Source organism: Acanthopagrus latus, chromosome 22, assembly GCF_904848185.1.
Source record: "Acanthopagrus latus isolate v.2019 chromosome 22, fAcaLat1.1, whole genome shotgun sequence".
NCBI lineage: Eukaryota > Metazoa > Chordata > Actinopteri > Spariformes > Sparidae > Acanthopagrus > Acanthopagrus latus.
The window spans coordinates 971,328-1,095,502 of record NC_051060.1 but is presented as its reverse complement, the minus strand read 5'-3'; the positions used below and the strand labels follow the sequence as shown (position 1 = coordinate 1,095,502).

Genomic DNA, 124,175 nt, shown 5'->3' with positions numbered 1-124,175 from the left:
CCAAAGTCTTTTGTGATCTATTCTTAATGCAAAGTACCAGACCAAGAGATACATATAAAAAAAATCCACCTTCTACATGTTGGTCAGAAAGTCACCCATTCAGTAGTTGGAATCCATCTGTTGTCATGAAGTTTCGGTGGGAGGGGTCAAATAGTCCAAGTTCATGATTGTCAAGCAGCAATCAGCAGCAGCTCATTAAACTGCAGTCAGCATCCTCAGTCCATTCAAAGCAAAGGTCTGTTGCACTGTATGCCGTTTTATGCGAGGTGTAAGATAGGGCCCATTGTTTGCTCACTGTTTTTTAATGGGTGAATACAATGCAGAGTGTCTTTATTGGTCCTCTGCAGCACAGTCCGTTCTGGTAGTACACTGGGGGCCGAACCATTAGGACTAAGATAGCTGTGTGTGTGTTGATGTCAGCACTGGTGTGTGTGTGATGAACATTTTTGATCAAATGCTCCACTCTGAACAATGGAAACTGTTTTGGGAGGAGCACCAGGGACCACTAACATTGCAACAATTTGCATCTGTGTCTGTTTCTGTAGGTAGGTAGGTGGACGGACAGACAGACAGTAAATGTAATGCAGAGGGGCTTGTATCGTATTACTGTATAAATATCTACTGGATGGAGAGAAAATTGGTGTGGACTCTGTCTTCTTCCTTTCAGGATGAACTTCACTATTTTTGTTGGTCCCCTGCAAGCAAGCTAACATACCAAACTGCAAGTATGAACATTGTCAGCATAACGGTTGTTGGACGTAAGCATGCAGACAGTAGCATTTAGCACATACAAACAGCCTCGCAGACGTGAGACTGGCAAAGCACAATTTGTGTTTAGCGAAGTGACTTCAATTTAAATGTACTGGTTATATTATACACTGAGCTGAACTTGCTAAAGGTCATTCCATGCCAACTCACCCAAAATCCATAACTTTTGCCATTTCACAGCATGGATTTTCTTGAAAGAAAACAGGAAAAGACAACATGTATGCCACATCACAATATAACGATTCAAAATCCAAGATAATATTTAGTCTCATATCATGATAATGATTGCAATTTACATGTGAAAAGGTAAATTTCACAATGTCACACTTCACAAAACAATGTCCTGTTCACATGGGACATTATTTTCTTTTAAAAATATTAAAAAACTTCTCCACGACAGACCAATACAACGACCGCATTACTGTGGCCACTGCGCTGATCCGCCTGTCAATCTCACGCTCCATCCTTCCCTCACTCGTGAACAAGACCCCAAGATACTTAAACTCCTCCACCTGAGGCAGTAGCTCTCCCCCAACCTGGAGGGGACAAGCCACCTATTTCCGGTCGAGAACCATGGCCTCGGACTTGGAGGTGCTGATTCTCATCCCAGCCGTTTCACACTCGGCTGCAAACCGTCCCAGGACATGCTGGAGGTCCCGGCTTGAAGGAGCCAACAAGACCACATCATCCACAAAAAGCAGAGATGAAATCCTGTGGGTCCCGAACCAGACCCCCTCCAGCCTGTGGCTGCGCCTAGAAATTCTGTCCATAAAAATAATGAACAGAACCGGTGACAAAGGGCAGCCCTGCCAGAGTCCAACATGCACCGGGAACAGGTCTGACTTACTGACCAAGCTCCTGCTCTGGTCATACAGGGACCATACAGCCCTTAACAGAGGGCCTCCGACCCCGTACTCCCGGAGCACCTCCCACAGAATGCCATGAGGGACACAGTCGAATGCTTTCTCCAACCCTTGAGCACCCTGTGGAGGGTTTGGAGCTGGTCCAGTGTTCCGCGGCCTGGACGAAAACCGCATTGTTCCTCCTGATTCCGAGGTTCGACTATCGGCCGAATTCTCCTCTCCAGTACCCTGTGCCACGTGCACATATGGACACCCTTATGCTTGAACATGGTGTTCGTTATGGACAAACTGTGACTAGCACAGAAGTCCAGTAACAAAACACCACTCTGGTTCAGATCGGGGAGGCTGTTCCTCCCAATCACACCCCTCCAGGTAACACTGTTGCTGCCCACGTGGGCGTTGAAGTCCCCCAGTAGAACGACAGAGTCCCCGGTTGGAGCACTCTCCAGTACCCCTCCCAGGGACCTATCCCCGACCCGAAGGCGCAGGGAAACGACCCTCTCATTCACTGGGGTAAACTCCAACACATGGCGGCTGAGCTGAGGAGCTATAAGCAAGCCCACACCAGCTCGCTGCCTCTCACCGTGGGCAACTCCAGAATAGAAGAGAGTCCAGCCTCTCTCAAGGAGTTCGGTTCCAGAGCCCAGACTGTGTGTGGAGGCGAGCCCGACTATCTCTAGCCGGTACCGCTCAACCTCTAACACCAGCTCAGGCTCTTTCCCCCCCAGTGAGGTGACATTCCATGTCCCCATGGCTAGAGTCACTGTCCGGGGATTGGGTCGCCGGGGCCCCCGCCCACAACTGCCACCCAAATAACACCGCACCTACCCCTTCTGGACCCTCCTGCGAGTGGTGAGCTCACTGGAGGGCGGGCCCACGTCGCTCCTTCGGGCTGCGCCCGACCGGGTCCTGTGGGCAAAAACCCGGCCACCAGGCGCTCGCCTGCGAGCCCCAACCCCAGGCCTGGCTCCAGGGTGGGGCCCCGGTGACGCCAATCCGGGCAACGTACGCATCCTTGATATTTTCTCTATCATTGTGGAAAAATCAATTCATTAAATATTAAGTTTGGCTAATAATAAAAAAAGATGTTCACTTACAAAGAGAAATTGAACTGTAACAAAATAAGCTATACAGAGTTTAATTTGAAAGAGCTGGGTTGGTCTTTCATCCAATCGGAGAGAAGCTCCCACCCATTGACCCAATCGGAGCAGGTTCATTTCCTCTGAAGCCGCCAAGAGAGAGAAAGCAAGCCGCATTGAACACAAGTCGAGCCACGGCACACTTTGGGACGGTGAAACAATAAAAACGTGGATAAAACTCAGAGAAAACTGTTGAAGAAATCCCCCGGCCGACCTGGACCTGTGTGAGCACAGTTAGAGGAGCCGCTCGGGAGGAGAAACGCATCGGTGAGCAACCTGTTTGAAATGCTAAATGCTAAATCGCTAATGCTAACGGTGACACAAGCTAACCGCTAGAATACGAGCTAATGTTGGAGCGCTAGCTGCCGGTGCTAATTAGCACCAGGGCAGACACACTAGATACATTGATGCTGAAGCATTAATCCGACGTTTAAAGGTGCACGAGACGTTTATTTTCTCTTTTTTTTGTTGGTTTTTTTAATGCACACTGAGTTGTATTATGTGTGTTAAGCACTTTATCTGCGAACTTAAAGCATATTCAGCCACAATTTACCCACTGCTCACAATTATATTTTTCTTTCTTAATGGGTGATGTTGTTTGTGTGCTAATAACCATGTAAAGAGCACAGAATATTTTGATACTGTTGATCTTGATAAGTTATTTCGATAACATAATATGATGAATGGCATAATCTGATTATCCTGTAAGCACCCACCCGCCCGCCGGCGGGCGATTTCAGATAAGTGACTTATGTCTCCACTGCGCAGTGACGTATCTCGCTTCAACTTTCATTATTAGGGACATACTATACGTCGTTAGAAAGGGTAGAATCTCAGCAATTCATTCATCCAGTTGATTTTGTAGAAATCATGAGCACTAAACCATAAATCATTGATATTTAACAGCATGGTAAACGTGAGATACAAGAAACACACGGCGACTCCCTACGTTTGACGCGGCCATAAAGCCGTAATATGTGTCCGTTCCTCAATTATTTATATTCCAGTTGTCCGTAAGAATCCAATGATCAAAAGCATTAAAATGTTTTTTCATAAAATTATTCCAGCTTGTGAATATCGTTCTGTAAAGTCCATTTGTTTACCGTCTACCAACTTTGTCAAATAAAATCCAGACTTTACCGGCCGTATCTTTATTTTCTCTAGTTCCTGTATGGTGTTGTTGGGTGTGCTTGTTTTCATCACTTTGCTGGCTACAAAATAAAAGTGTCCCCATTTTTTCTGTTCAGTTTTCACCCCAGCACAGCCCTTGAAGTACATGGAGCGCTCCTTGTTTAAAGGACCAATAGGCTTTGTTTACTGTTTTTTGCCGCCTTAGTACAGGGATAGCGCTTTGGCATGTCAATCACTCAGGCTTCTAGCCAATTATTTTACCTTTCCAACGATGGTAGGCGTGCCCAGGTCCGTTATGTATAAGCCGAAGAATATCACTCCGTCTGGCAGCTAGCGGGCTAACTTTACGCAGCAGACGCACTCGCACCGGACATTTACATTTTTTTGACGGCAATTTTCACAGTTTACAATGGCGAAATCCACAAAGAAAACTAAATATGTCCGAGAAGAAGACCTGGAATGGATCATGGCATCATCTGATGAAAGTGAAGACAGTGAGTAGGGCTCTGAGAGAGAGGAGATGTTTGCTAAGGGCCTTGACGACATGTTAGATCGGTGAGTACCGTTATCTTTGATGATGTTTGATTTATTTATTTAGCCATGGGTGAAATTTGAATGAAAGTTAGTGGGAAGGGGTTCTTATGCTTACAGTGAACAGTACAGTATACATTAGCATTTCATAAATGACGCTAAATGGTTAGGCCCCCAGGGGCTAATTAGCCTAGCTAGCCTCAACTACTCAACCAAAGCTATGTAATCCTTGTAATTCTGTTCTATGATGTAATTCTCTTTGAGCCTCTAATTCCCTTTTATTTAGATTTTTTTTTTTTTTTTTTTTTATATCAAGCCTGTAAACAAATTGAACTAGATCTTTTTCACTGACCAGACACTGGGAATATTCCCCCAATTCAATTATTCTGTTTATGTACATTTTTTTTCCCTGATGTTTTTGTGTAATATGTAATATCATATATTTGTGTTTATTTGTTTCCTATGTAAATAGCACCCTATTGAATTGCATTTATATAATTTTTTCATCATATTTGGTAATATTTGTGCATTGCATTGTGTTTTGTAGGTCACAGTCTGAAGACAGTGACGTGGATTGGGAGCCTGAAAGTGAGACAGTCAGACGCCCAACCCCCTCTCCTGCTGAAGGTGGTCATCAGAAGTGCCAACGATCCTCCTCTGCATCCACCAGTGCTACCTCCCCCGCTGCGTACATATAGTATTAGTATATTGAAAGATAATAAAATCCTTGTTTGAAATTCACTTCAGTATGTCATTTTTGTATAATGGTTACTATTCTGTAGTGCCTTGTCGCATGACAATATCTCAATATGGCCACCTAGAAGCGTGTGGAAACCCCTCCGACCATCCATCAAATGAATGTGTGAAAATATTATGTTTTGAATCATGGAGGAAGGCTTTATAGTCACCAAAATGCTTCAGTAATGTTTCCAGTGTCACAGAAGTGAGAAAAAGCATTTGGCACAATTTGGCCATTTGGAGAGGTTCGTGGACGCCAGTGACACCACAAACTAAAAACTCCATAACTCCCATAAGATTAGGCCTAGAAGTCTAAAATTTCATCCAGGGGTAGTTGACAAGATGTAGAAGGTATGTGGTATATTGCCATATGGCTTACATAAAGCACATCCAAGTTATTGTTATTCAAAGATTCGAAGAAAAAATGTTTTAGAGCCATGTTTGAACTGATGTAATTTAGGTTCATGCTATGGTTCATGCTAGGTCAGCACATTTTCAGAAACTAGAGGTTCTCAGCTTTCAAGTGAAATATCCATCCATCTGGGACTTGTAGTTGTTGTGTTATAAGCTTTTCCATTTGGGTATGCTAAATAGGTGAAAATTACCAACAAAGGTGGGTGCGAAGGGGTTATCTGAATGTTGTTTATTTTCTTACTGAGAATTGTGATGTCATATTACAACAGTAATTCAGTAAAAATTGTTATTCTGTATTGAGAGAGAGTTTGTGTAGATTTAACGTGTTTTATGTTCTATAATTCATTGAGAGTTGAGAAAATTAAAATGAATGCTCTGATCCTACTTATGGTAGGTCAGGTTTTTTTTGTTGGACCCCACTGAGATTTGCACCTACCTGAATATTGGAGCCAGTTGAAGTTTGATGGTGAGCCAGACCCTGGAGGATACTTAGAGACACAACGCTGCGGAACCTGAATCCTTTTACACTGTCTCACATACGCACGACCCACACACGTGAGGTGGGACTGATTTTCCCTCTATACAGAATTGACTGAATTGATCTTAATAGTAAAAGCAGCTGCAAAACTTTATTTTATTTTTTTTATTTTTTACACTTACCAGGGTAAGAGTTGTAATAATGTAATGTGTGGTCTTCCCATCCTGTAATAAATATGGAAGCATTATTGTTTCTTAAAGAGTAAACTGTTTGTATCTTTCCTTTGCATCAATCCTGGGCTCCGTAGTCGATCTTAGAACTTCTGATATCTCTGGTCATTTAATCTAGTCGCTATTCTTTCTTTCTTTAAAGAGTTATGTGTTACAATATTTTTTGACTGATTTGTGAAAAGGCAAATTTCACTTGTGACATTTTCATAAGGATCCTCTTTGACACAATGTTGAGACCAAGCTAATATATTTGTGTGAATTGCAGTGCACCTACAAATCCCATTACTGTCAAATACTCCTTGTGTATGTAATTTCAGTTTCAATGTTAGTGACGAGACATGAAATCATTAAACCCTTTTAAACCCTGTCCATGGACAAAATTTCTTTGCAAAACCCTTTTTCTCTTGAGAAAACTAAGACAGAGTGTGCCATGTAAACCATACTGGTATTATGAAAGTGCTTTGTGCATTAACTTATACCAGTTCCAGTAAAGAGATCAGTGACTTTGGTGAATTCTTTGACATTTTAATTAACTTAATGCAGCAAACAGATAGCTTTCCTCCACACACTCAAACTGAACAAGAACATGACTGGCATCTTGAGGAGATTTAACTCTTTATCAAGGCCACCATACAACTGTTACTCTTCCTGTTGATATGCTTTCTTCCCCGTCAATCCCAAATCCTGGTTTCATAATGTACCATATTTCAGTATCAGTATAGTTTTCTGATAAGAGTGGAGCCTCACAATACCATATAAACAGACTGAAGCCAAATGTGCACAAAATTTTGAACTAACATGATTAATAAGTGAGACGATCAGTGCAGCATTCAAAGATGGCTTCACTCCTGCTCCTCAAAATAACCTCAGTTTGCCTGTCATCAAGGACCTTCACACAAAACGTTTCATAGTCACTCTGTACCTGGGAAGAGAACTTGATTGGTTACCTCAGTAGAATGCTTGTCTTCATCCAAGCATGCAGACACTACATGTGAAGCGACCTCTGTGTCCTGTCATCTCTCTAAGCTGTCTTAAAGCCATACAAAGCCCAAAAGGAAAAAAAGAGTAGTAGCTCATTTGGTTATCAAGACAAAAAAAACTGTCTACTTTTCACCATACCAAAGGTATGCAAACAAAAGCCCACCATTAATAAAGGGCTTTCATCTAGATATGAAACAGATTGTGGTTAGTCTAAGCAAAATAATAATGCAGGGCAGGAGGTCAGAAAATAGAGTGGGCTATAAACAATATGTGGATTTGGTGGAGATGGAGAAATGGATGAAACAGGATCAGTGACAGCTCACTTCTGAAACCTTGAGTACAAGAATGCAGCCTAATCTTGCAGAGCACAATGCTAATGTATTGTACAACTAGAAATCCATCAAATAAAGCATATGCATTTAGTTTCATAATTGTATATACTATGTATGTATGTTTAGGTTTTGACTCGTTATGTGTAACATTTCAGAAACACAATACAAAAATACACATTAAGAGCCATAATTTAGTGGGAAATAGCCTAGAAAAAGGCATACATTTAAGCCACTTTGACTATAACAGGTTCAATTAGAAGACAGCTGTGTTGTATGTAGCCTCATTCACACTGCCCTTTGAGTGTGGGAATCATGCACTGATTCTCCACATCATCCTGTGTGGGAAAGTTTCACTGTGTCTGAGTGGTGTCTTTGTCAACTTACATGAGGAGAAAAAAAATGCAGTTATACATGAGGGAGTATCTGTCCTGCTGTCTGTCCTCCTGTCTGTCCTACAGCGTCTGTCCCCGGCAAAAACCTTTAACTCACTGTTTGTCTCCTCCACTATTGTGTTGATGTAGTTATTGTTGTGATGGTGACAGTCAGCCCTTCTGACCAAGACTTCAGGGAACTTTCCCTCAGAACCCACCCTCCCTTCCTGCGCGTCAGAGTCAGACAGCGTCCTGTTTACTGATGGCGAATGTCATTATTTAATTTAGAGTGAAAAACTTAGTGTTGTCACTTTACAGAAAGTTTGGTGGGTCAGGATCACAATCATAACACATTATAACAGCATCCATATGGATATGATTGTAAACAGTCAGTAGTATGCTTAGATTAACAGGACAACAACCGTTAACAGGAAACACCATGAAAACACACAGATTTCATCATGACGTATAACATCACACCTCTTTTGGATCCACAGGCTAGCTGTGTGAATGGCCCACTGATGTGGCTTTACGCTGGCGCTACTGTCAAACATTGGACCAGGGGCATATCCATCATTTCAGAGGTGAGGGGGACAAATTGTTCAGAGGTCTTTTGAGTGATTCATTATCCTCTCGCATTAAATTGCACCTCTCCTTAGTGGCTAAAGAACCACATAACCACAAACAGCACAGCACCAAGGGACCAACTTCAGGTCTTTACAATTATATACTATCAAAATCTAAAGTAAAAATATAAAATCTAGAGCTGCCAAACTCTGGTTGAGTTGACACAGAATGACCCTCAGGAATCTACAGGGTGAGTAACCAGATAATTAAGTGCCAAATAACAACACTGAACATGTAAAGTTCTGTAAAACACCATTCCTGTTTCAAATTATCAGCACAAAAATGTAATGGTAGTGACAAGGTAACTCTAATAAGCCACATAATTTAATGGCAAGAAGCAACATTTTGAAATAGAATTAGGAATACAGTAGTAGTAGTGAAATTGTTGTAGAATTTAACCTGAAAGTCCCTTTTATGCTATCAATATTTTCTCTCAGCCAGTTAGAACAGAGATGTTCTAAGGACTTTGGTTATAATTCTCCTCACCCGCTGACCCTCCCTGTTCATTCCTGCTGCTGCTGGCCTCTGGTCCAGTTTCTCCTACCTGACCCTGCTCTTTCTGTTGCATAAAGAATTTGGAGAAAAAAGTACTGAGTAGCCTAACGTCTTATTTATTCATCAAATAGAAACATTGATCTAATCATTCAATCAAAATAATAATCATCAAATTCATGTATTTTAAACTTTAACTGCCAGTAGTCATAGTCAAAGGAACACAAATACATTTACATTCTTACATACATTATTTTATACCCAGAAGTGGTTTGCAAAAATTGTGATTTGTCCACCCGCCACTATATCAAATTAAAAGGAGACTCACATATCTTTGAAATTCATACTCATGACTTCATTCCCCACAACAGATAAGTCATGTCATTTTCAGGCTGATTTCATTCAATTTGACCATTTAAAACAAGGGGAACGCATCCTGACAGCTTGGAATATTACTGTCAGATACTGTTCCCCTCCTGTCCGGTATTCCCACGCGGTCTCCCATCCAAGTACTAACCAGGCCCGACCCTGCTTGGCTTCCGAGATCGGGCGCGTTCAGGGCGGTATGGCTGTAAGCGAAGACGCGGGAGACAAACGCACTATTCACTAACAGGACACTTCATGATTTGGATGTGGCCAAAGCACATCCCACAGCTGCCCCAGCAAGGGCTAGCGCACTTTGTGGCTGCGGCAGCTGGTCGCGGCATTTCCGGTGGCAGCTCCAGCTGCCGGATGAGTGGCCGAGGCAGCTGCCACCACGGCGGCAGCCGCCTCGCTCGATAGTGGCCGGGCCAGCAGCCACTGTCCGGACGAGCTGCCGGGGCAGCAACCACTACTGAGGCAGCTGACGGTATTTCGGCACTTGTCGGTTACATCTTCAGGTGTTCCCACAGCTGCCAGTGGGTGCAACTGCCACTGTTTTACCTACACTAAAGCTATGCCCTTTAGGTTTTTTTAATTTATTTATGTCATATTTTTCAGACCCAGATAAGCAGAACACCAGGAGGTCTAGGGCCACAACACCTGAACCTCTCCGCCAGAGCATTGTTCCCACCTGCTTCAAGACTACAACCCCACCCATCCACATCACGGACTGTTCACACTTCTACCCTCAGGCCGGAGGTAGCCTACAGAAGTGTGAAATGCAGAACATCAAGGCTGAAAAACTCTTTCATCCCCTCTTTCATCAGACTCCTGAACAGATAACAGGAGTCACAACCACGGACTCCCTCATCACTGTACATTTTGCACATTGCATTGCTAACATCAGACACTTCACTTTTGTATACAAATAAGATTTGTATTCTTTATTTATTGTAATTTCTTTTTACATTCTATTTTATAACTCGGCATCAGTGTAGACAGCAAAGAAAAAAAATCATTGCACAGAGAAACTTGTTTTTTCTTGCTGTACATGACAATAAACACTTTGAATCTCTTGTTTCTTGGTTGAAATCGCTCTAAATACATGGGTCATGACTCATTTTTTCATACATAGATGGCGCAGTGAGATAAGTAGGTGCCTCATATGTATTGAAGGGACTATAGCCCTCACTGCAGAGGCCCCCGGTTCGAGTCTCGCATCGGACGTCCCTGTACTGCGTGTCTCTCTCCAAGGTGCACTATCATTGAAGGCATAAAATCCCACCCCAATTTTTTAGCCTTTTAATAAATAAAGTAATGAAAAATAAAGATTTTTGGAAATTGAAAAGATGTATATAGTAACATAGTTATACAGTCAGAATGCATTAATTTCAAATATAGCCTAAAGAAAAGGAACATTCAGGCATATATAACATTACATGAATACAGGTAATTTTGATACATGTTGTGCATGAAAGTGCTAAGTAGTACATTAGGCACACACAAGTTCATCAAAAATTCTTCAAACTTGACAAGGCCACACACTGGAAAAGAGCGATATGACCTACACAATACGTTGTTCCTAACCATTTTCGGGATAGAGACGGCAGGAGACAAAGAGGATCAAAGTTAACGTAAGTAAACAATCAAAATGGTCAGAAATGTATTTTTATTTTAAAACGTGTCAAAATGTTAATAATGAGCTTCCATTGATTTCCATTGAGCATAACTGTTTGTGCTGTCGCATTTTGTGTTGTTTTTAAGTTGCAAACTGTAAATCACGGTGACAAGAAGCTGTCCCCTGGGGTGTCAACAGTGTCAGAAAAGGTGTGTCACTGCCAGCCATCTTGTCAACTTCACATCCCTTAAGACGTTCAGTTGTCATCTCCGCCATTGCAAATCACGGACTTGCCCGGAGGACTGAAGAAACTTTGGTAGGTAATTTAATCGTGATAATTAACATGAGAATTTTACAAAAGCCTGTGGTCTGTGATGAGAAAAAAACGCAAACAAAAAATATTTTCTACAACAATCCAAATGTTTGAAGTCTAATTTCATTGGCCAATGACTGTTAACTTTAATGTTTCCACAGACTCTCGACTTTTTTCAACGAGTCTGGAAAATGGAAGGTGAGTTGGGCTATAAGTAAATAAAAGGAATTAGTGAGATAAATCACGGTGAAACACAGCAGAAAGATTTACTTAGCCCTACAAAAAACACTTTTTCATGTACTTATAGTGTTACAAAGTTTGAGCCCGGGGGCTCTGATTTTGTCACCTTTGTTATTTGTTTGATAGGTTCACATCAGATGTTCTCCGATGTAGCATCGTTTTTGGCCTGTGATGGGTCTGAATGTGTCTTCTGTCAAAAAAAGGAACTGGCAAATAAGAATCATCTTTGCAAAAAGCATCTTGCAGATGCAATGTACTTTGTGGAAAACAATCAAGGTATGTAGTACAGCTGAACAATAAAGGTGTAGGACGTGATTACATTTATTGAAAATATATATTCTTTTTTTGTTTGTTTTTTGTTTTTGACCCATTTTTTTTTTCAGAGAAATTTGTGGTGGCCTGCTTCTGCAAGGACAAAACACAAGCATCCAGAAGCCACTACCATTGTCCATATTGCAATTTTAAAACTTTTTCACGGCCATGCTACTTCATGAAACATTTAAAAGTCATGCATGGTAGGTGTTCTGCTGCAACATCCACACACATTTTAATCTCAATTTCAATCAATATAACCAAGCAGTATTTTCTCAATTTTCTGTTTTTTTCTTTGTATTTAAAGTCTACTTTAATTTTATGAACTATACAATTTTATAATCCTAATGTTTACCACATTTCTTTCCATTTGTTTCCTGCAGGTATTGCATCAAGCAAAAAACGAGGTATTACATGACAGTAAAATATTAGTATTTGTCATTATGTTTTATTACAGATTTTTTTCTGAAAGTGCCAAATTGTTGAGTTTGATGCAGGTAATGCTAAAAACACCACACAGCATATAAAAGCTATGATGTGTGTCCAGAAAGGAGCATATTTTTGTCTCCTGGCAGAGTTGAATTACATTTTTAACAAGGTTAAATCTGTGGGTGCTTACTTCAGTCCCTCAGTCAGCCCCCAGGAAGATGACTATATGTTTCTGCCTTTATATCTAAGAAATATTTCACTTTAAATTGTTGTTTCATAATTTTGCAATTGTTTAGTCTGATGGTCATCAGTGGTGTGTCCTCCTCAGTAATGTCTTCGATTGCAGCTCCCTGGGTGTGGCAAAAAACAAATATACTCTAGAGCTAGTCTCAGGGCAGAAATACAGTGGCTTTTGTATTGTGGTTTAAAGATCTTTAATAAGTACTTTAATGTTTCACAATAACAACTGTGTCTTTGTTTTTTATTTGGCAGATAAGACAAAGGCTTTAAAACGAAAAGCCGACAATGTCACAGAAGACCCTGCAGACAACTTGGACAGTAAACCAGAAAAGGTGTCATGTCCCCACTGCACTTCTGAGCTAAGTTCCCAAAAAAATCTAAAAAGACATATCAGAGATGTACATTGCTTGGACATTGCCCCCATGATTTTCATTGACGTAAGAAATGGGATTTATGTCACACCAAAGTATGACCACAGCCCTGTTTTGCCGGTGCATGTAATCAAGTCCACTAACCCACCAAAAATTGACTGTGAGGTTCCAAATTGCAGGAAATTCATGCAAATTGCATGGTCCTCAGGAAATCCTGGAAAGGAATGCAAACACTTGGAGAGAACAAAGAATGCCAAGTCATATGCAAAGCCAGCAGTCCTCACATCTGCCTCCCTCAAGGACATGTTGAGTAAGGGATTGATGTCCTCAGAATGGGGTGTCAGATGCGAAAACCTCAACCTGGATTCAAACAAACTTGGATTGGACAGTGTTTTTCCAGTTATTTTTGAAGATGAGGGATACTCCAAACGGTGGGTTTTCTTCTCAGTCTTCACATCGCAGACAGACAACTGGTGTCAGTTCGGAAGGACTATAGTCATGTTTGACACAGTTGCGGGACAATGGAACTGTCAGTGTCGGGGGACTGGGACTTCACACCGGTGTATCCACCGCATGATGGCCATGTGGTGGATTTTTCAAGAGTCCCCAGGCACTTTAATGGAAACATTGGACATTCAGACACAAGATATTGATGACCTGGAAAGTCACATTGTTGAAACCAGCATCAGCTGTGAACAACAACCTGTGAACAGTCAGAAAATCTGCATTATGACAGACTACCTCATGACACACAAGCGCATCCCATTCCTACAGGATTTGCCTGTGGAGCTGAGGACTAAGGAGCAGCAACCACCACCACCGTGTTTTGTCCCCACAGAAAACACTTGTCCGTACTGTCCTGGTCCCACCCCTCCAGCTCTGAATCCCTCCAACACAGTAACCACGCAAGCTGTGGTGTATGGGATTAATTATGTCCAGAAAGGTAAGTCTGTAAAAAATGCTATTCTATGCTTTTGCAAGAATGTACCCATCATGACATCACATTCATATTTGTTTTAAATGACATGTGCAATGGCAAATAATGTACAGTGCTATATATAATTAAACTTTAAACTACTTTTCTTTCAATTAACAGGTGTCTCTGTAGCTGTAAAACAGTGCCCAGCATGCACTAACGTTGTGAGGTTCCAGGAATATACCTCTGGTTTTCACAACTTCAATAACCGCGTCCTCTTGACATTGCCATTGTGTGAGCTTTTGCTTTCTGGTTTGGCGGTAAGGAAATCATAAAAACATTTAGGCCAAAAAATTTCAGCCAGCATTTATGTCAGCGAGTAATTGATAACAGATATCATATTTGTATGTTGATTCATTACAGAACAAGACAACCAGTGGACGTATGCTGGACACTATGTCATTGTTAAATGACAACCGATACCATCACCAAACAGTGAAAAAAGCATTTCATCACTTTTTATCGCTCACTAATTTCAAGTTTCAGTTTTCCTGCTACCAGTGTGGGCACCATCCAGCTGTGGTTGTGGCTGACGCCAACTGGAAACTGGCCTTTGATATCCCATGTAAGAATATTTTTCCAATATGTTTTAATCCATGGTAACATTACATTTATGATGAAGATTCTCACAACCGACTTAAAGATGCAAATGTGTGCCTGTATCAAGTATGTCAGGTGGGCAGTGATTAAATAATTTATTTGTTATTTCAGAAGGTTGCAATGGCAAATGTTTCATAATTTTTGGAATTTCATATGTGAAGTTATTGGTGACTCTATGTTTCTCTATGAATGTTTGTGTTGGTGCTGTGCTTTTGTAATTCTGTGCAAAACTTCATTTGCAGTTGGCACATTTAAAAGGCCAGATCCAGAGACTGTTTCTGAGGAAGACTTTGAAGTGGATATAGTGAAGGCATGGTCAGACTTGGACAAGTCACTGATAGCAGAAGGACTCATATCAGGTATGGACTACATATGGCCAGTGCTTTATACTATCATAAATTTTGAAAAGTGTGAAAAAACAACGGTATCAACCTTACACTTCGACATAAGCTTGGTGACAAAAAGATAAATGAGGACATCATTCTGGATCTACTTGATTCAAAGAAGGTACACTTCATGTTAATATTGCTTGTCTGTCAGTATACTGTAACTGTAGACATAGGCCTAAATTCTATGTCATCCGTATTCCTAAGGTCGTGGGTTTTATTTTGTTTTTTGCAACAATATGTTATATGACATACTGTGTGTGTGTAATGTGTCAGGATCACAGTATTTTCCCCCTTAGTTTTCTCTTTTCCTTCCTGGCTCTCAGGTTAATTTGCACTCACCCCACCACTGCTCCACTCCTGCCAGTCAGCCACACCCACCTCATATGTTATCCCATCTGTAATCAAGCCAGTATATATACTCCTGTTGTCCACTCACTCCTTGGACTAGGGTCCAACACCCCACCACACCAGTGACATAATGGGTCTCTTTTTTGTCTTTTCAACTTATAGCCTCAAAAAAAAGAACTACAAGATGCTTGTAATGCCTTGGGTGTGTCAGCAGAGGGGACCATTGCAGATCTGATTATCAGGCTTGAGGAACTGCTGAACTTCAAAGACATATACCCCAAGCTATTTTGGAAACTACAGAAAGCTGGTGGTGAGAAATTTTTTGTTATATTTTTTGGATTTATTTGTTTTTCCTTCCTATAACAGCATTATGTTATATGATCTTTTCTATTCTTTAGGTGGTGTCCTTCATTTTTCATGTATGCACGGAGTTGTATACTACCTAAATTTCCTATTCTGGACGGAGTCAGCCAGGGACCACGCTGATGGGCTGCTGAGTTTTAAACAGTTCCCCACATGCTACATTTCAGATGTGGCTGGACAAGTTGCTCGGCATACAAACAACCGGACAAGACAACTGTATTTCAAGCAACATGATGGAAGACTGTGTGCTCCAACCCCTGACAACATCAAGCTGGCTGTCAATAAGGAATTGCAGATGGACATGAAGTGGGTTAAGAACCTGAGGTTCCCACTCCCACTACAGGGAAGTCTCGATGGTGACAGAGTGGCAGCAACACATCCTATCACAGGCACAACAGAGAGATATTCACTCTATGACAGATTCCACCAGAAAAACCAGAAACGTCCAGAAGAGAGGCTTAGAAGTCTGAATATCTGCCCCAGCCTCCGAACAGAAATCAACTCATCAGTTGCAGAGCAGTTCAATCGCGAACTTGCATCTGTTAGATATTCATTGTGCCAAATGAAAGAGGCACACTTCAAACAAACACTACGGGTTTTGATAGATCTCCACAATGAGAAAATCAACCTAACTTTCAAATCAGAAATGGAGGCCTTATGCAATACCCAGTTGTCTATTGGCCTTCATGGAATGCTGGGTCTGCAGTCTGCTGGTAAGCTTGTTCGCTATATGTTATAACATAATACAGGATTTAAAAGTTGTGGAGGTGGAAACATAAAAAAGAAAGTGCCATAACCTAGGTCTTCAATCCTCTTGTTGTAGCCCAACCGGATGAAAACACTAATGTTACAAAGTAAGCATGTTTTCCAAATAAGTCATACGTTCTTCTTTGATCTTTCTTTGAAGGGAAGGAAGATCATAAGCCGACTGTAGCTGGCACTGTGAGATCATCATTTCAAGCAGAACTATATGCCATCGATGATAATGACAAGGTAATAAAACATCATCACACGACAGGTGTTGGCTTTTAATTTTGTCTTAAATCATATTATGAATCAAAATTAATATTTTTGTCATACTGTTTGTATTAAGGGAAAACTCGAGGACTTGTTCTCTGGATGCCGCAAAGAAACTCAAATCATTACTCATGTGTCAAGGCGATTTCCTGTGACCATAAAGGACATTCGCAGTTTTTGCCCACCGGAATTGTTGGCACAATCTTCCATGGTCATGCCATGGTTGACGGATGATGTAAGTGCAGATAAATCTGGTGTTTGAAGTTAGTTTGTACATGAACTGTAATTAGTTACTGCAGTGTTTCTAAAGTATAGATGTGTACCTTATACCAATTAGCACATATTGAGTGTTGTATTTTAACAAGTATATTGAATTACAGGCAGTTAACTATCGAGTTGCTCAGCTGGCCCAAGAACACACGGTAATAGATTTAATGTTCTTCCATTTTTGATTGCTTTTGTTGCCTTATCAACGTTTGCTGGTATTAACACATACATTTTATGTTATAGAGTGGTTCTTTGGGTACTTATGACTTCATTTTGTGGCACCGGGAATGGACCACGAGTGGAGGTGTGAGTGAGCAGGTTGTCAAACGCATCCCAGTAGGTCCTTTTTGAAACATAAGACAATGTAAATATTTGAAAAATATATCTACTCTTCACATGGACTGTGTTGTCCAACCTGATATTGTTTTATTATAGGTGTCAAGACAAGCTATTCCTCCCCAGGATTGTTGGTCACTTGTCTCCAGAGACGGGCAACCATTTTATTCTTTGGGTGAGCCTCCATTAAACAAGTTTTATTCTGTGATTGGACTATTAATATAATTTGGTAAATATGTTTTAGCAACAAAGTCAATGATGCAGAAAGAGCAAAAGCATAACCTAAACCATTAACTCCATTTGAAGTCATACAAATGTGATATTTTTTGAATTGTTATGACTGATTTATGTCCTTGTAGGTATTTGACTTCAAACTGAGACAGATCAGAGTTTATGATTCACTCATGCTTCAATGTCAGATCAGTCATGGTGACATGGACCTCCTCAGGTAAAGGGAAAGTCTCATACAACATTTGATATTTGTCATTGATTACTACATATGTGGCATAATGATCATACTAAATTATTGCCAATTTGTTCTCTTGTAGAAATGTCTTCAGATTATCTGGTGGCCTTGAAGGTTGGACTGTGACATTTCCTTCACAGTGGAAGCAGCAAGACACTGTTAACTGTGGAGTCTTTGTGTGTTCTGTAAGCTGTTTATTCTTTGAGCTGCTTCTCCCTGTTCAGTGCAAGTGTGGTTTATGATTTCATCAAGTGAATTTTTTTGTTCACTTTTAGGCAGCTGAAAATGAGGCCCTAAACCGTGAGGTCACTGCAGAGGCTCTCACTCTTAATCAATGTAGGACTCTTCGTCTGCACCATGCTGCTCAAATTCTGAAGACTGTCAACGCAGAGGTTAGAGGTTTTTTTAAAATGTTATACCAAAATCTGTAATGAATAAAAGACAGATGATGTACAACAGATCGTTGTAACACAGGACTTCCCAAGAACTGCTGAGGAGCTTCTCAAAATGGAGAAGAAGGAAATAAAACTTCAGGAAGCTGAAGCAAAAAAACCGAACTCCAACAGCCATTGCCTGGCCTGGAAACTAAGGTCCTGTTTGTTCCAGCGGGCAACTGGGACAACCAGGTATGTACAACATAAATGAAAACTATGTTAAGTATACTTATATAGTACTTTACACACAACACAAGTTATTAACTATTGGTAATATTGTCCCACTTGTGTTTTTCAACAGTGTTTTCCATGAAAAAATAAAGATGTACCCATGGGTACAATGCACAGCATGCAAAAACTGGCTGCATTTCCAGTGTGCTGGTGTGGAGGGGGACTGGACGTCTAAGGATTTTTTTTGTGGATGCAACAGCACCCCTAAATTGTAAGAATAATCTCATTTTGCAGAAGCTTGGTTGCCATGAAGATCAAAGTGATAACTGTTGTAGTTGTGTTTCATACAGAATATTAACATGGTTTTACCCTTAATGCCTGTAATCATTTTCAGTGTCTTAACATTAATGTACAAAGATTGAAATGTGTTATATAATTTACAGTTAACAAGAGTAGGACTTAACCCTTATGTACCTTGTCAAAATAGACGTGTAAACATTCAGGTAATGCTTTTCTTTAAACAGAGATGACATTCTGGAGTCTGTTAAAGCAGAAGACATTCTGACAGATGGAGAAATAAAGGTAATAACATGTAATCTCCTGTGAGCTGTACTGCATTTTCTCTACTAAAGGCATTCAATAATTCTATAAAGAGTCCATGGTGGTAAAACACTATCAACCGCTAAATATGTATGATTGCAGGATTTGGAAAGAAACCTCCAGAGTGGGAACATTCTGTCCAACAGAATGTATCTGTGGGAACACAGAGGACTAGATCCTGCCCTCCGGAAACACTACAGTGAACATTTCACTTTATTCAATGACATGAAGGTATGTGGACTTTTTAAATAGCATGTGGGAAAGGAGTAATAGAAAAAATGTGGCCTTGCAAGTTCAAAATTTGTCATTTTAACACGGCTTTTAAGTCCTTTTTTGTAAATTATTTCTGCCAGCATGTTATCTAAATCTTTTTTTCCATGTCTATTACTCCCCCAGACAGATGACATTATCCAGAGACTAGACAAAGTCCTGTCAGTACCCGGCACCGTTGCTGAGAAGCAGCTCTTCCTCACAGACATAATTTTGCCTGAGGTGAGCTAAAGAGGATATGTAACAACTTACTTATTAGCACAAGAATACAATTCACAGCATGAAATTCTGAGTAATGGTATCTGTGTCTTAAGAGCTGCAAATGTCAAAAGAGTTAGATATAGAGACATATCTGTACCTCTATGGTACCATTAAATTCTAATATAATTAATCTCTAGCTGTTGGAATCAAAATTATAGTGCTTAAATCTATAAGGAAGAAACATATGTATACAAGGCTAAATTCAATATCTTTTAAGTTGACAGTTTTTCTCAAAATTTCTTTTGTAGGTTTTGATTCTGTGGCTGCAAAAAAGTCACAGCATGTCCCGATACCAAGCTGAATCTGTGCTTCTGAAGAGCACATCTTCGAAGGATGACAAAAGGTAAAGGACAGTGTACAGGTGTAGGTGTACATGCTAAATCTCTAAATCCATTCTGCCAGTCATGGATCACAGTACTTTTGTAGGTTAAGTTGACGTCACTGTAATGATGGCACCAGTGCATTTACAGATCATATTTTTTTTACAGGCCTGGAGAGATCACAGAAGGTGACTCAGAAAGCATGAATGAGGTAAGACCTTTTCTATCCCAAACACCCACAGCTAAAGACCCATTAAATGCTCCTGCAATTTTATTATTGAAGTGGCTTTAGTTGCACGAGTCAATAAAAGCAAAGCTGAGCATATATGATCTCATCCACTCCACAATTTTTTTCTGTTGCTGAAAGGAACATTGCTTCATACTGTGAAATGCTTTACACAACTATAACCTATTATTTTGCAGCACAGCCTACTTGACTTGCAGAAAGGTGACACCTTGTGGTGGAACCTTATTACTATAAAATTATGACCCTTTAGTTTTTGTTTCTATGAATTGCATGCATGTAAGGGAATAACAATGGAATTATATACAAACCAAGAAGACAAATGAGGTTTAAATTTTATTTCAATGAAACTTAAATAACAGTTAAGTGTAGGGTCTTAAAAACAAGACAAAACAGTTCACAGAAGTACTGAAATAGTTAACATTACCAAGCTTATGAATGCCACTTTGACATAAAATATACAATCGTGCTTTTATCTAAAGGCAATATAGCAAATTCAACACTGTGAACAATGGTAGCCTAGCCTGCTTAATAAAGATTATCTATAAATATCTGGTTAGGGAGTTTGTTGACAATAAAGTAATAAGCATGTCTAATTATATCATCAATTTGTTAATTTGCTGTAAATTATAAGCTAGTTTGAATCATTACTTGGGAATATCAATATACAATGAATACTTTGAACTTGTTTTCTTGTTTACTGCAGAGCGACGTTATTTTGAGAGACTGCGTAGCTGCTGCTGACTGGTGTCGCAAGGCAAAGTTTGATGGAGGACTCTCCCTCTCATACAGGGTGAAAGCTAGACATAGCTCAGGTTTGTGCTAGCCTTTTGTTTGTGTCTCACTTTTGTAACCATGTGTCTGTGTGCTGCCAGCACTCTTTGTGCTAAGTATTTTAACCTGTGTGGAGATGGTAACATTACCTGAAAGATATTTTAAGTATATTTTATTTATTTGTTTCAGTTCAGGACTGACGTGACCACTGACGGATGCTGTGGCACAGATACTGGTAAACAATATACATGTGTTTATCTGTAATTTTTTTTTAATGTATTTTTAGATTCTGGTATTTCTAACTTTGTTTTCTTGTGTAGTATCTGTGTGTTTTCTACACATTTTGGGTTACTAATTGTTTCTCCTCATGTGAGTTAAGAATACAAATAGAGTGGATTTACAGCTCCAGGGGTCAGAGTGGTAACTGTGTAAGTGCCAAAGGTTATCAGGTGGCAGACCAGGATAAAGCAGTAAACCTAAGATTGACCCCCACGCCAGATGGTGGGAGATGCTCAAATGTTTGTGTTTGTACCCGTAGAAAGAGCAGGAAACCCACTTGGGTCATTTTGGGGACAAGACATGAAGTTGAATGCAGCCAAGTCAGATGAGTTTACGAGGGAGACAGGTCAACTCCTCTTTTAGTCCATTGGATAATTTACCAAAGTGACCAATTAGGAGAAGTGGGTGTGTGCTAGAAAGGGACTTTAAAAACCCTCGCACAGGAAGAGAAGGAGGGGTGGCACTTGGTAGAATTCCTAAGAGCGAAGGCGTAGGAGTTCCGATAGGGCAAGAAGGGGCAAAAACGTTTGGCATTACTTTGCCCTAGATTGGAGAACATCAGAGGTGTGGCCACACACTCTGTTCGGATGCTAGGCTCAAGTCTGTTTTAATAAAGATTGCTCTATCATTCCACCCAGCCTTGCCTCCGCAGAATTCTTTTATCAACATACTACACGCCGACACCTTTGAGGAAGACAGCCCAGAAACTACACTTGTTAGTAGTTGATGCACTGGATTTCTCCCTCTGCTCCTGCATTATTTAATTACTGGAGTTGGTGTACCCTTGCAAAGTAGGCTTATACTTTTATTATATGTTTTAGTGTTTTACTTATGTGCAATATGTTGAACCTTGGGATGACAACTAATGCATTCTGTGTTTTCTTTAAAGGACCAGGCCAGCCACTGTTTTCTACTGTTGATTTACTTTTTGCTGTTTAAATGATTTGTAGGCTTGAGGCAATTAGAGTATATTTTCTACTATACTTGATGTACTGGGTAGTAGTAGTCATTTGGATGGTGATGTCATTAAATGTCTGTTCTCTCTTGTACCTACAGCTTGACTCTGTGAAAGGCCGGGTCCGCACTGACACACAGCCTCCTTCTGTGGTGGGACTGCACGGGTGACACTCAGTAGTGGTGTGTATATTTGGTTGTGACACTGCATGTATTTCATTGCGATAAATCATATGTAAATAGAGGTTAAGTGTGTAGTGCATGCATGTGGTGGTAGAATTGCTGTCTCCCTCTTCTGTCTCCCACAGTCATTTTATTGTTGCTGTGTATAGCTGACCCGCCCTTATTGTGAAGAGAACTGATTGACTTTACCCACCCAGTGAGATTGTTGTTTGTTTATTGCCTCATGCCTATGTTTTAGTGAAATTTGATCTATATATTGTAATAAAGCCAACTTAACTTTTGCACAGGATATGCCTCTGGTAAATTGTTCTGTTCGGGGAAGTCAGAGTGGGTCAATTGTAATTGGAGGTGGCGTTGTCAGGCATTTTTATAGGTAGTCTTAGAGCCAGGCACTACATACACAACGAGGGAGATGCCATGGATATTCTGAGGAAGGCCAGAGACCGAGGCGGCCAACTCAATTACAAGGGAAACCCGATCGCTATATTCCCGGACTACACCGCCAATGTCGCCAGAGCCCGAGCAGCGTTTACACCCGCCAGAAAGATGCTTCAGGGGACACCTGGGGTCCGCTATGGTCTGCTGTATCCGGCCAGGCTCCGCATCTCCAACAACAACGATGAGCGGGAGTTTGTGGATGCTACTATGGCAATGGACTATATAAAGGAACACATCCTTCCAGCTGATGGACCGGAGCATTAAACAACAGTATCCCCTTACTGTCATCAGGTCTGAAAATGGGGGGGAAAAAAAAAAAAAAAAAAAGAGCTTGATACGCTAAATCTGTGACCCTTATGGCAATATGATTAGGAATATGCAATCTATTATGCCAGTTGGTTGAACTGAGGGATGTGTCGCCTGCACATTGTGTAAGTGAGAGATTATCAACAGCATAGCTTACTCAAAAGTAAGTAATTCTGTAAGTAATTTACTACAACATACAGTTACATTGAAACTTAAGTTATTGAGTTTAAGGTGTCTTCATTTTATATGAGGTTCTGGGGTAGCCTGAAGTGCACATCTACTGATTGAATATAGTTTGGCTTCTGCCCAAACCAAAGCGAACTCTTGACTGTTCGCACAGCTGCAAGTTCGAGATGCAGCCTAAAACTGTGCCCCACAGGACCAACCGGACATTTATGTTAGCCGTGTTCTTGGCTACTGTAGTTCTGTGTTCAGCTCTGTTCGTGTCGATTCCCATGTTCTCCAGGGATCTAAGAAGAGCGACAGTGAACTTTCCCATCCACATACTCTTTCAGGATAAGAATCATTTGTTTAAGTTGAATTGTTACAAGACATATGCTGCTGTTATCTTAGTAATTCTCAGGTATTTTTCATGTAGCCTCCGGTCTCTACTTGTACACCCATTTTATTACTTGCTTGATTTTATTTCCCACAACCTTTTATTAGCTTATTCTATATTATTTTACTCTTTCTTTTCTTTCCATTACATGTGACACTGCCTCTGAGTTATGGGATCTCTTAAGGTAATAAGTTACAATGTCAAAGGTCTCCACAGCCCAGTCAAGAGAAAGAAGATTATTAATCAGTTGAAGAGAAATAGCTGCCAGATTGCATTCCTGCAAGAAACTCACCTTTCAGACAAAGAACACGAGAAATTAAAGAAATCCTGGGCAGATAAGGTATTTTATTCATCACACTCATCTGGCCGGATAAGAGGTGTAGCTATTTTGATACACAGACAGGTCAATTTCACATCAACCAAAATTCATAAAGACTTGACAGGGAGATTTATAATGGTGAATGGGTTGATAGACGGGGTGGACGTTTGTCTTATGAATATGTATGCTCCGAACGAGGATGAGCCCAGCTTTATTCGTACAATCTTCTCCATAATATTACAGCATAGCTCAGGTATCTTACTGTTGGGAGGAGACTTTAATTGCGTCATGTCTCAACATTTAGATAGACAGCCTGTGTCTAGCACTTCTACATCTAGGATGAGCAATATGCTTAGGCATTTATCAACAGAATCTGGTCTGGTGGACATTTGGAGAAACAAACACCCTAAAGGCAAAGATTTGACCTTTTTTTCGCATAGGTATTCCTCATACTCCACTTTTTTACCCCCAAGGTAGAATGTTTTAGAGTAGACGACATAAATATCCTCCCAATTACATTATCAGATCACACTCCTCTCGTGTTGTCGTGGAACATTGGCAACAGACCAGCAACTAAACAATGGTGATTAAATACGTCGCTTCTCAATGATAGAGAATTCATTGCATTTATAAAAACTGAACAAAAAAATTACCTTGACACTAATACTTCACCTGAAATATCACCCCTTACTCTATGGGACTGTGCGAAAGCATATATCAGAGGTCGAATCATTTCCTTTACAAGTGCCAGAAAAAGAAAAAGGGAAGAAAAACAGCGAGAGCTTGAAGACAAAATAAGCTTGAACAGCAATACAAAAGAAACCCAACCTCAAGCCTATTGAATAATCTAAAAGAGGCACGCAGAGACCTAAACAGCTTAATTAATGAAAAAATAGAGGGCAATTTAAGGTTCACTAACCAAAAATATTACGAAAATGGTAATAGGGCGAGCAGATTACTAGCACTAAGACTTAAAAAACAACAATCATCAAACATAGTACAGAAATTAAAGGAGAATAATTCAATTCTAACAAAGCCGGATGAAATATCACAGTCCTTCGCAGAATTTTATAAGACCCTGTACAAAAATACAGACACCTGCACAAATGATGAGGAATTGGCACAATTTTTAAAAGGTATCAAATACCTTTACCTGAATCTACGGCAAGAGAACTGGATGAGCCAATTAAGGACCTGGAAATACGTCAGGTAATCTCTACACTGAAAACTAATAAGAGCCCTGGCCCAGACGGGTATACTAACGAATTTTATAAAGCCTTTGTAGAGGTTGTATAACCTTTATTACTACACGCTTACCATCATGCATTAAAATCTGGAACCATGGCTCCCTCTTGGAGAGAGGCTACTATAATAGTGATACATAAAGATAGCAAAGATCCCACCAAATGCCAGTCATACAGACCAATCTCATTATTGAATACAGATCTACGAGTCCTAACAGCTATTCTGGCAAGACGTGTCAACAAAATTATTACAGAAATTATCCATCCCGATCAGACAGGTTTTATAAAGGGAAGATACTATGGAGACAACATTAGAAGGTTGTTAAATTTAATGACACACCCAAAAATTAAAGAAGAGGAGTCGATGATATTATCCCTAGATGCCATGAAAGCATTCGACCGAGTATCCTGGCAATACCTCATCCAAACTTTGAAACGATTCCAATTTGGTCCGAATTTCATCAAATGGATACAAACCTTGCATTCGGATCCACAATCCGCAGTTAAGGTGAACGGATTTCTCTCAGATCGTTTCACTCTAGAACGTGGGTGTAGACAAGATTGTTCACTATCTCCTTTGTTATTTGATATCAGTACTGAACCATTAGCACAGCTGATTAGGGATAATGATAATAGGAGGGGAGTGATGATAAACGGAGAACAGCACAAAATATCAATGTATGCTGATGATGTTCTGCTGTATCTTACAAAACCCGCAACAACAATACCGTGTTTAAAGGACATCATTTTCACGGGTCGGGCCTGGTTAGTACTTGGATGGGAGACCGCCTGGGAATGCCAGGTGCTGTAAGCTTTTTGCCCTCCTCTCTGTACAGAGGGCGCTGCTGCTTCTTCGGTGGAGACACAGCTTTGAACAACAGAGCAGCTAGTCTGAGAACGATGTTCAACCTTTTTGTGCTGCTTGTGGTTTTGCTCACTTCAATATGTTTGTGTCAAAAGCGTAGAGGCTTTATGTCAAGACATGCCTCGGAAAATCCTTCAGCAATTGACTGCATTCCCTGCTTATGCAGAGAAATTAAAAGAAAGCTTACAGCACCCGGTATTCCCAGGCAGTCTCCCATCCAAGTACTAAACAGGCCCGACCCTGCTTGGCTTCCGAGATCGGACGAGATCGGACGGGTTCAGGGCGGTATGGCTGTAAGCGAAGGCGCGGGAGACAAACGCACTATTCAAACGCGGAGCCAAACAAGCAAAGCCGCTCTTCTCATCTGACTCAGTCGGACCGATGTTTATCACAGCGGTTTCTCTTCAGCTGTGCTGCACTGGTATATCTCAGTGATTACCTGGAACGATAGAAACGCTGCAATGTAGCCACTCTCTGAAAACACTGGCATTCCCCAAAAGCTGTTCAAGTGTGCTAATGTTTCCCCGCTCGCAGGTACAGAGAAACGATCAGGACGGAGCCGGTGAAGGTGTATAAATAGTGTGTTTGCCTGCTTGGCCTTCGCTTACGGCCATACCACTCTGAACACGCCCGATCTCGTCCGATCTCGGAAGCTAAGGCGGGTCGGGCCCGGTTAGTACTTGGATGGGAGACCGCCTGGGAATACCAGGTGCTGTAAGCTTTTTGCCCTCCTCTCTGTACAGAGGGCGCTGCTGCTTCTTCGGTGGAGACACAGCTTTGAACAACAGAGCAGCTAGTCTGAGAACGATGTTCAACCTTTTTGTGCTGCTTGTGGTTTTGCTCACTTCAATATGTTTGTGTCAAAAGCGTAGAGGCTTTATGTCAAGACATGCCTCGGAAAATCCTTCAGCAATTGACTGCATTCCCTGCTTATGCAGAGAAATTAAAAGAAAGCTTCCCCCCCTCTCCATCCTTGGTACTTTACCCAGGATCAGAGCACTCTGTGTCGGCTACAGACCTCCAGATTATCCCTTCTCCATCCTTGGTTCTTTACCTAGGGTCAGAGCACTCTGTCAGCTACAGACCTCCAGATTCCCCCCTCTCCATCCTTGTTTTTTTTACACAGGATCAGAGCACTCTGTGTTGGCTACACTATCGACATCCCTCCTTCCTCTGGTTGTCCTCTTATAATCCCCGCTTCCAAATTAGTATTCATGGACTCTTGCTACTCACCAACAACCCCCAAGAAGTCTCCAGCAAGCAACCAGAGACCAGGCTGGCTTTTTGGCATCTCTGGCATCCCAACCAGCCCCCTCCAGGCACCTTGCCCACCAGCCGACCCTGTGCACCCATTCTTAAGCACCCTCCTCGGATAAAGCCCATAGCCCACCCCGCTGGAGTTTCGTGCCCCTGGTACTCCATTCCTTGTCCAATAGGTCCGCATTCACCTGCCTCCCTCTGGTTCGCTCCTTATAATTCCGGCTTCCAAACTTGTATTCGTGGACTCTGGCTCCCTACCAACAGCTCATTGAAAGCCCCAGAAGAACAGGCTGGCTTCCTGGCACCCTTAATCCTAATCAGCACCCTCCAGGGACCTTGCTCTGATTTGATTATGTGATATGCGGCATTTATTAGTTTCTTGATCTGCTGTGCATTATTCCAGAAGGCGTGAAGAGAACTAAAAGAGCTAGCAGATGTACTCCACCAAAAGATTTGGAAGCCAACAAATGTGGGGGGGGGGGGACAAGGTGGCTGCCACACTTGCAGAGGGCACTCAGGACAGTGCTAGGTCCAGTGCTACTTGCACAAATGGAGAACACTGTTGAAACAAGGTAAGCGATAAACTCTTATTGCCTACTTTACAATACTGTGATGTCAATCCCCTACATCAACTTCATTTTTCTGTGCTTGTGCAAATCAACTAGATCTGCAAGTGCTGAAATGGTTAGAAGAGCAAAGCAGTGCTTACAGCTGTTAAAGGACTTCCAACATCTGCTGTTCTTTGTCCTGGTGCAAGACATCCTCGAAGTCTTGAGTTGGTGGGTTTCTTTTAAATGCATCTGTCAGATGTGTTTATTACAGTTTAAGTGTAGAGCTGAGGGAAATAATTTTGTTAATTGTTGTAGCCTGAGCCTCAAGCTTCCAGAGGATGGGCTTACCCTCCCCAGGGCACTGCATGCCTTTGAAACTTCTGTGCTGATGCTGATAGGCATAGAGACAGAGTCAGGAGAGCATGTTGCAGACTTTCTGGCACAAACTCCAGAGGGAAGCTTTCACAATGTGCAATTGGTGAGGTTCAGTGAAAGAAGAGAGGGGTTCAGCAGGTAGATTGAAACATGATGAGGGAAATCTTCTGTAAATTGTAGGGGTGGAATGGTTCATCAAAAAAATCCTTCCCGTTCGGTACGCTTGTCACGGTTCGGGGCGCGTGTGTACCGCTCGGGTCATGGGCACGCGCAACTTCTTTTTCTCATTTACTAACGCAGTGTCAGTGATTTTGTGAACCGTTGCACCCCTAGTAAATTGACAATTCCAATTTAGCATATCTCAGAAAGAGATTATATTTTCCCATTTTGTTTCCCCAGAGAGAAGAGAGAGCTCCTGTCCACTGTGGTCTCTGCCCTGAAACACCGTTTCCAGGGTGTTGAATCTCATGAAGTATTGCTCGCTGCATCAAGGCTTGTGGATCCACGGGAGTGGCTGGCTGAACATGGGGAGCTGGCCAGCTATGGAAGTGACCATATTAGCAAAGTAACTGAGCACTTTGCTGATGTGCTAGACAGGAATGGGCGTGACCGGGAAAAAGCAAAGCGCATAGAATGGCCCAGTGCAAAGGTCATCATCAAGTCAATGCCACAGAGCCTTCAACAAAATGCCTGGCAGGACTTTTTTGTGGATGATGACCAGCGCAAGAAGTTCTCTTACCTCCTCCTTATCGTGGATCTCATCCTCATCATGCCTCTGTCCACAGCAGCTGTTGAGAGAGGCTTCAGTGCCATGAAACAAATCAAGACAGATTGGAGGAGCAACCTCAGTGTAAACACATTAACAAAGCTCCTCTTCATCATCCTGGAGGGTCCAGACATGGAACTCTTTAACTCCATGCCTGTGGTGGACAGGTGGTTGATAGGAAGAGACAGAAGGAGTTTGAAGTAAACACACACACACACACACACACACACACACACTCAAGACAGACACAGACAAACTCACACAGACTCATACACAGATTCTCACAGACTCACACAAAGACAAACTCTCAGACTCACACACAGACTCATACAAAGACAAACTCTCACAGACTCACACAAAGACAGACTCACACAAAGAAGGACTCACACACAGACTCTCACAGACTCACACAAAGAAGGACTCACACAGACTCACACAAAGAGGGACTCACACACAGACTCTCACAGACTCTCAGACTCATGCACAGACACAAACCTGTTTTGTTCTCATTGTTCTGTTAACAATTAAATGGGAAAAATTTCAATCGATATCAATCAATGTCTCTTTTTCTCAAAAAAATTTTTCATTTTCATTTTTTCGTCACTGGGCCACTAAAATTACGCACGGGGCCTGTAAAACTTGAATCCTCTGGCCAAACGGGCCAGTAAGAAAAAAATGTTATGTTGGACACTGTGTCAGGATGCGTTCCCCCTGCTTTAATTGGTCAAATTAAATGATATCAGCCTGAAAATCAAAGGCCTTATCTGTTGAGGGGAAAGAAGTCAGGAGAATGAATTTCAAAGATGTGTGAGAGTCCTTTCATTTTGAACAGAGGGGGAAAATTATTGGACAGTAATATTCCAAGCTGTCAGGATGCGTTGCCCCTGTTTTAAATGGTCAAATTGAGTGATATCAGCCTGAAAATCACAGGACTTATCTTTTGTGGGGAACGCAGTCAGGAGTATGAATTTCAAAGATGTGTCAGCCTCCTTTCACTGTGATAAGAGGGGGAACACTATCTGACAGTAGGATTGCAAGCTGTCAGGATGCGTTCCCACTGTTTGAAATGGTCAAATTGAATGATATCAGCCTGAAAATCACAGGACTTATCTGATGTGGGGAACCAAGTCAGGAGTATGACACAAAGATGTGTGAGCCTTCATTTTGAACAAAGGGAGAACAGTATTGAGGTTTTTGTGAATGCGCGCTTCCTTCGTCCTTCGGGCTACTTCGGATTGGGGCAGGACCAGGGGAAACAAATCTCAACCAGGAAACAGGGCTCGATACAACACCGGCTCAACTGACCCCCAACACAGAACAGTTATTTTATAAATTACATAAAAAACAAAGAAAACATTATATGTTTTAAGTATTTCTGCCATAAATGGTCCTACTGACAGCACATCATTTCACGAGGTGTCATTGTCACATTTTTTTTATACTTCTTCGTGAATTCACCTGTAAGTAATTATCATATAGTTGTATTATATTGCCTGGTTGGCACCATGAGCAAACAAAAACGGGAACTGCCCCCTCCGTGAAACAGCAAGCAGAGCTGCTCAACACAAATGTGACTCTGACTGTGTACCGGGGAAAGCCGAGTAAGAATATCTGCATCCTGAGCACCGTTCACACAGCTGTGGGCACCTTTAGTTGGGCCAGAGTCTGTAATATACAACAACATAACGAAGTACAGCGTGGATGTGCTGGACCAGATGGCGAGGGCGTACTTCGTCAAAGGCGGTAAGCCAAGATGTCCAGTAGCGGTCTTATATAACATCCTCAACCTGGCTGGGATCAATGGCCCCATCTTATCCACCAGGTGGGCTGCAGCAGTGGAAGCAACCGCTGCAGCAGCAGCAGACACGGAGATGGAGGCCGTGCCGGTCCGAAAGAGCTGCAAACGGAACGAAACGTCGGACACTTGAAATGCCACAAGCTTGTGTGTGGTAACTGTGCGAGGAGATCGGAGGTAATCTGTGTAGATTGTGACCAGTGATCACAACAGCTCTTGTTTTGTTTTGGTTTTAGATCAGCTCGTTTCCATTTTTTTCTATTATCATTATTGTTTTATTATATATTATTAAGTGTTCAAATAAAATGTTTCATAATCAAATAAGTTACCTTTACCTTAATTGTTAATTTCTGTTAATTAAATCCTGCTGAGGCCTCAGTGTTGGAAGTGACTGCACACCCTGTCTGACAGCAGCTTCTCCTGTATTTTCCTGTCTTACTGGCCTGACATTCACTGGTACAGTTACTTAAAGGGATATTCCGGTGTAAATTTAATCCATGAATGAACTAACTTTGCTAAAAATATGGACTTACTTGGTCGGCTCGCCTCTGAGGAAAAAAAGATGGCGGTTGCCTTGGATTTTCAAATCCAACACTGCAAGTGACGTCACATTGCGTGCACATGCCCATTGGTTGAAATGCTCACCTTAACGTACATAATGAAGTTAACCGAACGGATTCTTATGGGTTTTTGATGAGTTTCTGCGCTTTTTTAGAGTTGAAGTTGTTGTAACTCTTCTTACTTTGTTGTAATGGGCAATGAGTTTTCCCAGCTTGACAACAACAGTCCTTCTGACTAAAAGCCCAAATCCCTTTTAACAGTGCAGGCAAATAATTATCATTACAGGGCTCTATTGCATGTTGTCAATCGCTGCATTTTACGATCTGTAATTTCTGTATAACAGACTGATGCTATGGATGCCGCTCTGATCAGAGGAGCACAAGTGGAGAGAAGCTCAAAATGAACTATGCAGGATATTTGCCTTATGGTTCATTTGTGCCTTAATTAAACAGCTTCAGAGTAATAGTGCTGGTTAAATAAACAACTTGTAACTTGTTACATGGAGAATGGAGCCGCCGACCCAGTGTCCCAGCTCTTGTCTCTGCAGCACCGTGAAACAAACACGCCCCGTAACCTGAAATCTCTTGTTTATGACAGATACGACTACACAAATATACACATCATAATGTGCGTATGATAATTCATCAATCCACTGATTGATTTCCCACTGGCTTCATTGTATACAAATGCACATGGTTGAAAGGAGGGTTAGCAAAGAAACCGGACTTATACGATGGCAAAGCTGCCAAGTGAAACGCTTTGAGTGTGACAGTCACGCAATTTAACCCATTCTCACACCACACGTCGCACTTGACATTTCTCATGCTTATATTTCCCCATTCAATACTCTATATTTTTTTTCATGATAATATATTTTGGTCCTAACCCAATCCCACACCAATCCACCAGTCCTTTGTGCCTAAATCTAACCAACCACAGAAGGCACCACATAATATAAACAGAAGCAACGTAAGGCGGGTCTTGGCGTCTTTCACACATAACAGTGCCGACATTTAAAACCCACCCAACGTTCTCCTGCTTGCCAGAAGATGGACAGTAGGTAACTACCCAATTATGTTCACTGTTGATTCGCTGTTTCTCCTTGATTTTCCTAGTTAATATGTACTGTGTTAAGGCTGCTATAAGTCTATCATTATCCTGTATTTGTTGCAGAGCTGTGTAACATTTATTTGCCTCTTCTCTTGGCCAGTTCACACTTGAAAAAGAGACTCTAACATTAGTCTCAGTGTGTGTGTGTGTGTGTGTGTGTGTGTGTGTGTGTGTGTGTGTGTGTGTGTGAGTTACAGACTTGTAAATACCAATTTAGACCCCCCTAAAGCAGTGATTCTCAAAATTCAAAATTTTAGGGCCTACCCTTAACTCTGACAGTGTAACAATACAAATGGAACCAAATGGACAGATTGGGGTCCATTTGGCTGAGGCATCTTTTCAGCATGCCGCAGTGCTGTGTCCCCTGTTGCTTGAATAGATCGGAGTTTTAAAAAACTATTGGTATTCAGTTGCTATTCTGCTGCTTTGCTTGCGATGACAAAGAGAAGAGGAAATGGCTGCAGTTGATACGGTAAGTTTCAATTCTTAAACGAATAAAGAAAAACAAAAGCAGTCCTCGCTACCTAGCTAATGTTCGCACCCACTCGCAAAAGCCAAACTGGCCTCTTTGCAGATACCCCTAATATAACTTAGGTTATGGGTTAAGTTAGGGTGTTTGTTGTTATGAATTCACATCTTCGTGTTTCAATCTTCAGCCCTTTTTTTCTTGCTAGCTGACTTAGCTAGCTATCTTTGCTAGCCCTTGTCTGACTGACAAGTCTGTCAACCAAAACATGAAGATGTGGGTAACAGCATCTATGCTGCCTAGTTCAGTTTAGCTAATCAGGGGTATTTCCAAAGGACCGGAGTAGCTACAGGTTTTTGTTCTAACCAAGGAAGATCATGGCTGATACATCTTGTTACCTAGCATCCTGTCCTAACCAGTTCTCATTAATGTTATGCATATACATTAGTGCACAACCTGTCTATACCTGCTACCACAGTATTATATTTTATTTTATTACTATTCTTTCACTTTTATTACTATTTTTTAACTTCTGCACTATTTTATGTTTTGGATTCTTAAAGAGGTGAGCTGGAGAGGTGAGTTTTGTTTATTTTTTCCGACAAAGCCAGCAACGATATCAAAAGTTTGATGCCTTGAAATATGTGCTGGGACCCTATTTGTAATGTTGCTGAAGTTTGGTGCTGTTCTGAGCGTTATTTGTGGCTTTCTAATGGCGAGTTATACTTGGATCCATTTACAGCCGTGTATTGTTGTTGTGTGGGCGTTTCTGAGGATGCTAAAACTACGTAAGATAGCGGTCCGCAAACTTTATCTCTCGGGGGGGGTCGTACTTGGTGTCAAGGTGTGTTGGACCATCGATTAAACTTATACCGGAATATCCCTTTAATTATAGGTCCAGAAGGCCAGAGAGATAAACTTTTAACAAACAAGATCTTAAACCAACACAATCAGTAAAAAAATCTGGGCATGATTTTTGATTCTGAGCTGAATTTTATTCCACATATCACAAATATGACGAGAATAGCTTTTTATCATCTTAAGAACATAGCCAGAGTCCGCCCATTTCTCTCCCAGGCCAGTACAGAGGTGCTAATGTATGTTTTTATTTCCTGTCACTTAGATTATTGTAATGCCCTGCTTTCTGGTTTTCCCAAAAAGAGTATTCTAAATCTCCAATTATTACAAGACTCAGTTGCACGCGTGCTGACCAGGACCAGAGGGCGGGAGCACATTACACCAGTTTTAGAGTCACTGCATTGGCTCCACGTCCGCTTCAGGATCGATTTTAAGGTTCTTTTACTGGTTTTTAAATGTCTTAATGGCCTTGCGCCCTCCTACTTATCTGACCTGCTTTTACCATATCAACCCTCGCGGACCCTGAGGTCCTCCGGCACTGGCCTTTTAATTATACCAAAACCAAAAACTAAAACCCACGGTGAGACGGCATTTAGCCACTATGGCCCCCACTTGTGGAACAGCCTGCCGGAGAGCCTTAGGTCTGCAGAGACTGTTGATATTTTTAAAGTCTGTGTAAAGCAGAAATAAATTTGTGTTTTGAGTTTGTTTTACCACAGAAACATGTGTCATTGACCACTAAGCCAAATTTAAAAGATTAAAAAAATTGCCAAATATATAAAATTAGGTCTCAAAATCATGGAAAAACAAGCACTTCTCTCTGCTGTGAAACGCTGGGGGCATGTCAGACAGAGGCGCTGGAGCCACATCCACACGCAGGAGGGGAGCCTCTGTATACTGTACAAGGATGTAACCTACAGTAACAGTGTCAGCTAGCAGCAGCATCGGACGGACCCAGCCTGACCTGTTTGAGCCATAGGAGCTAGAAACTGACTCTGAGTCAGACACTGATAGTGCTCAGCCTCGTTCCTCACAGTCCATGTTTTACATTACACACAAGAGTAAAACCCAGTCTACATACAATTCCTTGTCATAGCTATATTGGTGCACATAAAATATTACCTGTGGATTATCATTGTGCTGTCAGATGGACTCCACTCAGGGAATGAGGCCAAATCATGTCATGATTAAATACAATAACATTTGCTAACATTACATGGGCATGACAGGATGCACGATGTAAAATCACTTTCAGGATTTGCACCTTTAGCAAAATGCATTTAATTATCAAAATGTGCAATATTTATAACATACATATGCACATACTTACACTTATGTTGTTGCTTCTATCTTGTTTTTTAAGATGATTTTAATCTTAAATAATTTTCTCTGTTTTATTTCTCATCGGTACTATTTTAGTTTAATTATTATCTTTTATATTTTTATCCTTTGAACTGTTCACTCCATTTACTAATCTTTTGTCAGGGTTTTTATCCTATCTTGTGTTTTTAGTTTTTAAGGTTTAACTCCAGTGTTTCCCCAGGGTGGCCCTCCACACTGGGAGCTGTGTCTGGGCTGCTGCTGGGGGTGCTGTCCTTGGGTCCCTTTGGCCCGGCCAGCTGTTGTCTGTCAGGGTCGGGGGGCCTGGGCACTGGTACCCCCTGGTGGCACAGCCTGTGACTCCTCCCAGTGTGGACGGCCCCAAAGGTGGCGCTTCCTCAATCCTCATTGCCTTGCCATGTCTCCCTATTGCCAGTAATAAGAGTGTGCAGGTGTGTGTGTGTTTGTGTGTGCATGGGTATGTAGTATGGAGGGTGGGAGGGAGGGGCTTTCTTTATTCTTTATAATGTTTCTGTTTTTCTTGTGTAAAGCACTTTGTGCTGCACATGTGTGTATGAAAAGTGCTCTATAAATAAGGTTGATTTGATTTGATTTACTAGTGTGCAGTCTGCCGTATTGAAAACTCATGTTGCCACTAGGGTTTGACAGATGTGGTGTGCCATAAAAAATGCAAAGGCCACCAAGAAAAGCATCCAGTTCTCCAGTGCACAGCCACAATATCCCAATATGTAAAGCCGGTTCCCTCTGTTGGGGGGATGTCTGCACAAGAGTTTAAGGTATGATGTGTGTAATGGTCCTGTCAAAGTTCAATCAAGAGTTTTGTGTTATAGTGGATCACTGTAAAGTCATGGTTGATAGTTTTGACTAATTTGTGGTTTGTATTTCAGTGTAGGACAATCCAGTTTTCTTAATTTGAGATCTTAGTTGCTGAATATGTTTTTTTTACCTGTGCCATGTTATTGCAGGTGTCTATTTGAAATAAACTATGGTCTTTTTGGAGTATTAATATTTTTTTTATTTCTACAGACAAGAAGGGCTGAGGTCAAAATGACAGCTGGGTTGGTAGTTCACAACGTCCCACTAAAAGAATGATTCATAGACAGCACAGGAGTACAGGTATGCCAGGACTAAGTCATGCTGCAACTTCAATGACCAACTTGTCATTATAGGAGTGGAAAAGATGAACCCGCTTACTGTCCGGGCCTTCATGGGCAGCAAAGTTGTCCACCAGTTCTTAAGTATGTGCACAACAAGTGGGACAAGATGTGGGACAGCAAGTGAGATCTTCACCAAAATTAATTCCACCTTAGAGGAGCATGGCATCCCTTGGGAGAACTGCATTGGTCTCTCAGTCGACAATGCAGCTGTCAACATTGGATCAAGTAACTCCATTGCCTCTAGGGTCCTCCAAAAGCATCCCAACACCTATATTCATGGTTGTCCTTGTCAAGTGGCACAAAACACTGCCAAAGCTGCAGGAGTGGGATTTTTAAGTGATTTAAGGCCTAATTTATCTTTACATGTAACTTTTTATTTGTATCCTGATTATGTGCATTGACTGAATTTGATTAATGCATTACAGGTGTCCGGTTTTGATTTGGAGGATTCTGTAGTGGACATTGGTTACCGGTTCAAGGGTAGCACAAATCAGAAAGGATACTTGACAGGTATGCATGTTTGATACTATTAAGTATAATATTGAAATACTGAGCCAAAGAAACACATGATATGGAATTAAATGTCTGAAATAGAGTTTTGTGAGCTCCATGAAGCGGAGTACATGGAGGTCCTCTTGCACATATCGGTTCGTTGGCTAAGCCTTGAACATTGTGTGACCAGGATCCTGAGGCTGTATGAACCTCTGGCCAGCTACTACAGATCTGCAAGTATGGTTATCAATTTTCAATTTCATTATACAGCAACTACATGGATTGTTAGTCACATACAGGCCAGGGTCAAGAGGCTTGTGCAGACATTCACTGACCCCATGACAGAAGTGTTCTTCCAAGCCACCGTACCAACTTTCACTTTTTTCAACTTGCTTCTTCAGAGAGAGCAGTCGTCAGTATTTTTGTTATATGATGAGGTGGGATTGAATTTAGCTGTTTTGTCCATTCTGTGTTTCTTGCTGGTATCTGCAGAGATCCTCTAAAACAGGTTTACCTACTATTTTTGTAAATGTCTGCTATAGATGGTGAAATTCGTATGCAAGCTATGTTCCAAGTTTATTGCTCCAGAAGCTCTGCAGGGCCATGAGGAGCTTTGTGAAATTGCCTTTAAAGAGAAGGCAAACCATCTACCAGGTTAGTGTTTGACCACTATTATGATCAAACACTGTGATCAATCAATCAATCACTCTTTAATTATATGGCGCTTTTCATACAGAAAAAAGTACCTCAAAGTGCCTCACAGAAATAAACAAACAACAGCAGAAAAATAGAAACAGCAAAATAAAGTTAGGAGAAGGAAATTAAAAGAACCCAACCCTCCCACCCCCTCAGACATGGACAGAGACATACACACTCATACACACACTCACACATATGCACACAGACACACACACTTATACACATCCATACAGTAGCTGTCACTAAAGAGACACGGCCGGGCAGCGAGACCTGGTGCATGGAGGAAGCTACCTTTCAGGAGCCAGCCACACCAGGAGAGATCTTGGACCAAGGCCGCAGGGAGCACCGCCACAGGGACCACCCCAACCCGGGCAGACAGGAGGCCCCACACCAAGGTGCAGAGCCCTCTGGTCACCCGGGCCGGAGCCGTCCATGGGACAGCACCCCCAAAGGCCAGACCAGAGACCACCCCCAGCCCGGCAGGCCCCCATGAGGAAACACTGGAGATTAAAAACTGACAGACTAAAACAGTAAAATAAGGCAAAAAGCATAGAAGCTAAAAACATGAAGGACTAAAACATAAAAGTATAAAGGCTAAAAACACAAGGGACTAAAAAATAAAAGCATAAAGGCTAAAATATGAGAGATTAAAACAGTAAAAGAAAAAAGCTAAAAAACCCTGTGTTTTATGATGAGGTTCACTCCTAAACTGCACATGAGCTATTCTTATGTGGCTTCTCCTCAAAGATGCGTATGAACTGCTGCTGGTTGGTTAGTTGATGACAATTAGGCCTGGGACGATAACAAATTTTGCTGGACGATATATTGACCCACAAATTACTGACAATAAACGATAAACTGCTAAAGCTGCCTGAAAGTTTTCTTCCAGGATGGCAGCAGTGTCATTTTCAGATCTGGTCTCTTAACATTTGGAGTGGAGGGTCCAGTCATCAGTTATGTAATGTATGGTCAGGCTCATGTAGGGGGCCATGTTGGAACTGGACCACATATCTGTAGTGGCAGAGTAAAATTTGATGTCTTTTATTTCCTTTAATATGACATCTTTCACTCCGTTGTACAGCTTGAGAATTGCCGTTTGTGACACATATTTTCTGGAGGGCAATTCGTATTGTTGGTCAAAAGTTTGCAACATTTCTCAAAATGCTGGCTTTTCAACCATAGTAAATGGGAGCATTTCTTTGGCAATGTAGCGAACTACACTTTCAGTGAGCGCACCCCATTTTGTGCTGCTCCGACTGTACTTGTTTTGTCGACCAAAAGCTTCAGTAAGCGTTGACTGTCGGGCCGACAGCTCTGCATCTCGGGATGCAGCTTTTTTCCCCAGCTGGGAAAACTCAACCGGGTGGTTGTGTTTGAGGTGGGCATGCAAGTACGTTGTGTTGCTTTTTTTTGTCGCTACCAATTTTGAACAAAGTCGGCAAACTGGCTTGTCTGTGTTGATGGTCTCACCTCGCTCATTGGGCTTGAAACCATGTTCCTCACGAGGCTCACTTGCTGCAGTCTGTGTGTGTGTGCTTGCGGCTCCGCCTCCTCCCACAGATACAAAGATCCTGAATGACTGACAAGATGGTTCACTCCCTTCAATTCATTCCAATAAGCCACAAACACGCCCAGGTGCTGAGACCGATGCACAATATACCGATATATCGAGGCCGGAAAAATTATTGAGTTCATTTTCATTTATCGTGCGATTAATTGATTTATTGATTATTGCCAAGGGTCAGCACAGACACCTGGAGCCACAGTAGGGAGGGAGTTTTATCTCTGGCCAGACTGGACCGGTGTTATTGTTTTAAACACCACTTGAATATTTTTAAGAGGTGTTGAATTCAGCCTGTGGGTTTTAGTGATCATTTTTTAGTCTCCTGTCATGTTTTTATCAAAAACATCCATTTAAAGAGCGCCTATTGGCATTTTAACATGGCCCTTTTAGATGACCAGGCTTTTAGAACTGCTTTTAAGTTTTTTTGGGAATCCCACAGGGAGAGTAGGCCTGCCTTCACTAACATACAACAATGGTGGGACTTTGGTAAGACACAGATAAAACAGCTCTGCCAGCACTTCACTCGCGGTCTCACTACAGCCTTAACCCGGTCCATGAAAGATCTGGAGACGCAGGTGGTGGAGCTGCAGACTTTAGCAGACTCTACAGCAAATTGAGGGCTTTTAGACTCCCTCAAGTCAAAAAAGTCGGCTATAGCCAACCTGCTGGGCATCTCAGCACAGGGGGCTCTGGTCAGGTCTAGGTTCTTGAACATCACACAGATGGACGCCCCATCTCGCTTCTTCTTTGGGCTGGAGCGGAAAAATGGACAAAGGAAGACCATTCATTCTTTACGAAAGGGTAGCGGCTCCCAAGTCTCAGACTCATCTGTGATCAGGAAGTATTCTGCCAAGTTTTACAGAAACTGGTTTAAGAGTGAGTGGACACAAAATCCAGATGTGCACAGCAGCTTCCTCAGCGGTCTCCCCCAGGTCAGTGAGGCTGACAACAGCGAATTGGCAGCAGAGGTGACACTGCAGGAGCTCCACACTGCCACCATGAGCCTGCAGAGTGGCAGAGCTCCAGGCATGGATGACCTTCCTGCTGACTTTTTCCAGAAGTCTTTCTGGTCCACAATAGGACCAGATCTGCTAGAGGTAATCAATGAAAGCCTGAAGACCAGCAAACTGCCTTTGAGCTGCAGGAGGGCCGCAATAACCCTGCTGCCTAAAAAGGGAGACCTGCAAGAACTTAAAAACTGGAGGCCGGTCTCATTGCTGTGCACAGATCATAAGATCCTGTCCAGAGCTCTGGCCCTTAGACTGAGAGAGATGATGGCATCCATCATCCACCCTGACCAGACCTACTGTGTGCCCGGCAGGCTCATCAGTGACAACGTCACTTAATTTCGAGACGTTTTGGAGCTCTCCTGTTCATTGGGTATAGAGACTGGTCTGATTTCAATAGACCAAGAAAAGGCTTTTGACCGGGTTGAACACCAGTACCTGTGACAGACTCTGGCTGCTTTTGGGTTCAACCCTGGTTTCATAGCCACGGTCCGAGTTCTCTATAGTGACATTGCAAGCGTTCTGAAAATTAACAGTGGGCTGAGTGCACCATTTGAGATCCAGAGAGGGGTAAGGCAGGGCTGCTCCCTCTCTGGGATGTTATATTCAGTAGCCATCGAGCCTCTGCTCCACAAACTAAGAGCTAAACTTACAGGTGTGTGTTTCCCCCAGTGTCCCATGTCTTTTAAACTGTCTGTGTATACGGATGACCTTGTTGTTTTAGTTAATTCATAACAAGATATTGAGATTTTAACTGACACTGTGAAAGTCTTTGGTTTTATTTCATCTGCTAGAGTGAACTGGGGGAAAAGCAAGGCTGTGATGGCAGGAGGGGAGCTGGGGGACCGGCTCAGGCTGCCCGGTGGCCTACAGTGGAAAAAAGGAGGATTCCTGGGGGATGAGACCAACAAAAATTAAAATTGGGACAGTGTCCTGGAACAGATTAAAGGTCGGCTGGAGAAGTGGAGGAGGCTACTCCTGAAAATGTCATATAGAGGCTGAACCTTAATAGCCAATAACCTGGTCTCATCCTCCTTGTGGCACCGGCTGGCCTGTGTCGATCCTCCGGTTTCTCTCCTGTCTAAAATTCAGTCGGTTTTAGTTGATTTTATTTGGGACAAGTTGCACTGGGTCCCACAGAGTGTCCTGTTTTTACCTAAAGAAGAGGGGGGCAAGGCCTGGTCCATCTGGCCAGCAGGGGCGCGGCTTTTCGCCTCCAGTTTATTCAAAGACTGCTGACCGGACCAAAGGACACTCTGTGGAGACCCCTGTCCCGCTGCATTCTGCAGGGTTTTAAAGGCCTGGATCATGATTTTAATTTGTTTTTAATGAACATTCCTAACATGAGCACATCTCCTTTGCCTGCTTTTTATAAAAGTGTTTTTAGAGTGTGGAACCTGCTAAGGAAAGAAATCGAGGGAGCAAGTGGATTCCCTGTACTGGATCCTGCAAGAGCCGGTCCTGTGGGGGACCCGTCTAGACCTTCCCAGCTGGGCAGGTCAGAGTCTGGCCACAAGATTGCAGACTGCAGGGGTTGTTACTCTGGGGGAGGTGGTGGCGCTGACGGTGCCCCGGATGGATGACCCCTCTGGACTCGCTGCCTGGCTGGGACTCACGTCAGTGAGGGTCACACAAAAACTCTTAGAACACTGGAAACAGAGACTGACAGGACACGACCGCCTGCTTTTTAACTCCTCTTTTAATCAAACAGTGACCGATTATGACTCTTTTCCTGCCATTTTCCTGGCACCAGATTTTAAAGACTGCTCTGGGATTTTAATGGAATATACACACCTCGCACCACTGGATGGTACCACAGGAAATACTTTTTACAGGATATTGGTGAAAGCAATAAACAGAACAAAACTGGACAAGAGACCTGACACTCCATGGAGGAGATATCTGCAGCTGGCTCCTGCAGCCAGACCTGAGTGGAGGTCCTTCTACAAGCCTCCACTCTCAAAAAGACATGCACACATTCACTGGAGAGTCCTCCATGGGGTCATGGCAATGAACTCCTTTGTGTCCACTATAAACCCGGCAGTAGAGGACAAGTGTCCCTACTGCGACCAAAGAGAGACTGTGTTTCACTGTTTTTATGAGTGTCTTCGTCTTTTACCCTTGTTTCTGTTTTTACAAACTGTTTTTACCAAATGTGGAGAGGTTTTTACCAAGCAGCTTTTTATTCTGGGTTTTAAATACACACGCCAACACAAGAAAAAATGCCAGCTTTTAAACTTTGTTTTAGGGCAGGCCAAGATGGTGGTGTGTTTCAGCCAAAGGAGAGAGGTGAAGGATGGTTTTATTGTTGAACCTGTTGCTGTGTGTATCAATATGATGAAATCCAGACTCCTCGTTGATTTTAACTATTACAAAGCAGCACCACCACACAGTTTGAGAATCACTGCATTAGCACAACAAATCTCTCCAAAGCTTGCAGGTCACACAGAGGGACGTTTTCTAGGCAGACTTCTTTGATTTGCCATGGAAGGATGAAACAATGTGACAACCACTGAAGGCATGGAAGAAAAGGATACCACGTGTTTTCTCTGGTCCTGTGGCTGAAACCACCTCATGTATTGGGATCCATCTTGTCTTCTCTCCTTTGCCAAAAGTCACCCGCATTTTCTCAAGTTGCATCAAAAAGGGCATAACTGATGTGGCTATGATTACAATGTCTGTGTCCTTGGGATTGATCATCAGGGATTTGTGTCCTTGTTTCACTGCATGCTGGGCATGAAGGAAAATATGTGTCTGCCTCTTCATGACTACACGGGGCTACTGCATCCAAGTTAGCAGCTTGGTTACTAACAGCATCTTCCCCCTTTTTCACAATGAGTATATTGACTCATGGCAATTTTCATACTTGTATCACCAACTAAATGATTTCTTAAACCTAACTGCTTCACTAAAGTAATGGCTATCTTGAAATTCCAAGTAGCTGTGGGTGGCTAATTGTCAATTGACCCACAGAAACTGCTCATGCCAATTTTCATGCTTGTATCACCAAATAAACCATTGTAACACGTAACTGCTCCACTAAGGTTGTCAGCTGTCTTGAAAAATGGCCACCACCTTGAAATTTCAAATGTCTTGGACAGTTTGCTTGTCAAGTGACCCATGGAGACTGCTCATGCCAATTTTCACACTTGTATCGTCAACTGAAAGTTTCTGACGAAAACAAGCACTTAGCCGCTCCACTATAAGTTCACGTATTTCTTTGGTAAGGTCTGTTAAATACTTGCATAAAGTTGTTGTGTCCCCCAGGGCTACTTCTTCTCCGCTATTTTCCTCTGCTTCACCGCTTGCTTCCAGTACAGGTTTTTACTTTTTTTGCTGGGATTGCATGTCTTTTCGGCTTCTCAGACAGGTTCCCCCACTCTTTACTTGTTTCATTTATTATTGAATTTGGTTTTTCGTTAGTTTGGGGGGCTTTATTACCTTCGACTGGTAAGAGCTACTACCTACGCCGCCATTACTCTCGAGCTCTCAACCGGAAGTCCATAGAGTTATATTTGAAAGTGCTGAGGTTTTGTTTAAATGTAAATATTTTCAACTGAAGTATCTATGATTTTATTTTTTTATATTTGAAAAATAGTGTAATTATTATTTAAATTGTTTTTGTACTTTTGGCATACCCCCAGCCTGAGTCTGTGGGATATTTGTTGCTTTGTTGCCCTGTACTCAGGTGGCATTTGTTTCCCAACTTCTGTTTGTGATATCAGTCACACATTCTTCAAACTTGTTTCTTGTTTTTGCCTTTTTAATAGGCAGAATGTGAGAGAATGTTGGGGTTGATAATGGTAAGCATGGCACGAACACAGTGGTTTGAATCCAGCCAGAGGACCTGTACTGCATGTCACTCCCTCCATCTCTCTCCCCTTTCTGATCTGTCCACTGTCAAAATAAAGGTGTCTATGCCTCAAAAAATCTTTTAAGAAAAAAAAAATTAATGGCAAGCATTTGTCAGTAAAACTTTTACATGACTAAAAATGCATTGGTTTGAATTGGATTTATGAAAAAATACAGTGACTGTAGAGGTCTAAAACAGAAATAAAAAACTGGTGTTGCCATATTTGAAACCTTAAGTTTTCCAATTTTGAATCACTTTGGCACAAGACAAACGGACACACCGACTTATATACACACACATTATTGGGGAACAGGTGGAAACAATCAGGGATCAGGGGCGACGTCAGACTGGGGACACATGAGGAATGGCAGGTGACCTGAAAGGAGGGGAGAGTTGGACTTTCAAAATAAAACAGGAAGTTCACGAGACAGAAACCCAAGACAAGACAAAACCTCACCGCTATGTGACACAATCTTCTGATAAATGGATGACCACTCTACCCCCTCAGCCACAGCCGGCCAAGAAAGCGCTTTAATCATTTTTCAGTCCAATATGCGCAGATCATTAGTGAATATACAAATGCAAGTGTTAATGGTGAAATTAAATATAATTAACAAGAATACCAATGTGATATCGACACCATTCTGTCTTTTAATTGAAGCACTTAATTGACTCTAAAAATGTACTCTCCATTGTCTACCTTAAAGGCTTGTAAATGTATATAAATACATTTGTACAAAAAAAAATCGATACAGTGCCATCTAGTGGTGGATTGTAATATGACACAATAGGAGCGTCCCCACTGGAATAGAAAAACCAGACAAAAATAAGCTTCATAAATTTGAGAAATTTTGCTGAGCATGTAGATTTTTGGGATCCAAGAAATCCCACAAACGTGTGAGTTTAAACCATGCTGTTTATTTCAACTTAAAAGTGGGGTCCCCGTGGGGCACCTGCACTTTTGTGTCTCAGGAAGTCCCCACCGGAATAGAAAAACAAGTATGTGAGTGTACATCCCTGCAAAGCATGCTGTGGAAATTCTCCTGTATGAGGTAGAGAGTCTTTGATGTAACAGATGGGACAGCAAATGTCATCTTATCTAAAACTTCTGTGTCTTTCCCTATGGGGGATGTGCCCCCACCTGTGGCTCTTATGACACCTCAAGCAAAATGTCATTCTCCAACTTCCTCCTCCTGTGCTTACAGCACATTTGATCACTAACAGGAAGACTATGTAATTTCTCACAAGCATTTTGCCAACAGTTGTGATGTTATTATCACTGGGTATGTGTGATGTGAGGTTTGCCCAGAGTGTCATGAAAGCTAGGACCGCCGCTGGCGCCAGTGAAAGATGACATCTGCTACTGTAGTTAGATAACATGGATAACAGGTCACTAGAGGTAATACTGAAACTAATTAACAAAGTATGGGAATTAGGGGAGATTCCAGCTGCATGGAAGCACTAAATTATAGTGCCAATTTTAAAACCAGGTAAAGACACATCAGACCCATCAAACTACAGACCAATTGCATTTACATCTCAATTAGTGAAAACTATGGAAAAGATGGTAACAGAGAGGCTGATGTATTTCATAGAAAATAGAGATCTATTTTCGTAAAGGGATCTATTTTCTTAAAGGGAGAAATACAATGGACTCAGTATTGTGCTTAGAAGCAGAAATCAGGAAAGCACAAAGAGATAGTGGTTGCTGTGTTTTTTGACATGGGGAAAGCGTATGACATGTTGTGAAAGAAGGCTTGCTAATCAAACTGGATAAGTTGGGAGTGGGAGGGAAGATGTATAACTGGGTGTTGGGCTTCCTGTTTGGGAGGACGATAGAGATCAGAGTAGGGAAAGAGTATTCACCAGTATATATGATTGAAAATGGAACGCCACAGGGGAGTGTATGTAGTCCAGTACACTTTAACTGTACGATTAATGATATCTTTGAGGAGGTGGGGGGGAGGAATAAGTAAATCATTATTTGCTGATGATGGGGCACTATGGGTAAGGGTTTAAACTATCAGGTGCAAAAACTCAAGCGATATGTTTTGCAAAGCGCCACAGAGAAATATAAATTAAAGCTATATGGTGAAATGCTGGAACAAGTTAAAGTCGTTTGTTTCTTGGGAGTGCTGTTTGATGAAAAGCTTACCTGGAGGCAGGGGGAGGACGGTCTGTTTTCTGTGGGTTCTTGCTCATGCAGGGGTTGAGGGCAATGAGGATGCAGACATACTCACAAAACAAGCACTCAGATCACAAACAGTAAACAATATCCCATTAGGGAGAGCAGAAGGAAAGACAATCATTAAAATACAAATGCAAAAGGTTTGGCAGGAATATTGGGATATAAATGAGACAGGAAGACACTTTAACGGTTTACAAAAACAGGTGGGGAAAAGAGGAGCGGTAGGTGGGAGCAGGAAGGAGGAGGAGGTCATTACCCGCCTCAGATTAGGACACAGGAAGCTTAATAGCATGGTACAAAGAACATCCTACTGGAAAATGTAGTCTGTGTGATCATCCTGAATCTGTGCAGAATGTTGTTATGGAATGAAAGGGATATGAGAGAGAGAGGAGAGAACTAAAATCAGCACTGCAAAGGGAGAAAGTGAGCTTCATGGTAGAGAACATGTTGCAAAGATCAGAGAGCATTAGGAGGTATGTGAATAAGTACTTGAGGGAAACAGGGTTAATGAATAGGGTTTAAGTTTTGTTTGTTTATTTTGTTTTGCTTCTGTTTTATTTTATTTTCTCTGTCATCTAATGCACCACACTCCAGTCCGGTAGGTGGCGGCAATGGATGCCAGCCGCCAATCAAATCCAAACGAAGAAGAAGAAGAAGAAGAAGAAGAAGAAGAAGAAGAAGAAGAAGAAGAAGAAGAAGAAGAAGGTCCGCTTCTGACAAGCTACTGGCTGCTTCTGTCATATCGGAGCTGGAGCAGAGCCGTTAGATATGGCAGTTTCAAGGTTACCACATGCGGCGCTTTCTTTAAAACAGGTAATGAACGCTACACATGACGTAGTTGGAACAGTGCTAGGGCCATTGTATATCGGTGAAAACTGAAGTGGTTGAAACCCTACCGTTCTTGCAACCTCTAAGGTATCTTGCTAGCAGTGTTAGCTTACTCCCAGAGACACTGCGAGCGAGACCGTTCTACTCCTGTCATAAAATGTTTGTACAGCTCAGTGAAGTCTTGTCTTTTCGCAGCTCACTTCGATTTACAGACGAGTAACTGAGTGTAAACGATGTTTTGTGTCAATAATGCGTTTACCTTTGTGTGTGTTTCGGCTGTTTTACTTGAAGTTAAGCTAGGTGGGCGGGGGTTAGCTAAGTTGTGTGGCTGTGTTAAGAATTATATGTGTAAGAAATCGCAACCTTACCTAGTGAAGGCCATTAACGTTAAAGAAACTAGACTATGGTTTGTCTAATGTCAAAACTGCAATTTAACGGGTAACTTTGGTGTTTTTGTTTTTACAGATGTTAAAACGTGTTTAATTTGCAAAACATTGCGGAGCTGGAATAACAAGCTGGCACACCAGATGTCAGGTATTCAGGTCTGCTGACAGGAATAAGGCAGGTGTAAAGCTGTCGTAACGTTACCCAGAGTATTATCTACAGGTGGGCTGGAGATGGAGTTGATGGTATTGACACTTAAATTTCACACAGCATGCAGTCAGTGGGTGCAGGGAAAGGTACTATTGTCTTCAAAGTCTGGAGCCATGTGCAGCTGATATCACTCATTGTCCGTAATCCTGCTTTTAGATCATTCATAAAGAAAATTAGCTTTCATTTGTCCTGGTGAGTCTAAACTGGTGGTTGCTTGTCAGTTTTTACAGAGACAGAAGATTTTGGGAATTTACAGAAACATCCTGAGGACCATACGGCAGGTACCAGACGACGCAGACAAGAAGTACCTTAGAGACTGGGCAAGAGATGAGTTCAAGAGGAATAAGGGTGCCACAGACCAGGTAAAGAAGCGGTAGGAATGTGGTTACTTTTCCATAATAGAGCTGGTCCCCTTAAAAAGCCCAGCCAAGTCTGTAATTGAAAACTTGGTGACATATTCAGGAGGATGTTGTTCAGGATATCAAAAAGTGTTCAATCAAATTTTGCTGTAGACGTTTTGGAGACAATTTGCTCCTCATCAGAAAAGCTTCTTTAGTCGTGTCGGTGATGATATAGTTTACTTTTATGTCTGGAAAGTCTCTAAAAAGGAAGCTAATCACCTTGATTGCTGCTACATTCTGAAAATGTCTGGCATTGTCATCGTTCTGATAAATACTGTTATCACAGTCCATGGCATTTAAAAAGTTTATTATTAACTTTGGTAGTTTTTAGCAAAAAATCTTAAATCACTGTCTACTCGCCTTCTTTTTCTGAAGCTTTAAACTACATCTCATCACCAATCAAGACAGTGATATGTAATAAGACTATCTGTTCCTCTAACTAAATGAAACAGAAATAAAGAAACTTTGTTTGTCAGTGATTTTTACATTCAACATGCGAACACACCTGAAACCTGTCCTCTGTATTTAACCCATCACTAGCTGCTTATTGTAAGTATACACACATACACACTGCAAAATAGGAGCAGTGGGCTGCAATGCCATGCGCCCGGGGAACACAGGGGGGTTTCGGTGCCATGCCCAAGGGCACCTTGGCAATAACCCAGTACCGACTGAGCTGCTTCTGCTGATATGTGTATGGACTTTTGTCTGTGGACTTTTGTGATGGAATAGATGAAAAAAAAATGTGTAACCCAGAATCCTCTGCACTGTCGATTAATGATTTTTCCCCTCTCATTGTTATTTTAGGATGCCATCCGTATGATGGTCACACAAGCTAACAACCATCTAGAGGAGCTTCAGAAGACTCTGGCTTTGGCCAGGAGTTGAATGCTGTGAGCTGCCATGGACTATGGACCATGTGATTGGTGGAGACTATATGAAGGCTGTCAGGGTCAGCACTGATCAGGGAGTGGATAATACAGAATGTACTAAAACTCATCTCTGGGTAAACATCTTTTCAACAATTGTTTGATGGAGTTGACCTGAAGGCAGTGATGGAGATGTTTTTTCCATGATCATGGACACTGATTAACCTGTGAAGCAAATGGAGCCCATCTGCTAAAACTTGCACTGTATATTACATGTATTGTATATATTAAAGAGGAACGAATGGAACTACAGACAGATGTTGACTGAGATTTTTTTTAAATACAAAATTTGTTTTCTGGCATAATGATACAGAGTGCATTATTCATATCCATGTTGAACTAATAAACATCTATGAGCAGACAATCACAACATCAAACTTACAGCAGACAGTAATACTGCAACACAACTGAGCTTTCTTCATGTTCTGACAGAATTCATCAACGCTGTCCTTTACAAGTAGGCAAGATTGGCAGGGCACTGGCATTCAGAGACACAGGATTAAAAACACTTAATGATCTGGTGTCAACCAGGGCTGCAACCAATGATTCATTTCATTCCTGATTTATCTGCTGATTGGTGCCTCCATCAATTGTTTGGTCTGTAAAACATTAAAAATTACGTAAAACGGACATCTACAAATCATCACACTGGAGGTGCTACCACCCAATAAGAAAAAAACAAACCAAGAACATACCAAAACAGTTTATAAAAATATTGTTTTTAACATCATTTCATTAATGCTGCTCTAGTGTCGACTGTATTAGTGATGCTTGGCAGGTTGACTTACAAATATGAAGAATGGACAGAAACATTACATTACCAAAGTCTCAGTGTTTTGCATTTACACTTATTGCCCATTCCAGTGGGCCAATTGTAAACCCCTAATGCCATTCACAAAATTACTGAAACACTGACCTAATATACAGCCACTATCCACCGCAAACTGCACCACTGAGTGCCCGAAGAGAGAGGATATGGATGGAAGCATACACTTAAAAAGTTAAACACTTAAATTATCTTCTTAAGTCTTCCCTTTTTGCAGTGAAAACAATGTTTTTGGTATTTTTTTAAATTATTAGTATTATAGTAATATTATAGTAATAGTATTAATATTAACAAAGAAAGGGATAAAAATGGTAACTGCTTACACATTTTGAAAATACAGTGATCGTGATATGGAATCTGAAGTGAGTGAATGGGATACCAAAAAGTAAAGGAAAAATTCAAAATGTCTCTGCAGTTTCATTTTCAATTACAATTATTTGTTCAGCACTTTTAGCCAAAATAAAGAAATAAAACATTTTTTAAAATTCCTTTGTTTCAGTGCTTATTTAGTTGATCACTTTTTTTATACACTAATTATAGTTATTCATCAAGAAAGTCTGAAATGATTTTATGGGCATGCTCAGGCCTTCAAACAAATAATACCATGTAGCAAAATCAACCTTAACAAAACCTAACCTTGATTAGGGCTACATGCTGTATCAGTTTAGGTACATTCTCATAGATAAGCAGTAGGTTGCTCCTCAGTCAGAGGGCTCATTCCAGCATGCAAACATCAACTCAAAGCTTATTACACTGTAATTCCCTACATCCACACAGCTTCACTGTGATCCAATGACACCACTGTGCACATCACTTATGGACCCCTCCCCCCAAAAATTTATTCACTTGTATGTTCATATTGTTAGCACTTCCATCATAGCACTTGCACACTTAAAGAATCTTTGATGAATAGCAGTTATGATCCTCAGATGAGGACTTGACAATTGTTTCTATGTTTCATTTTACTCCATTGACGGTGATCTGTCCTGGTTTCTGCAGGCTGCATGTTTTTCTCTCCGTGGATTGAGCGTTTTGATTCTTTGACAGTATTATATAGCACTTAGACCTGCTTTATAATCACAACTTTCACAATATGGGACCTTTAGAGAAAGACAGTTGCACTATTCTATCTTTGCACAAATCAGTGTTTAGAGTATGGTGGGGCTTATTGTAAATGGACGTGTGTACACACTGCACAGTGTTAGTTGATGTGATTAATGTGGTGCCTCTCTCCTATAAATGGCACAACAGATCAATCTGATACCTAGCTTTATATCTACTGGTTTATTTACAACAGTGCATGAGAGCTGCCCTTATTACTACACGACTATCAGTCCAGTGCTATCATGATAGCCAATGGGGATTTGATTTGTGAAAACATACGTAGAGATACAGTGGATCCAACAATGAAAATAATGCCTTTACTTCTCTACTGTGGTAGCAGTTGTTGTCCATGGCTGTTAGAGAGGGTTAAATCAGATCTCACATAGATTCCATCTGTTTGTATGTAGTCTGATGGTGACATGAGCTAAGTGTTAGCAGTCGTCATGTCTGCTCGTCCTCAGCATTTGCAGCTCGTCCTCCAGGTAAGTGATCCTCTCTACCAGAGCAGCTCGGTCGGCCTGAGCCCTCTGATTGGCCTGCCAGCGAGCCTCCTGCACCTTCCTCTCATACCAGCGCTCCATCTGCGTTGATACAGCCTCAAAGAAGTACTGAGTCACCTCCAGAGCATGCATGTTGTCCCTCTCTTGAGCAAATGAGGGTTCTTTTGACTGCTCTCCAAACACCTCCAGAGTCCTGACCCCTGAGGCCCCTCTGGACTTAGTCCTGCCCTGGGAATGTTTCTTGCGGTTCTTCCCTCTGTCCCGCCCTCGCTCCCTGTCTCTGAGGCCAGCTTCAGTCCTGCTGCTGCAATGGCGCTCTGTAGATGGAGACAGACTGCTGGCTCTGTAACTCTTGCCCCCGCTTGCCCCGACTGCCAACATGTCCACTTCGTGCAGATCCTTGGTCTTGCTCTGGGTGTCAGCACAGATCACTGAGCGCTCCTTCGGGCGAACCACTTGGACTGATGACAGCAGGCTCTTTGCTGCAGGAGAGTTGACTTCTGCATTCTGAGCCTTATCACCATCTGGTACACGATCAAAAGAAATCCAGTTACCACACACATACGCAGTTCTAATTAGCCACCCTGCTAATTAAGTCTGAATCATTAATGGCATACCGCAGGCAGACTGAGCCCAAATTTCACTGATCGCAGCAATATTCTTTCCAAGGGTCATAATAGAGAAATAGTACATCTAAAATAATGCTACTATTAATCACATAAACCTGCAGCTGCAGTCTAAATCCTCATCAAAAAATAATTATCCTCAGGGTGTAGCTTAAAGCTTTGTTTTTCTGGTTGAGAAAGAAACAAGGCAGTGTTGCAGAGCAGTTTACTCCTGTATCAGGACACAATAAGATATAGTGATCTGTAAAGACCAGGCCAAAGCTAAACAAGGCCATGAACTCACAAATTGCTTTTAAAAAATGTATAACTTCTAGAACTTGTTTAAAAAGATATTTGCCACGTAATTTTCCAACATTTGTCTGCAGAAGAGTTACATAAAAAATACTTTTTTAATTGACTTGTTCATATTAATGCAGGCACACAACATGTGTCTGTCAAAGTCCTTCTTTTGGTCTACTTTGACAATGTTTTAGGTAAAGATGCAGAGCAGGCATGAGGTGAGGTGAACAAGGCTTCTATTTTAACGAATAAACCCGAGTTAGACATTGATGTCAGTAACAGAAGGGTTTTCTGTACGGAGGCAAACAGAAAGGGAATGCCTTGCTCCAAGGTGTTCAGTTGTGCCACTGCGGTGGTTGGTAGCTGCAACCAGCGGGTTTCAGTGGGTAGATGTTAATTTGTGGCTTCTCTAAACAATGAATCTATTAATATAACACAGCATACAGTCTGGTGTGACCACTCCTAGTCAAGGAATGACTGGTCACATGTTGATTATCGATTACTCAATTCACTGATAATGTGTGACGTGCCATCACAGTTGATTGAAACATACAGCTGTGCTCATATCCTAAAGACCTCATGATGAAGAACACTACAGGTCAAAGAAAACAATCCTCAAGACTAACACAACAGTGTCCTGGTGTGTTTTTCATCTTTCTATAAATACTAGACCTATTTTACTTCAATGAGAAGACATGACACTATAAACTACTAAATCATATATTAAATGTGGTGAAATACCTGGAGAGCTTTCCACATGAACCACAAAGTAATGGTTAGCTGAGCCCCCCTCTGCCACACTGGGCTCCCCCCGGCCTGAGTCCAGGAGGGCAAGGCTGCTTTGGAGCTCCATGCACTGGGAGCTATCTCCCTGGCCACAAGGTGGTGCAGTGAGGCTAGCTCCATCAGCTTCATCTAGGCCCTCTGCGGCAGAGGAGGAGCACTGCAGCTTGGTGCTGCTGGGGTCTCCTGCAAAGCGAAACTCCATGTTCTGCAGCTTGGACAGACACCAACTCTTCAGCTCACTGACCAGGGACTCCTGCTTAAAGGGCACATTCAACCACACACAAGAGTTTCTATGATTTTAGAGCACATTTATTTAGAGGAGCAATTGCTGACAGAAGTGGCTCCTTTCTCGATGTTTTGTTAATTTTGACTTGTATTACTCGGTGTGATAAAAAAAAACACAACTTTTACACACCCCTGTAAAAATCAGGTAAATGGGTCAGAACCAACACCTCAGTGGTGACATCTCTCATCAGCTGCAGAGCCCATATGTAGCAGTTAGTGTTACCTGTCTCTTTTCTGCCTCCAGTCTCTCCTGCAGGGCCCGCTGCTCGATCCTTTGCAGACACTCAGTCCTCTCCGCTGACACTCTCTCCAACGTCATCTTATCAAGAGCTCGGATCTGATGGGAAATAGACACACATGGAAATATGACAGCAAGTGTTAAGTTGTTCACTTCTAAATTTCCTATAGTTGTGTTGGTACAGGTACAGTACAGGTTTACTTCCATATGTTCACTTGAGATTGGATCTCACTTCCCCACTCTACTTTATGGGCAAATACATCACACATCACAAGTACATCACTGTGACAAATGGACACAATGAGTTTCACACAAAGAAAGAAATATCTTCATGTTTACCATTTACCAAATTCACAAGAACGTCCTAATAGTTACAAATTTGTTGTAGACAACATTTCACAAAGTTTCTCCAGAACACACACAATAGAGTCACACTTTAAGGGAGTCGGGGGATTTTCTCAACTAGCGACAAGGAAGTAATCTTTATAGGTAACTTTTTACTGGTTTTGTAAAATGTATTGTTTCAGGTAGCTCAATGGTTGGTGAAACAGCTGGTGTGTTCACCTTGAAGGACATGTGTGCTTACCACTGCTAAAAGAATGTGGTCTCATGCAGCCCGGTGAATGTGGTGGTCTGAGTGATCTGATCTCAAAGGCCTCTTCAAGGCATGTCTGAGAGTCAGGCCAACCTAAGTATTGGACCAGTAGGAGGCAGTTAAGGCAGCAAAACACTGTTTTCGAATGGCAGGTTCAATTATAACGTGGAATGTTTGATGAAATCTGTTCCACACACTGAACTATTTCACTGCGTGATAACACCTGGGTCATTCCAGCTCACAGTGCTCTGTCAGTAAGCTGTAGAGTGAACATCTTTCTGTCTGGCAGTCCCTCAGTCTAACGGCTGTTTAGCTTTCCATGTTCTGTCTTGTGTCTAACTCAACACAGCTGCTTCTGTAGTGGTTCTCTTCTCATGTGCATTCCTGTACTATTGCATGTAGGTAGCAGTGATGTTCAGAGTATATGCATCAGTGACTATCAGTGTGCTACCTGATAGATGCTATTATGTGAAGCATCTGACAGTACTGTAATTACATGTATTATACAGAGGGTGGTTCTAGAGGGAAATGAAAGCTATTCCTCTCCACTGTTACCATACTGTAATGTTCATATCTTATAGATTAAGACAGTAACAATGTATGCATTTACTAAATTAATCAAAAAAATTATATTAATTTCATTTGTCATAAATATGAGTAATTACATACATCAGTACTATACAAATAATACATACAGCTATTTTAAATGCAGCAAATGAGGGGACAGGGATGAAATGAAAGGAACTGGGATGTACCAGCTGAATAGCAAGAAAAGGTAACTGGTTCTGTTTTATTGTTCACTTACTGAGATTATTTTAACTTTCTGCTTCATTGCATGGTGTTTCTGTCTGTGCTTAACAACAAACACATTAAGATTGTTAATGTGTCTAGCAAGATTTCATGTCAATAACAACATACATGTAGTATGTAGCCCCATTCACACTGCTGTTTGAATGCGGGGATCCTGCGCCAATTCCCCACCTCCTCCTCTGTGTGAAAGTCTCAGATGTGGTGAGAGGTGAAATATCGCTCCGGCACTGATCCACCTATAGAGGTAGTATCAGAGGCACAGTACTGGCAAACCAGACCAATGTGAATGGACAAGCCAGTGTTTGTGTTGAAAAACAATCACAGTGACGGTCTCCCAACCAAGACTTCAGTGAACTTTCCCCCAGAAAACAGCCTCCCTTCCCGCGAGTGAGAGAGCCAGACAGCGTCCAGTTTACTGATGGTGAATATGTAGTCATGTAGTTTAGAGCGAAAAACGTAACTTTGTCACTTTCCAGGATGTTTGGTGGATTAGTCTCCCAATCACTACACATTATAACTACATCCCTATGATTATAAACAGTCAGTGGGTACATGTTTAGATTAACAGGAGGACACCAGGGAAACACCTTGAAAACACACAGACGTCAATGTCATGACATGTACCGCCACGCCTCTTTAGGCTCTGGTTCGTTCTGTGTGAACAAATAACGGGTGAGAATTGGCGAACTGCTGCTGCAGTGAGAATGTGGCATCTCTGTGTGAAAAGGGCTATTCAATGCTTTGTGAGACTTAAGTAGAGAGGGTGGGAAATCCTCAGTATTGTATGACAATCTCTCTATGATGGAATGTGAGTTGTTACCATGAGGACCATACCTTCCAGTATAGCTTTGTTAAATTAATTCTCATGATATGAGATGTGTGCCAATTAGTACATTTAATTCATTAGTTAGGTGAAGCTGTGGTCATGATGTTGCCTGTCTTTGATTATAATTGTTGTAATGCTGCATTTGTATTTGACTGACAGAAGTTCCAAAAGGAAAATAAACAAAAGAAAACAAAACTAACTAAATACCAATTTGAATCTGGTTGGATCTGGGTTATAAGGACTTATAAATCTCTGCTTGAATGTGAGTAGGTTAACCCTAAACAATAAAATATCCAAAAAGCGAAGAGAGCTTTTCTGCAGTGTTTGTGTATGGTACCTGGTGTTTGTTCTTGCGGTCCAGTTGGCCCATCTTGCAGTTCATCAGGTCTTGGACAGTGTGGATTTCCATCTTCATCTCTTCCTTGGTGGCCTCCAGCTGGTTCTCCAGTTTGTTGATTAGGGGTTCACAGCGGCAGCCATTCAGAGGAGCCTGCAAAAACCCGCAAACATCGACATGGCAGCTCACACAACAAATATGTCCAACAAACTCCAAAATTAGTATTACGTCTTTACACGGTCTTTGTGTTTTTGCCACAGAAAGGGCTTTGTGAAATAAATGAAAAGGGACCCCACTAATGGTTCCTTAGGTTCATGCAATATTTTTATTAATATATTTCTTTGTAGGACTGAAACATATGAGGTTAGAGAATGAGCTCATTTGTCTTTGCAGACTGAACACTCTGTTGCACAACGAGCTTTCATAATTTAACATGGAAGGAACAGTTGTGAAATATGCAGGGACAGTTTTATTGGGCCCATGGAGAGGGTCTTTTTAAAGGACTGGTTTCAATTAAAAACCAGTCGTTATCTACTCACACCCGTCATATTTAACTATTTTATATCTCCACATCGGAGGTCTGATTAACACGAAACTTGGTATAATTATTGACAATGCCCTCCTGATGACAGGTGACGAAAGTTGTTACCAGGGGACGCCCCCTGGAATATTAAAAATCCAAGCCCCGCCTCCTGCATGCACATACATGAATGACATTCAGTATGCATATGTATCATGACCAGATGCACAAAAAACATCAGGGTACCAAACTGTCACTCCAACAGGAAGTTAGCCATTTTGTTTCAAAGTTCCCATTTCACCCTCTATTTTGATCCATTTGAATTCCATGCCTCATACTTTAATGAACTCCTCCTACAGATTGAACACCACAAACTTCCAATTCACTCAGTACCATCCTCAAACCTTCAACATGAAGTTATCAAAAGCTTATGCCTACATTAAACATGGTGGGTGTCATGGTGTGTGTGTTCATTTTCACCATAAAGTATCAACTCCTTATAACTTCAACATACAATTTCCCATGTACAGCAAATTCATCACACATGTATACGATGTCACCATGAATACCTCCATGCATCAATACTGTGTCATATTCATAGCGCCACCTACTGGACACAGGAATTCAGACAAATATCCTATTTACATGACATGTATAGGTTTTTTCATATCATATACTACAAGATGACATGTAATCAAAAGGTGAACACATCCTCCAACAGCGTTGCCGCCAATCAATAATCAAAAAACACACACTGACCACAAATTCTGCACTGTCTGAAACAATAGACAGTTAAGAGATGCATACACAATAATCAGGCATTGGGCCCGGGTATGTGGCACGCCCCAACAGCACCATGCCCCAACACGCCTGGACTGTGAGGTCCCGTTAATCACTGCTTGCAGCTTTAATATGCAGTGGGCCTTGCAGCAGCTGTTCAGTGATGGTGGAATATCATCTTCATCATGTTGGAGGACTTGCCATGAGGTTTATAGAACACATATCTGTGCAACTATATGCATAATAATCTTTACTCTGACTGAACATTAGTGCACTAACCTGCATGATCTTGCCATCTTTGCTGCGGTACAGTGTGTAGAGCTGATAGGCTTTATAGTTGTGTGGAGGGACGGACGCATGAAAGGCCCCTCCTCGCAGTCTGTCTTTCCTTTTGTGACTGGCTTCGCTGTTCCTGGTCTCTTTGCGGCGAAGGGGGTCAGACAGAGATGGCTAAAACATCAAAGCACCCGAGGTTAGTCAATATTCCATTTCATATGTCTCAAACAGTAACTAATGAAGAGACGAGTGCAACTCTGCGCTATTCTTCAAAGAACATCAATATGGGGTACAGTTTGTTTTTTTGGATGGACCTACCTTTTCTTTCTGCTTCCTGTTCTTTCCCCGCCTTGTGTTTGACTCTGTCACCTGCTTGCAGGCAACTCGCTCACTGCTCTGGGTGTCATCTGCAGCAGATGCACTGTCCTGTAGGGAACAGGAGGAGGGAAATGTTTGGTGGAGCAGCTTCATGGAAATGTTAAAGCTCTACAGACATAAAAAAATATATAAAAAGAAGTTCCAAAGCAGGTCTTTGCTGGCTAATGTGGGATTGAGTGCACATTGGTACTGTGATTTAATCCTAAATATTTCCATCATTTACATTCACCCTGTTATTTCCTCATTATTATTTACACTTAGATTAACCCCTTAAACCACAGAGCCACATTAGTCAATATACTTATGCTATGAAGCCAAACTCTGGTTGAACCCTTAAAGAAAAAGTTCACCATCAGAACAAAATGCAGTCATTTTCCTCACACTCCTCACATTTACACACATGTATATACCGGTATATCGAATTTCACAATATATTTCACTATATATATATATATATATATATATATATATATATATATATATATATATATATATCACAATACACACACACACATATATATATATATATATATATATATATATATGTGTGTGTGTGTGTGTGTATATATATTCTTTGTGAAATTCGATATTCCAGTGTATAATTGGCCATTTTTGACTACTTTTGATTTTACCATTATATTTCATCTTAAAAACTATTTACCATGCCTTGTTTGCTGTGACTGACATACTGTAACAATACAATGGACCTAAAATCACAAAAAAACATCAAATCTGAGTAGGAAAAAGTTAGATTTTTTTACAGTGAATCATGCAAATATATATTGTTGTTGGCTAAATTTGTGCACAAGTGTTTGAAATTTGAAGTTATATGTAACTATTTACATTTAAATGCAGGCGATGCCTTAGGCTCAGGGCTCCCTCAGCTCCTTCCAGCTGCACTGCCTGCTCCACATTCAGCAGTCTCCTCATTGTTTTGACTCACAAAACAAAAAAACAACTCCACTACACACTAAACACACTACACCCAGCACTACATAACACACTAACTATACACTCCAAATGCGCTGTATGCCACAAATCTCTCAACTCCCAAAACTCGCTGTCTCTATTACCGTCACTGCTGCTGTCACTCTTCTGCCCTTTCACTCCCACAACTTACCCTGTTCCTCAGCAACCAAATCACGTAGTTTGCCATCATTTTGTGATTGGTTGGTGTGGTGCCTTTTTCTACCAATAGGAATGTGTTTTATTGCTTGTAAACACTTGCGGACACTTTCATGACAAAAGCCCGTTTTTACCATTTCTTCCTGCACCAGACACAAAGCAAACATGATGGCAATGTTCGCGAAAAAAGCGTGGTGGACATTATTTACCCTAAGTCCAGTTTTGGATGTGCCGGTGCGTCTGGTCCATTGACTCGGGAGGCGGGCCTAGAGTGATAGAGTTAACATAGTGGCGACACTCCCATAGACCTCCATTGTAAAAAATGGTGGTGTTTTGTACCGCCTACTTCCGGGTTATGGAGCTTGGATTACTTCCAAACACTGTCATTTGGGCGCTGGACTTCATTCACTTATATTGCGGCACATTGAATAGTTCCAGAGGTAAGTTGCTGAAATATTGACCTTTTTTGAATTGTCAACTGACTATATTGTATCAGAGGCCCTTTGTGATGCTTTCACTGGTTTTCATTTGTACATGCACAGCATAATTATCTATATTTTATCTTGGTTGTTAGAGCCAATTTTCAAGCATTGCCTACTAGATTGCTAGCTAGTGCGACTTCACCGCAGTTAAAGACTGCACTGAATCGCTAGCAACTTTTATATTAAGGATGTTTGGTAACTAACAAGCAGGATTTACATGTATTACTAAGGGGTTTTATTTATTTTGGCTTTTATCTGCTGAACCCGTCCATGTCAGCCATCGTTTGTCATTTATGTGTGTGATATAGGACTCATTCTAGCTGCTAGTAATAGTAGAAATAAGTGGGCATTTGTGATAAATATTTCATTTAATATTTCATTTAATTTTGGGATATACTACCTTTTTTATCATGTAACGTGTTGTTGGCTGTATTTAATTTTTTGTGCTGTGTTCAATTTAACATGGTTACTCTCATTACTTCATGTACACTACTGCGCTTTATTTTAAGCGGCTGCTGCTTGAGGTCACGACAGCGGCTGCTGGTGGTCACGGCGGCTGACGATGGTGGCGGTGGCTGCTGCTAATGGTCTGCGAATTGGCTGCTAATCTGGTCCTTCTCCTGAGTTTTTTTTTCCATTTGGTTCTTCATGGTTGCGATGTCATGGATCACCTGCCCTTGGTTTTTGTTTAATAATAATGCTTTCTTTGAAAACATTGATTTGTATCAGCCATCCTTACACTGATGTCTCAATAACTGTAACACGAGTTACAAGTGTTTTGTTATTTGATTAAGTTACTTGAGTTGAGTTACAGCTAACGTTATGAACCCAGAACCACAGAGAAATATCTTAATAGCTCTGCACTAAAGACCCAAGCATGCAGGTGTAAATTAGTTATTTATTCTGTAATACTTTTGATAATATGTGGATAGCTTAATCTTAAATATTCTAGTAATATTCTTAGTCTTAACATGACCATGTTTCACGTTGTGGTCCTGGGGTGGCCACTTTCATCTGAAGAAGTGAGCTAGCTGCGAGGTGAATGCTGAACGGACCATGGCAGACCTCGAAGGACCATGGCGACAACGAAGGTAAGCTAATGGCTGAATCAGAATCAATAAGCCAAATCACGGGAATCAATAATACAGGCCAGTTGCGTTTAAATGAAAATTATGAGACTTCTGTTATCAGATGAGTGATAATGAAAAGAAAAGTTAAACATGAACACTAAGCCTTTCCCTCCAAAAATGTAAACGTTATCTAAGTAATCCACAGCTTTTCGTTGTCACCCTGCCTCTCAAAATGCAAAACTGATATTAAGAAAAATGTAATAATGTGATAACAGCTGAACAAATACTTGGGTGTGTGTTTTTTTTTTTTATATTTACCGTTCAATAACTAAATCGCTGCTGTCTGTCTCATAGAAGAACATGACAGCCAGCCTGTGTTTTGGAACTATTGGGGCTTACATGAACCACGTGACTACCCTGGTGGCGACATCACAGAGTGCCACAACTCTTAATCTCTATGGGGCTGGGTGGGCCGTGTGGGGGTGGGCTAGCAGCTAGCTACACACGAACATCCGGACTCGTTTAGTCTCATTAATCCACACCAGTCAGGTTAGATGGGACTAAACCACTGGTATAAATCCTCTTGTTTCTTAAGGTATGTTGTGGAAGTGAGCTCTGCAGTGATTGGCTCTGGTGCGCACGTGGCTATGGTGTGCAGTGATTGGCTCTGGTGCGCACATGACTATGGTGGCTATGGTTGACAATACTTGCAGAATTCGTAAAGCACTTCTGAACTAATCTATTAACGGTATCATTGTAGTCCAAACAAATGCAACGTTGCACACCCTTGAACCATGCAGCAGCCATGTTGAAACTCTCAGATCAGTCTGATCCTGATCTGCAGAGATATTTGAGGCACACATACACAGATAGAACCAGACAGACAGAGATTCTTTGCTTTCATAGAGAGATGTCTCTCATTATTTTCACCTCAGTGAGGTGCTTTTGAATCTTTAACCACTGCTCTTGACAGAATCAGTTAAGTTACATTTACATTTAGGGCATTTAGCAGACACTTTTGCCCAAAGCCACTTACAATAAGTACATTTGTCACAAGAAAGGGGTTGTGAGGTGTTTTGGAGAAGAGAGGAGGGAATTGGGTCAAGGGAACAGGTGGTTGCATGGTTAGACGTCAGTAGTGACAAGTCTCCTCTGAACACCTTCAGATGAGAGAGGGCTGAAGCAGGTAAGGCCATCAGAGTTGAGGGTTGGAGGAGGTGCTTTTCTGGATGGGCATGGGAGTAAATGAGGAGCTGATGTCTTTTACTTTCTTGGTGAAATTGCAAAGTCATCAGCAGTGAGAGAGTAAGGGGGTGAGGAGGCAAGACAACGGACGTGAATGAAATTTGTTGGCTTCCTGGTACAGACTTGTTTCTTCAGCAGAGTCCACATTCTAAGTGCTGTATTGTAGGCAACTGGATGTGTTTCAGTATCTTGAAAACATTTCACCCTGTTAAGCCTGTTGAGCACACGTTCGACGGAGTGACTAGTTCGGTCTATCTACCGGAGGACACGGATGTCAACAAACCAGTATGTGGCTACTTGCACAAACACACTGTTTTAACTACTTTTTTTTCATTTTGAGTCATACACGCTACAGTGCTGTGTTGTAAGGTGTCTGCTGATGTTGCATGACTTTTGGGGTGAGATTTGGAGCATGTTAAGAAGCTTAAAATACAGTGTAAAGTTCTGACCCTATGCTGTTAGCTGTCAATGCTAACGCTCCGTTCACGGAGCCCTGTAATGGTTGGACCAAATGTGTTCGCGTCTTCAGTACTGGCAAGTCGAGGGTAGCTTGAGCAATGAAGCTGCATGTTTAAATCGACCGAAGTTCTCCTTTAAGCACTCTCTCTCCTCAACCCTCTCTGTTCTTCTTTCCTCCATATTGCTTTTCTTCAGACTCACAGGAATCTCACATACGTATGTCCTCACCTTCGTCTCATGCCAATGTTTAAAGTGTTTGTCCCTGTTCTTATATCTTTCTGTTGTCCCTCTCTTTCCCTGTGAACTGCCAACATAATAATAAAGTAGCAATGATCCAGGTTTTACCTTACAGGGTAGCATCTCATCTCTGGGTACTGACTGAGCTCTGCCCTCCGCCTTCAGCTTGTCTCTCCGTTTCCTCACACTCCTGCCACGCACAAAACTCTGAACCTGGACGCACACAAGAGGAGACAAATGACTGTAATCACAAGTGAAATCATCATGCATGTTCATTAAATAACAAACTTTATCTATTGAAAACAGCTACATATTGGAGGAAATGCAATTAAGACCTCAATGTATTTAGTTAATTTTTACATTTCACCCCAAGGACCAAGTATCAATCGAAGAGAAACCTTATAACCTCTAATCAGTTTGCAAAAACAAGGAATTCAAATGCTAGTCAGTTTAAACAGTGAAAATATGATGTTGATAAGATGATCCTTTACACAATGGAAAAAAAAACAGATAGTAGGAATGAAATGAATGCTATACACGCCACAAATGTCTTATGGTGTTATATAAAGCTGTCTTGCAACAAGTAATAGCAATACACTGCCATCTCACAGAGAGTGAGCACAAAAAACGTAACAAAAAACTTTTCACAGCTGCCTGTACTGGTGCGACTGGTAGTTACTGGTTTTACCTGGGGAGCTTTGGTCAGTAGAAGAGCCACATCTGGGTTGTTGTGCTCTCTGGCCTGGTCCAGAGCCGTGTGACCTGCCTGCACAAACACATACAGACAGGACAGTGACAATGTGACTCAAACCGACAAAGGAATTACTGTACAGTTTGTAGTGTTATAGCAAGCTAAACATTCCCTTATTTAACCCCTTCCTGTACTGTCCGAAATATGGACCGTTAAGAGATGCATACACAATAATCAACCGATGGGGCCGGGTACTTGGCATGCCCCGACAGCAGCATGCCCCAACACATGTGGACTGCGAGGGCCCGTTCATTGCTGCTTGCAGCTTTAATTTTTATTTTAGTTGACTACGATTTCATCAATTTAGAGAAAAACTGAAATAAATAAATATAAATATAAATATAAATATAAATTGGTAAGTCAAATTGTGTGATGAGTCGTTATCGCGATGGGAAGTTCAGACTGAGCTAGGTGGCAAAGATAGATCTTGGGATTCACAGCGATCAGAACAATCAGGTTAACAAAAATGAGTGTGCTGATGTTTCAACACTGAAAATTTCAGATACCAAGAAGGCAGTGACAGTGCGTTGCTCAAGGGGAGACTGTTAACAACAGAAATGTGTTAACAGTCTAATGTGATTTGAAGACAAAGAACAGCGAAGTGAGTGCACAAACATTTCATCTGAGCATTAATGATGTAGAATGAGACTTGCGGACACCCACATTGTTGCAGATGCGGCTGTCTGTACCCGCCTCCAGCAGCAGACGTACTGTCTTCTTATGATTCAGAGCAGCTGCCACGTGTAGTGGTGTGTCCCCAACCTACATATATACATACACAGGACAAGACATGCGGTTGTGAAGGGCGAGCCTTGATCTATTCAAAATTTTAAAGGGATAGGTTGTGTTTTTTGAAGTGGGGTCATATAAAATACATATCTATAGTTGGTCTGTTCCCTACCATCAACACTGATCAGCACAGCCTCAGTTTGGAGAATTAGAGAGCAGCTCCAGCCCAGATGTTAAGCTTTGTACTGCAGTGAACGGTGCCCAGATGCAAAGCAAATTTTAACCACCTAAATCAAGGCTCATCTAAAAAAATCAATAACAGTGCAAGTGTACATTGTATAGAGAAAATTCATGCTGCTTTACATCGCCATCAGACCGTCCTTTCTTTTGGCACTGCATTTTCTCAACCGTAGAACCCCCGTATCCTTACGCATTAGTGCAAGTAGGCCTCGCACTTCAAACCCCACTTCATAAAACACAAACTATCCCTTTAAGATGCTTGGATGAACATTCACAAAAACAGTAGAGTTACAAACATGTTCTGACATTATATTTGTCACTCTTAAATGACATGTTTTAGCTGTATAACAAACAAATCACAATGACAGACTAGATCTAACTTGGATGTGTTACATTTCCAAGTAAAATTATGGACAGAAAATTGTGTGTAAAATAAAGCAGACAACACAGCCTCCTCCTCCCTCGGGTTATTTTGGCAAATTAATTCAAAAGTCCACCAGCCACTTTTTATGAACCAGCCAATATTTTTTGTGTTCAGTCAATAACTCACCAGGTTTTTCTCTGACACAGAGCAAAAGGCTCCAAGCAGGATGCGAATCATAGCCACATGGTTATAGCGGGCTGCGACATGCAGACACGTATCCCCGGCCTTTAAAACAATTAAAGGATTAAACAATTTTAAAAGAATGTATTCTAAAACAAAATATTAGTTATTCAATAACAATCAAAAGATGTGTCACAGCAGAACACAGCATAAATCAGTTATAGTACTTAATTCAAGGTTTGAGATACATTTAATCGTCATTATGTAACACAAGATTGTGCATCAACTTTTATGTTGTGTTTATGAAGTAACATACACACACCAACTATACAGACTAATTAGCAACTATATCACAAGCTTGATTCTGTATATTTTTTAATTCTGGACATTCATAAATAAATAATCATTTTACAAAACGATGGCTTAACCAGCACCAGAAATGCTTGTTAGTGTCAGCCCTAAATAATTTAAGATTATTTCATCAACACTTTAACACTCAAAGTCATCCAAATGTGTTTCTATTACATCTATTTTAACTTAACTATAGAAGTCCATATAGAGTCAATTTTCTTTCAGTTATCACTGAACCTGTACCTCCTGCCACACCTGAATGAAATACTGAAGGCTCGGAACTCAAAGTCACCATACAAGCAGCACTCTGGCTGCTGCTCAGACCTGACACCAACAGCCTCCTGCCGTATTTGTGTTGTGCTGAGTTTTTCCCGTGAAGTTTCCAATTATATTTGAAGTGCAAATGCACCATGCAGTGTTTCATAATTAATGCAACATTCTGGATTTCAAAGCTGCTGGATAAGAGAAGCAAGTAATGTAAAGAGGATGATGTGAAGATTCAAGTTGTTTTCAAAGAGAATTTTACATGAAGAAACAGCAAATTTGAGAAAAAACAGAAAGAAAAAGGAAATTAAAAATACAGTGGGTTAAGTATGAAAAAAATATTCATGGGATGGATGTAACATCAAACTTCAAGGGTAAATCATACCTTTTCTTCCTATCTGACTTTTTTTTTTTTTTTAAGTATTTTTTTTGGCCTTTTCTGGTTTTATTGATAGGACAGCTGAAGAGTGTGACAGGAAACAGGGTAAGAGAGGGGGAGTGACGCGCAGCAAAGGGACCCGGGCCGGAATTCAAACCCGGGTCCACTGCAGAGCCTCGGCGCATGGGTCACTCGCGCTACCAACCGAGCTAAGCGGCGGCAGTCCATTAAGTGGCAGTGCAACAAGCAATAAACACAACATCTGGCATTTATGGTTGTTACTGTGAATACAGTGGCCTATTTACATAAATGAGACAAGCAGCAACAATGGTGTCCTGTCGTGTCTCTATCGATTAAATTAACAAAAGTCCAAATCTCCTTTTAGATCTAGTCTGGTTGCTACCAACTACTGAGAAAAATACCTGGCTCTGCTAAATGTTGATTAGAGTCATCCAGTATTTTGAATTCATTGAAACACTGTACCAATGATTACACAGAATCCCTTTTAACACAGAAAAAAAAGACACCAGTACTCTAATGCTCTTAAAACTTACAGGGAATGCTCTGCTCTGATATGTCAGATTTAGCAGGGCTGAGCAGGTCCTGCCCACAGTATTTCAACACCAGCTGACAGTGTTTTTGCAACCATGACAGTGGTCATAGATGGTGACGGCAAAGCTGTGAAATCACAGCCTAACAGAAGTCTTGATAGATTGTTTAAAGGCATGATGTGTGTGCCTTTCTCTGTGTATTGAGCATTTTGATACATGATATAGTACCTAGACCCTTTTAAGAATCTAAAAGACATGAAAATCTTACTTTCTACAACATGTGATCTTCAAATGTGCTGTCTGTTAGACTGAGAGGTGAAAGACTAGTGAGACTTACATGGTTCTTGCTGTCGGGCCTGGAGCCTCCCAGGAGCAGAACCTTGGAGCTCTGAGCATGACCGTTCTGACATGCAAGGTGGAGTGCTGTGTTTCCTGCCTGGAAACAACAGGACCAGAATGTGATTCATCATGTGACAGTGTTTATTTATTTATTTTTTTCTGCCAAACATACCATCAACCAGATAAAGGGTTTGGCCAATGGATGACAGCCATCGACAACTAATCCCTTACCATCATAACCCTGATTTAAAAACCTCCACACCAGAGCACAATTAAGAGGCATGTCCCCTCAGAGTTTTTGTCATTTGTAATATGTGGGGAGGGGAAATGAAAAGAAGTATGTTGCTGCTCAGTGCACTAACATTACATCTCCATGACCCATTTATTATTATTTTTTTTTTATTAAACCAGCTCAGTTAGGAGAAACCAAGACACTCACACACAAATTTGTGGCAGCAGTGTTTCTGTCCCACAGGCCACTGTTTCTCTCAGTCATAACATTTTTACACACTTTTCTTAGCCTAGCTTCCTTGGCTAGTTGGTCAACATTGTTTAATGCATATGAGGCTGGACAAAGCTAAGTGACTGACATGTGGTGCGGGGGGATGTTTGTCAGTGGTAATGGGAGATACTGTCCTCTGCAGAGTGTGACAGTTGGAGATACATGTCAGAGCAATGGTGTGAAACAGCAGCTGCTCCGACAACATTGAGGGGACACGCTGCCTCAAATTCATAAACAGCTATGTCTTCGTCCATCGCAATGTTTCACTGTCGACATCGTCATACGCCAATTCAGCAGACATCATCGAATCCTAACCAAGACAATAGCCTGATATGGAATATTGGCTACAGTTTGTAGGCCTGTGTTACACCTGTATAGCTAGACTTGTGAAATAGAGTACATTGTGAGGATTGGACTAATCAGCAGGCAGCAGAGTCAAAACTTTTTGTTATATTTGCTTATTTTCTGCATTTTATAGTTTCCATAATTACTAATTTCTGACCATGTTATTTATGAGATAGCCTCTTAATATTTCTCTTCAAGTGCACCAGATTGATGCATTTAAAATTTAAAATGTGCACAATTTTCTTTCAGGGAAGCACCCCTCAGGATCCCCTTAGGGTCTAAGATCCACCCATCACAGGATACATTCAGATCAAATCTGGCTGTGTGACGTGATGGGAAACCCGCTGATCAGTTTGCTGAAAGGAGATGCTGCTATGTTGATATGCTACTAGCATGCTGGTCCTACTAGTGACCTGTTGTCCTTGTTGATGGGTTAAAATAACAGCAAAGTAACAGAATGCGGGGCAGATCATTACTGTGTGTTCTAAACTGGGGCAAAAGACTAAACTGAGTGAAACAAGACACTAGACAGAGAAATGTTCGCTGTGTTCCCTCAGTAGCATTTATAACTGCTAAATAACATGCCGCTGACCCCGTACTCTGCCTGCGATCACCGTTATGAATGCCGGTCCTACAGTGATCATCGGCATCCACGGATGTGTTTAAACTGTTGCACAATGTCAAAATGAGTGAACAACACATGACACATTATGTTACATGTTACAATCCACCGCAACTTGACGTCGAGCTGTCGAGTCTCATTCAACTTTTACGCCATAGCCAGGTGCGTTCTTCTATGGAACCACCAGCAGCCCTCACCGCCACAGCCAACATGGACTATCCTCATTAAAATATGTGTCGTTGAACTGCGGGATTTGGTCTGAAACCAGTAACTGTCTAATGAAATCCTATGGGAAATACTGCTAATGACACATTTATTTCCCTTTATTTGACAAGATGAGGGGTTTTTTTGCATCAACCTTACTGAGCACAAGTGAAGTTAGACCATAAAGAAAGGTTGTTTTATTGCTTTTGAATTCAACTTTTAAAAGAGGAAGAATGTGACATTTTGACTTAGAAAAGTCTGGCAAAAAAAATAAAAAATCAGCACTGTGGTTGGCAGTTTCAACCTCTGCTGTAAAATCACCTTGTTTTTAGCATGAACGTTGGCTCCAGCCTTCACCAGCAGTTTGACGGACTGGCAGAAGCCGTGCCAGGACACCTCATGGAGAGCTGTGTTGCCATCCTGACAGGACAAAAGACAAAAAGCCACATTTACAACAGCCTGACTGACATGCTTTACTTTGTGTCAACACAAGAGAAGTGTCAGAGAAACCTCCATTTATGAAGATTTCCTTTGTTATAGTAGATTTAGGGAACACATAAAGAATTACAGTGATACTTTGATGAGATTCCATCAATACAACAGAGTCAAGTCACACCAAACACCCACTGTGCTGCTCAGTCTATGTCTGAGGTTCAGACACTGTCAAAAGGTTTCACAAAAAGACTACCAGAAAAAAGAGGGAACATGCCTTTTGAGCATCAACAGCATATCAAAACAGAAGCAAGTCAGAAAACTGGAAGGCATTTCCAGAAAGACTTCATATAATTTTGTCTCCCAGAAAATCAGAAAAGGGCCCATTTCCAATAAAAGCAAAGTGTTTGGCCTAGTCACACGTGAAACATGTCTGATGAACAGTTTTCAGTTTGCAAATATTAACCTCTAATGTTACAGCAGAAAGTGATGTCTTCCTCATCAGTGGGGTTATCAGTGCCTATGTTTTATATTATTTTTCTTTCATACCTTATTATTACAATTATTATTTTTCATCATGTTGTGGCACTGGCAATACTGAATCCTGTTTATACAGTGTATAGGTACATTTTCTATTGCTAAATCTGAGCATTATTATGTATTATTATTTGAATATAGTTTGAATACTAAAAAAAAATAAGGAGGGAAAATTGATTAGGATTATAGAGGTACATTGACAGCACTAAATCCTATTTACAACAGGGTTCTTGGGATGCAGTGAGTGAAAAAGCGATTCATTCTTAATGAGCCAACTGTAAAGAGGTTCTGGAAGGGCTCTGTTAAATCATGCAGGGCACTGACTGGATTATTTTTGTACAGCCAGTGGTACACCATTAAGCTTTAAGTACTAAAATACACTTTTAATAATTCATTATAATTCAGCACAGCATGTAAAGAGTTTTGACATAAAACAACTGTGCATGGCTATAATCCCTGTAGGTCATCTCACTGTGACTCTAAACACTCCTCTAAAGATAAGCAGATTAAAGGCACACTGGTTTCTCTATGATTATCAGATGCTTTAACGCAGTCATTATGATGGCTTTGAAATTCCCCCAGCTCCTCAGAATGACTGTAACAGAGGTACCAGAGGTGCAACACACACAGCCTCTGTGTGTGTTCTATGTTTGTGTCTGTTTCTGTCTTTTGATCTGCACCTTGTCTTGTCTGTCCAGTGCACACCCTTCCTGGATGAGAGCACTGATGACATCACTGTTTCCCACCACAGCAGCCCGCTGTAATGCCGTCTGCTCCCCCTGCCAATGACACAAACACACATCACTGACTACCAATATGCAGCACTCAAGAAACAGGATAAGAAAACCAGCATCCATCCATAAAAAATCTATTTCATCATGTGAAAATCTTGGAGCTCCAATTTGTCATTTCATTGTGTTATTAATTTGCAGTGTATCTGCTCAGTCAGATTCAGAACTCTTAGTGAAAACTGTATTATTTTTGATTAACTTTCCTGAAAAAAAGTTGTTGACAGGTTAAAACAGAGATATAAGATTTTCATACATCACAGGTGACACAGATTCGTTTTGCGGGACTTGTGTTTTATTACTACTTTCTTTTAGTGTAATAAACACATTACTTTTGTATTTCGCTGCATATATTACTGCATTTTAATGGGCTCAATAGTAGATAAAGTTGGAAATTTTTGCAAATATAATCATTTGCCTGCTCTGTCTTTCTGAGAATTAGATGAGAATATGTAGATCTGCTTTAATAATCAGAGAGAAATAGAAATCTCACTCTCTACATTATGGGTCCTTAGGGCACATGTGTCTATCTGTACTGTATGTATTTATTCGCTAAGTCTGTTTGCTTATGCACCGCATAAAAACTTTCTTTTGCCAGATTTTGACTGTTTTTATTTCCACAAATTGAAAATGTGCATAGACAGGTGGATGGAATCACACTTCATCTCCTGTAGATGTTAATGTCCAATCTGGAGTCAGGATGTGGCTAGACTGGAAGCAGGGGGAAACACTTAACCGAACAAATAAACACCTCTAAAACTCATTGATCGTATCACATATCATCACTAGGTGATTTGTTCACCTTTAACAGGGAGGATGAACCTGGTTCATTTTATTCACCTGACTGTTTTGTTTCTTCTGATTACAGAGCCATTAGCCATTAGGTCACATAGATTTTAACTCACACAAACCTCAGTCAGATAAAGGACCAATGAGTCAGGCAGACTAGACTAGACTAAACATATTCAACTAATCAACCCCCCTACCAATGCATTCTCTCTCATACTGGGTAATGGAGAGCAGGTAAAAAGGGGGATGTTTCCTGGTCATTTTCCTAAGGAAAAGGATGGCATCCCACATCACCTATTTCAAATCTTAAAAATTCCCTTGTGCATCCCTTGTTTTTTAAATTCATACACAAACTGAAAAGTAACAATTTCAATTTGTGTTTGTCAATCAGGAAGTTATGCGCTTTTTCAGCAAATGAAAGCCAGGTGCAGTGAATGTGCAAGCATCCTAGAGTCTGGTCTCCAAAGTTAGGTTGCCAACTTTGTACCTTTGTGCCCACTCAGAGACCACAACCAGAGCTTGAGCTCACCAACAAAAACTGGTAATTCAACTCCATCCAAAACCATGATGTAAATCAAGACATTTCTGTTTGTGTACAATTTAAACAAATGAGATACAGTATGTTAACAAGACAGATTTAGCAGTGTTGGTAAGCATATTCTGTTAACTTTAGACAGAGCCAAGTAAGTTGTTTCCCCCGTCTTCCAGCCTTTAAAGCTCTGACACCAGCATGTTCACATGTTCAGGGGACAAACAGTGATATTGCCTTAAAGAATTCCAAGTTTAGATTTTGGAGAGTAGATTTATATCACAAGATCACAGCACATTAATAAGCTAGAGATGTGAGATATAAAAGCATACACAAGATGTGTTTTCCTGCAACTAAGCAGAGTAGTTACTTCATCCCATAAGCATCAGTGTGATAAATGAATCTAATCTTTCATATATTTTAAATAGTGAAGTCCCCAAAACAAACTACCCCCTTCAGTGTTGACCGTTTTGTAAGCTCCTTTTTAATAAGCAAACTATGTATCTCCAAGCTCAGCAGAGTAATTACTGAACAGTGCAGTAATGATGTTAATATGGTCCCAGTGTAGCAGTTATACAAAGCATAGCAAGGTAATCTCAGATAGCTCCATTAGCACGAGTTTAGAGTCCACAGTAATTTGTATAACCACGTAAAAGCATAAAGTTCCAGGAAAAAGGTTCAGCTCATATTCATGCTCTGCCATAAATGGAGTTGTTGAAAACAGAGCAGAATATAGGCAAGTGACCCTTGGCAGGTCAGGTTTGACATGAGAGCAAAGGAAGAAAGAGCAATGATTACCATGAGGGATGGAGGAGAGAGAAGCCGGAGGAGAGGATGAGAAGGTACTTGAAAGCCAGATAAAAACTGAACTGAGCAGAGCAGCAGCGGTGGAGGAGTGGACTTTGTTGAGGGAAAGAAGGATGGGGGGGCAGATGTCTGCATGCTCAGTAGGAGCAGGATTGGCTAACCTCCTTCACTCTCCCTGATCCTCCAGGCTCTTTGCCAGCCCTCTTCCACTGTCTTCTCCCCTCCTCATCCTCCTCCCGCTTCAGTCTGCACCTCCTGCTCCCTTCACTTCTGGAGGATGCATTGCAGCCTGTAGCAGAGCTCACTGACCACAGAGAGTGAATTTGGCAATGCCATAGATTGGTATTATCACTATCTGTGGGAAAGGGGGACTTGCATCTTGAGGGCAAACCAACAAGGGGACAGCCCAAAGAGTCCCATTCAAGGCCACTGGAGGACATTAGGCTACAGGAATCTTTGTGTTAAAGGAAAATGGTGTAGGTCTAAAAAAACAGAATTGAGAGCAAACAAATAAGCATTCCACTGGTTACCACCATCAGGACTGCAGTGCAGGAGCTGGACATGGATGAAGCTGAAATATGGCTGACACAGCTGACAGACGGATGATTTTACTCACATCGTCTTGGATGTCCAGGTCACAGCCAGCTTTGAGCAGGATACGGACAACCTCAATGTGGCCTTTGTAGGCAGCCAAGTGCAGGGGGCTCCTACCATACTGTGGACACAAAACACACACAACATAAGCACACAAACCTCTCAAAGAAGCAGAGAAAGTTGAAAAATGAAACCCACCACTGCTGTCCCACACACAGATTCACAGCCCGGTGAGTCAGATACCACTGCAGTCACAGCCTTCATGGCGGCATGGTGGCATGACTAAAGACATCTGCTCCAGAATATCATCCATCTCAGTAATAAGTCAACTGAAAACAAACAAATCCCTAATCCATGGTTTAAGAGAGTAGTGCACAATATGCACAGCTGTTCATGTTAGCTGAGCAGAGGATCAACTCTGCATCCTGCCACTATAAGACTGTGGGCGGGCCTTAAAGCAGAAGATGTTACTTAACTTGCTAAAAAAATGTCATTTTAAATATTTGAAAAACAAATTATAATTATCATTATTATTATTATTAATTTTTTTTACAAAGAAAAATAATACTGTTGACCTCAAAGTCTGTAGAATACATTTGTCAAAAGTATTGATACTTTGATTTGTTTTCAATACCATGTTAATATATTTAAATTTATATATCAAGATAGTGTTATAGACTTCCTATAGTATCGATAGTAATGAAGTACAATCAGATATTCAACCCAAGGCTGCACAGAAATGAACATTGCAAATATGTTGGACAACCAGCAGGTGTTGTCAAGGTTGCGTTATATCTCCAATCTGTGAAAATCATGGACAGGATCTCAAGAAAGTCTGAGGCCATGGTCGTTTGTGGGAAAACAGGGTCGTTTTCACAAGTGACAAGAAAATGGACCGTGAGATGAACAGGCAGCTTGGTGCGCTGCCAGCAGAAACATTGAGTTTTTAGCTGGACTGCTGGGTAGAGACCAAAAGAGTGAGAAAGCATATACAGGCAAATGTGTTGGAATTTGTTCAGCAGTATTTGCAGCTTGTACATTTCAAAGTCTAACAAGGAATATTTCCTATTTTGTGAGCCTTTGAAGTATTTTTTCTTTTTGCTCTTGTGTTGAGAGATGTACCGAGGTACTTCTCTTTTATAGTAGCGTTCTATATTCTAAGTTTGTAAATTCTGGTATTGTCCTTACTCTAGACTATCCAAAGTAGATATAGAAAGGCATGTTGCTGCAAAATTCATGACATTCTTTTAATGCTGAGTGAAACATCCATCCATCCATCATCTGTACACATTATATGTACGCCGCTTAATCCTCTGCAGGGTCGCGGGGGGGCTGGAGCCTATCCCAGCTGACTTAGGGCGAAGGCAGGGGACACCCTGGACAGGTCGCCAGTCTATCGCAGGGCTACACATAGAGACGAACAACCACACTCTCATTCACACCTACGGACAATTTAGAATGATCAGTTAACCTCAGTATGTTTTTGGACTGTGGGAGGAAGCCGGAGTACCCGGTGAAAACCCACGCTTGCACAGGGAGAACATACACACAGAAAGATCCCAGGCGTCCCAACCGGGACGCGAACCGGCGATCTAGCTGTGAGGCAGCAGTGCTAGCCACTGGGCCACTGTGCAGCCCTGCTGAGTGAAACATATAAAATAAAAATAAAAACAAACAAAAAAACAAAATAAAAACAAAAACAAATAAAAGACAGACATGTTCAAACCAGAACCTGTATGTAATACTCTTTAAATAAATAGCATTTTCCTAAACCACATTTGTATGACAATTTGCTTTTTTAAATTTCATATCATTGTAAACTGAAAAACTTTGGATATTCTACTGTCAGACTAGACCTTTGAAGATGTTAGCTTGGGTTCTGTGAAATTATAATTGGCATTTTTTACTATTTTCTTGCAGTTTACAGTGACAACAATTCATCGATTAGTCAAGAAAATAATCTGCCTATCATTTGAATATGAAAATTATAATCACTGTCAGTCCTTATCTATTCCACTCAAAATGCCTCCCCTCAAGCATTCAATCAGTCAATAAGAGGCTTCCAAAGGGTTTGTGCCATAACTGCATCATATCACCACTGATTCATGCACACAATGATCAATCCCTCTAAATGACAACCCATTAGAAATCTACAAGCAGCAATGATGACAATATCAACTATGAACTTTAAAAATGTTTTTATATATCAAAGATATAAAAATCCTAAAGAGAGAAATTTAAGCAATAACTATCCGTTAAGTTACAATAGTGTTTGTCTGTGACACTGGGGCCAAGCTACAAAAAGTTTATACTGCAAAGTTTATATATCAAAACCATAACCTCTGTCATTCTCACAAAATAGTCCTTTATTCTATAGGCCAGACAATAAAATGTGTAGGGTCCTTTTAATAGTTGATTCAGATGTGGTTAGTGTGTGCCCAACTGTTTCGTCTGAGCAATTTTAGCAGACCTGAAAGGCTGATATCATTAGGAGTGTAACTTCTGTTTTGAGCACACTGTAATCTACAAGTTGTCAATGTTAGATGAAAACCCTGACTGGGCTAATAAAACAATTTTACATGGGGAGAGGCCACTAGAAGTAACTAATGAAATATAACTCTGAACCATTGGTTAACAGACGCAAATATCCCAGTTTGGATGCACTGATGCTCTGTGCTTAACCAGGGAGTTATGATGACATGAGGAAGGTCAACAGTGGGGAATTCCTTCATACAGAAGCCAGGACACATTAGAATTCCCTAAGAGGATTAGGTTAAAGGCTGTCAGCATATCCAGACATCCTGAACATTACACTCAGCATAATGAGCTGCATGAAGAAGAATGACAGAGCAGGATGTCAGCATTCAAACTTCAAACCCAAGATTCAGGTAATCTCTGATTTTCTGTAATTATACTGACTAAATACAGGTTAATTACAGATCCAGTGTGTATTCCCACACAACAGCACAAGCCGCATTACATCCCAGGTATTGTCTCTGTGTTTGCAACTTCATGCTTTGTTTGGGTGCAGCTCGGCTCAGTTCTGCACTTATTGTGTTCCCCCGATTGAGTTACACACTGGGCATGGCTTGGAAGGAAGCCACCAGCCAAGCTCAGGTAAACAGCAGGCCTCAGGCCTGCAGGAAGCCTCTGCTGTCTCCACAGTGACAGGTCTGTTTGGGGCAGTATGCGTGGTAGACAAGTAACAAGAAATTCCAGCACAGAGAGTCATTCAGTTTTCATTCCATAGTGTATCCACCAGAGAGCAGTGAATATGTATTTTCCAACTTTAAAACCACACTGCACAAATCACAATTGCTTAGAAGGCTTCTACCAACGATGAGGGCAAGCAACTAACATAAAAGCTTGAGTTAATTTTAGTTTTATCAAAAGAAGGGTCAGCACAATAGCAACAGCAAACTAGATGTAAATTGTTCCAACATAAATCTTATCCATTACCTCCACCAAGGAGTTAACACTGTCAGTTTGTGTGACTTGGTGGCAGGGTGTAGCATGGGCAAAGGAAGAATCAATTACATTTTGAAGAAGATTAGAATCATCATGACGCAAACTATTTTTCACTCTCATTCACATTCACATTGTGAAATACAGCATTTGGCCTTGTTAAAATAAATTCCAGACATCTTCTATTGATACTGACTGGTATTTGCAGTGGGCAAGGTGCTAAATGTGTGTTAAACTGCCCCTACAATGCTAGCGGTCCGTCGACGCTGCAGACTGGCAGCTCCCAGTGAACACCATATGACCAGGACGAAACAACACAGCCTCCAAGAAGACAGGGAGGTGGTTTTCTTGCCTAGTTTGGCTCCAAGCACCTTGAGGCTGAGTCAGCAACTGTTAAGTAGCTGAGGGAAGCTAAATTGAGATGATATACACTCCTATACAACGGATGGCGATGTGTTCACCAATAACCAATAAAACCAACGAGGAATAGGAGGGGAAGTATCTAACACTGTTGGCTTACCTGGAACTTCATGTGTAAAAAAGATGGCAGGCCTCATCATCGAGATAATATACATCGTACAAATACTTTTGCACGAATTTTTCCAAAATGGCATCCCATGTGCAGAGGCTTTGTCCTCGCTGCAGCGGACCCGGGTTTAAGTCCTGCCCTGGGGCCCTTTAATGTGTGTCACTCCCCCTCTCTCTCAAGCTGTTTCCTGTCACGTCTTCAGCTGTTCTATCAAATTAAAAAAAGCCCCACCCCCACAAAAAACCTGTCATGCTTTATTGCATTTCTTACATATTATTAACAATGTACATGAAGCTTTGATAAAAGGCTTTAGATTTGGTCTTGTGCATCTCACCAGCTTTTTCCCCTTTCTCTTCTTCATTATCAACCTCATCTATCTCCCTACTTTATCCATCCTGCCTTCTTTTCCATCCATCTGTTTTATGTTGTCTCACTTTCAATCCATCACATAAGCCTTTCAAAAACAATCCTTACATTCCTTTTCTTGAGCAGAGAAATGCTTCATATGAAGCTCTGCCCCCTTTATCCTGGATTTAGCTTGCATAATGGCACCATGTCAAAATAGCCAAATACTGCTGGCCAAAACAAAATTATCAGAGGGAGCAGCAGCACATGTAATATTATTGTAGCTGTTACAATATGATGACAAGTGTTCATTGTTGCCATGGAAAATTGGTTTGCAGTGCCAGGACAGAAAACACAAAGCACACGATACAGAAAAAACACATACAGTATAAAGCATGCACACAGGAATAGTGCACAGCAATGGCTTTATATGTCGTCTCTTTTCATTTCAGGTATTTACCAGAGAACAACAAAATAATATCATTAAAGCAATGATTTAATACTGTGCCTGCAACAACTGCTTAACATAAAAAGTTAAACTCATTTCCTGAAATCAGGAACCATGCATCATAATAGACCTGTTGTAACATTGTCTGTGGACACACACAATGAAGAGGAACACCAAAGATAAACACTGTGGAGATCTACAAGCTTGCCCTTTGTGTGGTTTGATAACCTTACTATTCTCAGTCTGAAAACACTTCACACAGACCTTCAACTTCAAGTCAAGTTTCAATACTCTGTGACATTTTTTAGCCTATCATTACCTCTCCACATCCAACATCCAGGCCATTGGTCTAGATAAGCATTAGCCCAAACTGGCACAAGGGGATGTTACATCACATCCTGTGTATTGGTGAATGACCTTTGAACCTTGCTGTGTTTCAAGGAGATGTGAGAGCTGGGATGAAAGAATAAAGCAAGGAATCAGGGGACTTTGGTGCCGGTTCTGACTGTCACTGCGCGTGTGTGTGTGCCTGCATGCATGCGTGTGTGTGCCTGCATGCATGCGTGTGTGTGTGCCTGCATGCATGCGTGTGTGTGTGCCTGCATGCATGCGTGTGTGTGTGCCTGCATGCATGCGTGTGTGTGTGTCCTGTGCTCCATCTGGCCAAGCAGTAGCTCAGCTGTGATACATTTGGGTGCATTACTGCCAACATCTATGCTGGGTCAACTGACACCCAGCTGAATCAAAGTTACATTCACTCTCAGCTTATAAAACGGTTTGGTATTTTGATATTTAGGAAAATCTCACAACATTTTTCCAGGAAAACTTTCACCATATGTTCAAACCTGAGATCCACTGTAACCGGCATATTTTCTCCCAACTCTCAGCAGAAATCAGCACATTTCCCTCTATCTCCCTCTTCTTCTTTATGTATTCTAGCTCTCTTGTTGCAGTTGCTGGATTCCAATATACAATCAGGATATGATATTGTTGCATGTTCCGGATGTGAGAAATGATAGAAATACCTGCAGAAACTCTGGCTCACCTTTCTCTAAAGCCTTTTTTAGGTTTTGGTGAAAGTAATGCCTAACTTGCAGGTATCTGTGAATGTCATCTTTTCCCAGCCCATATTTATTCTGCAGAGCTTCAAAGCTCTGGGATGCTCCCTTGTGAAAAAATGAATAATACCTACTTAAACCTTTTGAGGTCTATTCCTGAAATCTGCCGTCATTTTTATTTGGTGCAAAATCCATGTCACAGACACAGCACCTCAGTAGTTTGGATGCATCCCCTATTCTGCAAATTTATGCCTTCTATTTCCTTCCATCATGCAGTGTATGTTGGTGAATATAGGCAGACTACTGGTCTCAGCTGAGCTGAGTAATAATATTCTTGTAGACAGGAAAGGCCCATTTGCCCTTTTTTTCCTTAATTATAGTACCTTTATAATCACTTGTCCCAGTATAAAAAATGTTTAGGTGGTATTTTAACAGGCAGACACCGGAAAAGGTAAAGCATTTGTGGAGGAATATTAATCCAAATTGAGTCAATCCTTGAGCCTAAACTCAATAAAGGGAATAATAATTCCATCTTTGTGTGTCTGATTTTCTCCTTGAATTTAAAGGTCCATAGTTTAAATCAAACATTTTTGAATAGACGTCCCCCAGATATTTTATATAATCTACATCTAATTGTCACACAGCGGTGAGGTTTAGTCTTGTCTGGGCTTTTTGTCTCATGAACTTCCTCTTTTATTTTGATAGTCTAACTCCCCTCTCGTTTCAGGTCACTTGCCCTTCCTCTTCTGTCCCCGGTCTGACCTCATCCCTGATTCCTAATTGTTTCCACCTATTCCCCTCTCCCTTATGTATTAAATAGTCCTTGTTTAAGAAGCTCAAGTGAGAAGTTCAAAATAAAAGCCTGTGTGAATCGCTCTAATTCTGCATCTGAGTCCTCTTTCCTGACCAGGCCTAACACTAATAATTTTATCACAGCATAGACTGTGATAAGATAATCAATAAAAATCTGCAAACAGGGCCATATTTTGTTCCCCTGATGGTATTATTCTCCCGAATTACATCAGACCTGCATGATCCACTGGCTGGTTCTACAAACAGGGCAAAGAGGAGTAGAGTTGTACTTTAAAAATGATTGACTTAGTAAGGTCACGATTAATTTTAAATTGTGGCTCTTGGTTAATTGTAGAGTGCTGCAAATGTTTCAAATATGGTCATATGAAAGCCAAATTTTTGTAATTCTAATATATAAATTAAAGCTGCAAGCAGCGATGAACGGGCCCTCACAGTCCAGGCGCGTTGGGGCATGCTGCTGTCAATACTTGCTGCCATCGAGGCTTATCCTTCCGTTGAGGAAGTTTTTCCTTTAAAATTTGGTGGGCTGCTCCTCCTGCCAGTATTAAACAATGTATACTGAAGTCAGAAGAAGTCCCTGCAATCTACATGAAGAACTAATAATGATAGGGGTATATTGTGTGACCCTAAGGACTGTTAAACAGAGGTCTGTATCCATTCACAAGGCTGACTGGTCAAGAATTTGCAGAAAAAGCTGAATTTGAAATACAACAAAGAGATGTTTAAAATACATATATATATATATATATATATATATATATATATATATATATATATATATATATATATATATATATATATATAGTATTTCAAGATGAGAGACAAATACACTGGCAAATATGATGGACAAAAAATAAATAAATGAGCAAATATAAATTAAATGAATAGTGAACAGAAGAAAAGACACATTAAAAAAACAAACAAAAAACAGCCATTTGCATTCAATTCAGTTCGTCATTCCAAGCATCAATCTGTATCTCATTCTGTAACAAATAATTGTAAAAAATATGTCAAATTTGCCAAAAATATGCCAAAAAGTTTATTTTTAGTGATATAACTTATCTTTTCAAGAGCAAAATTAAAGGATATTCCCTTCAACCACTGAAAATTCCACCAATCGATTGATTCTTCCATGAACGGGCAATACACCTTTTGGCTTCGAGTAAACAAATATTTAGTTGGGACATTACATTGTTTGAAATAACAAAATCATTTGGGTAAATATTTAGAATGCATGTTTTAGGGTTAAAGGGTTTCCCACATACAATGGATCAGTGACCCCTTCTGGTAATTACAATTAATACACATGTCAGTATTTGGGGTTAAAGCAGTGTAATATAGTAATATACTGTCTACTTAACCATTTATATTGTAGCAATTTGAAGTGTGTGTTTACAGTTTGGGTTTATACTAAAGAGCAAACTTCTGTCCATTCCATTTCTGTTATATTCTCTGTTAAGTCTATCCTCCAGGCCTGTAGGTTATTGTTTGAAGATTCTTTGCACTTGTTAACAAATTAATTATATAATACGGTCACCTGCCCCTTTTTCAAGAAGCTTTAAAATTATGTCTTCCAGTGTAGATAAAGGTGGTAGCTCCAAACTATTACCCCGTCTAGACATTAAATGAGAACTTAGGTCGATTTAAACATTGCTCAAGCTACCCTTCGTCCGCAATAATGATAAACAAGATCTGCAGTATGCCATTATGGGCGGCTGTAACTCAGTGGGTAGAGCTGGTGGACTGGTGATCAGAAGGTCGCTAGTTTGAATCCCGGCTCCCCTGGGCAGAACTGAGCTACATGTCGAAGTATCCTTGAACCCCAAAGTTGCTCCTGATGTGCAGTTGGCACCTTGTGTGGCAGCCACTGCCATCAGTAAGGGTCCTGCGATGAGCTGGCAACTCATCCAGGGCCCAGTAAGCCCCGCAGCCCCTTAGGGGGAAATGGCAACATCCCGCGACCCTCATGGATAACCGGAAACGAAACGAAGATCTGCATTATGCACTGACGCAAGTTAGACTTGTCTATGTCAACAAACTGAATAAGTGCATTCCTCAATAACAATAAATAAAATCTGCATAATGCAATGACACAAGTTAGACTTGTCTGTGAAAAAGTGCATTCCATAGTAACAAAAAATTTGGTTTAAATGATTTTGGTTTATGTTTCCATTCAAATGAGTACCTTTTCACTAAAGTAAATGAGGTTCAGTTTGAGAGAGGGAGAGAGAGAGAGAGAGAGAGAGAGAGAGAGAGAGAGAGAGAGAGAGAGAGAGAGAGAGAGAGAGACGTCTTCAATACTTCAAAGGGTGGCACATGTTCTGACCTGATATCCACTGTATTCTCAACACTCAACCTTTGGTTCCTGTACTTATCTACCCTTCTACCCCTTGATGGATCAGGGGAAGATTTTTTCAATGAAAAGCAGTATCTCTGCCTTTTCGCATGCAAGTCTGTTTCTTTCCTCGGTCATCACGTGTCCAGTAACAGAAAACAAGCGCTCGCTGTCGACGCTAGTGCAAGGCACTGAGATATTTCCAAGCAAGCTGGGCCATGCATGTAAAACGGGACTGACTGCTCCTCCAGTATTCCAGTGGACAACGGCTCATGTGAAGCATTAGCTCCGACAGATATGACTAGAGCTACAAGTTAAGAAAACACAGCAGAAAAACATAATCTAATTATGATGTTGTTCACGAGTTATAAGTTGTGTCTTTAGAAAATGTTAAATCTATGCTTACATCTGTATCCACTCTGCTGTTTTCCTGGTGAATGGCTCCTTCAGTGTTTTCTTCCAGTACTGCCTCAAACATTCCCAACAATGAGTTACTCCTGTCTTCCCGGCTCCTCTGGCTGGGAGTGCCAGCTGTGGCACCATCATTCTCCAGCATCATTCTGTTGCTTGCCGTTTTGATGCGAGGGTGAAGTAGTGGTCCATATATCTCAGGTCCAGTATTGTTGCCAGGGGTTCCTTCTCGACGTGACCATAATGTGATTGCACTGCTTCTAACAGTCCTTTGATGTCTTTACTCCATGGTCTGTTGGAACAGTTTGCTTAAGCAGACTCGTCAAGGCTTGGATGGAGGGTATAACGTCTGCAGCTGAGGCTGTGGCCTTGCTGATGTTTCTGGTCAGCTGTTCACATGGATCGAGGATGATCAGCATGTTTTTGACCAGGGTCCATTGGTGGGCATTGAGTGTTGCGGGCAAATGGTGTTCAACTGCATATGCTGCAATAGCTTGTTTCTGTGCCACTAGACTCTTAAGCATGTAAAACGTGCTGTTCCATCGCGTATCTATGTCTTGTTGGAGTCGTGTTTGTGGTACTTGCAGCTGTTCTTGTAACTTCCTCAGGGCAGAGGACACTACTTGAGACTGTCTAAAATGTCTAACAATCTTGCGTCCAGTGGCAACATAGTCAGACACAGCTCTTTGACTTAACACAGCCTTGTTCACAGCAAGTTGTAAAGAGTGGGCCATGCAGCCCAGGCTTGCAACACCGCATTCTTTCATTGCCTTTTCCATATTACGCGCATTATCTCGTAAGACAACATGCACCATCTCCTTCTTAATATTCCACCGCTGTAGCATAGCTTCAAAGCTCTGGTGAATCATTGTTCCTGTGTGTGAGCCGGGGAGCTCCTAGGACTGCAACACCACTCTGATTAGTCAAAGGTCTGTCTTTAATCACTGCACGGTCAGACACTTCATGCTTAACCCTAACCCTAACCCATCATGCTTACAGGGCTGACATCACACATCCATATAGCCATGGTGAAGCTTATTTCTTTCACGTTGTTATCATTCAAAGTGTGAATACATTTGGCGATCGCATTATACTTGGCTGGAAGGCACACATCAGAAAAGTAGCGGCGGCTCTGCAATGTAAACCATGGCTCCAAGTGATTAATCAGGCGAGAAAAGCCTCTGTCCTCAACGAGGGTGAAGGGCTGGTCATCAAGTGCCATCATTTCCATGATTAAGTCTTCAATAGCTTTAGCCCGTGGGTCATTTTTGGCAAATTTCTTGGATTTTTTGAAAGCCTTGTCGATGTGTGTAAGTCCCGGCTGGTTTTAAGTTGCTAGGGTCTTTAGCAGCCCGGGCGTCCTCATATGCTTTCAAAACTCCATCAAAGCGATGGCTATGTTTCAGGTGACTTATCAGGTTTGATGTATCAAAGCTTGTGCTACTTTTAGCTCCTCGTGGAACTTGCTTGGAACATTTGTTACAAATAACAAGTGACCTGTCTTCTTCAAAAACTTTGAAAAAGTCCCACACAATCAATGCCATGTTGTCTGTTTTTAAATGTTAGCACGCTGTGTCACATTCACGGCGTGATGGCAGTTCCCTGTTCCCACATTTGCTAGTTGTCCTTTTGTCGTTTTTAAATTTATGTTTCTATTGTTTATGTGTAACATGTGGAAAAATACTGTGTATATCTATTTAAGTCAGCAGCTACCAAAATTATGACCAAGTTAACAAGTTTTTTTTCTAACAAGAGGGGGTATTCTTGAATTTTCCCAGTCAGAAAGGGTTTTCCTGATTATGCCAGTGTCCCTTGAATTCACTGCAGTCCATTCAGGTCTTTCAGTGGGAGTGGGGCACTGTCGCGCTTACAAAATTATATATGTTATTAAGGCTATCTATCATGATATTGGACTTCTCGGAATAACGTAATAATTTCCTGTTATCGGCCCAATAATTATCGTGCACCCCTAGCCTTAGATATACCTTTAGTGGACCAGAGTTTAAAACCTGGATCTGCTCTGCCTGGCTGGAAGTAATCATTGCCAAAAATAGGTGAAAATTGTGATAGTCGTGTTTAATCAATATATGCTAAAACATTATAACAAACAGTTATCGTGTTCTTCAAAAAGGGTTTTTTTTCCAACAACTTACTGACCTTTTTGCCTTGCTCATAAAAGGATTGCCTTAGTCTCAACAAGTTCCTTGTGGCCTTATTAGTAGATAAAACATTTATCTATCATATACTTCAGTTGGCTGCTAATAGGAGCTACACCAAAACAGAAAGGAAAAAAAAAGTATAATAACAGAGATGCACAACAACAAACGGTGAATGAACACTTGAATAATAAATGGGCGCACTTCCCCAACTGAAATACACCCCCCCATCCTACAATAAGCAGATCCCTCAAAGCCCATAACTGGGCCCAACTATGGAGCTTTGCCGGTCCACCCTTGCCATTAGCAAGGAGAGGAACAGCATGCCTAACATACTGGGCCAAGCCCTGCAGGAATAAACAGTAACATTATAAACGAAGACAACCAAAATCTATGACTTAGTTATTAGTAGGGATGTCCCGATCCGATCACGTGATCAGAAATCAGGGCCGATCACGTGGTTTCAGACTCGATCGGAATCGGATGTTACATCCTGATCAGGGATTGTATATATTCATTATATATTCATATATATATATTCATATATTCATTCTCATTATTTTTCATCACCGTTATGAGGTGGTACAGAGTCAGACCATCTGACATCACTTTGCTGCAGTGACACCATTGGTTGAATTTTGAATGTGGACCCAAGCCCGATTTTATTTTCTTTTTTAACGTCAGAGCAGAACATGGACATGTGCATAACGTTACTTCGGCAAAGCTGTGGATAAAATTTCTGCAATGAGTAAATAACTTAAATTAGAAAGCAAAAGTAATCCAACGATAACATGTTGCATCTGCAAAATGACCGTGCGCGGGGGGGAACAAAAGAGCTGCATTTAACACTACACATTCGATACAGCAAATAAAGAAACAAACACTCAAAGAATACGAATTCACTCAAGCAACACAGTCAAAGACCCCGAAGCAGCAACACTCGCACATACTTTCAAAAGTTAGGAGAAATATCCTTGAGACAGCAACATGGCCAAAAATATTACAGAGTAGGTAATTAAGTTATTGCTCTGGATAACCAGCTCATCTCCGTGGTAGAGGATCAGGTTTTCTTCCTCACCTGGAGTTTTTGAATCCCCAGTATGCCCTACCATCTTGGCAGTACATTACATTTCTTCCAATTTCGAGTTACAACATGCTGGTATGCACGGCAGTTTCGTGGGTCTCAGTCAGCAGAGCATGTAAAACAGGCAACTGAGGTGATGCTGAACGCGTGTGAAATAAATAAGCAATGCGTCCACGTCATTTTATATGACAACGTGGAAATACAAGAAATATGAAAAAAGCAGTGGATGATATGGAGGTGCCAAGCGTGTGCTGTGTCACACACACTTCAGCTGGCTGTACACGAGGGTCTGCTGTCACAGTGCAGCGTCACAGACTCATCTGCTAACACAAGAATGTGGCCGGCCAATGTTGGAATAGCATATGCAGTATAAGGAAGAGCCATATCAAAGTATTTACTTTGTTTAAACAAAATTTTAAAAATGTATTATGGAATGCAGGTACTTTTTTTTTTTGCAGCTGTATTATCCAGGAAAATATTAGTTAAGGCCGGGACCAGGACTCGGTATCAGCAGACACTGAATCTTAAAGGACTTTATATAGAATTATAATCCACTGTATAGTTTGAAGTAAAACATGAACAAAGATAGGCAGAGCAGTAATGACATAAAGTCCTACTTAGTGTTGACTATCATTGTTCATTTCTGCTCTTTACCTATTGTGCCAAAAACACAGTTCAAGCTGTTTTAGTGCCATTAAGGCAATTTTCGTGTTTACCCACAAACTTCTGGTTGTTGTCCCTGTACAAACTTCTCTGCTGCCGCCATAGTATCGAATATGTGGTGTCCGTTGGCAGGTCACCAAAAGTTTAGCCGGGTGGATAATCCCGTAGCGTAGCTCTGGCATGGAGAGGGAAGCCAGATCTTTCTTCACTTGGCCGAAGATTTTGCTTCGCTTGAGCAGGTCGGTGGAAATGTTGGGGAAGAGCATGATCCTCTGGTTGTCAAGCCACAGCGGTCCCTTTACCCTTCTCCACGGTTGCTATCATGCCAGCATTTTGGGATTGCAGAGTTGCGGTTTTTTGAGAGGTATGTTTGGGGTATGTTCAGGCAGTGAAAAATGCAATCATTTGCGACAAAAAATCGTCACTACAAAAACAAAAGGGACCTTGCAGTTCAAGACGTGTTCGGGCCCTAAAAAGACCATCTCACTGAGTCAAAGTCTTTCACTGCATCTAAACATTTTATAATCATCTCCAGTTGTTGCGTAACTTGTCTCATAACGTGTATTGTTTTCCTTATGTTGTCTTGGGTCTATGTTTAATGAAACCCGACTGGTCTGTATGTTTTAGTGCTGTTAGGATCATTCCAATCTTTAAGATAATATTGAGGTTAACAGTTTAGGACGATGTTCCCACATTCTAATTTCTCCTTTCCCTCCTGAGGAATGAGGGGAAATTATTGCGTCTCTCCAGGAGGGGGGATCGTTTTCTTTTCCAGCACCCAGTTAAACGGTTTCAACAATGTTGAAAATAATTGGTCCTGTATTATCATATGGTCCTGGACTAACATGTAAAATAGAACTATGATCTGAGAGAGTGGAGAGTGTAGTCTTGACCCACTGGGTTAACCTCTCTCCATCATCTACAATACCCATTTCATGCATCAAAGTATTAATTCTTTTACTGACTTTTTTGGGTTCAGACTTTCCATTAGAAGAGTCCATCTTCAGGTTTTGTCTATTGTTAAAGTTGCCACCACATATCAGGATCCTTTGGCTTTTTGTTGTCATTAGTTCAAATAAATGTTTATAAAAGGACCAGTACTACCAGGAGGAATATACATGTTAAACAGACTCATCAACATACCCTCTATTTTGAAGTTTCGTTTTGATCGAAAGTAAAGAGAGTTGCGTGTATAAACCTCTCGTCCAGTGTATATTATTATACACTAGCACCACCTGCTTATTGCATCTTGCGCAAACGCAGAATGTACACACTACTGTGGAGCAGCACGTTGAACAGACAATAGGCAACAGAGTGGTCAGATTAGGGTTGTCAAAAGTATCGAAACTCAAAGTATCGATACTAAAATGTTCTATCTGGATACAATACTCATTTTCAAAAGTATCGATACCACCCCCCCAATTTTATTTATTTATTTTTTGCACTACCTCAGACCTGAAACTTGTTATCATAGTTGCAGTTTCTTTTTTTACTGTTTTTCATTATAAATATTTAATGTGTGGTTCTGTCAATTGTTACATGTTGTAACAGAGGTTATTTTTGCATTTTTCTTGTTAATAAAAATATTTCTTTTAAATTTTGGGGTCGTTTTTTTATCCTTGTGGTATCGAAAATGGCATCGAGTATCGAATATTTTCCTGAGTATCGGTATCGAGTGAACATCAACATGGTAAAATGTTAATTTTAGTATCGTGACAACCCTAGGTCAGATAAAGGCAGTTGGCTGTTGGTTTGAGTCTGGGCAGTGTGTGGGGGCCTTAACACGCCAGAGGTCCCCGGTACAACTTTCCCTCTACGTGCTTGCACTGGACTTTTAAGTCAAACAGGCAAAATTACGCTGAACAAAACGTGCACACAAAAAACCCCCAATGCTGCCACTGGAACATCTGCAAGGTGGTATGACTGAATTTTCACTTTTGAGCAAACAAAAAAAAGCTTAAATGTAGACCTTAAATTGAGTTAAGTGGATTTTCTTCCCAACTACATTTTGTGCTCTGTCTTAATTTCAATCTCAACTAGACACAGTAGAGAGAACATGTTGGCAATATCTATCAAGACCATATTTTCCCAGCTGATGCTGTCACAGCTGGTAAAGATTTCAAACAATACACTGCCCGATATAACTGCAATATATTTTTTGTACTGACATGGATTTGCTTTCTTATATAATATTAAAATGCATGGTGAGCCTACTTTTAGAAAATGCAGCCCTAAAATTAATGAATTTTAACTGAGAGAAATAAAAGCCTGCTAATTAGAGAAAGAATCCAACATAAGTATTGTGATATCTCTTCAGCTGTACAACCTCTCACAGCAACGCCCATCAATCAATCAATCAATCAATCAATCAATCAATCTTTATTTATATGGCGCTTTTCAAACAGAAAAAAGTACCTCAAAGTGCCTCACGGAAATAAACAAACAAAAAGAAAAATAGAAACAGCAAAATAAAGTTATGAGAAGAAAATTAAAAGAACCCAACCCTCCCACCCCCTCAGACATGGACAGAGACACACACACTCATACACACACTGACACATATGCACACAGACACACACACTCATACACACCCATACAGTAGCTGTCACTAAAGAGACACGGCCGGGCAGCGAGACCTGGTGCATGGAGGAAGCTACCTTTCAGGAGCCAACCACACTGGGAGAGATCTTCCATGCAATACACACACATAATTTAAAGGGATAGTTTGGGTTTTTTGAAGTAGGGTCATTTAAAGTACATATCTATAGTCGGTCTGTTCCCTACCCTAATCACTGATCAGCGCAGCCTCAGTTTGGAGGCCCAGATGCTAAGCTTTGTACTGCAGTGAATGGGGTCCAGAGAAAAAGCAAAATAAACCACCTAAAACAAGGCTCACCTTAAAAAATCTATACAAGTGTATGTTGTATGGGGAAAATTCACACCGTTTTACATCGCCATCAGACCGGCCTTTCTTTTGGCACTACATTTTTGTCAACCGTAGAACCTCCGTATCCCTACACAATTGCGCTAATGCGGAGGGATACAGAGAGTTAAGTTTCGTTTTTATGAAAGTAAACCTCTCGTCCAGCAGCTGGACCTCGCACTGTATTCATCCACTCGCAGATGTTGCCCAGTTTGCTAATGCGTAATCGACTATATGTACTTTATAAGACCCCACTTCAAAAAACCTGAACCATCCCTTTAAATTATCTATTATTTCAATTTGATCACTGTAATTAAAGTTGCACCTTGTCTCTATTATCTTACCTTAAAAATTGACTAAATTCCACTTTGCTTGGTATTTAATATTATTCTTGGATCTGCTAAGCATCTTATTGTATATAGTGTATAGTTTTGCAATCTATCTGTCTATCTGATCACACAGTATAATTAAGAGGTGGTGTCTTAGCATATCCCTGTATGACAGCCGGGGATCTAAATTAACTTTTTTGTCAATTTGGCTGGTAACTTCCTAAAGTTTACAGTTTACTTTACAGCCTCAACTTAATTCCCACCGCGAAATTGTTTGTTTTGTTTTTTTCTTTTGCGTACATGTGGCAGTCCTTACAAAACATGACAACATTTTCGTGATCAAACCCAAGCCATTCACGACCCGTCAGCCATTTGGCATCGAACTTTATTTTTTTCGTTTTGTAGGCATTGTTGTTGACATTCTCAATCTCATCCCCTGCCTCCTTCTTCTCGCCCTCCAACCAACCACTGCCGCATTTAGTTTAAGTTTAGGCTACTTTTTGATTTACTTTAGCTAGCTCCCTCCCTTCTTTTGAAGTTAGCTCCCTCCCTTCTTTCTTTTGAAGTTTCTGCTCCGTTAATTCATTCTTTTTCTTCTTCTTCTTCTTTGTGTTTTCTGTTTCCATGGTTTCCTGCGCTGGTTGGTTGCACTGCCTGCGCGCAGCCAATGGGCATCTTATACGTCATTACGTAGCATCATGACAGTGTTAATGGGAAATGTAGTCAGTACTGCCCAGCAGGGTGGGAATTTCATCATTTTAGGGGCAAGGCCATTTGGCCTTCACTTTTTTTTTTTTTTTGCAGGGGCACCAAGACCACATGACAGGGCATAAAGGCCATTGAGTAAAATTTGATGATTTACCTTTCAGACTGATACCAAAACATCCTAATTTATAATAAGACATGGATTTTGTATTAAAATGTTTTTTTAATACTAATATCAAGTTAATATTACATTAGAAAACAGTTTTTTAAGAAGGGTTAGGGTTAGGTGATTTTTGTGATACTACACTGAATATTAGTGTTATTGAATATTTCTCCCAATAGACATGTAGTTTCTCTTTTCTGTGTTGCACTTTGTGGACAGTCCCTGCGCCCTCGTCTCAAACGGCTGACCAAAGAGACAATTGTTAATGTCCAGCCCAGAGGACCACTCGTTTTGATGAAAATACGGTTGTAGCTCGTTTTCTACCTTACTGTGGTAGGAGAGAACCATTGTTTGTGTTTTAACACGGCTTCACTCATGAGTTATTGATCCAGGAATTCAAATCTGTGAATATATTTCCAACTGTACCAAACTAAATCCTACCACATAAGTCAGTTACGTATCATAACAAAACTGGCTGAGCTCGCTTGCGTACCTGTGCTGTAAGTGTCATTCTTCAGTTTTGAGATGCTGCTTGAGAGGCTTTCACGTGAAATCATCGTGATGATGAGACTCCACCTGCGCGAACCACGAACTCATTGAAGTTACTATGAGTGAGTACTGTGGACTCGGGTGGCTGTAATTCAAGGCATGAACACTACACTGACCGGGCCAGGGGCACAAAGGCCACTGTGGCCGTACAATGATTTTATTTTTTTTTTCATGGGCCATGGCCGCCGTGAAATTCCCATGCTGCTGCCCAGGGAGCGAGAAAAGTAGAGCGGCTCTGACTGACACGATTGCCTCATGCATCACCGGCCACACTGGCTAGTAAGTTTTTATTAACACCCGCCAAAATGATTTTTAACCCGCCTTTGGTGGGTTGGCGGGTGTTAATTTTGAACCCTGATGACAAGCACGCAAGCACGCTTCACCAAAATAATGAGAACTGAGACAGCCTGGAACAACTACAGTAGAGGGTGAGTAAATACATGGGCAGTAAATTCTTTGCCTGACTGAATCTCGAGCTGCTGGAATTATTTGCATTAGCATAGGTTTAAAACATGATGGGAAACGTGACGGGGTCAGAACGCTGCTGCTCGAGTCCTAACAAGAACCAAAAAAGTAGATCACATCACTCCAGTTCTTACATCTTTACACTAGCCTCCTATCTATCAAAGAATAGATTGCAAAATCCTGTTCGTTTATAAAGAATTAAATGGTTCCGGGCCAAAATACATTTCTGATCTGCTGCCGCGTTATGAACTATCCAGACCTCTGAGATCGTCAGGTACCGGTCTGCTCTCAGTCCCCAGAGTCAGAACTAAACATGAAGCAGCAGCAGGTCTGCTCCAACACTCACCTCTTTTAAATCAAGACTTAAAACATTTCTTTTTGCCACTGCTTTTAACTGAAGCAATTCAAGTCTTTGAACTGCATTATGACTCTGACTCTACAGTCTTGTTTCTTTTAAAGCTTTTCTGTTATAGCCAACTTGGTTTGATGTTTGTTTCTTAATGTTTTTACTGGTTTTAAAATGTTATTTTAAATGTTTTTTAATGCAATTTTTAATGTCCTTTAAATGAAATTTGTATGTCTTTTAATGAAATTTGTGTGTGCCTATAAAGCACTTTGAGTTGGCTTGTGTCTGAATTGTGCAATACAAAATAAACTTGCCTTGCCTTGCCTATAGAGATGCAGATGAGCCCACAGAAAAATGTGTTGTGTTATCCAAATTAATTTACCTTACAATGACAGAAGAAATTTGGTATCTGGTCAGAAAGTCACACCACCTCAGCCGCCTTTAAAAACATAGACAAGGCTACAAACACTAAACCACATCCATGAGTCACACAACTTAGTGATACAATGGGAGTAAAATGACACCCAAGGATGCAGACACTACAATACAGGCCACCAACAAGAAAAGTAAAGCTGACCAGTTGGCTCTGAGCCTGCATTCACCATGAGCAACAAGATCAGATCAACAAGTCACCAGAGCCCTCCAAGAAATAATAAATCATTAGCTTAATCAGTTTGAAGTTCCCACAGGCCTGTTGGTCTGCTTTGGAAAAGAAAATTGACAAAATAATCAGATTGAGACATGAGTCTAAAAAACATGGGTCTCTGTTTGTTTGGTTCAAGTTTAATTGGCTGATTTAAAATCTAATTTAATTATACCAAACAGGTAAACACAGAGTTTGTCTGAACCAAGCAGAGCAGGTTAGGTCTTAAAAACAGATTTAGTTCTATCATAAATTGGTGATTGGTGTCATTTGTAAGAAACTACCACAATTCGAAGGTACCTCCAAAACTAAGGGGGACAGCATTGCTGTTTACTGCTGCGGATCTAAGCGGCCCTATCACCTGACAGGAATCTGCCCACACTGAAACCTTAAATGACAGCAGGAGTTTCCTCTCAAATAGACTCAGCTGCCTCACAGTGAACACAGCTGGACACTGGACTGGGTCTAAACACAACCTCTTAGACTGACAGATGACAGTTTGAAACCAAGGGATACTGTGTGGAGTTGACATGGCAGAGGAAAGAGAGTGAAGCAGAGGCGACTTCTAGAGCAGAATTATTTTCACATCTTATTTTGTGAATTGAGGATTTATTTTGACCAAACTAGATGTGATTGTGGAAAGACAAACCAAAACGTTTTTTATTGAGTATTATTTTGTTTATGTTGAATTTGAATGATGATGTCTGAGCAATAACATCTCCTTTCTTGGTATTTTGTGCATTTATTTTGTCTACTAGCAAGCTTGCCACTTTAACATCTCCGAGCTGAAACTACTGGGGTTACTTGACAACTGCAGTTATTTCTGGCTGACAAGATAAATCAGTGGGGAGAGACCCAGACCTTCATATTAGATGGTTGCTGGGACATAGAAACTGCATGTCTGCTTGCATCACTGCTCAAATCGTAAAAAAAACAATTATAAAGTTTGGTGAATTTGCCCCACAATACAGTTTGAAACACGGAAGACTGGGAAATGTGTCTTACAACCCCCATCTCTGGCATTACAGAATTTTCCACTAGAAATGATCTAAGTTGTCTGTCTCTTTACAATGTCTCTAGTATTACAAAACGCTATCTGCAACATAACCTTCAGCCATATCATACAGATTGCCACACTCGGCACATAAGGACAAAAAGTTGGTTACTGACAGTATTCTTTTAGATACCTTGTCAGGGAGCAAAATGCCACACCCTTCCTGTTTCTAGCTTCTCTCATGGGAGTATTTGATGCTTTTCCTGGATATAACCATGAATTCGAGTGTCTTTGGTCTTCTGACTGTGACAAAACAAGAAAACGGCACTGCCATTCTTGGGCCCCATTGGTAAGGGAGTTAAATTGCAAACAAAACAAATTTACAGAACCATCCACCAACATCAACTGATTATCAAACTCAGGACCATTCACTCACCTTGGTGACAGCTACTTTTGCACCCTTGTTGATAAGCTGGACCACATTGTCAGCTTGTCCCTTGTGTGAAGCTATGAGGAGGCGCTCGGAGAGTGCGAGGACCTCAGCCGCATCCTGCTGGCTCATGAAGCAGGGCTAATGATGCTGCTGTCACGGTCAGACACGGCGTTCCAGATAGCGAGGAAGGCAGCTGTGGCAATGATCTCAGGTTCCCTCTAACTCATGGTGAGCTCGGCAGCAGATAGGAAGTAAAACATGAGCTGGAAAGGCTGCCAGTGTGGCCGTTTCTTCCGTTGCTACAAACTCCACAAACTAGCAGGATTCCTCCCCTTCATTCTCTCAGCTGCTGGGAAGAGAACAGGAAACACATTGAGTGAAAACAAGCCTGCATGTGCTCCCCACACTGTAGGCTGGCAAACAGGAAAACAGGGAGGAATGAGTAAAGTGGACTGACATCTCTACTGTCCAGGTTGTTAAATTCATGTACAGTCCTCGTGGGATCATGTGAGCTGTACTGAAATAATCCGCACAGGGAGCCAAAAAGAGGGGTCAGCTTTGGTGCCTTTGAGTGCCTGCTGTACAGTAAAGCAATCCCTTCACTCACAATAAGACATAAAAAATACATCACAAAACACTCATTACTACCTCAAAGAGCACAGACACACCTCTGTGGTTTGAGGAGTTCTTCTAGGACACACTTCTGTGGTTTAAGGTGTTCCTCTGGGACACCCATCAGTGGTTTTTGTCTTACTAGGTAAGGTCGAGTGACTTAAAGGAAAAAGGCTGCTGTGTTCAAGTGTCTTGTCTCCCAAACAGATCCTGTTATCTCTCAGTGCGCTTCAATGCACTGTAGATGACTGCTGACATTATCTGTACCCTTCATAAAGTGGCACTACTTTTTCTTTCCTTGTAAAAGAGTTGATGTAGATTTAAGTTTCTGTGAAACTATTCAGTCTCAAAGTCTTGCAACAATATTCTGATCTAGAGATGAGATAAGCTGGTACTTTTTCCAATTCCAATGACTCTCATTAAGGCTCAATATATTAATCTATAAACACGCTGGCATATGAAAGTAACAGCAAGCAGATGGAAACATCTGTCAAGTGAGTATCATAAATATTTTCGGTCTGGCTTCTTTTATGTGGAATTATCTTTATTGCCAGTTACCAATCCAGAGGCATAAAATGAAATGAGGTTATAATTTGAGTGAATACAGATGCGCCAAGCATGTCCTGACTTGAGAGTAAATGGCAACTGAACAGCTTCTATTACATGTTATCTGTGCTGTAAGAGATCCTAATTACATGGGCATTTAAGCATTGTTTTTTTTTTAATCCTTTTATAAAGTTGGTATTTTGGTAGGAAATATTTTCTGATGCACACGGTGTTTATTGGCTGTTAAACTGGAAGTGCAGACAGGATAATTCATGCACACAAACTTTACGCAAGCAAACACCACACACTACAACAGACTACAAAACACACAGGGAGTAAATTAAAGATTATTGACTTTGACGCTGAGCTTTCCAGTATTCCTGTCTCTGTTTTTTGAGGAACTGCATACACAACAAAACAACCAATCTATCCTGCATCCACACATCAAAAGGTCTATAGATAAGACTTCAACACGTTTCATCTAACACCTTTAATACAGCTCCTAGAAGAGAGACACAAACTCCCTTAGACTTTACGTGTTGAATACTGGATTTAAAATGACTCTTTTTTTCCTTACATTTCCTTTGATACAGATTCATTATTTTTTAAGTATAACAGATTTTTTTTATTACATTCACTGAAATTTAATGTGGGAAAACAACATTTTGTATAAATGAATGTTAAGGGAGAAGAGGCCTTAAGGCAGAGTTTCACTGCCATAAGGACATTCATCATAGCAACAGCAGGCTTTTTCTCTCTTCCACAGTCAGTCAAAGCTCTATGACTGATGTTCATCCAATTGTTGTAATTAATTAACTGCATTAATATTGGTGTATGATGCCAGGCTCAGATTAATGAAGAGATCCCTGCAGGTGCCTCTTACTTCCTTCGTGAACCTCAGCTAGGCTGCATGACTTTTTTTTTTTTTGGCACAGCTGCAACTATTAATAATAGCAATTTCTGCGCTCCAGAAATTATGTATGGACTGCTCCCATACAAGTCTAATTTTCACTATGTATTTGGTCGCATCTGCTACTGAGCCACCAAAACAGGAAAAGGTATTGTTTTCCTTGGTTGCTGTCCTCAGGTAACAGTGGAACAACTGGAATAACTGTGGAAACTCTCTGCTGCAAAAGAAAAAGAATCCTTCTGATGGAGAAGGCAAAAAGATAAAGAGGTAGAGTGACAGAAACCGAGGTAAAACCAGTGTGAACTGACAGGCATTGTCTCAATGGAGAGCACCCTGGTGTTAAAGTCTGTTCGCGCTAGGGCTGCACGATATTGGATAAAACTGACATTGCGATTTTTCTAACACTGCGATATATATTGCAATATGAAAAAATACAGGAATTTTCATCAGATGACCTGAATAGCTAAACTGGCATTCTTTCTACTAGATCAGTAAGTAACAAAACCTGCCTACTTTTCAATGAAACTGGTTGTTTTACTCTGCCTTTTCATAGCACTGAGATCTGGGTTTCTAGGTCAAACTGGGATTCTTGGATTCGTGGATGTTTTTTGCTCTGTTTCCCACTCTATAGAATAGTTTTTAAAAACAATGTAATGTTAATTATCTAATATTTGGATTTTTAAAACTTGAACCAACAAGAATATTACTGTGATGACGATGGTTCCCTAAGCTTAAATATTCATTTTACCCATACCACAACCTTCTCCAGACCCTAAAAAACAGTTTTTTGTAGTTAAACCTAACTCAACCTCAACCATATCATACAACAGATATATTTTTCAACAGCGTGTAACAGCTTTTCAATCAATCAATGGTACTGAGAGGGGTGTCTGATCAAGGGGCGCTTCTATGCAGTATGTCCTTAAATCATATTTTGTTGTTTAATTTAAAGTAGCAGTTGCCATTTGTTGATGCCTTTAACAAACACCATTTCCCCACAAGACTGTTGGTGTAAAAAGTTAGGATAGGATAGTGGGAGCTGAGGGACGTGGATTTCTTTAGATGTACACAAAATGTTTTATTGAAGCCTCTAAACTAAAGGCTATACCTTAATATTATGAACAAACTATAAAAAAATCAACAGAATTTCCTGGAATGATGCTAACACTACAAAACAGTTGATTATAATTTTTTTTTTAGAAAGGGTATGCTCTTTGTAATCATTTGTTTCCATGGGGCATCACTAAGCTATAGGTACAAACTGGTAACCTGACATGAACAGAGGATGTGAGAGACAGTGAAAACATAATTTCCAGCTCAACACAGATTGTACTGCTCCACTGTGCAGAGGAAGAGGCATGTCCCATCTGACCTCTAGAGTCTAATCTGTGATGACAGTCCCTCTAATGACTTTGTGTTTCATCACTGAAAACACAGCAGAGAATGAGATAACATGGTACAGATGACATCAAAAAGACTGATTTACAGTGCCACAGGCAAATATGGCTAAAGCCAGAAAAAGAAATGGGCAATTTCCAAGTCATTAGTCCTAAATCTCAACTCAACCATAAGACATGGTTTTATGCAAATTAATTTCTACACTGGACAATGTTATACGTCTGATGACTTATTACATGCAAACTTTTCTTGTGCACAAGTCTGAATGACAAAGATACCCAAAATGAAATAAGGAACCCTTCTGTTGTCAGAAGACATGACAACAATTAAATGAAAGTAACTATGTCCACCTGGAGCGGTAAAATAAAAAATCTTTGCTTAGCGGGGATGATAATTAAATTTGATGGAATTTTATATTTCAGCGCTTACACAAAAGACTAAGGCTCAATCCCATTTCCAATTTTTATCCCTACTGCTTATTTTAAAGTGCTCCATTGCCCTTCAGATCAGAGTTATAAGGGGTAGTAGTTGAACTCTCCCCTTTGAAGATGGACAACCCTTCAGGACCCGCATACATCAGTTGTCAATGATGCCGTTTACTTAGACACAAGACACAACCTGACAGTTCCATCATGCCATCTTCAACTGTGGCAGTTTATCTTGCATAACTGTGGCAATACTGGTATTACTACAATGCCTTTTGTAATTTATCTGATGAAGATAGAAAAACATGCATGCTTGCATTTCGTTCACAATGTCACACTGAAGTCGGAATCAATGAAGTCATAAAATAAGAAAGAACACTGCTTGATAAATTGGCCACTAGTGGTGATTTATAGGCTATCATTGGCAACCCGTACTCCTACACTGGCAGTCTGCACTGTCATTAGAGGAGCGGTACCAAGTGTAGGTGGGAAATACAACATTGAAACATGTCAAAAATGCAGAATTGTCATACACAAGTCAGCAGTAACAATGTAATGTTAGCGAGATAGCCAGTTAACTACCAAGACATCAGTTGCTTTGCTTAACAAAAGGACCACTCTATCACTCTATCCCAACAAGAATCAGTGTAGTTCCCCATACCGTTTGGGCTTACTGACTGGCCAATGGTATCAGGAAGGACATGTTTTCTACAGTAAGCTTACACAATACAAGGCCAGATGAACCTGAGTTAAAAATGGTGTGGATTCTACAGTGATTCCACAGGTATCGGCCTTACAGACAATGGAATACATCAGAACCCACTCCAAAATTCTCTGATGGAAGCCAGTGCACTGATAGAATCATGCAATCTGCAGAATGAAATGCAAGAATGATCTAAGGTAGCCATTTGACAAATGTCCCTGAAACATTTCCAAAAAATTTAAAATCAGACCACACAAAGAGGAATGCCAGCAAATACAGGAAAAGCCTCAACCTCAGAAGGTCAATTCACTTGAGCTGAAAGGGGTGCTAATTCACTATGGTAACATTTGAATGACTCCCTCCTGTCAGCTGAAAACTGAATAAGATTAGGCAAAGGGGGGAATTCTTTCCCCGACAACATTCCAGTTGATTCTCCAGAAGATCCTGTTCACTCAGAGACCCATGCACACAAAGCAGGCCCGGCAGTCACAGCAAGGCTCTTCACACGCAGCTAGGCAACAGGGCTTTTGTGCAAACTTTTGGAACTCAAGACTCAGTTCAAAAACAAGAAATGCCAAGCCCTTGCTTTTCACATGGTTCAGGGAGGCGGCCCAGGAGAATACTTATTAACTTGGTCCCTCCCGAAAAACACCCTGCTTCTCATGCAGACACACTGCTCCATATCTGTGTTGTTTGTACTAGGAAAACAGGGAGCATCGACAGGGGAGATGGAGAGTATTTTTTTTTTATAATTTTGAAGCAATATTATAGTGAAATGACCAAGAAAAGAGGAAAATATAGTAGCATGCTACGACCCCAGAGGTTGCATGAACATTTTCATATACATTGTCAATTTCCTCTGATTAAAACCCTCTGTTTTGTTAACTGTGTGTGATTGGCTGCAGGTTTGTTTGGCTGCATGAACAGTGTCTAAGGAAGCTGACTGGTTCCAGCCTCAAAGCCAGAAAATAAAAGGCTGGGTCCCTTCCAGGTCCTATGGACTCTTCTCTTTCTATGTCCACCAGCCAGAGTGCCAGCACTTCTGTTTGTGTTTAAATGTGTTTTTGAATAAAACACTTTGCTGCTGGTGGTGTTTGGGAGATGGGAAGAGTTGAGTCTCATTTTCATGAGAGAAAATCGCCCATTAATACTTTTCTGACTCTAAAAATACACCTGCTGCATGACACAAAATAATATCACAATGATATTAAGATTTGTATTGTAGATATTAGACATATGATTAAAGCTGCTTCACTGGGATACATAGAGTTTCTAAATCATTGTTCTCGAAAATTGTTATTACAATTAAGAGTGAGAGACACTGGTCTAAGCAGATGGCCGCCCACATTGAGTCAGGTTCTGCCTGATATTTCTGCCTGTTAAAAGGCAGTTTTTTGGGGGTTTTTGGCACTGTCGCCAAGTGCTTGCTCGTTAGTGTAAGTGTTGGGTCCCTGTAAATAATCAATTAATAGTATCAGCTAGAGATGCTAAATTTGGAAAGTGTCATGAGATGACACTTGTTATACATTGGCCCTATACAAATAAAGCTTATTTGATATCTATCACGAATGGTAACAATGGCAAACTGCTGTTAAATCATTTCTGACAGTTGAAGATGTATGATGTATTACCTAAATTGATCCTATTGACGGCTCTCAGTCTGTGCTTTGCCTTTTGAGTTACGGTTACCTATGCTCACGTTAAAACTGACTGATAGAACCAGCTGCTGCTCAGCTCTGAATGATGTGATGTGATGTGCCGGCTAGAACATACTGAGCTGGACCTTTTGTGTGCACTGTTCAGTCAGATAATGTTAGATTGTTTACAGACAGAATCTGCTGGTGCTTTGAACAGTAAAATGACACAATAATCACTCACTTTTAAATTTCAAATAACTAGGAGGATATTAGAAGACAACAGTTTGTGATTACTGCTTGTCAGTAACAGTCACCATTTCAGTTTTGTATTATGCTGACTCATTAACTACAAGTGTAAAACTAGGAAGCATGAAAAACAAAGGCTATTCATTGTCACAATTGCTTGCTTTGGCTCAGAGTATGTATTCATATGTCATTTCATATGTCATATGGCCTAATTTCTAGAAATTCAGTTTAACATTGAATTAAATTTGGATAACAACTTGTAATGTGTATGTAATATAGCTAAATTCAAGATGAATTGACACTGGAATCCAGATTAAAGCCTGAAGGGAACACAGGTGTTTTACAGAATTCCTAAACAACGGGGACAAGATGACCTGTCCACACCCAGGGCCTTCATGTTTTTTTATCACCCTTCCCTGGAGGTAGAACTCTGGGTCAGTCTGAGGTCAACAGCCTGTTGGCTCAAGTCTGAACTCACAGGAATTCATCCTCACTGGAATTCATCCAGAATCATGCTGTTGTGTATTTCTGTGTCTCTTTTCAAATCTGGCTTTGTTTTTTATTTATATATATATATTTATATATTTATATATATATATATATATATATATATATATATATATATATACACAGTGGAACCCTGGCTTACGAAGACCCCATTTAACGAAAAATTCAAGTTACGAAGGCACTTAACAGCAATATTTCTGCCCGTGGTACGGCAAAATGCCCGCGTAACAAAATCCCACAAATACAGGAACATTCACGTTAATTTCAAATTTGCCGCAACCGAAATTTTAAAAAAAATTATAAAATAGAAAATTTAAAAAAAAATTATAAGTTTAAAAAAATGTTAAAAAAAATATCATTGCACAGTGTACGTACGTACATTAATTAACGTAAATGAAAGTTTTAGTTTTAATGTTTAGAATTAAATTCCATAATGTTATGTACATGTACATGTACACGTATGTATGTATGCTTTCTTCAGCCTCCACCACCTCCTCCTCCACCAAGAACTTCATCTTCAGCCAGCATCACCTCACTCAAAAGGTACATACATAATTTATTTTATTGATATTTATTAATACATTTATCATTTATAAATTATTTTCTTCATTTCAGATTGTATTTTGGAATATTCTTAGTGGTTTTTTTTCAAATATTAAATCATATTTGTAGAAGAAATACATGACTGGTAAGGGGCCTGAGAACTAATTAGGCTAAAAAAAAGGGTGCTTCGACTTACGAAAATTTTGACTTACGAAAGACCCTCTGGTACGAATTCACTTCGTAAGTCGGGGTTCCACTGTATGTATATATATATATATATATATATATATATATATATATAGATATATATATATATATATATATATGTATATATGTATATATAGTGTGTACAGTATAGTGTACAGTAGAGGACTAAACCTGACATAAGTATAAATGAATAAATAATAGTTGTTGAGTTGTTTGAGAGTACAGACATTCATGACAAAGAAATGAAACCGACAACATGCACTTTAGGACGATTTGTGCTCTGTAGCGCTCGTCTAACAGTGGTTTGCAGGTCGCAGCCCTCCATGTGGAATAGAAGTGTTTAAGCCACGTCAAAACGAATACATATATACATGACTTGGAGCGATGAGCAGAAAGTTTTTCCTGGCCGAGGACCCCTCTCCAGACGGGATTCTCAAACCACACCACCACCGTTACAGAGAGCGAGGCCTGGGATCAGGAATCGGTTCCTTTTGTCTGGCTCTCCGATTTGACCAATCATGCTCTTGACTGATGTTAGGACCTCCTACCTCCTCATTAACATATGGACACAGAAATACAGAAATAAATGAATGTAGGTGAAAAGAAATGTAGAATAAATATAAAGCATGTATTCTTTTATTTATACTTTTATGTATTTATACATTTACTTCAGCATTTATTCGTTTCGTTTCGTTTTCTTTCCGCTTCTCCGTGAGGGTCGCGGGATGTTGCTGTTTCCCCCTGAGGGGCTGCGGGGCTTACTGGGGCCAAATCCAGTTCACACAATGGGCACAGTTCACACAATGGGCATAGGCCGTGGGTAGACCCTGGATGAGTTGCCAGCTCATCGCAGGACCCTTACTGATGGCATCTGCACATCAGGAGCAACTTTGGGGTTCAGTATCTTGCTCAAGGATACTTCAACATGTAGTTCAGTTCCGCCCAGGGGAGCCGGGATTCAAATTGGTGACCTTCTGACCACCAGTCCACCAGCTCTACCCACTGAGCAGCCGCTCAGCATTTATTCATTTATCTATTTATTTATTCATTTATTTATGCATTTATTCCTGTATTTGTCTATATATTTATTCAGGCATTTATTTACTGATTCATTTATTTATTCCTGTATGTATTTATATATTTATTCATGTATTCATTCATTTATTTATTTATTTATACTTATGTCAGGTTTAGTCCTCTATAATAGTGCGCATGTAAACCTCTTCTTTATCTTAGACAATGACTTGTTGCATGGGGTTAAGTTGCCAGGAAAACAGGCAGCAAAACCTTTACGTCAAAGCATCTTCTCTGACAGCTGACATGTTGAATCTTGCTGTTCAGGATGCTGGAGGTGTGAAGAGCTTGATACAGAGCAGCAGCTGTGATGGGAGGTTCCCACTTGATAACCTCAGTATCATACCTGCTCCAATGTCCCTGATTCATTCCTTATCACTGGCAAAACAGCGAACACTTAACGAAACTAAACCAAAGATTCCCATAAGCCTAACTGTGACCTCAAACACCAGAATGACCAATATACGTCACAAAGGCAGCAAGAAATAATTAGAAATAATCTGTTATGCATGAAATTTACAACACAAAATAAATGAAATAATAACTTAAACTGAACACAGAAAACAGCTCTTCAAGTTGCAGCATTTGCGCTCATCATAGTTTGACTGACTGACCAATCAGCTTGTATCCTCAGCACACATTCCTTACTGCTTATGACTAGAAGTTTCCAGGTGGAACTCACGTTTGGCTCCACATATCGAGCATCAATCTAAATACCATGTTGCCTGCATGCAGCTGCACGCATCAGACTGTGACACCCATGCAGTGATTGTATGGCATAAAACAAACCATTACAGCTCTACTACTACTACTGCTACTAATACTACTACTACTACTACTACCGTTAACCTACTAACAATAACAATGTGACAAATTATTTAACATGGACTGACACAGCAACACAGACACAGTCTGTGGTGAGATTATTTTCAACAGTAAGTGTGCCAACTAAATCAGATTACCACAACACTATGACAACCTTGAATTAAACCTTCTTAAACAGTGTTTACCCAATGACACCTGCTCAGTCAGTGAAACACATGATAGATTTAGCACTGCTACCATGATTGATAAGTGAGAAGTCAACTGTGCATCATTTAAGAACCTGAACAGCAGTTGCCATCCAAAGTATGCCAGGAATGTAACTGCTAGTGCCCACCTGTCAACAAATCCAACAGTAGCTATTTCAAACAGACCAGCAAAGGTTTTATTCAAGTTTCATTGAGTGTGAGAACATTAGATCTGATGAACAGGAAAGTGTCAGGAGAGGAATGCAGTCTTGCTATTTATCCATTAAATATTCTTACAATAAAAACAAAAGATAACATTTGCTTGTGATAACAGGTTTTGGATTACAGTCTTAACATTATTAGCTCATGGGGGCTGAAAAGTCCTGTTCTTTATCAAAATACTAGCTGGTGACTTTTTTTGACATCCTAATGTGATAGAGGAGCCTCTCAATAACATTATGCAGAAATAGTTTTTAAGGAGCAGAAAAATAACCCAAATAAGGCTTTTAGACTTGATACTCCCCAAAACAGGCCTGAGCTTCCTACACTACATTATCTTCAGTTATCATGAACAACCAGAATTCTGTCCACACATAATTTTAAATGTTTAATGTTTACAGAAATCTAAACATTTCCCTCATGATTAGTACTCTCAGACCACCAATTAATTAACCAATTAAAAATCTCAAGTCTACAGATCTAGCTTGATAAAATCTTATGTCGAGTAAGGAAACGTAAAAAAATAAACCTTTATTACCTTTGTGAAATGAAGCAGAGCATGAATGCACTAAAATGAACCCTCAGCGCTCTGAGCTACAACACTGCCTGCTGGACAGTCCCTATTATGCAGGTCATCTTTTCCTTCTGTTTGAATGAGCACTCACATCCTCATAAAGAATTCTTACTATACAGTCCCATGGTGCTTTGCGCACAAAAATGTCTTAAACAGAAGTTACTTGGAGGTAATTCTAATTCTATGAGTAGTGCATAGCCTTCTCAAGTGCTTCAATTTACCCTGGCAATGTGAGGTTTTGCTGCTTTTGGGTCATTTACATCTTCTTGCATGTAATATTTTTGAGTTAGTCTGACGCGACAAGTGACTTCTGGGGAATTCCTTCCATTCACCATTTTATACAATAACGATTACAAGAATGATTATGTCTCGATGCAGGTAAGTTAATAATCTGAATTTTAAAACTGAAATTAGTTCGCCAACTGCAACATTCAGTTCCTCTGCTGCAGAGTGCAACAGAAAGTGCCAGTTCAGTTGTTTCAGTTGAGCTTCCTAATGAACTCAGCTCTCAGAGAGAATCTGGTTCTCTTGCCTCTTTTTCCCTTTTCCTCTGTATTCTTAAAATTAAGTGCATCACAGGGCTGACATATAGGGATGAACAACTGTTCACGCTCACATTCACACCTACAGGCAAGATTAGACTGACCAATTAACCCTACTTGCATATGTTTGAATTGTGGGAGGAAGTCAGAATACCCAGAACATGAGAACATGTTAACTCTGCCCTGTCCCTATGCCCCTGTTAAATAATCAATCTGAAATCAAAAGGATTCATGGATCTGGATAACTATGACACCTTTAATGATAATAATATTAAATATAATGGACTCATCTCTCTTTGAACACAAAGAATAAAAATCTCAACTTTTTAAAATTAGAGGACAATACTTTGGAGATATGTTCCTATTGTTATGGTGCATTTCTTAAAAACGGGACACTTGAAATGGAACTTGCATGTAGGAAACATACAAGGGGTGAAATTGAAAAAGAAGTTTAGATTACAGTCAGCAAGACAAGTTTTAACAAAATTGTTGTGTTTAATCAACAGACTACTGTTTTTTAGCCATGTGGATGACAATCTCTTCATGCTAGTTCTCTCTATATATAAAACTGACAAATTAATCATATTTTTCTACATAGTGTTTCACTTTGTTCTTTTTAAGCTCTGCGTACATTAAGCCAGCCCGATTTTCAGGTGCTTGGCAGACCAACAACACAGTAACAGATATAAACACTAGTTTCCCCTCGACTGCTCTTAATGGTGCAGATATTTCCCAGCAGGGGGGATTTTCCTATCAAACTGCAGATGTGCCACCTGGATAAACTAAATTGCTGGACCAGAGCTGCTCTTAAGGTGTGGTTTAACACCTGTAAAAAACTCCAACTTGAGAAGCATGCAAAAATATTGAAATGGGTGTCATATGACTCAGAATTTATACCATCACTTCTAGATCACCGATTCAGGCAGTGGACACATAATGGTATTACCGCCTATTGCACTATAACTGATAAGGATGGCCTATACTCTTTCGCCCACATCTGTAAATCATATAGACTGGGAAGAGAGGATATGTTCAGATATTTCCAGATCAGAGACTACTTCAATAAGGAAATTAAATTAACAAATAATGAGGATACCAATCTGATCAATATATTTATTGATGCGTATAATGCTAAAGACAGTAAACATTTAATCTCACAAATTTACAAAAAATTACAAAACTCCAACAACCATTCTACAAATCGGGTTAAGCAAAAATGGGAGGCGGAGTCCGGCCTGGAGATATCTGAGGACGTTTGGAAATCTGTTTGGGCAAGTCATGCTAAAACCACCAACTCCAGAGCATGGCGAGAGTTCTGCTGGAAGAACATCATAAAATTTTTTGTCACACCTAAATTGAAATTTAAACAGCAGGGTCTCCTGGGACAGGATAAATGCTGGAGACAATGTGGCCAGACAATGGCCGATCACTTTCATATATTCTGGGCTTGCCCACTTATCCAACCATATTGGCGAGAGCTTGTTGAAGAAATTCAGTCAATCTTTGGTTTAAAAGCTGATCTTTCTTTCATCACGTTCTACCTGGGTAAATTCCCAGATGGACTTGTGGCTCAGGACAACTATCTTTACAAAGTACTTTTGGCTGCAAGCAAAAAGGCCATTACACAGAAGTGGCTGCAGACAAATGTGCCATCAAGGAATGACTGGATTACCATTGTCAACGAAATACAGTGCATGGAAAAGCTGACCTTTGTTCTAAGATTGCAGGTTGATCAGTTTACCAAGTACTGGAAAAAGTGGACTTTATATTCTCTAACGTGTAACTCACTGTCTGTGTGAATGACAACCCCATTTGCTCTAATGTATGCTCTATGTAAACCTTGTCAACCTGTCTGTTCCATATGATTTTTTTTTTTTTTTTTTTTTCTCTGTTTTATGCTTCATTGTTTGTTGTTTACTGTGGAAAAAAGAATTGAAAACTTAATAAAGAGAAAGTTTCAAAAAAAAAACCAAACTGCAGATGTGAGGGACCAGTGACATCACTATATGATGTGTGCATGGGACTCAACCCCTCCCTCCACCTCCAGATATCACTCAAAACTCAGCCATCTGTCTTTCCTGCTACAGTTAGTGACAGAGAGCCAAAACCGGATTAAAACAATACTTTGACCCGCTCAATAATCCCAAGATCTGTTTCAGTGCTAGTTTGCTCACTGCAGGAGTGGGGCAGAGAGATTCGGTACTAAATTAAGCATTTATGGTGGAATGCATGGGCCCTAAATACCAGAGAATGCAGGACAAATACTTGCATTTGTGTTTTCAGTTTAATCACTGTATTGCAGTTTGTGCATTTTATGCAAAGACAATGGAGGCTGACAAACTGAATGGTACATTAATCCAGAGCTCACTGCTGAAAACAGACCTTCAGTCATCCATGTGGCAGCTGAACGAGATGTGATAAATAAATAGCGTTCAAACTCAACGTAAGACGAAAAATAACATGTAACGCCTCTTAATACAACTATAAATCAAAGGGCATTTTCATGACATGAAAAAAAAACAATTAATCGAATGAAAATGTTGCACTTTTTGCAAAAAAAAAAAGATATTAGCTAACCAGTAACACCTAAAGAAGAATTTAAACACACTGTGGTAACCAAGAAATAGTTAAGAAACTTGCATCCAGATGTTTCACTTTTTGTTTTTTTCCAACCAAATTACATTTAACTGCTATAAAATTGGCCTTCTCAAAGGACAAGCTTCCAGGAGAAAACCATAGTTCAAACCTCATGGTCAGGGTAATGGTGTGTGGTGCCTCAAGGGTGGTTAGGTAACTATTGTGTACAATGAGAACACCAGGGTTTCTGCTACATGTAATTTATTAGTGAAATTAGTGAAAAAAATAATATGAAGCTGTTTTCGGACCTGGAGCAGTGCACTTCACACGCTCGGAGGCTCCTCCACACACACACACACACGGTGACAGATGGTGGGTCTGTGTGAGGCTCCGAAGCAGCCATGAATGAACAAAATGACAAAAAAGTCACCTATGACTGGCTGTACGGAGTATCAGAAACATCTAGTTTGTTCACAAAAAAATGTGATCTCATGTAAAACCTTTAGTATAAATAAATACAGTGTTAGAGAAAGGAAATATTTTACCGCTGTCTTCCACTGCAGTCCTTGACATTGACTAGCATGTTGGATATTTATGGTCACTTAGATCAGAGTCCTGCACGGGTCTTATTTTGAAAACCCGAACCCGCCATACTTTCAAACGCATCCGACCAGTTTTCCGACAGTCGAACAAATTACATTCCGTACCCGAGCCAACCTGCTCTAAATTGATACTGATGCCCGAAGGAAAATTGGACAGATGCAATTTTTAAAAATGAAAGTAAGCCAGCATGGGCAATGGGAGTTCTGGGAGGATGCAATCATGCATGAATGAGCTCATATGAAATATAAATGCTTATCATTTGTGTCACTAATAATGACTGTTGTTAAGTGACGCCTTGAAAATGGCAATTGTAAAAACCCGACCGGCCTCTCCAGGCATCTGATCCGATCCGCATCTGTGTCTGACACAGTACATTATTTTTCACCTGTGCAGGACTCTGACTTAGATAAATCCTCTCTTGAAGCAAATAATAAAAATAGCATTTCTTTGCAATAGTAGACAAATCTTCATTCCAAGCCCATGCAGGGGAGTTCATGATGGCTGTGTGAGAGTATTAAAAAATTAAATTCCCTAGGTAGCCTATGACATAACTACAAATGTTACAGTATGATGACCCAAACGACCCCCCCGTATCAGAAAATACTGGAGGTAACACTGAGAACAAGCTGGCTGTACTCAAGGGTGCTGTCACAACACAGCACTGCACTCACCTGCTAACAAAAGGAAGATGGTAGGCCAATGTTGCAATAGCACATGCAGAATAAGAAAGAGCCATATGAAAGTATATACTTTGCTTCATCAAAATAATAAAACCAATTAAGGAACAGCTTGGATGCATACAGTTAATGCTAAGCATCTGATTAGGATTCGGTATCGACAGATACTAAGGGCTGGCCGATAAAATTTTACACAATACCAATGACAAATGTATGACATTTTCCATAAAGTTTTTGTTTGTTTGTTTTTGAGTCACCGACCCACCACCGACAGCCACTCGCACATCAGAGAAACAAATGCATGTGGTGGATGCATGTTTCTGGCCCCTCCCACTCACAACACCTCAGAATTATGGCTTTGTGCTGACACAAAAAAAATTAGTGGTCCAACAAGCATAACCGAATGTGAGGAAACTGACAAAGCGAAGAAATTTAACCGAAGAAAGGTCACACTACTTGGCACATTTGGAAATAGTTCTCCTACCTGAAGTCTGACAAATGACAGACCAGCATTAGGTCCAAAATGTGTCAGCGACCACCAACCTCTTCCATCATCTCAACAGACCCATCCCAAACAGAACTCCGAGAGCATGAGTTTGTGCCATCATGCTAGCATCAGCCTCCCCACAAGTAGCCAACAGACCAGCCCCACTGCTTGTACTAGTCAAATTTCACTTCAACAGCCAACAATTGCAGCTGCTTTTTCAGCCATTGCCCCATATAAGAAGAAACCGAAGCGATACAAAGACATAACCAGCGCAATTACATACTGTACGGCTACAGATATGATGCCTATAAGCACAGTTTAAAAACAGGGATTCAAGAAGCTAATGACGGTCATTGATGCTAAGTACACTCTGCCAAACATCAATCCCTCAGCTATACACAGAGTGAAGGGTAAAGGTGGAAGAGCATCTCAGAGATGATATGTGGTCTGGTTGCACGTCTGAACCACATCAGGGCTTACAGAACAGGAGGCTAATGAAGCTGAACTGAACAACTACCTGCAAGCTCAAGAATGTGCAATATTCACAGGATACAGTAGCATAATAATCCACAATATTTCACTTTTTCTTATTTTCTTTAATCTATGTTCAGTTCAGTATACTACCTGTAAAATGTTTGAGACATTTTGAAACAAGCAATTTGTTGTACTATTTTATAACTTTATTTATACAAGTAGGCAGGGATGTAATGGTTTGAAAATTTCCCACTGTGGCAACAGTGACTAAAATTATCACAGTATACCGCAATATTTATGTCTTCAAAATGTTGACAAAACGCTGATACACTGATAAAGTGAAACAATTTCACCGAGAAAAGAAAATGAATAGAAAATGTCACTATTAATTAACCAATAATTAATAATTAATCTACTGGTTAAGAGAGGAATAACTAGCTCCTTTTAGATAGAAAACGCAACACATTTGCTGCAAGGTCCAGTAAAGGCTGCACTCTGCAGCCCTGTCTATCTAAAAGGGAGGTTTAATATTCCTACTTTCCCAAAAATCTGCCACTGGTGTAGGCATAAACATGTGATGTTACGTGAAGTACAAAGTTGGGCGTGGACAGTGAAGTACAACATATGCATCGGAAGAAATGTGGCGACACTTGATAGATTTACTTAATTCTAGACCTGTGGCCCATATTCTCGCCTCCTTAGTCAAACACATGATGTTAAACCCCCGCTATTAAAGGAAGCGTGCAGCAGAGCATCTCACATTAACTGCCTCAAGCAACAGACAGCTAACAGATAGCAGGTCGAATTTGTCTTCAAAATAAGAGCTTTACATCCATTGGAGTTTTGAACTGGGATCGTACTAATATCAAATGACTCAGGTCAGGACAGGGTTAAAAAACCTGATCGGGACATCCCTATAATCTACAAGTCAAGCTTTAATGAGTAGGGATATTTTGCAATATGACAGGATTAAAGGATGTAGCTGTGCAACAAAGAAGAAGAACCTCACAAATAACTGTCTGAAGACCCTTGCCAGTCTGGTAGCTATAATCACCTCCTGAGCCCTGCTTCATTGTCCATGAGCACTGAGCAGAAAAGGCCCCTTATGCTCCTCCAAAGATGTCTCTACCCTTTTACTTGTGAATCACAATGAGGTCACCATCCATGGGCAAGCAAATGCATTACCACTGCACCACATGTGGTCTTACATGTAAATACTCAAAAGGTCCCCCAATTTTTCTGGTGTACAATTTGCTTTCACTTTTGTAGTTCTGGCATTCATTCCTATCCGTATATGATTACCAATGGGAATGATTAAAAAATAATAACAATGTTGTTTTTGTATAGTCTCTTGAGGCCTCATGTCCTGTATTACATTATGAAAAGTTAAAAAGTCTATAAATATGCGTAAAAAGTAACAATATTGTGCTGTATATGTTTTTTTCTGCCCTAAAATGCATTTGCCTCATTTGGGAGGGTCTTGATCCTCAGGTAGAGCGCCACCAGTTCAGATCATCCGGATTAATGTGATTGTCTGACTGCCAAATTTCTAGATCCCATTTAGTTCTTGACAACTTTTACAGAGGAGCAACAGAAAGTATCCTCAGGGTAAACATCACAAACTGGCATGGTTCAGGTAAAGCCCAGGACAGGAAGGCTCTGTAGCGGATGATTAAAACCGCAGGAACATCACTGGAACAGTCTGCAGAGCATCAGTGATCTCACACAATACCTGCACCAACCATCCTGCCGTCTGAGAAAAGATGCAAAAGTATTTGCTGCCATACCACCAGACTGCAGAACAGCTTCATTTCTTCAGGCTGTAAGGTTCCTCAACTAATCCTCAACACTCCACAATGAATAGTGTATTTGTTTGACCTGATTATTATTTCTTAATTAGTCTCTATAGTTGTTGATTTTTGTGTGTGCCTGTGTGTATGTGTACCTTGGGGAATTGCAACAGAAGTTACACAATTTTATGTTATTAATGACAAATTAATTTTGAAAAAAATAACTGACACCCAAGCAAACATAACTGATGTCTCTGTTTGTATTCCACATACGGAATAATGCATTTACCTGCTGTGCATGCCCATACATTTACAAATGTAAACAGACATACTGTATATGGACATCCAAAAATTAGAACAAGGAGTAGAAGGTGTAGCTGCTCATGCTGCCGCATCTCCAGCTGGAGTGTGTCAGCTGTGGGGCAGAGCATCCAGCAACACCCCCCCATCCCACTACTCTCCTCTCAACGCACACATATAAAGAGCAGGCACTATCCCACTGCTCTACCCTATTGTCTCCTTTCACATTGCTCCTGAAAAAGCAACCATACACCAATATTCCCCCATGTCTTTAATCCTCTGCACTGGGAGATCTTAATGACAGCTGATGCGGTGTCTGAGAAAGAGTGAGGGGCTATGCATGACCATAGAGCTCATTGTTTCAAGCTACCAATAAAAGGGTTAAGTGGGATTTAGAGCCCCTGCAAGGCAAAAGACTACAGAAAGCTCCTTTTCTAATGCCACTGAGCTATTCGCTTGAACCTTCAGTGCCTCAATAGGAAGAAATGGAATGACAAACAGTGTGCCAATCCCAGGGTCTGTGCTATAAAACTGCCACCTGACACTGAGTTTAAAGCTATAATGTGTAAATGTGAATCCAAAGAGATATTATCTCTTTAATTTGAAAAATATAATAATAGTAGTCAAAGAATTCTGTAAAACATTTGATAAACATGGGAATAAGAAGATCTCTCCGTACTTGTGCTTGTGCTTGTGAAAAAACACTCACAATAGGCCCCATCTCACCAAATCTAATAACACACAAATCTAATAATCAGCTCTCATACTGTGTCATGTTTCAATAGCCTGTAAAATGCCCCCTTTGCCCAGTGGCCCATTAAAGCTCATTACATGCCCATTATACACCTGGTGAACTCTGACCTTGTCAGCACTGTGCTGCATTAATCAGCACCCTGGGGACATGAGCAGATGGACAGATGGGTGCAACTGTTCATGCTCTAATTATGTGGGTGCATTCATGGATTTCATATGGAGCACACCTTGGCTAAAAAAAATCGTACATGTCGCTGCTGTACTTAGGTGGACAGCTTCTATCTCCAAATATGTGTCCACGTTTTAGACACTAAGGGAAAGAAGCATTTTTTGCATCATCAGGAGTGCCTGAAGACTCTCATTATTATAAACAGTTGTAATAGTCCCAGGAATCAGGAAAATGGATGAATCATCGGTATAACTTAATCTTACATGGATTCAATAGCTTTTTGACATTAGGACCACACTGCCGTGTCTTTTGCTGTGTTGTTATTTGAACCTGTTCTGTTAAGTTCGGAACAAAAATAGGCTTTCATAAGCACCTTTTAAAAAAATAAAATAAAAATTAATGGATCAGTAACCATGTGTCTGTAGCAAAGTTATTGCATGTATACTTTCAGACTAGAATAACTGAAAATATTTCATGTTTAAAGCATGTAACTTGAAAAATGGCAAGGATCGCGACAAAAACAGTGCTATTACAAATACATTAACTGAATTTCAGATTGTCAAAAATCTAATGGCATGGCAGAACTTTTATTTCAGGTTGCTGTCTGTTTTTCTGTCAGTCTCTCCTGACATCCTTTCAGCTTTATAAAGCAGAAAGTGAAAGAATATTTACAAAAAAAATTAACACCATAAACTGTTTATACATTTTTAAAAGCAATTATTTAACAATAGCTTTTCACTAGTAACATCTGGCAGGCCAATCCAAACTAACAGCAGGCCTAGATCAGGGTGGCCCACATCCTCCCTTGGGCCACCCTGATCTCGGCTGCTACCGCTCACAACAACCACTTCCTTGGTGTAGGTTGCTGTATTGTGCGAGGTATTATCATTATCACACATTACTGACTGGCCTTTAATAATAAGCTCATATCTTGAACTGTTAAGTAGCCTCAATGTGAACCCTTGTAGATTTAAATATTTAGGTTAAGCCTTAGGATAAATTCTGTGCAGCAAAGATTAAGCCTTCTTTTTTCCCCTCTGTATTCTTGGTATTTCTTTCTGAGGCTGGAGTCTAATTGGTATCAGACACAGCTCAGGTTACTTTGTATCCAGTGTCCTAATTAATTATTATTGCTTAATTTAGTATTCTTTTCAGACATAACTTACACTGGCCAGACTAAAAGCCTTTAAAGGTTTTGCAGAATATTATCCTGTAATCAGTAACTTCGCATAGAGGAACAATAACGAGAACGTTATGGGAATATCTTGGCCAGGTCGTTCGATGTTGAACCGCAGGGCAGTGGTATGAGGCTGAGACTTCATCACAGCTAACTGAAGGGAATATAATGCGTATACAAAACACACTGGAGATTAGGACTTTCTAATCACTAAGAAATTCATGGTTTGAAAGTACTAGGCTACTTATCGTTAAAAGTTAAATAAAGTCACCCTAAACTTACAATTTAGCCAACAACAACAAGTTATCATTATATTGTAGGTAATGTTACACTAACGTGAACTGTAGCTGGGGAGGTTAGAGGCTGGTGGTTTCGTGACAATAATAGCACTCACATTTAGCCAATGATAAGGTCGCATTTAATGTAACAAAACAGGCTAACACAGAGCTACAAGTTACATAGAAGTCACTGTGGGAACTAACTAGCTTGCGCTATCTTAATGTTGCAGTGATTTCTTTCGTGGTCGGAGGAACGTAATTCAAGTCAGCAGAGTCCCAGCGCGGAGCTCGTCATGTCCCGTGTACGCAGTTTAAAAACAGCCATGAAACCGCGATATTTCTGACAAAAACACTAAGATGAATAACGAGTATGAATAAAGAGACATACCTCGACGAGAAAACTGTCTCATGAAGTGTCGACTCGGACAGAAAGGTCGATCGCTCGTCCCATTAAGTGCACGCTGTCAGAGGGAGTACAGTGGGATCACTCGGTAGCTTCTGTCGTCTCTCCGTGCTGCTGTCGCCTCCCTCTGTCCGATTTGCATGTCAACAGACGCGTTGACAAACTCTGTCAGTACGGCGGAATGAGAGGGGAAAGACTCTCTCCAGCTACAGTCCAGCTTTCTAATGATGAAATGAAATGAATTCCGGTCCCTGAACCTTGGCCGCACAGCCACAACGAGGTCGTCCTTTTCTTTCAAATAAACGTCTAGTTAAGTTCAGTGGTCTGCCAGCAGTGTGACCTAGTTAAAGCAAGTCTGCAATGTTGTTCTGAAACACATTTTGTTAAACTGGGTGAAATGGTCCTGCTATCCTCAGAGTGGTCAATAAGAAATAAGAAAAAGGAACGAAAATAATCAGACCTCTGTGGCAGCTGCAGAATTGAAAAAAAGCTGACCAATCCGTGCTTTTCGGCCGAATAGCAGGTATTGGTCAGATGCCTTCATGGCTCCCTCTGCCTGCCTCTGTCCCTCCCTCCTCTGCGTTGCACACATTATGTTTCACTGATGCTGGAAATATTCAGCACACTCCTCTGCAGAAATACGGAGCTGCAGGAGAAGACGTTCATTTGGTTACAATGGCAGAGGAAATGCGTTACTTGTAACAGCTCACACCGCTAAAAAGGCAAGGAAATGTAAACCTGAGACAGAAATGGCTGCAACGAAATAGGCTCTGGATAAAGAAAGAAGTCAGACCCGAGTCAGCATTTGTGCGGCGTTTGAGTGATGGAGACAACTGTGGCATGTGAAGGGCCTGAAAAAGAAAAACTGCTGCAGAGGTTGCTCTCTTTCTGTTGGACAGGAAATTTTTTGTCATTTTTTCGGGGGGACTTGTTTTCATGAAATATGTAAGGTTTGCCAACTTGGTTACGTTTGTAGCTTGTAGTAGTCCAATGCTAACGTTAACTTCTTTGTGTGTTGTTTCTAGCCATGAGAATGGCTAATCAGTCGGCCCAGTTTCCACTGGATAGGGGTCCGCTGCGTTGCGGCTCCGATCCAGTTTTGATCCGCCCTCCGGCAGTCCCACCATTTGTGCTTTGAGTCCGCCAAGGTGCAGTACAGTAGACAGGTGGCCTCACAATTAACATAATATAAGTAGACGCCTCATAGCGTGCTAGAACGTAATACCGCGTCGCCACCATCTTGGTTGGGTCTCCTCACTGTTAGGCTAGCACCAGAGTCGGAGAGCGAGCTACTATGACCGTATTTTGTGCAGTTTATCGTATGGTTGCAATAACCCGCGCAGTATTGTTATCAGATCATGGGGGATTATCTTTCATAAGTAAGTAAATCGATAGTCAAAAATGATGCAACAGAGTTTGAGGTATCCTGACTTACAGTGAAACTCTTGCCAAAAAGCAACCAAGGCTTTATTTGTGATGGAATATGAGTCAAACCTTTGCATAAAATCATAATTATGACAAAAAAGGCACTTTTAAGATTTACCATAGTTTCGTTTTTCTGCAAGCTAATTTTCAATGGAGTGCAGGGGCACTTTTACGCTAGCATCAATATCGCTATTTTTAAAACACTACGAAGGCTCGACACAACATGAAACTTTGCTCATGGTAAATTTTTGTGTACACAATTTACTAAAAATAAAGTTTTTGGACAATTCATGTTAGCAGTAGCAGTGAGAGTGATCTAACAGGCAGGAGAGTAATGGTGAACTGCTCCTCAAACGTGCCTGTTAGGTCGTACTCAGGGATTGACACTTTTTGTCTGCCATGACAGCGGCGCGCCAGAGTGCTACTGCTAACGTGAGTTGTCCAAAAACCTTCTTTTTAGTAAACTCTTTGTACACAAACAATTTTCACAATGCTCACTTTCATGTGTAGAGACCCTGGTGATACTACAAGGAAGATTTCATGTTGTGTCGAGCCTTCTTAAAATAGCAGTTTTTGATGCTGCTCTGGAGAAGGCAGTATAACCAGCTGAGGGGTACTCATCATGACCAGCAAACACATCTGGTTCTGTTAAAGCTTAAATGGTTGGTTCTTTTTTGTAATTGAACTTCTGAGCTTCTCAGTCAAAATATTTTTTAAAGACAGATTTTTTTTTTGTTAAGATGTTTTTAAATGGCCACATAATTCTATGTCCAAGATGAGGCAATACGCTACATGTATTATGTAAGAATTGCCCACCTGTTGCCTTCATACTAGAAGCAAAAAGGGTCAGCATATCACCACTACTGTAACCTAGTTAGCTCAGTTAGCCATGTAGCTGGCGGTCCTGTTAACTGACTCGAGTATGACCGTACTGTGAGCTCACTGCATGGGATCATTGGATTGCTGCCGTAGCTGTTTAGCATGCTTAAATTCTTACATGTTGCAACTTCAAATGAACTTCCTTGGTGACCACTTGAGCCTGCAGCAAATCTGAGGCCTATGGGCATCCAGGAAGCAAAGGGAGTTCAAAGCATATCTTTGTACAATTCCATTGCAAAAAGCTCAGCAAAATGAGAATAAATAACATTATGACCTTTTCTAGGTACTTCTTGATAAAACACACAAGGGGCAACTGTGGTTGAACAAAAGCTTGATTGGATTTTAAGCCCAATAACAAAATTGTTGTGCATTGAGTGAATGTGAGTGACTGAAGCTATCAATTGCTGCTATTTGGTTCACTTTCATGCAAAAAAAATGCATGTACAGTTTTTCCAGTCAATCCTCAAAATCCTACACGCTGATAAGCGTCAGGCTTTTAAACTGTGATGGGATCCAAGATAATGAACAGAGAATAGTCAACTCAGTAACATTCTCTTTACAGTTGGCCCATACCAATGTGTATCCAGGCAGGAGGACATGTAAAAAAAAATGACAGATATCAACAAATTGCTTTAGGGTGGCCTCTGAATGCCTGAGGTAGGCAACATTGGTGTCACTTTCTCATCATGCCATAAAATACAGTTTCCTCTTACAGATGCCTTACTTCGTCTGTCAATCATGAATTTCATGGGTAAAAAACTCTGAGTTAGTGTCAGACATGGTATTTGTAAAAAGTCATCTTAGTTTGAAGATGGTCACATTCGAACACGTCTGTGTTCTGTGACTCTGTCTTACCCTCCTCCAGCCATGGAGACCAGTGTGTGGCCACTTCTTGGGGAGGAAGGGTGTGTCTGCAACAACCTGGATGTTTCACTCACCTGCTCTTTGTGCACTCTCATACTGTCAGCCTAAGACAACATTTCCAAAGAATGGACCAAGATATTGGAGAGGCACAGACTGTATTCAGTGAATCTGTCACTTCGTGAGTCTGACACAACAGACACACTTTCGCTGCATATAGAAATGGCATTGTCTCATTGAGTGACTCAGAGGAATGGAACTCATCCAAATTGTGTTTTATTAACCTAAGGGCTTTATCTGATCTATCCACAATGCAAAGAGCTATAAGGCTCTTACCAGTGTTGATTTCATAGCAGACTGGAGGATAAGTACATGGGTGTGGGGTTCTGAGGATTTGTGAAGATTCATACTTTGGTATTAGGAAAGCTTCTGTCAGGGTTACAGTATATTCATCTTTAGTTTTTATTAACATTGTGTAATTTTTAAAAACTTGTGGAGTGGAATGTGCTGTTAAGATGGACAGTTTATTTATAATTATTTTACAATGAGTCATTTTTAAAAGCCATGTGAATTGATTTAAACTTTAAAGCTACACTACACTACAAGATATTCTGGAAGCATTTTTTTTAAAGATTTATTTATTGACAATGCACAAGGCCATGTTTTATACAGTGTAAAAATGAAATGACAAAGATAAAGACAAAGGAGAAAAAAAGGAATAATACAAAAAAAAAAAAAAAACACAGTAAACTGCAATCTAAACACTTCTGAATTTGTCTATGTTTATTGGAAATTGGTACTGTTTGGGATCTTTCCAGTATGTTTTGCCAGTTGACATCTTCTAGTTACAACCTAGGTCTGTCTCCCACTTGTTTTTAATTGATAATCTATCATAAATTGGCAAGTTTCTGTTCAATATGTTGTATATAGAGGATATCAGTCCTCTTGTGGAGGAGAGTCGTGTATCAAGCAGATGTTTCTCGAACCTCTCACACAGACAGCACCTTAACCCCTGCCTCGAAACCCCTCAAATGTCTGCACTGACCCACTTCATACCTGCAATCAATAAAGGATTATATGACCTGGTCCTAAAAACAGAACTGATCATCTGGATCCTACCAGTGACTGCTGTGAAAGAGCAGCTGACAGCTAGGGAAAGACTTAGCGACAGCCTGGAGAGACAGCTGGCAGGAGGGAAAGACCCCATCGGGCCTGCCATAGGCTAGCCACCTATGGTAGGAGGAGCCTGACACTATTGGTGTACAGGTCCCACTCATCTTCTGGCTACAAAAACCTCATATGGAAAAGTACCCCCAGAGTCAGCGAGAGCCGGGGCGGAAGATGACTCATCGGTAGACAACCCGGCAATCGACCCAGGAACGAAACAGCCAACAAGAAAGATGATCGGCACAATACCTGAGACTGCAACACCTACTCCAGGAATTAAGCTCCAGTGTTGCAGCTGTGGCTGGGCCAAAGTAACATCCACTGCAGGCCTGTGAAGACATCAAGGATGGAAAAAGTACTTGAAGGAAGTCGGACAGGGACCTTGCATCGGCCACTACTTCTTGCGAAGCAAGTCGAATCAGTCAAGTGAAGTCTGCAGGACATCAATGCCCCGAGTTCACAGGAAGAGGAGCCAAGCACTGCAGAGCCCCTCGAGCCCAGCCTACCTCAGCTTGCAACTGAAACAAAAATCCTGGGGCGAAAGCCACTAATTAAGTGGCCCAAATCCTGTGAGAAAAAGATGTGGGATTCTGTCAACACAGACATCAGCAAAGTCCTTGAACAACTGAGGGGAACTGCTATTAAGAAGCTGGAGAAGATGGGGGGGCTGATTTACAACTATGGTGCTGAGCGCTTTGGAATCACAGAGGGAAGGAAGAAATTATTAACCATCCCAACAAAGTCCAGGAGACAGTAGGAGATAGAGAGACTGGTCAAGGAGAGACGACTTTTGAAGAAGCAGTGGAGGAAAGCCCCAGATGAGGAGAAGGAGGGAATAAACTTGCTGCATGCAGAAATCACAAGCAGACTGTCAACCTTGAGGAGAGTGGAAAATCTCAGGAGGCTGCGTAAGAGGAAGGAGCATGCAAGATCTAGCTTCTTCAAAGACCCCTTCAAGTTTGTAAAGAGTCTTTTCTCGAAAGAGAAAAGCGGCAAACTTAAAACATCAAGGAAAGATCTTGAAGCTCATCTGAAAAAGTACACCACAGCATGGCAGCGGTTGGAAATAGGGATCATGGCAGGTTGCACCATCTCCATGCACCATGGCCTTTCACCACCTATGAGGTCCCCACCTCAAAGGTTGAAAAACTGGAGAGGTTGCTCAGCTCATTTGCCAAGAAATGGTTGGGTCTTCCACGCTGCTTCAGCAGCATAGGACTGTACGGAAGAGGCACTCTGTGTCCAGTCTTACAGAGGAATTCAAGTGCTCCAAAGTAAGGCTGGAAATGACACTCACAGAATCCCGTGACCCATGTGTAACCCAAACAGCTCCTACACTGGCGAGCGGAAGGAAGTGGACCCCAAGCCCAGCCACACAGCAGGCAAAGGCAGAGGCCTGGTCCTTGAGGAGCTGCGCCAGCAGGAGCAGGCAACAAGATGCACAAAGGCTGTCTCCCAAGCGAAACAGGGACAGTGGATGAGACGGGAGGGGGTTGAGAGAAGGAAGGTCTCTCAGAAGAAGCTCTGGAGCATGGAAGCATTTCACACCAGCTTCATCCTACGAGCAACGTACCATGTCCTGCCATCTCCCAGTAACCTGAAACAATGGTATGGAGAAGACCCAACATGCTCACTCTGTCCATCTTCAGCAAACCTGAAACACATCCTGGTTGGCTGCAAGACAAGCCTGACACAAGGCCGGTACACCTGGCAGCACAATCAAGAGCTGAAGTGCCTTGCAGCTATGCTGGAGACCAGACAGACATCCGTCAATGCCCTACCTCCACCATCCCATCCTATATCTGCCAAAGGTTTTGTCCGTGAAGGTGCAAAGCCATCGAAAAGACCATGACCAGAACAACATCTAACCTTGGTCAGCTGGGATTTTTAGTGGTGTTTTGTTCTGATTTGTACAGTGTTTTGTAAAAATTTTTAAATTCTGCATTGATCTCCAATGGATCAGTCAGAGACCTGCCATAATAAGTAATTATTGAATGAATTATTTTATCTGATTCCTCCTTCTTGATTTGCCATGCTAGTAATTTACCAGTTTTATTGCCGTACTCATAATGGTGGTACCTGGTCCTAGCTAAAGCTGCTTCAGCCTTGGCAGTGCCTACATTTTTATTATAATTAGTTATTGATATTAGTATTTGTGTCACAGTCAAGGAAATTAAAATGTCCATTCTTTTTGTGTCAGAATGTTTTTGTTCGAGTATTCTAATTTCTGTATCTAATTTTGTCAATTCTTTTCTCCTTTCTTTTGATTTACATATACTGTTGGACAAAATACATCCCCTCATGAATGCCTTAAGGGCGTCCCATGTAATTGCATTGGAGGCAGAGTTCACATTGGTTTCGAGGAACAGATCAATTTGAGTGTTCATATATGTTATGAATTCTGGGTCTTTCCGCATAACTGTTTTAAATCTCCATCTTTGCGGGGATGGCTGTACCAGATCGATTAACAAGGACATCTTGATGGGATTATGATCTGAAAGTGCAGCAGCCAAGTATGTACAATCCTGTATCTTGCTAATTATCTGTTGGGGGGCTAAAACATATCTATTCTGGAATAGGATTTATGGACATTGGAGAAAAAGGAGAAATCTTTCTTATTAGAGTGCACCAGACATCACATAGCCCCAACTCTTTTATGCCATGGTTCAAAATTGCGGCTGCCTTTGTTGGCATGGGTGATTTAGGCAAGGAACAGGAATAGTGTCCCTTAGCTGTAGCAATCCTAAGGAGTAATTCATTAAAAAAAGAAGATCATCATTATTTGGGCCGTAAATATTTATTAATGTCACCCTGTTTGTATTCTATGGAAGCCACTGTGATGGAAAAAAGATCCTGTAAGTCATTATAATGAGATACTGTCTCATAATAATGACTTAGCATGAGATAGTATCTCAAAATAATGAGATGGTATCTCATAGGTATCTCAAAATAATGAGAATGTATCTCAAAATAATGACATGGTATCTCATAAAAATGAGAAGGTATCTCAAAATAATGAGAAGGTATCTCATAATAATGAGATAGTATCTCATAAAAATGAGATGGTATCTCAAAATAATGAGATGTATCTCAAAATAATGAGATGGTATCTCAAAATAATGAGATGGTATCTCAAATAAATGAGATAGTATCTCATAAAAATGAGATGGTATTTCAAAATAATGAGAGGGTATCTCAAAATAATGAGATGGTATCTCAAAATAATGAGATGGTATCTCAAAATAATGAGATGTATCTCAAAATAATGAGAAGGTATCTCCTCTCCTGCTGTTCCCTCTAGCAAGGGGCCGACAGAACAAAAAATCTTCTTGTACCGTTCCTTCAAACAGGTAACGGACATACACAAGAAGATTGGCCAGATTTGCAACATCTGTAGACTCGTCTACTTGCAGGGAGTAAAACTCACTTTTCTTCAGACGGCTGAGTAGTGTAGCCAGGATGTCTTCAGACTTGGCATCAATGCGGTTCGACACAGTGTTATTTGACACAGGAATCATCTCCAACTATTGCCTCTTTCTCTCCAATCATACACTCCACCATCTCTTTGGCCGCTGGCAAACACACGTCTTCGGCAATTGTGTGTGGCAGCCCCTTTCTCCCTACTCTAGACCCAACGCATGAACGAAACTGCATTTGTTTTTGGCTTTTCTGCAACTCCTCCAACTTTGACTTGTATTTCCATGTTTCGTGTGCAGGTGACGATGGAGATAACAAGGCTTCAGACAGCTGTTTGCAAGAACCTCACTGCACACCACGCACTGAGGCTTTAGGAAATCTGGATCACGGATCCAAGTGAAGCTCAGACCCAGATCATTTTCATCATATTTACTCTTTTTTTTCCCCATCTGGTGTTGACCCTCATCACCTCTTTTTTGCCATCTCCTTCCCTCCTCTTCGGTTTCCTCCGGCGCATCATTTCCTGACGCCCGCTCATTTTCTTCTCTCGGATCTGTTCCTGTTCTCTCTATCTCTGTTGCCTCCAAATCCTCACTCTCTCTTGGTCCCTTTCCTCCTTCAGGACTGACAACTTTGTCATGAGACGTCCCACTTGACAGTTTCCCTGATTTCAGCCAGTTTAGGATCTTTGAAAGAATGAATGAAACAAGCTGGCGCGCATATATCCTAGTTTACAGTGAGTAGATGAAGACAAAGCCAGTCTTCTTCTACGTTTCTATCACAACTAATAATTTGTATTTTTTAAATTTAAAATAAAAAGGATGACAAAGGAAATGTTTATTGTTCATGTTTTTTATTGTAGCCTAAGGAAAAATACCACTTAAAAAAACAACACTAGCCGTTTTTAGACAGAGCACCAAGCCGCCTATTTGTCCGTCCTTTTGGCGGCTCAGTAGGCGGTTTTAGACAGAGGGCAGTGGACCAAAACAGACCCCCAATTTGCCACCATGGAGGGTACACTTATTTCCACCTGGACTGCCATCTAAAACCGAGGCGGAAATGTGCCGGCCCGTGGGTGAGATGGGCTGACGTGTAGATGACCTGCACTGTTGTGCGACCCACAACAGAGGAGTTTTAAACCAGGAAACAGCTGATCGCAGCAGTCAGTCCATCATTTCATCCGCGGACATTAAGATGAACAACTGGACAGCCGCAGAGATCCAGGAGATGCAGCGTCTCCTGGATTTCAGTGGCTGTTTGGTTGTGTTAGCTTGTTGTTGTCTTGCAAGCTAGGAACGGTTGCTACTTTCAAATTAAAAGCCCCCCGCTAAGAACCCAGTTCTAAACTCCGATAGGGTGTAATGTAAAGCTCTTATTTTGAAGACAAATTCGTTGTCACTGTTCACAGCCCAACTTCAAACTTCACATCACGTCACATGTTTATGCCTACCTCAGAGGCGGCTCCATGTATTATTTTGCATAGTCAGATACTGTCCACCTGTTCAAGGTTCCTACATTGTATAATAGCTTCTTAATAGCTTCTACCCTGGTCATTGCATTTCATAGTGAAGTGTACTACTTTTATAAGCTGTTCTCACTAGTAAAGCTAGTTTAGATTTTTAATATCCAGAAAAGATATGGGCTATGTTGACCTTATTCAGGACATCTTCTAGATGTCCAATAATTGTCTCGAAAACATATTTTAATGGCTAAAGAACATATAAACAACAAACAACAACAAAAACAACAACAAAGATTAAAAAAGTTTAATAAAGTTCATTCTGGCTCCTTGAATGACGTCTTCTGGATGTTCAATAATTATATGACTATATATAACATCACAAATAAAACATCTATCCAACGTCCAGAAAAGACGTAATAAAAACTT

The 124,175-nt window shown here is 40.8% G+C and overlaps 4 protein-coding genes, 1 long non-coding RNA gene and 2 other non-coding genes across 15 annotated transcripts; 5 read left to right on the top strand and 2 right to left on the bottom strand.

Annotated features, from left to right (window-relative positions):
• Window positions 1-2,776: 2,776 nt before the first annotated feature.
• On the top strand, window positions 2,777-10,752 carry LOC119013057. Its single transcript, XR_005072674.1, has 2 exons — window positions 2,777-3,037; window positions 10,077-10,752. It is a non-coding gene; the product is annotated as an uncharacterized LOC119013057 (long non-coding RNA).
• An 812-nt stretch (window positions 10,753-11,564) lies between these two features.
• On the top strand, window positions 11,565-17,305 carry LOC119013056. The gene is made up of 14 exons (XM_037087405.1): window positions 11,565-11,587; window positions 11,756-11,905; window positions 12,013-12,144; window positions 12,325-12,348; window positions 12,863-13,924; window positions 14,078-14,217; window positions 14,321-14,522; window positions 14,800-14,916; window positions 15,457-15,604; window positions 15,693-16,370; window positions 16,565-16,650; window positions 16,751-16,909; window positions 17,055-17,096; window positions 17,185-17,305. Exons 1-9 carry the CDS (start codon window positions 11,581-11,583, stop codon window positions 15,486-15,488), a joined length of 1,866 nt encoding a protein of 621 aa, XP_036943300.1. The 5' UTR covers window positions 11,565-11,580; the 3' UTR covers window positions 15,489-15,604; window positions 15,693-16,370; window positions 16,565-16,650; window positions 16,751-16,909; window positions 17,055-17,096; window positions 17,185-17,305.
• On the top strand, window positions 17,229-22,539 carry LOC119012971. The gene is made up of 16 exons (XM_037087251.1): window positions 17,229-17,245; window positions 17,377-17,452; window positions 17,637-17,725; window positions 17,826-17,928; window positions 18,019-18,135; window positions 18,218-18,369; window positions 18,479-18,619; window positions 18,873-18,930; window positions 19,051-19,179; window positions 19,345-19,440; window positions 19,728-19,822; window positions 19,968-20,010; window positions 20,750-20,858; window positions 21,007-21,052; window positions 21,817-21,887; window positions 22,153-22,539. Exons 1-14 carry the CDS (start codon window positions 17,229-17,231, stop codon window positions 21,015-21,017), a joined length of 1,236 nt encoding a protein of 411 aa, XP_036943146.1. The 3' UTR covers window positions 21,018-21,052; window positions 21,817-21,887; window positions 22,153-22,539.
• A 3,605-nt stretch (window positions 22,540-26,144) lies between these two features.
• Window positions 26,145-26,263, bottom strand: LOC119013170. The gene has a single exon (XR_005072717.1). It is a non-coding gene; the product is annotated as a 5S ribosomal RNA (ribosomal RNA).
• A 303-nt stretch (window positions 26,264-26,566) lies between these two features.
• Window positions 26,567-26,685, top strand: LOC119013167. The gene has a single exon (XR_005072714.1). It is a non-coding gene; the product is annotated as a 5S ribosomal RNA (ribosomal RNA).
• A 19,976-nt stretch (window positions 26,686-46,661) lies between these two features.
• On the top strand, window positions 46,662-49,011 carry lyrm2 (LYR motif containing 2). 2 transcript variants are annotated; one of them, XM_037086983.1, is made up of 4 exons: window positions 46,687-46,820; window positions 47,301-47,515; window positions 47,651-47,791; window positions 48,638-49,011. In XM_037086983.1, the coding sequence occupies exons 2-4, from the start codon at window positions 47,453-47,455 to the stop codon at window positions 48,716-48,718; spliced, it is 285 nt and encodes a 94-aa protein (XP_036942878.1). In that variant the 5' UTR covers window positions 46,687-46,820; window positions 47,301-47,452; the 3' UTR covers window positions 48,719-49,011. The 2 variants fall into 2 exon arrangements, with proteins under 2 accessions (XP_036942879.1, XP_036942878.1); XM_037086984.1 differs by lacking the exon at window positions 47,301-47,515 and having other exon boundaries at window positions 46,662-46,820.
• An 8-nt stretch (window positions 49,012-49,019) lies between these two features.
• ankrd6b (ankyrin repeat domain 6b) lies at window positions 49,020-114,998 on the bottom strand. 8 transcript variants are annotated; one of them, XM_037086978.1, is made up of 16 exons: window positions 114,524-114,998; window positions 93,701-94,046; window positions 72,863-72,961; window positions 70,014-70,112; window positions 68,686-68,784; window positions 66,690-66,788; window positions 64,814-64,912; window positions 63,958-64,056; window positions 63,232-63,309; window positions 62,652-62,756; window positions 57,866-57,973; window positions 57,551-57,721; window positions 55,972-56,124; window positions 53,389-53,502; window positions 52,836-53,136; window positions 49,020-51,713 (listed from the first exon to the last, which is right to left on the bottom strand). In XM_037086978.1, the coding sequence occupies exons 2-16, from the start codon at window positions 93,824-93,826 to the stop codon at window positions 51,121-51,123; spliced, it is 2,343 nt and encodes a 780-aa protein (XP_036942873.1). In that variant the 5' UTR covers window positions 93,827-94,046; window positions 114,524-114,998; the 3' UTR covers window positions 49,020-51,120. The 8 variants fall into 8 exon arrangements, with proteins under 8 accessions (XP_036942873.1, XP_036942872.1, XP_036942877.1 ...); XM_037086977.1 differs by having other exon boundaries at window positions 93,701-94,043; XM_037086982.1 differs by having other exon boundaries at window positions 52,836-53,133; window positions 93,701-94,043.
• Window positions 114,999-124,175: the final 9,177 nt, after the last annotated feature.

Coding starts and splice junctions, on each gene's coding strand:
- ankrd6b (XM_037086975.1), bottom strand. CDS start 72,686: ATGTCCTCCAGTGGCCTTGAATGGGACTCTTTGGGCTGTCCCCTTGTT. Junction 64,057..64,813: donor CTGTGTCAGAGAAAAACCTG/GTGAGTTATTGA, acceptor GTATATATGTAG/GTTGGGGACACACCACTACA. Junction 56,125..57,550: donor AAGATGGCAAGATCATGCAG/GTTAGTGCACTA, acceptor GGGTTTTTGCAG/GCTCCTCTGAATGGCTGCCG.
- LOC119013056 (XM_037087405.1), top strand. Junction 14,523..14,799: donor ACTGGCCTTTGATATCCCAT/GTAAGAATATTT, acceptor CTTCATTTGCAG/TTGGCACATTTAAAAGGCCA. Junction 14,917..15,456: donor AGCAGAAGGACTCATATCAG/GTATGGACTACA, acceptor TTCAACTTATAG/CCTCAAAAAAAAGAACTACA.
- lyrm2 (XM_037086983.1), top strand. CDS start 47,453: ATGGAGTTGATGGTATTGACACTTAAATTTCACACAGCATGCAGTCAG. Junction 47,516..47,650: donor GTCAGTGGGTGCAGGGAAAG/GTACTATTGTCT, acceptor GTTGCTTGTCAG/TTTTTACAGAGACAGAAGAT. Junction 47,792..48,637: donor ATAAGGGTGCCACAGACCAG/GTAAAGAAGCGG, acceptor TTGTTATTTTAG/GATGCCATCCGTATGATGGT.
- LOC119012971 (XM_037087251.1), top strand. Junction 18,931..19,050: donor TGACAGATGGAGAAATAAAG/GTAATAACATGT, acceptor GTATGATTGCAG/GATTTGGAAAGAAACCTCCA. Junction 19,180..19,344: donor CTTTATTCAATGACATGAAG/GTATGTGGACTT, acceptor TTACTCCCCCAG/ACAGATGACATTATCCAGAG.